The sequence below is a fragment of the Hemicordylus capensis genome, chromosome 2 (genome assembly GCF_027244095.1).
Source record: "Hemicordylus capensis ecotype Gifberg chromosome 2, rHemCap1.1.pri, whole genome shotgun sequence".
Lineage (NCBI taxonomy): Eukaryota > Metazoa > Chordata > Lepidosauria > Squamata > Cordylidae > Hemicordylus > Hemicordylus capensis.
In genome coordinates, this window is record NC_069658.1 from 415,012,370 (window position 1) to 415,134,265 (window position 121,896).

At 43.0% G+C, this 121,896-nt stretch overlaps 2 protein-coding genes across 5 annotated transcripts; one reads left to right on the plus strand and one right to left on the minus strand.

Annotated features, from left to right (window-relative positions):
* Nucleotides 1-2,287: 2,287 nt before the first annotated feature.
* On the minus strand, nucleotides 2,288-113,944 carry SARNP (SAP domain containing ribonucleoprotein). Of its 2 annotated transcripts, none has more exons than XM_053295619.1 (11): nucleotides 113,772-113,944; nucleotides 102,930-103,029; nucleotides 90,633-90,679; nucleotides 86,797-86,864; nucleotides 81,486-81,537; nucleotides 77,477-77,550; nucleotides 75,976-76,004; nucleotides 74,842-74,867; nucleotides 70,535-70,603; nucleotides 28,989-29,078; nucleotides 2,288-2,548 (listed from the first exon to the last, which is right to left on the minus strand). In XM_053295619.1, exons 1-11 carry the CDS (start codon nucleotides 113,877-113,879, stop codon nucleotides 2,450-2,452), a joined length of 762 nt encoding a protein of 253 aa, XP_053151594.1. In that variant the 5' UTR covers nucleotides 113,880-113,944; the 3' UTR covers nucleotides 2,288-2,449. The 2 variants fall into 2 exon arrangements, with proteins under 2 accessions (XP_053151594.1, XP_053151595.1); XM_053295620.1 differs by lacking the exon at nucleotides 2,288-2,548 and adding an exon at nucleotides 24,441-27,014 and having other exon boundaries at nucleotides 113,772-113,938.
* Nucleotides 113,945-113,998: 54 nt separating this feature from the next.
* ORMDL2 (ORMDL sphingolipid biosynthesis regulator 2) lies at nucleotides 113,999-121,696 on the plus strand. 3 transcript variants are annotated; one of them, XM_053295621.1, is made up of 4 exons: nucleotides 113,999-114,171; nucleotides 118,637-118,811; nucleotides 119,176-119,327; nucleotides 121,082-121,696. In XM_053295621.1, the coding sequence occupies exons 2-4, from the start codon at nucleotides 118,638-118,640 to the stop codon at nucleotides 121,215-121,217; spliced, it is 462 nt and encodes a 153-aa protein (XP_053151596.1). In that variant the 5' UTR covers nucleotides 113,999-114,171; nucleotide 118,637; the 3' UTR covers nucleotides 121,218-121,696. The 3 variants fall into 3 exon arrangements, with proteins under 3 accessions (XP_053151596.1, XP_053151598.1, XP_053151597.1); XM_053295623.1 differs by lacking the exon at nucleotides 113,999-114,171 and adding an exon at nucleotides 114,187-114,376; XM_053295622.1 differs by lacking the exon at nucleotides 113,999-114,171 and adding an exon at nucleotides 114,188-114,369.
* The last annotated feature ends 200 nt before the right edge of the window (nucleotides 121,697-121,896 follow it).

Below are 121,896 nucleotides of genomic sequence, written 5' to 3' on the forward strand. Positions count from 1 at the left end.
TGTGCGCATACATCCTTCAACTGCATGCATACAACTTCAGTCAGGGTGTCAATCATGGTTTTTTGGTCTGATCTAACAAGGAAATGCTTACGTCCTTATGAGCCACTAACATATAAGGCCCCTCAGCAGTCCCCTAACCTGAACTTCCATAGAATTAGCTTTCTTTGTGCTTTTTTTTCTGCATTGTCTCCTTGTCATTTAATATTCATAAAAGTGCCTTAATATACACTAGATGCTGTAGAGGTTAGTAAGTCCCGCCTTCAGATTCAAAAGTCTTTTTTTTAAAAAGTGCCCAATGCTCCTTCCTTTCTATCCTGAATTGCCTTTCTGTTCTATTTGTGCTATTCTCTCAGTCTATTTCCTTTTTTCAGACGTAAAGCCTTTATTCAAGGTTTCCTATGTTCAAAGCAAATTCTCAATGCCAACTTCACCTGAGCACAGGTGTGCCTGGTATTTCAGTATCTGCAGTTTACTCTTCAGTAATTCCTTTGTTGTGTTAGTAGTTAAGATTCTACATTTTTCCTAAAGGTAAAGCCCTATTGGAATGCACTACTAGAGGTGAGCTGCATATGGAGAATGTGAAAATTCCACCGAAACTGACAAAAGGAGCAGGGCAGGGCGGGGGGAGCAAAAAGTGTCTGTGGAGAAGAGTTTCAAGGAAGAATGGCATGGAGGAAGAGAGGAAGAAAGACAAAGACTTCAGCGGGAACAGATGCAGAAAAACTGAAGTGGCATTAAGTACTTTCATGATTAGCCTTGCATGGAAGTTTACAACCCTGGGCATGGGCACTGACTGGCACACAGCAGCTTCAGAGCAACTGTGGAGAGGCTGATGGGAAAGTAGGATCTTCAAACCAGGCCAGTATTAATTAATCATTTTACTTCTTGTCTGGTCCCTTCTTTTTAAAGTGCATTGTGGGAATTTATCTAATCAGCTAATATTTGCTGTTAACATTAAAACATTCTACACTTCAAGGTTTGAAAAAACAAACAAACCATTCTGTGTTATCTGATAATAGCCATCTTCCCTGAACACAGATGAGCTATTTATCTTCTTTCCTTATGAGGCAGTTCTAGAGCATCTGGGGCTTTTTAGTTTGGAAAAGAGGTGACTATGGGAAGACATGATAGAAGTGTATAAAATTATGGCGTAGAGAGAGTGGACAGAGAAGATTTTTCTCCCTCTCTCACAACTCTGGAACCAGGGGTCATCCCAAGAAACTGAAGGCCAGGAAATTTAGGACTCACAAAAGGCGGCACTTTTTCACACAGCGCAAAATTAATCTATGAAATTCTCTGCCACGGGTTGTGTTGATGGCCACTAGCTTGGATGGTTTTAAAAGGGGCTTAGGCAATTTCAGTGGCTACTAGTCTGAGGGCTATAGGCCACTTCTAGCCTCAAAGGCAAGATACCTCTCAATAGCAATTGTAGGGGAGCAACAGCAGGAGAGAGGGCCTGCCTTCACCTCTTGCCTGTGAGCTTCTCAGAGGCATCTGGTTGGCCACTCTGTGAAACAGGATGCTTGACTGGATGGGCCTCGGGCCTCATCCAGCAAGGCTGTTCTTATCTGAATATTCTCTGAGTCTTCACAAGCAGAGTCAAACAGGATACTGAAGCCCAAAGCAGAGGCAGATCTTGAGCTGAATGAGTTACATACATGTGAGCGGATTCCAGGACCTGCTGAAGATAGGGTTCCATAAACCTCATTGTTGCTCCACTTTTCAGTTCATTTGTGTGGCTCCTTGGATACCTAGGTTTTCAGGCAGCTCATCAGAAATGGGTATGTCCCCCACTGAAGAATCTGAGCGAAAGCTACAAGCTTTATTTTATGCTTTGTCAGAAAAACAGAAACTCTGACAGGTCATCTGGAAGAAGCTGTCTTAGGAAAATACAAACATGAGAGAAACAGGAGGAAAAAGCAAGAACAATCCAAATCTTGACTACTGGCACTGATTTTTGTCACTATCACATTCAGGAAGTTGCAAAAGTAGTTCTTCATTAAAATACAGTAGCCTATGGAGAGCAGTCTGAATTATGCTTTGGTGCTGCAGTAACGATTTAAAGCAGGGCTTTGCAACTTTAGACATCAAACTATTGTTGGACTACAACTACCATCATCCCCAACCACAACGGCCAATAGCCAGGAATGATGGGACTTGTGGTCCAACAACCGCTGGAGGGTCAAAGTTGTGCAGTCCTGATTTAATGCAATTAGGAAGTAGGTTCTAAAAAGAAGAATAGGGAGGCAGATAAAGTCTTGAGAAAAAAGTTAATGGAGCAATGATATGATTTATTTTGTCTTTTTTATTTTAGTATTTTCTATCTCTTTGAATTTAAATAAGCACAAGGTGGCTTACATTAAACAAAACAATTATAAAAAATAAAACACAATCTCAAAACTACAAAAAGAACAAAGCAACATAAAAGTGACAGCAATACACAGTGAAACTACAGCAGATCTGCCTCCATCATGGGCTGAGTGACCTCCACCTGCTCCACTCCACTCCCATGTCCAGCGGTCCTCAGTCGGAGTTCCTCCCTTTTAAACTGTAAACGTGTTTTAACATATTATTGTGCTTTTACTGACTGTAAACAGTTTTCAGTGCTGTTGTGCAGACAAGGTATAGAAACAAAACCAGCAGTGGCATAAAACAAATCTGTCTCATTGACCTGATGAAAGGTAGGACACAATGATGCCACACTTGAGAAGCGCTATTCTGTGATTTAAAGAAAGAAGCAGTAGAGTTTGGGTGAAGTGAGAAGGAAAAGCTTTATACCCAAGTCCATAGTCATATCTGGGCAGAGTCCATGCACTGGCTCAAAGTAGTCTAGTGAGTCTGAACTGGATAAGAGCAGAACAATATCTGAAGCAAGAATATAAGGACTGGGGATGCTGACAACCCACTGATACATTTTACTCAGAATGCAAATCAGTTTGTCAAAAATATGAACAAGTGAACCATATTGAGAGAAGATGTGTGGCAAATTGAGTGGGGTTATTAAATGGTGTGACAGAGAGTGTATAAGTAGACACACAAATGTCTCAGAAATACAAACTTAGTGTGCACTGAAAGAAAATCCATACTTTGAAAAAAAAGGTACAAAAGGCACATTTTACCATGAAAGGTTACATTCCCAATAAGACTTCAAAAAGGAAACTGTAAAAGATAGGACAAGAAAATCCTAAATTGCTTTTCCAGTTCAAACAGCTTCAGAGAGAGACAATAACCTTTTGAAACAACAACTTAAAGATACTCAAAATCAACTGAATCATCCAGCTGACAGCTCAATTCACCCTGAAGAAGTCACAGCTCATGTGAGTGAACTCAAAAGAAAGTGACAGACTGTAGAAAAAATTAGATATTGTAACCATTAGGGTGCCACCTAATGGTGCAGCAGAGAAATGACTTGACTAGCAAGCCAGAGGTTGCAGGTCCAAATCCCTGCTGGTATGTTTCCCAGACTATGGGGAACACCTATATAGGGCAGCAGCGATATGTGAAGATGCTGAAAGTCATCTTCTCATACTGCACAGGAGATGGCAATGGCAAACCCCTCCTGTATTCTACCAAAGACAACCACAGGGCCCTGTGGTTGCCAGGAGTCAATACCAAATTGACGGCACACTTCACTTTTACCTTAACTCCTGCTAACTTGGTAAAGAGGCACCTTTCAATGTGGTGATTCTCTTTATTTAGCAGGGGGAGAGTAACCGACCCTATCCACCCCCAGCACAGAACTTCCAGTGACTGTTGCTGGTGTCTATCTTATGTTTCTTTTTAGATTGTGAGCCCTTTGGGGACAGGGAGCCATCTTATTTATTTATTATTTCTCTGTGTAAACTGCCCTGAGCCATTTTTGGAAGGGCGGTATAGAAATCAAATAAACAACAACAACTCAGAGGATACTGTTTAGGGAAAAGCCTTATAGATCAGTTGAAGTTGTTTGGTGAGACCTTTGCTCATTCAGAGCAAGTGTAGGAAGCAACTCATGCAAACAGACAGAGCTGCAGAAGGAGATGGCATCTCAGCAAGCTAAACTAAAGGAGGCACAAGAAATATACAGTCTGGTCTGTAACAAAGCTGCAGAAGCCAAAATTAAATCTGAAAAGAAAGAATGAAGCCAGAGTTCAGCAGCAAGAGAATGAAATCTCAAGGTTTGAAGATGCTATGCCTCTGCTAAAGTCTTGGTTACATGAAGAAAGGTATCTAGAAGTCTTTTGCCATAAAAAGACAGAAGAACTGCAACAGTCTATTCAGGACATCTTGAGTGAAAGAGAAGGGCTGGAGATGCTCCAGCATCACAAAGTCATTGTAAATGAAATCAAAAGCACAGAAAAGATGCTTTAGAAGAGATGGGTGGAACTCAAAAAGGAAGACTGTTCTTGATGAAGCTGAAAATAAATCTGAAAATACTTGAAGTAAACTAAGTATTTACAACAAAATACAACAGTGACAAGTCTCAGACTGAAGAAAGATGAGGAGTTAGTCACTGGCTGGTGTTTCAATTGACAGCCTAAGGAAAACAGTCACATAAAGAAGATGCTGAACATTTTAATGACATTTTTGTGGAACAATGGGCTGTAGCTGCAGAGTGGATACCACATTTAGAAAAACAAAAGTCACAAAAGGAACAAAGATAAAGTAACTGCACTTATACATTCAGAGAGATCAAGCTCTGGAGTGCCCTCTTCACAATTCAACAAGTCATAGGGACAGAGTAACCAGAATGGGCTATGGTAGGCTCGAAGGAATGCATGGGATATTTAAATCTGAATTGACGTTAATTATACCTATGTTACCAACTGTAGTGAATATATGTTATATTTGATTTCAGGTGGCTTAGTATCTTACAAATATGTGGGGGACATTTATCATTACTAAGCTGAGAAGTACAACACTCTACAGCAATTTATTTCTAAGCACGAGCTTCATACAAGGAACACGAAGATTCCATTGAACTGACAACAGTGGAGGGGGACGGAGGAGAGCCACAAGGCATAAGGACGTAGAGGACAAGAGAGAAAGAAGAGAAGATTTCAGCTACACAACTACAGAGGAATCAAGAATTCACAGTATTACCCAGTATGGAGGACTACAGATCACAGCCCTGGATATAGGCTCTGATAGGTACCAGTTGCAGGGGAGTAATGGCAGGAGAGAGGGCACGCCCTCAACTCCTGTCTATGGCTTCCAACGGCATCTGGTGGGCCATTGTGCGAAACAGGATGCTGGACTAGATGGGCCTTGGGCCTGATCCAGCAGGGCGGTTCTTATGTTCTTACTAGCTCCAGAGCAACTGAGAAGAGACTGACTGGAGAGAAAAACTGCCAATGGTTCATTATTTTATGCATTAACAGATTATTTTAGTTCCTGTCCTTTCATTAATAGGATATTGTGGGAACTATAATCTAATACATTAATGTTTATTGTAAATCAGAAATTTAAGAGACTGTCTTCTTTGCTATGAACCACAACGCCCATCATCTGGAGAGGTTTGTCTGCAGTTGCCACCAGCTTGTCTGGTGGCTACTTGGGGATGGGCCTTCTCCATTGCTGCCCCGAGGCTTTGGAATACACTTCCTGCTGAAATAAGAGCCTCCCCATCTCTTACAACTTTTAAAAGCGCAGTCAAGATGCATTTGTTCACCCAGGCTTTTAATTAGACACTGTTTTAATTGTGTTTTAATAGTTAACTTTTTAATTTTAGTTGTTGAAATGTTTTAATCTTTTGTTGGCTGTTTTTATGGTTTTGTAAATCGCCCAGAGAACTTGCATTCTGGGCAGTATAGAAATGTATTAAATAAATAAAAATAAATCAATTACTTAGTAAATAATATTTAACATACAGTCCAGGGCTTGAAAAATAAACCACTCAAGCTCTTTTGATAACAGCTGTTTCTCTAAGACTACTTACCTGAATATTATCTGGGCCTTTACAACATAATTTTGCCAGTTGCAATTTTTTAAAATAGGAAAGAGACTTTTCAAGGAGTGTTCTATGTGCAAATTGAGAATAGTTGTCTGAAAATCCATAGTCAGAAAACTTGATGGAAAAATGGCCACTACAGAATCAGTAGCAACGGCAGATGGCAAAAGCCCTTGTTCCCCCTTTGCCGATTGGTCAGGCAGTGGTGAGTGAGAAATCATGGCTGAAAGGGACCATGCACTTTTCAGGATTGATAAGCTCTGCCTGGCAATGAAAAGATGAAATAGGAGAGTGATGTAAAATATTGGGGGTGGGGAGAAGTCAGAAGGCATATCAGCTCTTCTTGACCAAAACAGTATTTTAGCATGTATTTTATCCATTCACGGAGATCACACCTGTGGGATCTACACCTCTTTGACCATGGAAGCAATCTGAGCTTCCAAATGCCTAGAAGTGACCCTACAGTTCAGCATCACCAACCAGAGAATCCCATTGCAAGTTGAGTCCAGCCAGACAAATGTGCATTCCTATTTATGATGCAAGAACCAATCTCCAGGGTGTTAATTAAGGTCCTTAGCACCATTATCTTCTTGCTCCATCCACTGAAATGAAATGGAGCATTGGTTCACTCACTGTGAAGGCGTCTTCTTGCTGCTGCATAGCCCCACCCAGTTCTTTTAGGCCAAGAGGTGAAGAGTACCTCGAAGATAAGCACTTATCAGTAAACAAAACAAGCGGAACCACAAACCGTGACAAAAAACAGAGTTAGGAACAATTGGCGGACAGTCTGAAAAAATAACTCCCAAAGGTGCCTTAGATAAAAGGAGGTGCAGGTGCTGAAGGGAGGGTCAAGACATCCTTGGATGCAGCAGCAAGAAGAAGCCTTCACGATGAGTGAACCAATGCTCCATTCTCTGCTGCTGCAATCCAAGGATGTCTCAGTGTGAAGACATACCACACCTCTCAGCCCAACTAGGGAGGGAGCACCCCCACTTACTCCGGAGAAAGCACCAGCTGGAGAACCCGCCTCCCGAAAACCACTTGGGCGGAGGTGAAGAAGTCTAATTCATATTGTCTGGTGAACATAGAAGGAGCCTTCCAGGTATTAGTATTATGATTATGATTATTATGATTATTATTAAAACATTCTTATACCGCCCAAAACGTACGTCTCTGAGCGGTTTACAACAGAATAAAAACAAAGTAAAACATTTGTTAAGACAAAAATGGGGACACACACACACACACACACATTACAACAATTTAAAAATTTTAAAATAATATTTTAAAACAGCATTAAAATCATTAAAACAACATTAATTAAAAGTGTTAATTTTTAACACAGGTAGTTGCTCTACAAATATCCCAGACAGGAGTGTTAGTAGAAAAAACAGCTGAGGTAGCTGTGGCCCTGGTAGAATGAGCAAAAACTTTAGTGGGAGTCCTAAGGTAATTGTAAACCGCCCAGAAACGCAAGTTTGGGGCGGTATAGAAATGTAAATGTAATAAATAAAATAAATAATAATAATAAAGGTACTGGGATTCATAAGCCAGGACTATGCAAGCACTTAACCACCGAGCTATGGTGGCAGGGGAAATGGCCTGACCCATTGTCCAAGTTAAAGAGGAAAGAGAACATGATTCCATGGTACAAATATGTTTTGTATGTTTTATGTACGTCTTTAGACATCTACGGACGGCCAACCTGCACCAGGCCTACCTACTCCGTTGGGTGTACCAGCTTTTGGCAAAGCAAGGGCAAAAGCACATCTTGTGACATGTGAAAAGGTGAGGCCACCTTTTCAAAGAAGAAGAACAAAGAAGCAAACAGTCAAGAAGAATAAATGGAAATAGGTGAGAGAGAAACAAGGAAGCAATCAGAGAAAAACTGAAAGAGAACTGCCTGGAGCCAAATGCAGGACTAAAAGTATAAAACTAAAACTATCTAAGAATATGTGTGTGTATAAAATATATATAAATAAAATTAGTGTGTGAGCGTGTGTGTGTGGTCAGCACCACCTCCCTCAGTTCCATAGCCAGTTGCAGCAAAGGGCCAAGATGGCAAATAAGAGAAAAGAACCTTGAAGCAGGAGGATTGTGTGACTGCACAGATGACCACTCAAAGAATATCACCTACAGGTAAGCAACTTGGTCTTCATGGCCTCTGTGCAGTCACACTTAGGGAAGAACCACAAAATACCTTACCTGGAAGGAGGATGCAGTATAATCAGTGGAATTAAGATAGTACCTCTATCAAAAGCTGTGTCAAAATGGGAACAGACATTGGGAGTGTGGTGCTGTGGACACCTGGGTACCTGCTTGACAGAGTTGCAGAATTGCACCCTGGTCAAAGGCTGCAGGTGCTGCCATACCCCTTATTGAGTGCATTCTAATGGTATCAGAGAGATGAGCCAACTGGTATGATGAGCCATACTAGTGCTCCCACAGGCAGATCCATAAGTATCCAAGTATTATTCTTATGCAGAGATTGGATCTCTTCTTCTGCAGCTTTTCTCCAATAGCAAGTTTGATCAGCTGGCATTTTATCAGTATCCTCCTATGTACTAAGCTTTTGACATTTTCTTCTCTAGTAATATATGAGAGTCTTTTTGCTGGAACACCTTTGTTGGTTCTAGTTGAGCACCATCTCTGACTGAACCTTAATGTTTTCATTTTGCTCTGGGGATGGGAAAGCTGGACTTTGAAGAAGGAAGACAGAAAAAGTATTGATGCTTTTGAACTTTGGTGTTGGAGAAGACTTTTGAGGATACCATGGCCAGCCAGGAAACTAACAAATGGATCATAGAACAAATCAATCCAGAATTTCCACTCGAAGCACAAATGATCAGGCTCAAACTATCATACTTTGGACACTTTATGCGAAGACCCAGCTCCCTTGAGAAGTCCATAATGCTAGGAAAAGTTGAAGGAAAGAGAAGAAAGGGATGACCAGCAGCAAGGTGGATGATTATGACAGCAATGAATGCACCGAGAGACCTTAAAGGTCAAGTTGAAGACAGATCATCTTGGAGAGAATCTATCTATGTGGTTGCTAAGAGTCAACACTGACTTGATGGCACTTAATCAATCAATCACCAACCAACCAACCAGTTTGTTGGCACAATAATTACATTAATGTCTTTCTCTGATTTTTCTTGTTCAGGCTCCTTTTGTATCTGAATGTCCAGTTTAATATCTGGTACTTCATCAGATTTTCTTTTTCATCAATATACATCATATTATGCATTTGTACAGTTTCTGTGGCAAGATCAAGTATTCTATACGCTTTACATCCTGGTGCATAGCCAACTAATATCTCTTCCTCACACCTGCAATTCAATTTTGTTCTTTTAGATTCTGGCACATAGGCATATGATTTTGAGCCAAAAAACTCTAATAGGCTCCAAATTAGGCTTTCCCACATGCCACAGTTTAAACGGCGTTGCCTTTATAACTTTAGTAGGCAATCTGTTTTGTAAGTAAGTAGCGGTTATAATTGCCTCTCCCTCAAAACTTACTGTGTAGTCCTGCATCCAGCAGCATGCATCTGACCATTTCGATTAAAGACTGATTCTTTTTCTGCAACTCTGTTTTGTTTTGGAGTGTAGGGCACTGTCATTTGATGCACAATGCCCCCCCCTTTTCAAATATTCAGTTATTTCCTGTATAGTCACCCCCATTGTCTAATCTCAAAATCTGAGGCTTCCTTCCAAACTTATTGCAAAGTCTTGCAACATACTCAAATTTTTCAAGTACTTGGTTCTTTTCACTATTTATTTATTTAGTACATTTATATACCGCCCCATACAAAAATTTTCCATGGTGGTTCACAATATAAAACCATTAAAACATTGACAGAATTAAAATAATTTAAAATACAATAAAAATTCTAACCAAACCTTTAAAACTATAAACTAGAAGCCTGACTAAACAGGTATGTTTATTATTTTATTTATTTAGTACTAATCAAATAAGTAAATGTATACCTTGAATAATCATCTATGGAAGTTAACAAATACTTGTTTCCCCCCACATAGGGCCACAAATATCACTGTGTATCAGCTCAAGAGGTTGATGTGTCTCTCTTTCTTTTTGTTGAGGAAAGGTGGATTTAGTTCCCTTTGCCCTTCCACAGCATGTACACTTGGACTCTACATTACAGTGACTTGTATTCAGGCCTCTGGCTAGATTTTCCTTCTCCAGTAGAAGCATTGCATTGGGATCTCTGTGTCATATTCTTCTGTGATATAAATTCAACATTTTTAAAATGTGAACATTGCCTTAAAATTTTGGCCTCTTCGCTTATACAATCCACTTCAAATAGGCCACTCTCTTGCAAAGTCCCTTTCATAAGTAGCTCACCTTTATCTGTGATAAAACATTGTTTTCCTTTGAATTTCACCTCATAACCTTTCTTTGTAACATACTTAACTGACATCAGACTGTGGGCACAAACAATGCATCCTCAACCACGAGTTTCACTGTTTCTCCTTTTTTCAGTTTGCAGAACCTCTGCCTTCAGCAAACATCTGCTTCCCATCCACTAGAAAAATGGGAACCTTTCAATTAGTAAATCTTCCTTTTTCTTTAATTAAATTGCTGGTTGTGCCTGAATCAATACAAATTCCAGGATTACATTTTTGTAGAAGTAGCTCTTAAATTCCTCGCTGTATTAGCAAAATGTTTTATGTTTGTCAGACTTATTCTCTCCTTGCTTGCAAGCATTTTTATTTGAATGCCTCGGTAACTCACTCCTCTTGAAATGTGGTTTCAGCTCCTTTTTGATTACAAATTCTTTGTTCTGAGGACACTGAGCCTTCACATGTCTTGGATTCCCACAGACAAAACACTCTGAGGTTGTTCTAATGAGCAGCCAAGCCTGTTCTCATGAGCAGCCAAGCCTTGGTTGTTCTCATGAGCAGCCGAGCAGCCAAGCCTTCGCTGCCCATGAGAACTTCCGGGATCCATGTGAATCCCAGCAGTGCTGCTGCACCAAACCGTGCACCGAAGCCCTTAACCTGGTTGCTGAGGTTGTGTGTCAGTAAAGGCTACTTGTTGCTTGTGCTGACACAGGGATGAGCACCTAGAGGAATCCCCCAGTGCACCATGCTTAGTGCACTGTGGGATACCTGGAGGCCAGGATAACAAGTCCTGGCCTCAGTGATCTGCTCTGAAGCACAGAGCACACTCCCACCAAGCACAGGATGCTCATCTGGGGGGAAGGTAAGTTTGCAAAGCCTTTCCCCTGCCTGCTTGGTAGGTCGTGTGAATGGCCCCTTTTTGTTCTTTTGATTAATTTTTAAAGCATTTTCTTCATGTGACTTTAGTTGCTGCCTTTGCCTCTGCGCAAATTAAAGTCTTCCAAGTGGTTTATTACAAACTCCAAACTCAAATAATCTTTGGTTTCCAATACTACTACCTTTGATCCTAGCCAAAAGGCCAAGAAGCTACTAATATATTTACAATAGGCTTAAAATGCTCAGGAAGACTGTTCAATAACAATCCAATATGAACTGTGTTAGGCAGAATTAGTCCCTGTGTTTGCAGCTGTCATGAAGTCTCCAACATCTCATTTACATGCTTAGACAGATCCTCTCCCTCCTTTAATTTCTTATTAATCATCTTTATAACTTGATGTACCTTGGAGACAGCTGACTGTCTTTCATACATCTTCTTTAAAGTCTCCCACATGTCCTTTGCATGTTGTTTGTTCTTAAATGTACCAATATAGAGTCACTCACCAATAAACAAATTATCCTGGCGGTTTTATCCTCTGCACTGTCCCAGGCTAGTCTTTCATCTCCTTCTCTGACAGGGCGCTCTGTGTGTAGGACCCTGCTGATGCCGTGGCTTTTTAGGAGCATCTTCATTTTGCAAGAGCACTGTTCAAAATCTGGATATTGTAACTTCTCAATCCTTTGTAACATTTGCCCTGTCTCCATCTTTGAGAAAACCTTGTTTTCTTAAACATGCTAATTAGTTTATTTACCACTCTCAGAACTCTGGGATCATAATCCTGTTGAGGTGTGTGCAGAAAAGCATTAAAGTCCTCGCACTGCAGAGTATGCTCTGGTGGTAAAGAAGTTTAGCCCGAGAGATTATCTGGAGACAGTAGGTTGAGTTCACAAAACAAATTAAAAATTATTAAGAAACTAAAAAATAACATACTGAAGAGAGGAGAAATGGTCTTGTGGTAGCAAGCATGACTTGTCCCCTTAGCTAAGCAGAGTCTGCCCTGGTTGCATATGAAAGGGAGACTAGAAGTGTGAGCACTGGAACATATTCCCCTTAGGGGATGGAGCTGCTCTGGAAAGAGCAGAAGGTTCCAAGTTCCCTCCCTGGCAGCATCTCCAAGATAGGGCTGAGAGAGATTCCTGCCTGCAACCTTGGAGAAGATGCTGCTGGTCTGTGTAGACAATACTGCACTAGATGGACCTATGGTCTGACTCAGTATATGGGAGCTTCCTATGTTCCTACTGAAAAAGAGCCATTGAACAACATACACAAAGAAGTATGTTGTTCAACAACTGAAAGCTCTAACTGACCAAGACAGACCTATACGCATCTCATCATGCCTCTAGTGGCCAGAAGAGGGTACTGTGGTGCTTTAGAATTCTTACTTCTAATACGAAGATGCTGAACCGAGGGCCCTGGCAGGTTCATATGGGCAAATGCAGCCCAACAGGTATCCTGGCCCCAAGTCATGTAGAGTTTTAAAGTCAAGACCAGCACCTTGAATTTAGCCCAGAAGTGGACCAGTAACCAGTGAAGCCGCTGCAGGATGGGTGTAGCACTCATGAAGTGACAACCACAAGCATCCTAGCAACAGCATCCTGGACCAGCTGAAGCAAATTGTGATCAGGTTATCATAGCTCCAAGGAGGTAAGGTGAATGTAATGGCGAGGAGTGGTTTGTGATAGAGTTTTGACAATTCCTGTAGCAACTATGAGAAGAGTGGGCAAATGCCTGTTTCTAATCAGGCTTGAGGAAACCTTTGGAGAGATCCCATTGACATGGTGATAGTGAGTGGTCTGTTGGAGGCAAATGGGGAGCAGGAGTGTCTTCTGTGATGGGCTTGGGCAGGGGATGGCAAATGGGAGTGAATGTACATAGCCCAAGATGGGGAGAGATAGTAGCATTCCAGATCAATATAACTAATGTTTGGAGTGTGGGATGGAGTGGCTGGTAAGTGTTGCAACGAGGAGGCCATGATGGCTGACATAAACACCAGAAGAGTCACAGGCACGACATGGGTCTTGAGAGGAATCTCAGAGGGCTAAGACTAGTTGAGAAAGGGCTTGCTGGGCTGAATCTGGAGGTTGAAGAACACTGACTATTTGGCTGTGCAGTCAGGGTGGTTCAGTGGGCACAAAGAGGGAAACATGGTAGGCAGCCCTCCACACTCAAAGGAATGTACTGAACATCAGCGAGGGTCCAGCAGAATTGGGCAACCTGCATGAGAGTTTTTGCTGAAGTTTCAAAAGTTTCAGCTCAGGTGAGGAAGCTGTGCTGACTGAAGTGGGTGGCTGAGATAGAAGCACAGAGGATGAGTGGTAGACGTCTGTTGATGCTATTCAGAAGAGAGCTTAGAAGAGGACAAAGCCTTTTTTTTTTTTGGACTTGGCTAGAGAAAGCACCCTTGGTTCTTTGCACTTTTTGCTGACTTGGCCAAGGCCACAGGAGCTAGTGGTGCTGAAGTAAAATGTAAATTTGAGGTCAGAACCACCGGAGTCAGAACCAATGCAGAGGTGAAAACTGGAAGCTCTGCTTCAGTAGAATCCCCCATTGTGGCTATGGAAGTATCTTTAGTTGGGCTTGAAGATACAAGGAGAACAATAGATGGGAGCAGTTTGGCATGTGCGTTTGGAGCTTGGGCCAAGGAATTGGGAGGCCTGAAGCACTTTCTGCCACAAAGTGGCATGAAATGGAGTGAAATGATTGCAACATGCCTGCTTAGTAAAATGCTTGCAGTGGACACAAAAGTCAACTTTTTGCCCTTCACCAAGATAGAAGATACAGCATTGATGATCATCTGTTGCTGGGAATCTACCCTGCAAGTCTTGCACTTTTAAAGGGAAGTCTGAAGTACCAAAAGCCCACAGCCACAGCTAGGAAAAACTGTGGTGGAAATGAGGATGCAAAGGAAATAAACAAAGTGAACTAGAAGAGAAAATATTGAGAGGAGAGGAACAAAACAACAAAGTGAAGAACAGAGGCCAAACTTACTTGGTTAGTAACCAAGGGATGTTCCTCACAATGCTACCACTGCAGCAGCTGAAGAACTGAGAGATGAGGTGCAGACTCTGCCTTCTTAGGCATGCACTCTTTCTCCATGAGATCTGTCTTAAAGTTCTTGAGGTATCAACTCTAGAAAGTTCTGAACAAAGCTCTGTGCAGGTATTTCCAATTAAATTCATCCACCTGAATTGCTTATAGGTGATCCAATGAACTGCAGCTAACTAAAATACATTTTTAACTGATGAAGTAGGATGGATGGAAAATGTTATGCTGCTACTTGCCTAGTCTGCCAATTGATTCTGCTAAATCACACTACCCTGTTACACTTATCAAATTGTACCAGCTTGCTTTTCAATGAACCAACATGCCTAGCAACAGATCTTAATATGCCTCAAGGCACAACAGCTACTTCACAGCCTTACAAGGCCATGCAGCAGATGGATTGCATGTGCCAAAACTGCTAACACTAGGACCACTGCTCTATGGTACAGGAAGTGTTCATCTTAACAAAGGTGCCTTCTTTCCAGTCATGCTTTTCATGTTGCAAAGTCTTCCTCGGGAAAGTGGGGGAAAGTAGGGAAGGCTGGTTTTCAAGATAGGGTTTACAGAACATACTGTGTTCCCCTCCCTGGAAGAAAAGTATGTAATGTGGGGATAAGCAAGACCATTCCAACTGAACAGTTTCTGCTTCGATTGCTTGTTTTGAAGGAAGAAGTCAAAAGTTTAATGAGCAATTGCTATTGTTCTGGTCACTTTTGTGTCACCTTCTGCCTGGCCACTGACTGACCTAATTTAGAGGCGGAGAATCCATGTATGCATATATGCAGACAGGGCTATAAATGCTTAGGAAAGACTGAACAAATTAGAACAGGGATAGAGATGGTTACTGTTGATGACCACCCACACATTAGGGCCAAATCTTGTGCCAGCGATTACATAATATAGGTCTTCTATCCTTCTGCTTTTGCTGCTGCCTAACAAGTCTGTCCCCATGCAAAACACGCACAGTAATTAAAGCGCTAAGAAAATATGACTGGCTCCCACCAATTTTGTTAGCAGGAGATAAAGTTGCTGGAAAGCATACACAGGGGAGGATCTCTCAAGTCACCTGCCTCCTCTTCCCTAGTATCTGTGAACAGAATCAATAGCTGCTTTCTCCAGCAGCAAGAAAGAAAATTTATAACAGGACTCAGCTGCAGCTTCCTCTCTGACCAGTTTGAGATTATTTTGTTCAAAAGCATTCAGGTAAAAGAGGCTTTTATCTTAATAAGTCCATCCTATGAGCCCAGAATATGGGAAACTCCTATTTTGGGCAGCAGAGATATAGGAAGGTGCTGAAAGGCATCATCTCAAACTGTGCGGGAGGAGGCAATGGTAAACCACTTCTACCAAGAAAATCACGTAGCTCTGTGGTTGCCAGGAGTCGCTACCGACTCAACGGCACAACCAATCAACCAATGAGATCCTTCATCAGTTCTGCAGACACAGCCTGGAACGATGGATCGAAGTTCTGGGAATCCAATCAGCTTTCCAAAAAGTATCCAGAGCTGACTGCCTCCTCCCACCACAGAAGGGGTCCTGCTAAGATTTTAGATCTTAAGGAGGAAGAATGTATTCTGCGTACCTTGTAATTACAAGCTCTTAGGATATGGGGTGGTTGTAATTATTGTCCGATGGCTTGGACAACTAGGTGTGAGACTTGGGCCTGAGTGCACAATGGGAGGAATTTTAGAGCTTCTGTTCATGGATTGTAACAAACCAGTTTCCTGTTTTAAGATGAAATTGGGAACTCTGGATGGAAGCTTTGCATTCCATTTACATGCAAAGGAAGGGGGGGCGGGATTTGTGAGCCTGAGGCTCATGCACATAACAACAGAACATGGTTTGTCATTCTGAATGGGCTATAGTATTCAAGCTTGTATAGAATGAGAAGGTATGGGTTTAATCCAAGTGTTTTTCCTGGCTGAGCTCCTTATTTGGCTTGAAAGCTTAAAGGTAAAGTGTGCTGTCAACTCAATTTCAATGCCTGGTGCCCACAGAGCCTTGTGGTTTTCTTTGGTAGACTACAGAAGGGGTTTACCATTGCCTCCTCCCATGCAGTATGAGACGATACCTTCCAGCATCTTTTTATATTGCAGCTGCCCAATATAGGTGTTTCCCATAGTCTGGGAAACATACCAGTGGGGATTTGAACCGGCAACCTTCTGCTTGTTAGTCAAGCATTTCCCCGCTGCGCCACTTAAGGTGGCTGCTTAGTAATGCTTTATTCACTGCAAGATTTGTATGCTACCTTTCTATTATAGACACCATTAAAGGTGGCTAACAACAAAACATAACAAAAGCATAGAACAGCATAGAAACACACATCATGTTATTAAATTGCAGATAACACAGTTCCGGCACAGAAACTAACACAAATTCCAGCAGCCTGTATACCAAAACAAACAACAAAGTAGAATGAATACCAAACAGAACAACAAAATTAATACAAAAAGCCTGGGTAAGGAGGAGGGACTTCCCCTAGTACTGACAATAAAATAAAGGTGCCAGGTGGCGCTCCCTGGGGGAAAGCATTCCAGAAATGGGATAAAAGCACAGGAAAGGCCTTCTCTGTGGTAACCATTTACCTAACCTCTGCTGAAAGCAGCAATCAGAGACAGGCAATTGTTATGTAATCTCAGTTGCTGAACAGGTTTATACAGGAGCAGGAAGTCCTTCAACTACCCTGGTCCCAGACTGTACAGGGCTTAAGAACATAAGAACAGCCCTGCTGGATCAGGCCCAAGGCCCATCTAGTCCAGCATCCTGTTTCGCAGTGGCCCACCAGATGCCGCTGGAAGCCTAAGGCAGGAGTTGAGGGAGTGCCCTCTCTCCTGCCATTACTCCCCCGCAACTGGTACTCAGAGGCACCCCGCCCCCGAGGCTGGAGGTGGCCCACAGCCCTCCGACTAGTAGCCATTGATAGACCTCTCCTCCATGAAGTCATCCAAACCCCTCTTAAAGCCATCCAGGTTGTCGGCTGTCACCACATCCTGTGGCAGAGAGTTCCACAAGTGGATCACGCGTTGTGTGAAAAAGTACTTCCGTTTGTTGGTCCTAGACCTCCTGGCAATCAATTTCATGGAATTCTGACTTTAGAAAGTCAGAACCAGCACTTTGAATTTAACCCAGATAGAAACCAAAAGCCAATGTAGATCTTTAACAATACATATAATGGGTTCATACCTAGTGCTGTATTCAAGGATATCTCCTTTGAAAGGATCCTACGCTACTATGAAGAGGCAGGTATGGGCTGTGTGTATTCGATATGTTTGGTGGTGCAGAATGTGGAACACTGCATGAAAACTGTCATTCTGAGGATCTTCGCTTTCATGTTTAAAAAAGGGGCAGGGGGAAGCAAATGCCCTGCAAACTCCTCCTCCCTTTTTAACTACAATGGTTGCAGAGAAAGATTTGTCAATGTGATAATATTGATAATGGCAAGAATTTAGTAAAATTGAAAATGGTAGAGAATGTGTGGTCCACAATTTGGAATTCAGTGGCAAAGAGTAAACACAATGATAGTTGCAGAGAGAATCTCTTCCCTGTCTTCTGGAAATAGCAGTGTAAGTATGGCTCTAACAGCAAGTGACCCTGAGAACTATATCCAGTGTGCTCTCAACAGCTCTTCCTCTCCCCACACTTGTGGAAAGGGCTGGATGTTAAGGACGTGCACAAATCGATTTTTTAAATTCAATTTGTGCCCCAAACAAATCACCCCTGATATGTTTTGTATCCAAATCTACCCTCTCAAAATCACCCCAGATTCCATTTGTACTTGCTTTAATTTGATTCGGACTACTGTGGACAATTTCACAAGGTCGTAGAGGCACCACATTTGGGTGGTGGGTAGGTTCCCATGGGTGTCACCTACCACCCAAATTTCAAGGCAGTGGGACACTTGGTTGATTTTTAATGAATTATTTTAGTTTTTACTGACTTTGAACATTTCCGCCATAGGAAACAATAGGGATTCGAAGTTGCCATATCCTAACCCTAAAGCGGATCCCCAGCTTTCAGAGCCAGCGTGGTGTAGTGGTTAGAGTGCTAGACTAGGACTGAGGAGACCCGAGTTCAAATCTCCATTCAGCCATGAAACTAGCTGGGTGACTCTGGGCCAGTCACTTCTCTCTCAGCTTAACCTACTTCACAGGGTTGTTGTGAAAAGAGAAACTTAAGTATGTAGTACATTGCTCTGGGCTCCTTGGAGGAAGAGCGGGATATAAATGTAATAATAATAATAATAATAATAATAATAATAATAATAATAATAAAAAAGCTAAGCTCTAGCCCTTGTAGAAGTGGAGTTATGGAGCAAAATGTGCAGTCATTATTTTTCAAGTGTTTGGATTCCTTGGTGTATAACTCTCCTTCAATGAATCCCTATGAATCATTACACACCTCATTTTTTCTATTCATTTTGACCATCTTTCCGACAGTGCCAACTGTCAACTGCCATGTGCCAACTACACCCCCACCTGTAAGGCAATGGGGTACTCATTTTAATTTTTAGGAATATTGAAATGTTTAGCTTCTTTGGTGTCTAATAACTTTTCCTCATAATGAATCCCTATGAGGATTCATTATACACCTTCATTTCTTCTGTTCATTTTGAATATCATTGGACAGCGTCAACTGTCAACTGCCATGTGTCAAACCCCACCCCCCCACAGGGGTACTCAGTTTATTTTTTAAGCATTTTTGAAGTGTTTAGATTCTTTGGTGTCTTCATTACACACCTTCATTTCTTCTGTTAATTTTGACCCCACTGCTTTAGAACATAAGAACAGCCCTGCTAGATCAGGCCCAAAGCCCATCTAGTCCAGCATCCTGTTTTGCACAGTGGCCCACCAGATGCCGCTGGAAGCCTACAGGCAGGAGTTGAGGGCATGCCTTCTGTCCTGCTGTTACTCCCCTGCAACTGGTACTCAAAGGCATCTTGAGGCTGGAGATGGCCTATAGCCCTCAGACTAGTAGCCCTTGATAGACCTTCCCTCCATGAAGTTATCCAAACCCCTCTTAAAGCCATCCAGGTTGTTGGCTGTCACCACATCTCGCGACAGAGAATTCCAAAAGCTGATTATGCATTGTATGAAAAAGTACTTCAGTTTGTTGATCCTAGATTTCCTGGCAATCAGTTTTATGGGATGACCACAGGTTCTAATGTTATGTGACAGGGAGAAGAATTTCTCTCTATCCACTTTCTCCACACCATGCATGATTTTATAGACCTCTATCATGTCTCCCCGCAGTCATCTTTTTTCTAAACTAAATAGCCCCAGGTGTTGTAGCCTTGCCTCATAAGAAAGGTGCTCTAGGCCCCTGATCATCTTGGTTGCCCTCTTCTACACCTTTCCCAGTTCTACAATGTCCTTCTTTAGATGTGGTGACAGGAATTGTACGCAGTATTCCAGATGTGGCCACACCATAATTTTGTATAAGGGCATTATAATATTAGCAATAGCAATAAATAGCAATAGCACTTACATTTATATACCGCTCTATAGCTGGAGCTCTCTAAGCGGTTTACAATGATTTTAGCATATTGCCCCCAACATTCTGGGTACTCATTTTACCGACCTCGGAAGGATGGAAGGCTGAGTCAACCTTGAGCCCCTGGTCAGCATCGAACTTGTAACCTTCTGGTTACAGGGCGGCAGTTTTACCACTGCGCCACTAGGGGCATTATAATATTAGCAGTTTTATTTTCAGTACCCTTCCTAATGATCCCTAGCATGGAATTTGCCTTTTTCACAGCTGCCACACATTTAGTCGACACTTTCAATGAGCGGTTCACCATGACTCCAAGTTCTCTATCGTGGTCAGATCCCATCAGCGTATATGTGATGTTGGGGTTTTTTGCCCCAATATGTATCACTTTACACTTGCCAACAATGAACCACATTTGCCATTTTGTCACCCACTCACCCAGTTTGGAGAGATCCTTTTGGAGCTCCTCACAATCTGTTCTGGATTTCACTACCCTCAATAGTTCGGTGTCATCTGCAAATCTGGCCACTTAGCTGCTTACCCCAACTTCTAGATCATTTATGAATAAATTAAAAAGCAACGGTCCCGGTACAGATCCACGGGGAACCTCACTTCTTACATTCCTCCATTCAGAAAACTCCATTTATACGTACTCTCTGTTTCCTGTCCTTCAACCAGTTACCAATCCACACATTAACTTGTTTCCTTATCCCATGACTGCTAAATTTTCTCAAGAGTCCTTGATGAGGAACTTTGTCAAAAGCTTTTTGGAAGTCCAGGTATATTCTGTCAAACGGATCACCTTGATCCACACACTTCTTGACACTCTCAAAGAAATCCAAAAGGTTGGTGAGGCAAGATTTACCTTTGTAGAAACCATGTTGGTTCTCCCACAGCAGGGCCTGTTTTTCTACTGTATGTGCTTTACAATTCTATCCTTGAGAATGCTTTCCATCATTTTTCCTGAATTCTATCCCTTTTCCAGTTCTACAATATCCTTCTTAAGATAGGGTGGCCAGAACTGTACTCAGTACTCCAAATGTGGCCGCACCATAGATGTGTATAAGGGCATTATAATATTTGCATTTTTATTTTCAATCCCATTCTTAATGATCCCTAGCAAAGAATTTGACTTTTTCACAGATGCCGTGCACTGAGGCAACACTTTCAATGAGCAGTCCACCACGACCTCAAGATCTCTCTTCTGGTCAGTCACTGACAGCTCTGACCCCATCAGTATATATGTGAAGTTGGGGTTGTTTGCCCCAATATGCATCATTTTACACTTGTTTACACTGAACCACATTTGCCATTTTGTTGCCCACTCCCCCAGTTTGGAGAGATCCTTTTGGAGCTCATCACAATCTGTTTTGGATTTTACTACCCTAAATAGTTTAGTGTCCACTGTTCCCTTTAAGGCATGCGCACGTGCGTATGCTCATAAGTTTTTCCGCTCAGTTAATTTTAGATCCCACTCAGGTTGAATCACGAAGGCCCCATTCTGAATGCACGTGGGCACATACTGCCTTGATACTGCCGCCCAGAACAAAACTCATTCCGTGCAGAGATGAAAATAATTAGAGGGACCACTGAAAACCTGGCCACTTCACTGCTTACACCAACTTCTAGATCATTTATGAACTAGTTAAAGAGCACTGGTCCCAGTACAGATCCCTGGGCAACCCCATTTCTTACTGCCCTCCACTGTGAAAATTATCCATTTATTCCTACCGTCTGTCTCCTGTCCTTCAACCAGTTACCAATCTGGCTGAAGGACAGGAATGGCTAAAAGGATGGCAAGGCTGAAAGGACTAGTGCTGGTGCCAAAATAAATCCCAGATGCCTTCAAATAACCAGACCCTTAAGCCTCTGCAACCATTCTAGCTCTTGCTCTCAGTAGAGAGGCAAAGAGGAAAGTGACTGACAGAGAAATTACAACTCAGAGGCGCAGGGAAACTGTTCATCTCTCAGCTTGCAAAGAACTGACCAATCTCCACTAACCCATCCCCTAGCAGAGGGAGAATAATCTGAGTTTCAAGAGGTCAGAGCTTCAGGTGAGAGGTCACTTGATTTGCCCGCCTCTAGAAATAAAATTTCACTGTGTCTCTATAAATATTTAAAAGAGCAGCGGGACTGGGGGCAGGGAGAACGCCACATTTCTCTTTATTAACTCCTCACTGGCACACACTTCCAGGCTCCCCCTTTCTCTTTGTTTTCTTATTTTCTTGAATTTAAAATGGGAGAGAGATTTTCAAACCCACCCACAGAGGGCTCGGGGGCAAGAGGCCACTGGGGAGAAGAGGACACTGCAATTGGGAAGAACATGTGTTTGTATTTCTTTGTGAAGGGATGCACGCATGCACACACAGGATCCCTTCTCCCCCCCTCCACCCTTCCTTTTCCCGCTTACATTGTGCAAGCCCTAACGCAAATTTCCATCTTCCCCCTCCCTGACCTATAGTCCTACTTGCGTTTAGAGCCCAAGCGTCTACTGTTGAAAAGTGACTTCATGCTGAATTTGGGTGCTACACGGCCTTCCCGAGCTCTCACGCTGTAAGGCTCGGCCATCCCTTTCTTTCGCTGGTTTTCCCACACTTTCCGACGCTCATTGTATGCCCGCTGCTTTTTCTATCTGCCTATTCAGCTCAAATTAGTCACGAGCGGCCCCCAGCTTAGAGAGGAAAAATAAATTAGGTAGTGTTTTAAACACAGTTTGATTAGAATGATTCTCTTCCCCTCCCTTTGCAGAAGAAGGGAGAACGAATACCATTTAAAAGATAGTGTCCTCTCTAATAAAATCCTTTCCCCATTGCAGGAGTGGGGCACAAGGCAGGGGGAATCCTATGGGGCTGTTATCCCTTGCAGTACAAATGCTGGATACGGAAGGTGCCCAGGTAAGGAAAGAGGCTGGGGAACAAGACTTATGTCTCTATCGATACCGCAACCAAAAAGAGAGCGTCGGAGAGAGGACCATCAGAGTATCTTTCTTTTAAGTACTGGAATGCAAATTACAGATTTACTTATCATATCAATAAGAATACAGGTGTCCAAATGAACCTTAAATCAATTGCTCACAAACACTAATGTGTCTATCAACACTTACCTTTTCATTCCAGAATAAGATATCTTGGGCAACTCTACTGTGCTTCTGTTCTGTTCAGACTTTATCCTTTATAGCACTCCTGACATTGACTCCTGTTTTCTCCATTAAAAAAACTAACCAGTGGATTAATGACTAACTATAATCATTTGCTTGGACATGATAGACAAAATGAAAGGAAGGGGGGAAAGGATACTCTTGCCCTTTTCCATATCTTGGAATAGAGAAGCCATAAAACTGCCTACTACTATTTCCAGAAACAGCAGCAGCTGCTGCCAAATTAACCAGCATTAGTTAAACCTAAACTAGAGTAATCAACAATGAATAAGTCCTATAGCTACAGTGGTAAACTATCCTTTAAAAGGGTGGTGGTTTGTAGTATAGCCTAGTACAATTACTAGAATTTGTTCTAGCAGGCTGCAGAATTCTACAATTCTATGTATGCACATGTCAAGTATCTGGGGCACTAGAGGAAAGTGGCTTTTAAATGTCTGACAATTTCTCCATCTATCCCAAACAGAGTACTTACTTGTCTAGTCCCTCCGTGCTGCATTTTGCAGCTATTCTAACTATGTCTGATAAAATACAAAGCAGAGACAAACAAAATTAAAAAGAACAAAAGTTCATGCTTTCTTTGTAGACCAAAGCAGTCTGAAGCAATACACCTCCAAATACAAAACAGCAAAATGGACACTACAATCAGGAAGTATGAGAAATTGGAGCCACTGCCTAGCACATAATTCTAGTATATAATCTGTGTGTGATCTTTACATAAATTATTGAGGGTGCATGCTCAAAATTCCTTAATGTGGATTACTTATCCCTTAACACATTTTAATTGTACTTTTGTATTCAACTATCAGAGTAATTAACAAGTAATAAGAGTGGATCCCACCCCCACGCCCCCTTCTTAAAGCATACTTATGTGAAGTGGAAATTCTGATGCACATTAGTGACTGAGTATAGAACCAGCAGGCAGTCAATTATTTGGAATGATCTGGAGGTTGGGGAAGGATGTGATTACTTATTCACTCTGGACCCAGTTTTGTATCTGCAAAGCCAAGTATATAGAGGAGGATATATGAGGATTAAAAGAAAAACCAGTAATCTATAAAGCACAGACAATATCAGATCCAATTACAACAATTAAATTTCATTCTATATAATTATCCAGCTTTATCTAAATTTCTCTTCAGGATCTGTAGAAACTGCCCTTTCATAATTATCCCTTTTCTGACTTACACACACTACTTCATCATTAGGAACATGGATACATATTTTAGAGAGAGTTGGCTGCCACAGCAGTGTTTTATGACTGTGTTACACAATTTTCAGAAGGACAGCATTGGTGCATTCCTTCTCTCTCATTCCCTGCCCCTTCGGTGCAAGCTGGATAAACAAAAACAACCAGAATATATGACAGAAGCAATATAATTAATGAAACTCGGTGAGGTATGTTAAAGTGAAACACTGTATTGGGATTTTCTTTAAGAGTCAAAACTCCTTATCAAGAACTACATAGATGTGACCATTATTTGTATTCTTAGCAACTCTAAACCTTCCATAATCATACACATTAGTAGATATGAACACCAAAAGCTATCTAGTTGTGCATTGGTGCATCAAAGAGGCAGATACGAGCAATGCCTTGAAGAAACAATTTTATTATGAAACCAAGAATGAAATGCAGTTCTGGTTTGAACATACACTACAAAGCATTTCAAGCAAATAACCATACTGCTGAAAGGTGATGAGTAGAAAACACATATTACAAAATTCAACATACAAAATAAAATTAGAATAAAAGTAGAATATGCATTTTGAGAAACTGGGTTGTTGACCAGATCACCAATCCCCCAGGACCTAAATACAGCATTAGAATATTGCTCAGAGATAGCACGAATAGTGTAGAATGTGAGCACACTGGAAGGATCAAGAAGAGTCAGTCAATGATTTTTCTAATATGTGTTTAATCTACACTGCACACAAAAGGGAGGGGCTGGGTGTGGGTAACAAGAAAAATAAACGTCCTACAACTTTCAAGAAAATGAAAGATGATAATTTCTTTTTTAAAAAAAAACCTCCTCCAAAAAACCCAAATGATTCAAAAGACAACTAATAACAGTTTAAAAGTCTATGACCAACAAGAAAGTATGCAGAAGAAATTTATTAGACAATAAGGTTGTTCACACGACTGTGGCAGTGGCAGGCTGCCACAGGCAGGACAGTGGCAGGACTGTGGCAGGCTGACACAGGCAGGACTGTGGCAGCGGCAGGCAGGACCTCCCTTCCACCCTTGAACCTCCCTTCCACCCAGACGATCTGCAGCCTCCTCTTCAGCGCACCGTTGAGGGCCCACACAGTCTGCTGGAGGCTGGGAAAACTAGCCCTGGCCTCCAAGGATCTCACCATGTACCGTGCAATGAGCGCAGTGCATTGGGGGAATCCACCATTAATTGGGCGCACTAGGCACCCAACTGTGTGTGTGCTCAGGCTGTGTGCAGCCTGAGCACACACACGACCCTGGTGCCAGGGTTAAGGGCGCACTCCCGGAGCTCCACACGAGCGGCCTAATCCAGGCTAGGTTGCCCTAGCCTGGGTTAGGCTGCTCATGAGAATAGCCTCAATGTCTTCCCTCTACAACAGATCAAACAGATCTGTATTATCAGCTAAAAGCTGCTTGATTTTTACAATGAAAAACTTTGAACAGCTTTAAATATAGATGACTGCAGTGAGATAGAAGGATACTTTTGTTGAGCTATCACTGTATTTCACAAGGAAGTATGACTAAGTTAACTGCAAGAAAATGAGATGCAACTAAATGATAGACATGATGTTCACTCCGATTCATTACCTTTTATACACTGCAACAACAGTGCAAATGGAAACATCAAGTCTCTCAAAAATGCTTTAAATTCATGAACATAAGAACAGTAGGCAATATCCAGACTAGTTAGTTATGACTAATCACCACTGAAATCAATGAGACAAGTTAGTCATGACTAATTTAACACCCATTAATTTCAATGGAACTTAGTTATAACTAACTTAGTCTGGATATTGCCCTGTATAACACTATTAGCTAGGGACTAAAAGCTGTGTAAAAGACAACTTTGAACATGAATTTTATATTACAACAGTTCCTTTAACAGCTATCATTTTTACAGTTTTATAATCCTATACTAAGCGAAAATGCTCCCAAAGAAGGAAACTGATGAGTTAAACTTAAGAAAACACATTCAAAGGCATGGTTCTAAAATTGCATTGCCAACAGAGCAAGAGGCTGAGAAGCGCAGTTGCTAAATACATGGATATTGAACTTCCTTCATCTTGGGATGCTCTAAACTTCAGTCAGTCACAGGCAGATGAAATTAATCCCATTGTGTAGTCCAAAGGCATCCTTTAAAATACATGTGAGCTGCAAAAGTTATACAAAGCATGGCTTATATTTTCAACTGAGGACTACATTTCACCCTTCCAGGCTAGGTGTATAGCACACCTAACATCTTCATAAGGTCTGATGTGAACGGACTTGTAGCAGAGCCCAAGGAGAGAAGTGCTTTGATGTTGAGTATAAAAATATTCTTAGTATCAGATTGTGGACAGTCTGCTGAAAGAGATGAACTTGAGGAGTTATTTTGTTAAAGAGTGAGAATAGAAGAAGGCAGCTGTTTCTTGGACATGGGCAATGTGAAAATTGAATTAATGACAATGAATGCCTAAGGAAAATGGCAGGGAAGGTTTAGACAGCTCTTGATTTACGTACTGCTGACCAACTTCAATCTGGAGCTCTGAGTGATGCAACAAAAATCTTCATATTCCTCCTACTTCCACACTTGGTTAATTTTTATTTTATTTTATGCAGCTGTTTCCACTCTGTAGAAGAAACGAACTAAGTTGGACATTTTGTACACTCTACTTTGCAATGGCATAAACTGGATACAAGTGGCTGATAGAATTTGCCAGAGAATTTAAGCTGTTACAAACACAAAAAGAATACTTTCATTCTATGCTCTGAAAATTTGTTTCCTAGTCCGAAGTAAGAAAAGCACAACTGAATAGCTAGTTTTAAAATGCAAAGCCAAGGAGGAGGAAAACTATTTTCCTTATTAGAGATGAAGAACAAGAATGGGTCAAAGATACACCTCAAACAGGTAAAACCTAAGAGGAGGACCATCAGACGAGGCCAAAACGTTCTGCTCTTTTTCTCTTCTTTGCCTGCAAATAGGAATTAAAAGGGAGGGGGGGAATCAAAATCAAAGGGAATGGCAAAAGCAAGCATGTGTTTTGGCACAAGTAAAAGTAAAAGTCAAGGAGTGTCACTGTGTTAGTTTAAGAAAGCATTTTTCATATCACATTTCACAAGGGGCACTGCAATTGCAACTGGGCCTCCAACCACAGTCAGAAATTAAGCTGTAAAAGCTTGAGATACAGTGGCCTGGTGGTTGCTTCATCTTGCTAGGTTGTACAAGAGAGTTATGCTTGGAACAATGACCACTTTAGAGGCCTGGAAAGCCTTGCAGGCAATGGGGAGGTGGGAAATGTAAAAGGCCAAAGGGTTAACACTCTTCTATTCATGGGGAAGGCGAGAGGGACACAGTCAAATGCATTAAATATACTCATGCGTCTCTGAGATATGCCTCTAAGTCAATACACCAGGGGCATATAAATCTTAATTTTTACCAGGATAAATAGCCTGGGGGGTAACTGAAGTCCTAATCAAGAATCTCTAGGGGAAAGGTGCCGTTCAGCATGCACAATGCTAGAAAAAGACCTTTTTGTTTCAGGCACAGTCTCTAAGTGACCTAACGGAAAAGCATGGAATCCCTCAGACCAGAGCCCAGCCACCCCCTTCACGCAAACCAAACAGGGGGATCATTCTACAGCTGCTGCTTCATTTTGTGGAGCAATTCTTGCACAGCATCTGGCAAAAACAAAGAGCACCAAACCATATCTGAACCCCATACAAGATGCCAAAGAAAATAAACTTCCTGAATATAAAATCCAGGATTCATCTGAGGAGGAGGTTTCAAAGATCCAAATATTGCCCCCCATCCACAGGCAAAATAAGCCCAGAGCAATAAGCCCCCTTGAGATGGAGACTATGGCTAAACACCAATCACGATAAGCATGCATAAGGATTTACACAAACAAAGAATTGCCATGCTAGAGTAGAAGGCTCTAACTAAAATTAGCTCATGACAAATAGTTCAGAAGGAGAAATCAATGACCAATAATAAGTCAGCAGATCCCTATCACAAGAAATGTACAAAATATGACATAAGAAAAGCAGTGCCAGTTACAAAAATTACACACACACAAACTCTTTAAAACATTAGGAAAATATTGAAAAAGGGGAGAATTTAAGCTCTGCCCTTTTGTGTCATTTTAAAAGGCATGTGCTGTTAAGTATCAAGAAGAAACTTGAAATGTAGTGCAAAGGTAAAGAGGAACTGGATGTTACAGACTTTATGGGGTCAAACTACAGCAGTTTATTAGATGCTTCAGCCTTGCTGATAATTTCAGTGGACAACTTTGTAGAAGCCTTGAAAGAAACAGACATTGATCCACTTACCCAGCGTGATATTCGCTGTTTGTTTCACTCACATACACACCTCACATTAAAAGCCGCCATGCAAACTCTTCAAGAGACAGAAAACCAGGTTTGGATCTGCTGACCCAGATTCAAATTCCAGCTCAGTTACGTAGCTAACTAGGTGGTCTTGGACCACCTTATCTTCACAGGTGTTATGAAGATAAAATGAGTACTATGAGCTTATGGCCTCGGCTCATGAGCATAAGAATGGAAAAATCTAACCTAATAAAAATTTAGATGTATCCTAAAATGTTGATCTTAAAAAGGATAGAAACACTGTAGTATTGAGTGCGCAACAATGATCTGGTATACTGACTTTAAGCAAGAAAAGAAATAATTTCTGAGGTAATCCATTGATGGGGATCTGAAGTACTAAATGGTTACCTAAGAAAGTTTAGTAGGACCTAGAAGGTGAGCAAGATCATGGGGGAGGGGGCGGGGCAGGGGGGCAAAGAAGAAGATAAAAGGGACACAGTGCCATCTTGTGGAGTGTTTGGCATTCTAAATAATTCATCACAGAAAGCATTCTCAACTGTTATCTGTGCCACTGTTATGAAAATAGAACATGCCCCTTTCTCTTTGCTTTGACATGTTACCTCTGTGTCCTCTGTGGTTCCTGTTCCAGCTGAGCTTGTTACAATACCAAACCTCTCCTTTCTTTTTTTGAGTTTCTCATCATCTTCAGTCTATACAAAGAGAAAGGAGAAGATATTTAGTTGACCCTGTAGGCCAAGAACATTATTTGAGCTGACAACAGATTGTTTTAACTTATTTGCTCCAAGTTTTGAAGTACCATTTGCTTGAAAATGTATTTTACAGTAGGACGCAGCTAGTTTTCAGAACCACCTGTTATGCTGTACAGAGAGTTGAAACCATTCTCTGGAAACCATCCTCACTACAATAATGGAAAGTATGATGCAAAGCAGACCAGGTTCTCTGCACAAACCAGAAGTCACTCTTTCAATTTCCTGCATTCAGATCTGCCCAAAGTTTGGTCTTCTGTAAGACATCCTCCACCCCCACCCCACCCCACCCCACCCCACCCCTCTCTCTCTCTCTCTCTCTCTCTCTCTCTCTCTCTCACACACACACACACACCCCAAATATTTTTTTAAGGCCACACTTAACTCCCATTGTTTTATTCACTTGGGTTTTCCTCCTTCCTTTCCACAACTGCTCCTCACCTCACTCCTACTGTTGTGGCGTTATCCAATTTGCCAACCTTAGCCATTAAAAACTGAGACTGACATCTAGAATAGCCTCAGAAAGTTCTTTCCACCTGGAAAAGCACACTGTGCAGCACTATGATGGCTGCATGTGTGTATTATCTCAGTTTGTCTTTCTAAGCCCTAAGAGGACCAGTGGTTCTTTAAAGTCAGAAGATAAAGGGAGAGAGGGAATTACAAAGTTTTATACTGTACTTCTATGCATCTCCAGAATTTTGTGCATACAAGCTCTTTTTGGCCCATTCAGGCTGATGGGCTGAATCTATTTAGCCATACAACAAGGTAGTTTTAGGATCTGTACAACATTAAGGTAGTACAAAATACAGTTTAAGGTTGCTCTTCTTATAGCAGCTATTTCTCCAGTGCTTATTTGCACAATTTACTATCATGGAGGCTGCTCCCGCCAACATATTTTAGGATATTTTAATAGCAGAAAAAAGTCTGATCAAGGGACCCTGACATAGGATGGATACCCAAACTTGAAGTATCGTTGTACCAAGAGCTGACAAACTTAAGTTCTCCATTGCAAAGAAGCAATAATAAAAAGTCTAGCTACAGGAAGTGCATCTTCATCACTGATTTATTCCTCCCCTTTCATAAAGCCGAGAATAACCTAAAAACAGTGGTATATATGCTGGTAGCCCCCAGACCCGACTACTGTAATACATTCTATGTAGGGCTGCCTTTATACATAATCCATAAACTTCAGTTGGTACAAAATGAGGCAGCCGGGTTGCTTTTGGGGGCAACTTGACCATTTTACTCCTATTTTTAAAAGCATTACACTGGCTGCCAAGAAGTTTCCGGGCAAAATATAAAATGCTGGTGATTACCTATAAAGCCCTAAATGGCTTGGGCTCAGGGTATTTAAGAGGGCACCTTCCACTTCAGGATCCCCACCATTTATCAAGATCTTCTGGAGAGGTCCATCTGTGGGTAGTGACTCAGGGCTGGGCCTTTTCCGTGGCCACCCGAAGACTCTGGAATGAACTCCTTGGTGTTGTAAGAGTTTCACCATCTCTAGCAGCCCTTAAAAGAGCTCTCAAGATACACTTGTTTAACCAGGTCTTTGATCAGCTGTAAGTAGGTTTTACTGTTGTTTTTTAAAAAATTTCAACTGGTTTTAATTGTTTTGTTTTAACCCGTGGTTTACAGTTTTATTTCTTCTGTAAACCACACGGAAACATTTGGTTTTGGAAGTATAGAAATGCAATAAACAAATATAAAAGATCATATTTTAAATTTAATCAATTTTCCATAATTCCAGTGGAAGCATTTTCATTACATTGGCCTGCACAGTGCTTAACATATCTTCATAAATTCTGTTTCAATTATTTTCCATCATGAGCAAACAAATAAATGTTGACTGATGCAGTGACTTCAGATCTGTTCTGTTGCTCTGGATTTCTCATAATCCAGAGGCTTGTTAACCTTTAACCATGCTGTTGGCCTTGGTCTACAGTAATAATCAAGGCCATCATTGCTCTTTAAAACCCTCCACCACATCCATTTGCCATGGGAGTTCCCTTAAGTTGTACTATTTTCAGCCCCAGAGATTGTCCTTGCTCTACTCCTCTAATTCTCCTTACCTGCTCATGCAATGCATTTACAATTTCCCTCTACCCTGATATATTTGATTAAACAGAAGAGCTGACCATGAAAGGCACTGAAGTAGTGACAGCCTTTCATAATCATCCTGTTGAGGACAAGCTAAAACCTTGAACTGTATTACTGGTCGCTATGAACTTCTAGTTGAATGCATACCTTCGCATGCCCATTAAGTGTTCTGATAAAATGTGGATCTGAATCTTGCCATCATTTAGGTCATATTAAATATTACTGAATGGGGAGAATGAACACAGGAGGACAACCATGACTATGCAAAGCCCGCTTTTCTCCACACTTCATCTTTACAAATAACTTCTAATTATTATTGTTTGGGTTTGATTAATTGAAATTAATCAGTCAAGCAGTGACAAACAACTCTGCCTTTTAAAACACATGCAAAACAAAATATCAATCAAATCACAAAGCAATCTCGATGACATCACTGGTGCAGCAGGCAACTTTTGTCACAGAAGTTGTGATCAACACCTCCGCAGCGAGCGGCAAGACTGTCTTCATTATGTCAATCCCTTACATAAATGACACCATAGCAACCAGGCTCAGCTTTATTAATTATGACATTTTCATCTGTTGTGGCAACAGGAATGATTGAAGTGCTTTAATTAAAAATGCAGTAGTTTCTCAGGGGATTCTGACAGCAGCAGCAGTAGTTATCGTAAGAGCCTGCAGATACTCTTTCTCTGCATTCATAACACTTTGTAATAGTTACTGCCTAGATGTCTGGATGGCCAATTATACCAGCAACTACAATGCCAGAAAGGGTGATGGAACAATGGATAACATTCTCAGGCTTAAGTTTGTGGGGTTCTCTGGATTCAACTTCAGCCTCATTATTTTGGGCAAGTCTTGGAACTTAAACTGCCAAGTACACTTATAAGCCCAGAGGACAGTCATAATGGACACCATCAACCCCAACCACTCCTAGGATAGGATGCAGAGAGAAGACCTGCATCCCAAACTCAAGTCTGCCTTACTGGATGCAAGGCTCTGGAAATTCTGGGTAGCTCAAGTCAGAGAGATGTGCAATGCTACTCTGGCACTGGGATTAAGTGCTCTTGTCAAGACAAGGGGTGTTGTTGACACCTTGATTGTAAGGAAAGTCTAACAAGAGCAGACTGAGCACGAGCTCCCTTTCTAGAACAGAGGGTGTGAATCCTCATGCTTAAAATGTACTATACGGCAAGAACCAGCAACATGTATGTTTACTTCTTATTGTTCAGTTACCACAGAAAGAAGAGAACATATTAAATATCATATGTTGAAGCAGTGTTTGTAGACATTGTACAAGGGCTGGAAAAAATTAAACAACATATGCGCAGCCATTCAATTGTTACAAATTGCACTCCTTGTCTGGCAGATTAATCTGCACGTGAAGCAACCTTCAAGTTTGCTGTGATTAATGTCAATGTGGACACAGCCTGCAAAATATATGGCTACACGTTTGAGTATTATACATTTTGGGGCTGCCAGATGGGGAAAAAAAAATCAGAGTCCATGTGGGAGGACAAAACATTTTTATCTTATCTAATTCGGTAAAAGTTTGAAAACATACTAGGGCACAGTTTTCTAATCTATTCAGTACCTTTCTATCTTCCAACCAACACAGGAATAACTGTGCAAGACAGCTAAAGTTCTCACTAAACACTGCAACATGTAATTTACACATATTCCAATACAGCTGGTTCAGTTAACAAGTAAAAACCACATTCTTTAAATTGTTGATGGTAAGCAAGTCAATATCTTTCTGACCTAAAGACAACTTGAGGAAAAAATTAGCTAAACAGCAACTTTAAATGGATGAACGGATGTCATGGGGCATGTAAGAGATTGCAGTGAGCTGAGGCTTTTATTTATTTTTTCAGTAACCCTCTATAATCACCCCACCCCCACTCTTTGCCTGAAGGGAAAGTGTGTAACAATCCCACTAAATCAACACTGTTCTAATGATCTCACTCACTTGACCCCCTAGCACACCAGTGTCAGATGCAAACACGCTTACAATAAACTTCACTCCATCTTTAGCTCCTCACTGACAGGTTTTGATTCATGGGGTGCTGAAACCCATCTGAGGAAAATTACCTCTATCAAAACACTGCTATCTCAGCATCTATCAAACTCTGCTAGAGCCCTGGGGCATACTTGAATATGCACATGGGCATTTGTGTATGTGAAGAGGGGGTGGGGGCTGACCTTTCCTGTGGAGCGACAGATAAATTTCTTGAAGCTTGTGATTTCCAGGTTTCCCTCTTTTACTGCTCATGCAATACATGAAGAAAAGCTTTAGAGGAGGGTCTCTATTGATAACATTTCCCATTTTAAAAGTTTTACTTTATTTTAAACAGGATTTTCAAGTCTGAAATCTGTTACAGAATCCGGTATCCAAAGAATCCAGGACTACTGCACATTTTCTTGACAGTCCAATTAATTTGTTTTAAAAGTACTTTTGTAATGTTTGAATGCTAACAAAAATGTTTTGCTGCAGGGTACAAAAATTGGGAATATCAGAATCAGAAAAGCATGTTAAATCAACGGCCAGCATCATTTACAGCAACTGAGATGGTGGTGGTAGTTATGGGCTTTCAGGGGCCAATGGTTTGCACCATTTGCACAAAATTTCCTAAGTTTTGTCCTACTCCCATCTCCTTACTGCTGCTACCTCCACACCTTCCCTTGTCTTATTCTCTGGTTCTTGACAAAAACTCCCAAAAATGTTCTACAAGATCTTGGAAACATCAGTATGCATAGTAAACATGTGTATGCAGATATACTTTCTCTGTATAATCTGATCACATAATTCACATCTTTGGGAAGCAATTTTATACTTTAAGATACATAGGAAGCAACTGAAATGTCCAATAAAAATATTTTATAGCCAAATATACTATACATGAAATTCTGAATATCCCATAAAAAAACTGTTAGAAGAAGCACTATCGTTCACCCTCCCCTTACGGTTGTATGTGTGTGGGAGAGAGAAGCTCTCATGCCCTTCACAGTGGGAGACAAAAGGTGGGACCAGGAGGACTCTTTGGTAGTACCAACGGGAAATTAGCTTAATGGATTAAGGAGGATTGCCTGGAGCGGAGGCACTGGTGGAAGAGGTGCAACATCCTATAATATGGTCAGTGACACGTGCATTTTTATGGTGGCCCTAGTCCTACCTGCAGGGCCATATCCAGAAGGTGGAGGAGATGCCTGCTTAACCCCTTGGCCATTGGACCTCCGGGTTCTATTCTGTCTCTCACGCTCTTCAACATGAAACCACTGGGAAAGGTCATCCACAGATATGGGCTATGGTGTTATCAGTATCCTGCCAACATCCAGCTCTACTATCATTTAAGTCAGCTGATATCAGAGAGGCAGTTGGTGTCCTCAACCAGTGACTGGAGATCATCCTGAGTTGGATGGGGGCAAACTGAGGGTTAATCCAAAAATATGAAGGTGCTCTGGGTCAGGAAAATGAGTAGTTCAAATAGTGAAATAAATCTGGTCTTTGATGGGGTCACACTCTGTCTGAAAGAGCAAGTTCATAGTTTGGAGCTTTTCATAGATCAATGCTATTCCTAGAGCACCAGGCGGTGTTGGTGTCCAAAAATGCCTTTTACCAGCTTTGGCTCGTATACCAGCTGTAGCCTTGGACACCAAGGCTACACCAAGGCTGAGGAAATTCAGTTGGACCTCAATTACCCATGCATGGGTTAAATAGACTACTGCAAATGTGCTCTGTGTGGAACTGCCTTTGAAGATGGTTCAGAAGCTTCAACTTGTTCAGAATGTTGCCATAAGGATCTCTGTGGGCACTAGTTGCTACACAAGCATAACAATTATCTAGCAGCAACTGGTGGCCAGTTTGCTTCTGGGCCAAATTCAAAGTGCTGGTTTTGACCTTCAAAGCTCTACATGGCCTGGGTCCAGAATACCTGTCACTGCATTTATCCATGAGATTTTGTCAGGGTCTACCAATCTTTATCACAGGTCCTGCTCTCAGCTCTACTTCTGACAGAGATTCAGTTCACATTCAGCAGCACCAGCAGCTGACAGCCAGGCAAGCAGTGCTGGCCCCCATTGTGGGGCCCACTGATGAACTCCATGCTACTGTCATAGGGGATGGTGCACAGTCATCAAAGAGGAGGAGAAGGAGGCCACTGCAATGCAGAACTTTCACCTCTATCTAGAGGAGCTGGCCGGAGATGAGAGGTGGCCATTGCGGATGAGTTTAGGCTACACACCTGTTGTCACACTTCATAGGACAGAGACTCTCATATATGTCGAAGCAAGTCAGGCCATGCGCACACACACAGAAAGTAGCCACCCCTGATTGTTGCCCTTGTGCAGACACACCTCACACCTCTGCATTTGCAAGCTGCCCCCTAGGGCACTGCCTGTGTAAAGTGCCCTCCCAGTCAGGGCCCCACATAGCCTACACTTGCACAAGTAGTGCTGCCCAAGTAGCACTTTGCTGTCCCTGCCTGGCAGTCCTTTCCTGATGGAATGCCACTTACACATGAACAAGGTGAGGGTGTGTTGAATAAGTCTCTGGGACCCGAAGGGAGATGGGCTGCACCTGCTGAGCTGCAGCTTGTTCTGTGTTTCCCTCCTCATGCATCTCTAATAAAGTGGTGCAGGCAGTGGGCCCACTAGAACTCTGCCACAACAGTGCAGCCATAGCTTCATGCTTGGCACTCAATTGGCCTATGTTCAGTCACATGCACCAATGGATGTATGTGCTATGCACTCCCTTCCTGCAGGTGGAGTGGAGTTGGCATAGCTGTCTGAGGGTGCTGGGAATGAGACGGTAGAAAGCAGAGAAAAGCCAGGAGAGCTGGCAAGTGATGAGAGATGAATGGAGGAAGAGATGAATGTGCAGGCGCGCGAAAGGCTTCCTAGAAGCCAGTTGCAGCCCAGCCGGCAAGGGGGAAGGGGACGGCAGGGAGTTCTCCTGCCGTCCTCTTAAATGGGGCTAGATTTGGAAACAAGGGGGCGGTGGGGGACCTCTGGGGAGCTTCAGGGGGCGGCCGCCAGCCGAGGGGGACTGAGCTTGAAGGGGGCGGCAGGGACTGGGAGCGATCCTGCCGCCCCGATTATGGCTAAGAGAAGCGGGAGCCCGCGCCGAGGGAGATTGAAGTGGGCGGCACCCTGCCGCCCGATTACTACAAGGAATACAGTACAGTACAGTGCCTTACTTTCATGGAAGGGGTGAGTAAAGCCCCCCCCCCTTTTCGCTCCGGAACGAATTAATCCGTTTCCAATGCATTCCTATGGGAAACCGCTTTTCGACTTACGAACTTTTCGACCTACGAGTATGCATTCGGAACGGATTAAGTTCGTAAGTCGAGGGACCACTGTACACATAGTATAAGGGCTGACTTGTACATTTGGTGTGACTTTCTTGAGCAAGCAGATCATGGTCCAGAAAACTAGTTCTTTCACCTTTAAGTCACCTAGGACAATAGGACTGGTTCGAGAGCTTGTCCTGAAGTGCCTGTATTTCAGTTTGCAGCATGGATTGAAGCTGACAAGGATAACAGCATCACTGATACTTTTTCATTTCCAGGTGAAGCATTATAATAAACTGGCTCCTTCAGTAAAGACAGAATCAGAAGAGATGTTAGTTGAACTATGGGAGTCATAATAGAATCTTTACTTCCTACCACTAGAGCTGGTTATGAAAGGGAATCCCACATCTTTAGATCCAGTGAGGGACTCAGCAACATTTGGCCTATTCCGGCAGAATGCAATTCCGCATGAGCCTCCAAATTTGAGGATAAGCAGTAAAGTCTCTCTCTGGGGTGCTGGCAGCTTATTTCATATACAGGCTTAGGGAGGGGAGATACTTTGAAAAAACCAGAAGGCTGAAAGGGTGAGTACAAGAATTTTAGGTTCTCAATCCCTCCAGACTTCATTGAAGTGATGCTCATGCTTTTTTCCTGACTATGTTCTTCCTTCTTTTGAGCAAATTCTTGGATGGTGACAGTCTTCCAATTTCCAGTCTTCAGAAAGTTTTCTGAACTTTCCTGGTTCAGAAAATTCTGGCAGAGCACCCAATGTTGTGACCATTACTTTCTTAGGAAACACAGTCATCATTAGGTTTTGGTCATCCAAGACAAAGTAGATGGGTCTTGGGCAATTAGTGATCATAATTGTGGTGGCTATACACATTGTATTCCCAGAGAAGATCTTATCAAATTAAGTGGAAATCAGAGCCATTGTTTAGGCATATGGATGTCTCCCAGTTGGCATATTTTGGTTCCTATTTAAATTTGTCATAGATCCGGCTATACTTCTGCCCAGCCTCAGATCAGCTTTGGATGGCATGCACACAACTTGTTAGGTGGAACAGTGTACCCAGAAGGTTGGTAGGCAGAAAATCATGGCATGCAGAATTTACATTTGGCCCTTAGTTCTGACAGAATAAATAAGGTAAGCCACAAGGTAAGAAATGGCAGACTGTGGATTTCTCTTGAGCTTGCCTTAGTCGAAGTGTTCTTTATGCTGGGTACAATTCTGTTAACTGGTAAGTTTATTCTTGAGATATGGTTATATCTTCTGCAGATGTGTGCTGCATTGAACTCCCAAGATGGTGCCTATATTTACCAAACATTGTCTTTTGGGTGTACAAGAGAGCCAGCAACTCAAGCATTGGATTGAAACAGTTCAGTTACCAGGACTGAAAGATCTGAAGTGTGTGGCATACTATGGAACAAACTTCTTGCCCTTTTCCATTAGCTAAAGACTCATCTACTGCCTGAATTTGTTAATTTGCCTTGGCAAGAACCAAAAAAGCTCTGAATGTTTAGGTTAAGGAAGACCCACAGCTAGTTTGAGCCAGAGTATCATTTGGATTAAAGTATTAGAGCAAATGGTGTACAAACAAGTCCCAAATCTAATACACACTGACAGGGTCAGGAGAAAGGTGTACACAGACTGGATATGGACTTTAATTTCAGCTGGTATATTCTATTTTATTTATTTAACACATATATATTCTGTCTTTCTCTCAAAAGGCTTCCAAGGCAGCTTATAAACACCTATCTACCCACACCCATCTATCCCAATACAAAAAAAGGCTGAATGAAAATCTTCCGAATTAACTAAAACTTAACAAAAACAGAAGCAGAAATAGCAGCAAGAATAAAATCAAGCACTGAAAGTACTCAGTGATGAGTTAGATAATACACAGAAAAATAGGTTGCTCACCTGCAACTTATGATCTGGTAGTGATCTGTTTCTAATGCATGTCGATTAGAAATGGGCTCTCCGCCTGCATGGAATCCCTCGGTATGGAGTACCACAGCTCCTCCTGGTGTTTCAGTTCAACCAAGAGAAGGGAGCAGTAGTTACTGTAGCACCTTTTTTAGTACACCTCTCCTAAAAATTGCTTCCGCTGCAGAGCTCAAATCAATGGCATAATGTTTCACAAAGGGCAACTCTTGTTGAATGTGCCCTTATTGATTTGAGTGGCTCTACTTTTTGATACTTGTAGGTTAGAAGAATCAGTTCCACCAGCCAGTGTGAAAGGCACTGCCTGGATATACAGTGGCATTTTGTCTTTCCCTTGTATGAGACAAAAAGTCTTTTCGTTTTGCGAAAGGACTTGGTTTGTGCTAAATAGAATTGCAAAGACTTTCTGACATCTAGGGAGTGAAGTGCCTTCTCCAGAGAGGTGGCAGGTTCTTTAAAGAAGTTTGGTAGTGCAATGTACTGGTTCAGGTGAAAATCTGATACCACCTTAGATAGGAAAGTATTGTCAGGTCTCATGAGAACTTTATCTGGGAAGAACCTCATGTATGGCTTGTACATACATAGTACCGTGAGCTTGATCACCCTCCAGGCCGTCATGATTGTTACCAGAAAAGCAGTCTTTAAAGGTGATTAATTTCAGGCTTGCCATGAATAAAGGCTCAAATGGCTTTTCAGTTAGTGCTGAGAGAACCAGAGAGATGCTCCACTGTTCTAATGGTTGTCTGACTGGTGGGTATGTTAGTGAGGCCTTTCAAGAAACTCTTGCTACTTGGATGTGCGAAAACTGACTTCCCATCCCAGCCTGGATGCATTGCTGAAAGCGCTGCTAGATGTACCTTGATCAAGACATTAGACAGGCCCTCTGATTTTAGTGATGTTAAGCATAGCAGTACCTGCTTGCCTGATGCTCTTAAAGAGCAGAAGCTGTGAGAGTATGAGTAGGATCTGAGTCTTTTCTACTTTCTTGCGTAGTTCTTTCGAGTGGATAGCTTTCTCTGGTTTAGTATGATGCGATCTAGAAGCCTATCCACCATGCTGTTAGTTTCAAGGGGGCTATGTTGAGATGTAGCACTTGCCCACCTTCTCGTAACAGAAGATCTGGCATCATGGAAATCACAATAGCATTGTGGAGTTATCAGAATGCATAAGCTAGAAGTCTCACTACCACCCTTCCTATGAGTGGGAGATGAGGGTACATGTATGAGAGTTCTTTGGTCCAATCCATTTGTAAGGCATCCCCCAGGGACAATGGAACGTGTCCCGCTCTAGAACAGAAGTTCTTGCACTTGGTATTGAGTGACATTGTGAATAGGTCTATCTGAGGCCAACCCCAGGCTCTGAATATTGGAGTCAAATGTCTCGAGTGCACTTCCCACTCATGTTGAACCCTGTGTAGTCTGCTTGCACATTGTCCATCCCTTTTATATGAATTGCATGAGGACGGATGTGATTGTGGCTGCACCAATGACAGAGTTGGATGTTTAAGGCACATAGAGACCTTGAGACTCTCCTTGCCTGTTCAGATATGAAACTGCAGTAGTATTGTCCAGTTGGTCTTGCACAGTTTGGCCCTTCAGCATAGGTAAAAATGCTTTTATTACTTGAAACACTGCCATAAGCTCCAAGAAGTTGATATGAAGTTCTCTTTGGCGATAGCTCCATTGGCTCTGCACCTTGTTGCCGTTGCAGTGATCTTCCCATCCAATCATGGAACCATCTGTCATCACCCATACTGTAGGCGTTTGCGTTTGGAATGGGACACCCTGCAGCAGGTTCTCTGGACATGTCCACCAGCGTAGTGAGTGGAGGACTTGAGAAGGGATAGCGGGTCTGCGCAGAGGGCTGAAAATGGAGAGGAACCATAGTTGTAACTTCCTCATTTTAAAGCAAGTATAATGGACTGTTGCCTTGCAGGAGGCCATTAGGCCCAGGAGATGCTGAAATTTCCAAGCACGTTGAGATGGCTGTGCAGTAAAATCCTGGATTAGTTCCTTGATAATTTGGAACCTTTCAAGCCCTTCATGACTGAATGTCTAGGATCGCTCCTATGTAGGCTATTGGTTACTGGTTCTAGGTAGGATTTTCTCCAGTTCACAACTCACATCTATGCCTAGTTCTTGGAGAAGTTGCAACAGATACAATATCTGAGAATGTAAGTCTCCTTTGTTCCTGGATGCCAGAAGCCAACTGTCCCGATACGGGAAGATTGCAATTCCTCTGATCCTCAGGTGTGCAACAACTGCTGCCATGCACTTGGTGAATGCACGAGGGGCAGTGCAGAGGCCAAAGGGCCTCTGTATTGATAGACTGAGTTACCTCCTGTGAATCTCAGGTATTTTCTGTGCGCTTCCTGAATTCCAATGTGAAAATAAGCATATTTTAGGTCTAGCATTGCAAGCCACCATTCCCGATGCAAGAGTGATTGAATGTCCTGCAACACCGTCATGCAAAACTTTTTCACATGGACAAATTAGTTTAGATGTCTCAGGTCCATTATTGGATGTATTTCCACCACCACCCCTTTTGGGGCTCTGGAAGTAGTAGGAGTAGAATCCCTTCTGCCTGTTCTCCCACCTCACTGGGACTATTCCTTTCACTAACAACTCCTTCACTTCCTCCAGCAGAGCTGGTGTAGCCCTTGTAAAGTGTACACCCTTGAACATTGGCATTGCTTTGAACTCTATGGCATAACCTGGAGATAATATCTTCAGGACCCATTGGTCCGATGTTATGTGGTGCCATGCAGATGCAAGGCTTGCCAGTTTGATGGTATTGGCAAATGTTGATGTTATTGGTGCTGCAAGGATGGAATCGGCAACTATCTGTGGTACCATAAGGTTGGTATTGGCATCTGCTTCGTTTTGACTGAGGTATGATGATGGTAGCTGGTACAGTGGGCTGGCCCAATCCACAAAGATGTTTGTTTCTGGGCCTCAGCCTGTTTATTATGTTGGCTCTGGTTTGTTCTTGGCCTGATAGGGTGCTTGTTATAAGGCTGATAGGACTTTCTGCAGTCCCTCCTGTCTTGCTGCTTGTAACCTGATCTTGGTCTGTTGTAAGACTTGTATTTAGCAGTGTAGGATGATGTATATGCCGAAGTAAAGGTTTTAGCAGTAAACTTTTACTTCTTTAATATTTCCATGGTGGAATCAGTTCCCCCTGAAAAGAAGCCTTTGCCGAAGGAAAGCTCCTCTATCTTATCCTTCATGTCTGTTTGAAGGGTGGCCAATCTAGGCCAGGCATGACGTCTCAAGGTGATTGCCGTAGTCATTGCCTTGGATTCTGACTCACCTAGATGCTTCACCATACTTAACTGCTGATGAGTAAGTGCTGTGGGTTTTGCTAAAGTTTGATTAATCCAAGTCTTAAACTCCTCTGGAGATTATCCAAATCCTGTTCTAGAGTGTCCCAAAGCGAATGGTTATATCTTGCCATGCAGGCAGAGTAGTTGGCAATTTTTATTGATAGGCAGGCTATAGAATTTCCTGCCCATTACATCTAACTTGCTGCCCTCTTTGTCTGCAGGAGTGGTGTGTATTCTTTTGAATTTCGATGTAGTGTGCAGTCTATAATGAGCGAATTAGGCACTGGATGTTTCTGCAGATAAGTGTTGTCACCTTCTTGGACCCTGTAAAGGCCCTCTAGTCTCGTTGATGTTGGGATTGAAGTGTGCACTACCTTCCAAGTACTTTGTGCAGCTCTAGAACTTATTGGAAGAATTGGGAGGGCTACTGGTTGTGCAGAAAGAGATTTGGCCAAAATGTTGTAGACCGGATCGTAAATTGTCACCATCTGTGTCTTGATATCTAAGCCCAAGGCTTCAGCCATCTCTTTGATTTGTAAGTGGTAAGCCTTCATCTCCTCCATTGGAGAAACATGGGAAGGGGTAGCCACATCTGGAGATGGATCCTGACCCCTACCATCTCATCACTCGATTCAAAATCTGAGGAGCCATGACTAAGCAGGGGAATAACCTGGCACTATGTCTTGTGGTGGTGGTGGTGACGACATTGGCGGTGGAGATTGGGTGCTGGTCTTTGAGTCTCAGTGGAAGCAGTTTGCCTGGATCCAGTCTGTGTTTGTGTGGTTTGTTTTGTTCTCGCCTGAAATTTGCATGGTGTTTGAGGTCATCACAGGATTGGCCACTTCTTGTGGTGCGCGCAGAAGAGTTTGCGTACCTACATCTGTAGTCATCACCTCCTCCCTTGGCAAGGAGGAAGAAGTGTCTCTTGCCGCCAACGTCCTAACTGGCACTCTTCGCACTAAGGCAGCCGTTAAGGGGTTTTGTCTATCAAAGTTGGAAGCTCTCCAAGATCTGTCTTCGTGACAGTCGTAAGCAAGACCTGGAGAAAACAAGCACAAGGCAGCATGCTTTTGAAAAGTAGAAGCCAGCCTGTGGAAGAAGGCTGGTGTGCCAAATAGTAGTAGTGGCTAAATGCGCAGCAGTAAGAGTGTAACAGATTGGTGGCTTGGTCTGAGCAGGTATCAACATAGTTGCAGACTCCTGAGATGAAGTCTAAAGTTGGTCTTCTGCCTGTGGCAAGAATCCTTTGAAAGTTGGTGTGGAAGGTGCACTAGTATTAGAGTCTAGTATAGAGAGTAGGATCTGTGCAGTTGTAGGATCAAGACCCGTATTGCCTTCCAAATCATCAGCATCAACTCCAATATCGAAATACTACAGGTTCCTGATGATGAGGAGTGACCTATTTAGATTCTGTCAATATCTGAGTGTTAAGAGTCGATCCCACATTCTAATACAGTGGGTGTTGACAGAGACTGAATCAGTGTTGTTGTTGGTAAAATAGAAGTTGTCATCAGTGCTGATGGGGGCCTCGGCTTCAGGGTCGATGGATAAGGCATCAGAGTTATATGACCCTGTGTCGATCTTGAAGGCTTCAATGAGAAGAAGTCCTGAGAATCAGTCGATGTCGAGGGCTGCCTCGGCGTTGATTGGCATTCTACGGTCATAAGAACAGCCCTGCTGGATCAGGCCCCAGGCCCATCTAGTCCAGCATCCTGTTTTCCACAGCAGCCCACCAGATGCCGCTGGAAGCCCACAGGCAGGAGTTGAGGGCATGCCCTCTCTCCTGCTGTTACTGCCCTGCAACTGGTACTCAGAGGTAGTGGTGTGCCCGAACCGGTCCGGCGGCCATTCCAAAGAATGGCCGAACTGCCGGACCGGTTCGGACTGGGCTGGTTCGGGTCCGGGTGGGGGGTATATCTTTAAGGGCGGGGAGGGCTTGCTTAGCCCTCCCGCCTCCTTGCCCCCGCCAGCGCCCGTATTTAACATTATAGGGGCGCTGGAAACCAGCCGCCCCCCCCCCGCCGCCGCCGCCGCGAAATCACTCTTAAAAACATCCAGCCCTCCCTCCCTCCCAGCTAGCTGCCCGCCCGCCCCCCCCACCCACCCAGTCGCTCACCCGGTCGGTAGATACTAAGTGAGAGGAGCTCCGGCACAGAGCTCCTCTCGCTAGGAAGGCCTCCGGGAGAATGGTGGCTTGCGCGCGCATGCGCGCGCCGCAAACCACGCCATTCTCCGGAGGCCCGGTCTACCCGCTAGCTGGTAGGGAGGGAGGGCTGGATGTTTTTAAGAGTGATTTCGCGGCGGCGGCGGCGGCGGCGGCGGCGGCGGCGGGGGGGGGGCGGCTGGTTTCCAGCGCCCCTATAATGTTAAATACGGGCGCTGGCGGGGGCAAGGAGGCGGGAGGGCTAAGCAAGCCCTCCCCGCCCTAAAAACAAGGCCCCCCTTCGGTGCCGGTCCGGACTTCTCCGGACCGTGCACATCCCTACTCAGAGGCATCCTGCCTTTGAGGCTGGAGGTGGCCTATAGCCCTCTAACTAGTAGCTGATGATAGACCTCTCCTCCATGAAGATATCCAAACCCCTCTTAAAGCCATCCAGGTTATTGGCTGTCACCACATCTTGTGGCAGATAATTCCACAAGCTGATTATGCATTGTGTGAAAAAGTACTTCCGTTTGTTGGTCCTAGATTTCCTGGCAATCAGTTTGCTAGTGTTATGTGACAGAGAAAAAAATTACTTTCTATCCACTTTCTCAACACAATGCATGATTTTATAGACCTCTATCATGTCTCTCTGCAGTCGTCTTTTTTCTAAACTAAATAGCCCAGGTGTTGTAGCCTTGCCTCATAAGAAAGGTGCTCTAGGCCCCTGATCATCTTGGTCGACCTCTTCTGCACCTTTTCTAGTTCTACAATGTCCTTCTTTAGATGTGGTGACAGGAATTGTACGCTGTACTCCAGGTGTGGCCGCTCCATAGTCTTGTATAAGGGCATTATAATATTAGCCGTTTTATTTTCAATCCCCTTCCTAATGATCTCTAGCATGGAATTGGCCTTTTTCACAGCTGCCACACATTGAGCAGACACTTTCAACGAGCTGTCCACCATGACCCCAACATCCCTCTTTTGGTTAGTTACCAACAACACAGATCCCATCAGCATATACCCGAAGCTGGGGTTTTTTGTCCCAATGTGCATTATCTTACACTTGCCACCACGGAAACTCATTTGCCACTTTGTTGCCCACTCCCCCAGTTTGGAGAGATCCTTTTGGAGCTCCTCACAATCCATTTTGGATTTTACTACCCGAAAGAATTTGGTATCATCTGCAAATCTGGCCACCTCACTGCTTACCCCTGCTTCTAGATCATTTATGAATAAATTAAAAAGCACTGGTACCAGTACAGATCTCTGGGGGACCCCACTTCTTACTTCCATCCATTGTGAAGACTCTCCATTTATACCTACCCTCTGTTTCCTGTCTTTCAAACAGTTAGCAATCCACACATGTATTTGTCCCCTTATCCAATAACTGCTAAATTTTCTCAAGAGTATTTAATGAGGAACTTTGTCGAAAGCTTTTTGGAAGTCCAGGTATACTATGTCAGTTGGGTCACCTTTATCCACACACTTGTTGACACTCTCAAAGAACTCCAAAAGGTTTGTGAGGCAAGATTTACCTTTGCGGAAGCCATGCTGGTTCACTCCCAGCAGGGCCTGTCCTTCTATGTGTTTTAAAATTTTATCCTTGAGGATGCTTCCCATCAATTTGCCTGGAACGGATGTTAAGCTAACTGGCCTGGATCTCTTTTTGAAAATCAGTGTTACATTTCCTACTTTCCAGTCCTCTGGTACAGAGTCCGATTGCAGGGAAAAGTTATATATTTTAGCAAGGAGGTTGGCGATTTCACATTTGAGTTCTTTGAGGACTCTTTGATTGATGCCATCCGGCCCTGGAGATTTGTTAGTTTTCAGTTTTTCCAGACAGAATTTTGTTGGCAATCTTGTTGTCAATCTCATTACGGATGTTATGATAACGTCCTGGAGCGTGAAGGCAAAAGCGTCTTCTCTGATGCAGAAAACTTTTGTTTTTTCTTTGAAGGCTCTGAAGCCTCGTCCTCTGCTATTCCCTCCTTTAATCTCTTCAGAGGCTTAGGTGATTTAAACGGATGCACCAAGGATTTAGACTGAACACATGCAGTTCTTGAGTCCAGAGACTTAGTCGATGAGCTCGCCCCATGCTTCAATGTTGATGGAGCTGGGGGACTTAAGGTGTTGTTATACAAGGCTGTTTGCAAGCAGAGCTCTCTATTACACCGAGACTGTTTCGAAAAAGACATACAGACTTTACATGTTGAGGTGTTGTGTGCTTCCCCAAGGCAGACCAGGCACAGATCATGGTTGTCTTGAGAAGACTCAGAAAAGAACACTCAGAACAGCATCTGAAGGTTTTCTTTTCCATCTTTCTGTCTGCTTTCCTTGGAGCGTCTATATTTGTTGTCATTGTCCGAAGTCGTTAGCCAGAAAAATCAGCCCCCATCCCCGCTTTTTTAGAACTCACACCTACAAGGGAACCAAAGCAAGGAGCCGAAGCAACCGAGTGATTGATCACTACGGCAGTCAAAAAGGAACTGAGGGAACGGTGTTTCTTCCCACCTTAAATAGCAGCCACGTGGTCACGTTGGTTGGGGCTGAAATGCCATGAGGAGCTGTAGTACTCCACACCGAGGGATTCCATGCAGGCACAGAACCCATTTCTAATGGAGCTCATGATCCAGATCAAGGAGTTAATCTGTTGCAAATCATTTAAGTTGCGGCCCTCTTTTATATTTCAGAAGATTTGTATCATACCTCCTCATTCCTAGGTCCTCTTGGAATTAGTAGGCAAAATTATGAATTTTGTTATAGAGACTGTTGGATCGTTCTGGATCTGGACTACAAATTCCTTGAGTTGGAGAACTCATCTTCTTTGGGTATACACATTAAAGAACTAAAATGTTGGTTACACTGGAGTTAACACTACTAGACAGACATGTAAAAGATGGGATGCCCAGCTGGACACAGTAAGACAGTTTGGAATGTAAACAATGTGATAGCTAGCAGCACTCTCATTATTGAGTTAGAGCAGTGACATGAAAGAATAATTTGGAGTCTTAACTACATATTTATTCCAAGTATCCCTAAAGGGATACATTCAGCTATGAATTTTAGAAATACTTATCAGAGTTTATGTATTCATTCATGAGGTATATCCACATTCACCTTGTTTCATGCAAGAATAATTTCCCCCAACTATTTGTTTTATTGCTGGGTTTGGCAAAAACTCTAATTTTAGTGCTGGAAGAGTTGGCACCAGAAATGGGAATTTGGAAGGTCATAACTTGTTTCCCTTTTTAAAGCAATTTACATGAGTTCCATGGAATGAAGGTAGTGTTGCTTCAGCTTCCCCAGCCTCATCCCGAGGTTGCTGTAAGCAAGAGTCCCTCTGTGGCCTACTAATGAAGAGACAGACTCCTACAGTGAGAAAGTCACAATGCAACTGCATGGTCATCTCCTTTAGGGATACTATGTAAGGGAGTAGAAGTTGATTCACATAGCTAGAATACAAAAAGAGTCAAGGAGACAATACACATTAAAAGGACAAGACTGTGAATAGATCATACTTGACCTCAGTCACTGGCTTGTGTGGTGACTAGAGGATGTTCCTTTGCCCCTCTGTGCCTCAGTTTTCCGCAGTGCAAGAGGAAGAAACCATATAGTTTGATGAATGAAATTTATCTGGAAGCTTCATAGTTAGAAATCTATTATGCCACATTCTAAAGAAGAGGCATGCTATAGCAAACATGAGCATATACTCTCAGCTCCATGTATCTGCCTCCCTCAAGGGACAGTCCAGTCTTGCAAGTCAGTCCACAAGTTACAAGCCTTTTTTTTTTTTTGCCAGCCTGCCGACACATACTGTTAATCATTTATGACATGTTGTGAGTCTAAAGAGATCAACCACCATCCTCTCTCAAATCTGCAAAATCTTCCCTTGATTGCCTGGAGGCTATTTTTATTTGCCACATGCAGATGGCTTTTTACAAGACAAGATCAGGCCTCAAAAGTAGTGTCTGAGCAACAGAATCTAAACACCACTAAAAAGAACCTAAAAGTTGCTGGCCTGTGCTGGACCAAAATGTCCCTGGAGGCCAATCTCTGACAGTTCTCAGTACTGTAAGATTCAAAGTTCAGGGTGAAGACAGACAGCAATTATGAAGTAATCAATCTCCGTCATTCCCTCCGTGACGCTTATCAAAATTCTGAGCATATGGATGCATCTTTCAATCTCCTTAGCTAATATCCACAGAGAAACCTATCTTCCATGTATTTTTGTGTAATCTTTTTCAAAACTACAGAGCTACATTTCTTGGCACTGAAGAATCAAAAGACAATGCATTTCACAAGTCAAGCATTAATAGTACAAAAAACACCTCCTTCTGCAGTTGGCTTTATCAGGTGCATCCTCCCTTCTAGTATGAGAGAGGTTTTTTATAATCGCAGATCAGGTACTTTAAGTATTGGTCTCTTTCCAAAATACAGAAAACAAACTCTATGTACTCTTTGAAGGAGCAAATGGATAAAAAACATTTGCTTCAAAGTTGTTGAAAGGAAAATCCTCTGAGATGGCTAGGATAACTGGATAGATATATTTATTATTTATTTATTTATTTATTCGATTTCTATACCGCCCTTCCAAAAATGGCTCAGGGTGGTTCACACAGAGAAATAACAAATAAATAAGATAAACAAAATGGATCCCTGTCCCCAAAGGGCTCACAATCTAAAAAGAAACGTAAGACAGACACCAGCAACAGTCACTGGAAGTACTGTGCTGGGGGTGGATAGGGCCAGTTACTCTCCCCCTGCTAAATAAAGAGAATCACCACATTAAAAGGTGCCTCTTTGCCAAGTTAGCAGGGGTCATATATGGGATGTCAAATCATAAAGCAAAGTGTAACTCAGGGGTCCTGCTGGCCTTATTCTTCTTCCTGAGTCTCAGAGACAATCTTTGAATATGGGAATATTGTACAACTTTTTTTTTTAACCCTGAGGAAGTTGTCTATTTTATTTGTGAATCACAAAGTTGTGAAAGCAAGCAACTCAAATAACTGGACTCAGACAGAAAACAATAAAGGATGCTCCAAAACAGTCTCAGTGAAGAAAGCAACACAGATGTTTCCAGATAAACCCACTTTGTACCAGGACCAATAATAATACAGCCTATAATACAGCCAAACTCTGCCTAGCTTGGTATCCCAACTTCAAAAGTGGGCAGTCATTAATTCAGATGCTACATACAACTCTCACGACACTCATCCCTCCAGTCTTCCAAAAGTCTGAGGTTTAAGAATACACTGAGAACTAGATACACATCTGTAGTATAAATGGATGTAGTGGGACAAATCATGTTCCAACCCGTTCCAAAACCAGCTGGTCATCAACTCAAACCACTATAACAAATCAATGGTATATTCCGCATGTGTGTGGTGGTGGTGGTGGGGAACTGAGAATAAAAACATTCCTTTTTTGTTTTAACCTGCGGCCTGATAATTCTTCAGGCCTCCCTTTTAAAAAATTACAAAATGACATTTACATGAATTGCATTTTACAAACCAATACAAGGGCATTTATATAAAACTGGACCCTTCTGGCCACCACTCCTATATCTCCACTGCAGCATGACGGATGGCAGGATGAAAAGCAGAGCCTCAGGCGATGGTAGATTAATGATGACATGGCCTTGACCTCCAAAAGGTAAAGGTTATGAAACACTCACGAGTAGCTGGCTTCCAATTTCATACCCAGAGGGTGAATGACAGCAACTGATAGTTTTGTTCTTCAAAACACTCTAATCCTAGGATGCACAGCTGTCACCCACCACCTTTTTGAAATTCATCCCAACATATTTATACCTCCTTGCACTTTTCCCTAGTGGACGCTTTCCTGTGTCTGTGTGCCTCAGCTACATGAGCAATATCCAGTAGCAAATATTTAGCAGGAGCCATGAGGTGACCAGAAATTGTACAGTTTTAGTATAAACATCCACTGCGAAGCAGATTACCTTCCCTTTTGTAGTCCTAGAAATAACTTGTGCAAAGCATTCAACATGTTTAGTTACACACTGCACATACGCTGAGATCAACAGGATAGGCACAAAATCAATGTTGGTTTTATGGACTCCAATACTGTCAACTTCCCACTTTGCTTCTCACAAAAGGCCCAAAGAATACATGATTGATCTCCCCCTTTCAGGACTAGTCAGTCAAATCAACACAGCCCTTTAATCTGAAAGCCCAGGAAAAGGTCCAACACTGTGCAGTTCTTCCCAACCCCCAATAAGACATGTTTCACCAAGAACTCGATGTAGTTGTACAAGGATGCGCTGACACTGAAACAAGCTCTTTTCACAGTCTCAGAAGTATTATTTGGAAGTAAAGCTATGGTTGGGAACTGCTGTTAAAGAAGGCCATGCTTCTGTTTCTATGCAGCAGACAACTGGCAGGGTTCACATCATGTTGATGCTTAAAAAAAAGAGCAAACTATTATAGTATTCATTTACCATACCTAGTCATTAGCAATTCATAGTGCAAGGTATCAAGGCAACACACAATCTCAATATTAAACCACATCTCCCTTGCAGGGATATAAACGCTATTTTGCTGATTACAAAAAGATGATATAAATAATTGCATATGCAGTACATAAGGGCAGCCCAGCAGCAAAAACTTAATAATTCACTAAAACAAGTTAGTTCATTTTCAATGCATCTTTGAACAGCTATATCATCTACTGGGCTTTTGTTAATGTATGTTTCCAAGTTCATTATTCACAGATTATCCATCATGTAAAATGGGAATCACTCTGGCACTGGTTTCCTTGTAAAGAAAAGATGGCAACGGAAACTTACCAGAGGATTTCTTCTTCTTCTAGACTTTCACTTCAAGCACTAATTAATAATAATTTAAATTAATAATAACTTGAAGCCAGGAAAAAGACAAAGTTTTAAAAGATCAATTGTTTGGGGTGCTGCATTTGTTAAAAGGGCAAAGTTCCAAGAGTTCTGAAAGCAATTCTGTGTCAAAATACCACGGCCTTCACAGATAAGTTTATGCTTGCTCCAAACGTGATCAGCAGGAGTGAGGCACACAAAAAAATCACAGCCATGTGCTAAGAGCACACCTGCAACTCCCAGAGTTTAATTCTGAAGTTGAAAAGCATTCTTTGACCTAGACGTCAGAGGATGAAACATACATATAAGGAATGCCACATGGTCAAGTGAAAGACACATCTCAGGTGCAGGGTGAGAGAAGAATTTCTGCTGCTTTTAAAAATGACCTAGTGTAGCTTTTTAAAAATTTCAAAATATTCCAGACAATAACTAGCAAGTTATTCTTAAAATGCTAGTTATTCATGCTAGTTATTCTTCTGAGAAGACATGTTATACCTATTCCCCTTCCAAGGAAAGTTCAGTTAATGGAATTCACAGCCATCCAAGGACATAGTTATTCACCACGCTATCCTGTTTACATCCACAAACACAAATCCATTAAGTGAGATCTTGTGCAGGAGCAGTCTGCACTGACCAGCACAGTTCTTCTGTATTCAGGCAGATGTACATTTCTTTACAATGCCTGCCCTAACAGCAAAAATGACAGTACACAGGATGGTGGCTGCTGCTGGGAGGTAGACTTAGGAACATCTGATCAAAGTTTCTTATTTCTTCAGAGGAAATAAATGTGGAAGTCTAACCCACAGTACATCAAGGATCATGTATATACTTTGATATTTATTTACTGAACACATTTATATACCACCCCATATAAACTCTCAGTGCGGTTTACAACAAACAGCAGCTAAAACCTAAAAGTCATATAAAACAGATTAAAATGACCATAAATAAAACTTTAAAACCCTAGAACATAATAAACTAAAAGCCTGATAAAACAGGTGTGTCTTCAAAAGTCATTTAAAAACAACCAGAGATGGGGAGAGTCTAACTTCATTTGGGAGTGTGTTCCAGATCATCAGGGCAACTCTAGAGAAGGCCCAGCTTTGGGTCACCACCAAGCAAGCCAGTGGCAACTACAACCAGACCTCCCCCCAATGATCTCAATAGGCAGCGGGGGTTCACAAAGAAGAAGGTGCTCTCCTAAATACCCTGGGCCAAAGCCGTTCAGAGCTTTATAGGTAAAAACTAGCACTTTGTATTTTGCCCAGAAACTAATTGAACAATAAAAAAATAATTGGCAGCCAGGGTAGTTCTTTTAAAATATATAGAGACTAACCTGGCTGCTGCATTCTACACCAATTGCAGTTTCCAAACTATGTACAAAGGCAGCCCGATATAGAGAGCATTGCAGTAGTCAAGCCTGGATACTAACTGCATATGCACCACTGTTTTAAGGTCATTTGTCTCAAGAAATGTACGTCGCTGGTGTATCAGCCGAAACCGATAAAAAGTACTCCTGGCTTTTTAGGAGTTTAGAAAATTTAATTCTTTAATTTTTTTATTTATCATGAAAGTACAGAAATTGGATCAATCAAATGGCTATATCTACAACTATGGAATATAGGTGACAGACATACAAGGTATTACATGTATGATTAATATAATTAAAAACCTAAAATCCAAATGCCTTCTAACATGAGTTACTAATGCTGACTGTATTAAACTGAGAAGGAGCTAAGAAAGAAAGATATCCTTAAAAGTAAAGGTATTCGTTGTATTTCAGGATAACAATGTGATTCTGGAGACTGCTGAATTTACAGGTTCTGGATCGTACCCTTATTGAGTGCAATTATGAAGTGCATTGTTACATAACCCCACTTATTTAGTGATCTCATTAACACAGTTAGCAATATACTATTTTAGATTTTCTAAGCAGTTCTGCTGTCAAAAGCTTGGATTCTGCTGCATGAGTTGAAAGTACTTTCACAGGCAGAGAGGGGGGATGGCCTTCTTTCTTCAGCCCTCTGCACTCTCCACAAACCTAGGCTAGTAATCTATCTTGGAATTCCAATCAAATGTCCATCAGTGCACACTGGGACATCAAGGCCTGAAGGTCCAGGTCCACACAAGTGCTCTCCTTCCTCATCAGTATTAGACAATTATTTAATCAAACTAAAATGGTATTGCTATTAAAGGGCTAATGTAAAACTATGGACAATGGCACAAATTCAAGAGCTGCTGGCAGTTTTATTGAGCAAATGCATTATCTAAAATGTGTGAAAAAGTTGTGGTATTGCATTCTTTAAAATAGCTTCATTATTCGTGCCAAAGAAAAGCACTGCAGTAGGCTTCAGTGCCACCCTCATATATGCATACCCCACTCTCCTTCTCACTTTAGATTACGTTCGGTTTTCATGGTGAACAGGGTGAAAGAGAAATGTGACTTTGTTTCTCTGGTTAAAATCAGAATAGATCCTTGAAGACTAGGAGTGAGAGCACAGTTTTCCATTCTTTCCCTAGTTGCTCCTCCAAATTCCTGCAGCCAAGTGGTTCAACAGTTCCTGAATGGCACACATAATGACATCATTGATTGAACTATAATAGAAGGGGAAGGGGGGCTGGGGGAAAGATGTATTTGTGTTACAGACAAAAGATAAGTTCTGTTTCACAGCAGGGATAAATGAAGAACCAGATGACTGGACAGAGTGAGGTCGCAGAGTACCCCTTGCCATTGTTTTCGCTTTAAGCAACCCTTCCACTACTCCCTAAAGGTTTGTTAGGGACTCAAAATCCTTTTCAAATGGCACCGTGAAGAAAGGAAAGATCAGGAGCCCTGCTGACCCCTCACAACTCTCTCATCATTTATTTTTAAAATATCATGTATTGTAAATGCGGGGAATGATATAAACATTAATAATGGTATAACCCTAAACAATGAATTATGAAAACATCTGCACCATTAAAAAAAAACACACAAGAAAGCAGGAATGACCATTAAATTGACTTTTAATTCAGTAGGGTCCACCTTATATTTCTGCATTCTGGTCTTCTCATCAAAGTATTCCTTTTTCCTAGATAACAGGTTTCATGAGGGCATGACTCTAGTATGCATTAGAAACCACTCACAAATATTTGAACCACACACTTGAGGACACCACTAATAAAAAGTAAAAGAAGCCACAACTCTAGAATATGCCAGCAGCAATAGGACATCCTCTGGAGACCAGGGTGTTGACAGGATCATCTACACGAAGCAAGAAAATCCTCCAGAGCCAACAGAAATCCATTAGGTCCTAAAAGTCTTCAGGGAGCAGTCCATCCTAACTGGTCCCACACCCTTGCAGAGGTGTGCTGGGTCCACCTTAATCCAATCTTCACCACACAGTGATTCATCCATGACAAGATATTAAAGCCTCTTGGACAATCCACGGAGCACCACTGCCACTGTTGACCCAAAGATCAAATCGAAAATATGACCTGCTACATGTATGGGACCAGATGTCTATTGAGGCAAACCCACAGTCATCATGGAGGACATGAGGTTCCGAGCTGAACCAGACAAGTTGGCCTCGGCATAGATGTTAAAGTCCCCCAAGACTAACAGCTTCAAGGGCCTCACCACCACATCCTAGACCACCCAAAGCCACTTTAACAGAGAGACTATTAGGCAGTGGGATATGAGGTAAACTAACAGATTCCCAACACCACATGCATACGCTCAAAATTTCCCAAATGGTGAACAGTGCATCTGATGGGGTGGGTAGTCTTCTGATGGACCAGGGCAACCCCACCTCCCCTTCCTTGGCTGATGTTGCACCTGGAAACCTGGTGGACATAAATGGGAGAAATTTACATTGCTTCCCTCATCCAATTAGGCTTCCGTAATGCACACCAGGTCAGCATGCTCATCCAGGATAACCTCCGGGATAGCTATAGTTTTAGCACCTACAGACCTGGTATTCAATAGCACAAGTTTCAGGCAAGGTGGGCTGCTGAGATTGCCACTGGGGTCTCTTTGGATGGGAGGACTGGAAGGTGTGATGGCTTTGACAATGCCAGTCCTCCTTTCCCAACACATCCTTTGCCATGGATAACCTTGATTGGAAGGGACCAGCTTCAAAATAGCAGGCCCTCCTAGACATCTTGTAAGAAAGCTCTTCAACAGTCTATCTTTTTTGAAATTCAGAGCTTTAAAAAGGCATTAGCCAGATTATATGGATTTATCAATTAAGTCAATGGTTGAAGGCAGTTAAAAAATGGAACCCTGAAAGCTTCAATTTTAAAAAGGAAGAGGGAACTGACTTGCTTGCATCCCTAACAATTTATAGGGAGGTAATTAGAGTTTTGGGAAAATGTGTGCTGAGAATTCTCCTCCCACAAGGCTGTTCCAGGCTGGCTGGAGCCCTGAACAGTTACATTCCCATTTTGGGGTTAGGATACATTGCCTTACAGCACCAACAGGTTCTCTCTAATACCAAATTTGGGTGGCCAAGTATCTATCAAGTAACTGGAAGTGAAAGTGGGTCATTCAAAACTACAGAAGTGATTTTTAAGTAAATGGGGGCCTCCCTAAATTTGCATAAGCAAGCTGTAAGTCTTGGTACCTTTCAAGTACCAAAATCTACAGCATGTTGATCTTGAAATATTAATAGATTTTTTCCCCCAGGTGGTGGTGGGGTGGCAGCGTGGAAATCAAAGAGGGGGGAACTGGGCTACTCAGGTCCTTTATAGTAAGTGGTCTTGGAGATTGGGATTAGGATTTTTTGCACATATGCACAAAAAAGGTAGAACACAAACATTTACAAATACTGCTGTAACTAGGAAGACAACTATGAAAATACTATCCAAGTAGTTGGACAACTATTGAGTAAAGTAATTGAGCCATAAGTGGAAACACCACAAAATGTATTAAATTTGGCAAAAACGGTTTTTCATTATTAGTACTGCGCTGCTGGCACCACCGCTCCTTCCTTCCCTCCCTCTCTCACACACACACCCATCCCTCTCCAGGCCACATAGGATCAGATCACAGAAAATCTCTTTCCACATGGTGGTGACTGTATCTGAATGGCAGCTGCATGATGATATAAAGGAGGACAACAGGAGATGGTTGATTAAGGGTTATATTTTCCTAAGCTTTATTAAACAAACTGCTTCATTTTCCATAAAGAACATGTATTACTATATCCATATGTTCCAGTAGAAATACACACCTAGAGGGAAAAAGCAAGTTCTTTGACATCTGAAGCTGTAGCATTATTGCTTTTCTGCAGATCTATGAATTTTGAGTGTTCACACAAAACAGAAATCAAGTCTGTCAGAACTTAGTAAATACCTCAGAATGGGAGGAAAAAGAGTAATGTGGGCCATGAGGTTAAAAATCTCCTCTCCCTGCAACGTATAGCAAAGCATCAGGAGGGAGGATAAGAAAGAGGGACATCTTTCCGCCTTCCCAGATGTTGTCCGCTTCCCCATATACAGCAAACCTGAAGAGGCAAGTGAGCTCCACTGAGTTAGAAAGCTCTGCTTCTCATGCTATTTGGGGAAGCTTCAGGAGGCAGTCAGTCCCAGACCCGAACACTTCAGTGCCATACAGCACAGTAAAAGAAGATTTTGGGAGGGCAGAAAAGTAAAAAGGGGCTCTCTTCCCCCCTGCCCTAGGTCCAAGCTGCTGCAGTCCAGCAGAGCTCATGATAGTTCAGTCCAGAAGCACACGTGATAGGGGCTGTGGGTACAAATGAAACGTTTTGCTACAGGTCCCCACTTGGGTGGTCCTGTGCCTATTAGTCTGGAAGCAAACAAGGTTCCACAAAAATAAGGTGGTAGATTCTGTTTGCAAATTAAAAGAGGCAGTGGCCAGGAGCACTTTTTATTAGCCTGGGCAGTGGGGGTTCCATATGCAAATAGGGAGGAGGAGCCTGTGATGGTTAAGGTCAGTTAGAATGCAACTGTTACTGGTCAGAAGATGTTCTTGATTGTAGAGGAGAGGAATACACACACACACACACACACACACACACACACACACACACACACACACAGCAGGCAGGGGTCTGCAAAGAGAGGGGTTGTGAGGGAGGAAAGAGCCCCTTCAGGAGAAGGAGGCTGCCATTGTGTGAATTAGATGAGGAAACAAGATGAACAAAATCTGTTAACTCAGGAAGGGATGGAGGAAGGGGGAGAAAAAGGGGGAAAGAAAAGGGAAGGGAAGAAAGACAGAGGGGAAGAGCGAGTGGAGGTAAGAGAGGAAAAAAGAAGGAACGGGAAGAGAGAAAGAATGAAGGGCGAAGGATGGGCCTGGCCTGTCAAGTGGCCTGAGGGGATCGAGTGGCCATGGCGGCAGTAAGAAAGGAACCGGTAAACTGCTGCTGCTGCTCTTGTGGGGACAAGCAGGGCTTGGGTGAGGAGGTCTCTGGGGATAGGGGGCTGCAGCTTGGATGATAGGCACCAGCAATGCTGCAGCCATGACCAAGAGAGGTGAGGGGGATGGAGTAATGGGATGGAAGAGTGACCAAGTGGGGTGAGGGGGATGGAAGCAACCGGATTGAAGAGAAGCAGGAGTGTGGCTCAGGTGAGGGTGGAGAGATCTTTGTGAGGGGGACTGTGGTAGGGGGTGAAGGGAGAATTAAAGAAAGAACATAAGAACAATGTGCATCACCTTACACTTGCTAACATTGAACTGCATTTGCCACTTTGTCGCCCACTCCCTCAGTCTGGAGAGATTCTTTTGGAGCTCCTCATAATCCATTTTGGATTTTATTGCCCGGAAGAGTTTGGTATCATCCGCAAATCTGGCCACCTCGCTGCTTACCCCTGCTTCTAGATCATTTATGAATAAATTAAAAAGCACTAATCCCAGTACAGATCCCTGGGGGACCTCACTTACTAGCTCACCCCACTGACTACCCCGGGGACCCAAAGTACTAGCACGCAGATGCTCTGCCCAGGTTAAGCTAGTAACAATGATTTTAAAATAGCACTGCTACAATTTCCAAGTGAAATACAAAGTGCTGGTTATTACCTATAAAGCCCTCAACAACTTGGGTCCAGGGTACTTAAGACAGCAGTCTCTGTCATGAACCCTGTCGCCTATTGAGATCATCTGGAGAGGTCTGGTTATGGTTGCCACTGGCTCGTTTGGTGGTGACTTGCGACTGGGCCTTCTATGTGGCTGCCCCAAGGTTTTGGAATATGCTCCCTGACAAAATCTCCAACTCTGCTTTTAGGAAGACTCTCAAGACACACCTGTTCTCTCAGGCTTTTAACTTATCTCATGAAACTGTTTAAACTTTTTTATTCTGTGAAATTGTTTTTATTCTATTTTATATGTGTTGTTTTAAATGGTGTACATCACCTAGAGATACACATACTAGGCAGTATATAAATGTGATTCAGCTTAGGCCCAGGGTATTTAAGAGAACATCTTCATATGAGCCCCATCGGCCACTGAGATCATCTGGAGAGGCTCATCTGCAGTTGCCACCAGCTCGTCTGATGGTTACACAGGGATGGGCCTTCTCAGTTGCCATCTCAAGACTCTGGATTGCACTCCCTGCTGAAATAAGAGCCTCCCCATCTCTGACAACTTTTAAAAAGTCGCTAAAGACACATTTATTCACCCAAGCTTTTTCACTAGACTTGGGGGTTTTAAGACGGGTGAATAAATTTCTGTTTTAAAAAGTAAATCCCCCCTCCCCTACATGCAGTTCAATGAGGATCTATGCACAGTGTCTTCCAGAACTTTGGAATGTCAAGAGTGTCCATGGGAGTGGGGTCAGAAAGAATTGGCCTGCTTGAGTTCCTTATAGTGTCTAGAGAAGGGGGAATGAAGAATGAGAAGAAGCATATCATATCATTACAAATTTCCCACTCCTCACAATGTGTGACAGATTCAGAAAGGAGGAAAGGAAAGAGATTTTTTTCCTTTTCCATTCTCTAGAAGACTTCCTCCTCCCCTGCCATATAGTAATAAAGGTTTTATTACTCAGGTTTGAGTTGACAGCTAGCCTTGAACCAGTCCTTTAGTTCTATACAGCACAGCAGTGGAAGACTTCAGGAGGGCTGGAAATGAAAAAGAAGGGTTCTCCCACTCCCCACACAAAAAATCTCTCCCTGCTCCACAAGACCTGAAATTACAAGTGCCTATTCCAAGCTGGATGGAGCAATGAACAGGAGCACTCCTGCTGTTAGAGGCTAGGAAACAACTGTAACATTTTGCAGGCTCTCACTTGCATCTAACCTGTTGCCAAAGCGGGGGGTGGGTGGGACCTCAAAACAAATCTGAAAACTAGGCATGGTGATAAATTTCCCAAAAGTGAGCAAGAAAGAGATGCTCAATATTCTGTCATATATTCAACAGAACCTGTGAATATGCGTTATTTCCATTTGTTCCTTCCTCAATACTACCCAAGATATTGCTTTTCCAAAATGAAGATTATACCTATTTGACTTTTAGCACACGTAGAAAGCTATTTTTACTTCTAAAAATATTTGAGACATGACACGCTGCTGAGCTCGAAAGAACCATGTCACTTTGTAGGCACATGATGCTTTTATTTGGAGGGATGAAGCCCAGCAATGAAGCCCACTCTTTGCATGCAGAAAGTCCCAGGTTTAATTACTGGCACAGCCAGTTTAGAAGGATTTCAGGTAGCAGGGCTGGGAAAGACTCCAGCCTGTGATCTTGGAAAGTCAATGTAAGTTGGAACAGTGGGTTAGATTTAAATTTGAAAAGGTAAGTTTGCAACATATACACATTTATTGCAAGTAAAAGGCCTAGATCAAAGGCTTGGACACATTTTTAAGGCAAAAACCCTAGTAGTCCAGTTGGCTGTCTGTTTAAAATGCACTACTGTGATATGAGCTAGAATATATACAATGAAATGTTACCCATCTCATTTTATTTCCCCCCACCTTACCAAAAAAGAAAAAGAAAGAAAGATACCATTATTTGTATGTTCTATAGTACTGGTTACATTTGGATTCTTAAAAAATTGCACTTTGCTTTATTCAACAAAGAGTTATAAAGAAAAATTCTGCCCAAACATGTCCAAGTTCAGAACTGAATAGATGTATTGTTGACAGTTTCTATATAATAGAACTGTGAGGGCCAGTTTGGAGCCACTCCAGTTATGTCATTGCCAATCTTGAAGTAGAGGGACGATGACATGAAAGCTGAAGTGCCTTCGACTCCCTTCCAACTAGATTCAGTAAAGAAGGAAGTGTCCCCTTTGTTGTTCTCGTTATTATTTATATTTTTATACCGTCTTTTGTCCTAAGACCCCCAGGGCAGTGAACAAGTTAAAAACACACAAAGAAACAAATAAAAACATCCTCAATAAACACAGCTACAATCTAAAGAGAGAGCTGGGGGCAACTCATTGGCCAAAAGCCTGGATAAAAAGGAGAATCTCCTACAAAAGATTGGGAGAGAGGAAGCCATGCAGATCTCAAACAAAAGTGAGTTCCATAGCCTGGAGGCAGTCACCAAGATGGCCCTGTTCCATGTGCTTGACAAATGAGCTGCAGTCTGGCACACAGAGAAAAGCCCTCCCAGCTGACCTACTCAGGTGGGTGGATGCAGCTGAGAGCAGGCGGTCCTTAAGGTACCTTCTGTTTGGATCCTTCTAGTTCCTTCTGCTTAGAGTATTGCAACTACTATGCAGTTGGAGAACATGGTGAAGAGACAAACAGTTGCACTTTCATACATACTTTGGATTTTGGAAGAGAAATCCAAAGTATTTCCATCCTCACACTGTACATTTAATGTGAGAACAAGATTCAGGAACATGATATTGTACATTTAATGTGAGAACAAGATTCAGGAACATGATAAGATCAGCTTGCAAGCCTCATGTACTGACTGTCAGTCATACATATGATAGCAGAAAAGGTGCTTTTCTATTCTAAAATCATGTTAACCAACAGGTTTAGTGCATATAGCCATTTCTTATAAAATTATACATCTAATCTCTGAACTAACTATAAAAGAACTCATCAGAAAATTCATTCTCCATTGTCCCTTTGGGAAGCTTAATTCTGTGGAGTTGCACCTTTTCATTCGTGTCTTCTAAGCAGCTTGGAGATTTGTCTTTAAAGTCAACTGGAATTCAAAAATGTCTTGTTTGTCTTCTTGAAAAGAAACCTGAGAAACGCTTATGGCTGTGAGATTCAGGCCTGAAGACAGGTATGAAAGCCATGTTGGAGTGTTTAAATCTTCTCGAATCATTACACCTTTATTACTTCCACCCCCACAGGGACAGAAGCAATACATCATTGGGAATGTACAGGGGGTTATCAGAGGATGGTTGAAGCTACTCCTGGGATAGATGGTGAACATGCGTAAAAATGACTGGGTTACAGAGACAGCTTCAGCATCTCATGGGGGAAAATCTAGAATTTGAACTAGATAAATGAAAAAGTTTAACAGGAAAATAGGAACAAGGGAGTAGGAATAAGACATGAAGGGTTAGCATATGACAGAGTGCAAAACTCTTACTGGACATTGATATATTTAGTCTAGATATAATTGGTTTAACATACCCTGAGCCCAATCTCAGGCCTATAAATACTAATTTTAATTAGTACTCTTTTAATCATATAATTAGTATAATTTTTATCAAAACCATAGGCCTGAAATTAGCATAATCTACATTTGGGAAACTATCACTCTAGTTAACATCTGTCAAGGAAATCTAATGGCTGTAGACAAAGGCTGCAATTATGAAAGAATATACTGAGAGCAAGGATCTGCTTGTTTTTTTCAATCACCCCATTAAAAAAACCCGAACAAGCAAAATGGCTGGACTATACTAGAGCTAGAACATACCCATGTTATAGCTAGACCTGAAAGCCATGAAGTCTATGCCTTCAGTGTAGCTCTGCACAAACCACTGGACTTTTTCTAAACAACCCAGAGTGTGGGGGAAGCAGCGGCCTTGCTTTCAGCATCCCTGTGTTGAAATGTCCATGACTGCCAGCACTATTCTTCACCTTGTCACTTCCCATTATTCTAAAATCAACAGGCCTACATTCATGGCTGCTCAAGTTGGAGCATGGTGACATCATTTAAGCGTGGGGGAAGGCAGACAAGAAAAAAAGAGAAGCAAGGGCAACCCCACACACAGGATGCATATACACACATTGCTTTACATTAGGATAGATTTCAAACTTCACATTTTGAAGTCAGATACAAAGTTCAAAATATACATGCAGACAAACTAAAAATACCAGAATATGCTGAGACCAAGAAACAATTCTGAACACAACATTTCGTTCTAAGCCAGTCTGCTTCCACATTCGTGTCTCTTCCTAGTATGTCTCCAAACTCACACACAAAATGCAAAGTCCAATTCTATCTATCTATATATTTAATTCTCTAAGGCATACCCATGGCTAATCCCACGTGTGGCAGCTCTCGCGAGAGTTTGCAGAGCTGCCGGATAGCCACGGGTACGGGCGGGAGGGAAGAAAATGGTGGTAGCAGCCAGCCAGTGAAGAAAACAGCAGTCGGCCAGCCAGAAAGTGGGGGTGGGAGAAGAAGTGGCCGGGGAGAGAAGAGGCCGGTTGGCCAGAAAGACGCGGGGGCGGGGGAGAAAGGGGGCGCGGGGCGGGGGGCACCGGCCAGAGGCGCAGATGCTCTGTGCCCGGCCCAGCTATATAATATATTTCATAAAGCAAGTGAACATACTTACCAATAGGCTTTTAATATAAAATCTGTCTAATGAAGTAGGCTCTCTCTCTCGAATTTATACACATTAGTCAGCTGAATGGACCATCCAGCCCAGTCCTGTGTAACTAACAAATGATAGCCCCAAGGAACAGCACATCAGAAAGGTTCTAGATCAGTAACCTTCAGCCTCTTTAGACCAGGGACCTATCTAGTCTTACCTTTTTCTCCTGCCTCTATTTCCTTCCCTTCTTTTTCCTACTGTCTATCTCTGTTATTTTCCCCTCTCCACCCCCCGCCCCCCAAAAACTCCACAACACCATAGGGATGTGCACGGTCCGGAGAAGTCCGGACCGGCACCGAAGGGGGGCCTTGTTTTTAGGGCGGGGAGGGCTTGCTTAGCCCTCCCGCCTCCTTGCCCCCGCCAGCGCCCGTATTGAACAGTATAGGGGCGCTGGAAACCAGCCGCCCCCCCCCCCCGCCGCCGCGGCGAAATAACCCCTAAAACCAGCCAGCCCTCCCTCCCTCCCAGCTAGCTGCCCGCCCGCCCACCCACCCACTCACCCAGTCGCTCACCCGGTCGCTGGATTAAAAAGCGAGAGGAGCTCCGGCACAGAGCTCCTCTCACTTGGAAGGCCTCCAGCAGAATGGTGGCTTGCGCGCGCGCGCGCGCATGCGCGCGCCGCAAACCAAGCCGTTCTCCGGAGGCCCGGTCTACCCGCCGGGAAAGGGCCGGGTAGACCGGGCCTCCGATCACTGGGTAGACCGGGCCTCCGGTGATCGGAGGCCCGGTCTACCCGCCGGGAAAGGGCCGGGTAGACCGGGCCTCCGATCGCTGGGTAGACCGGGCCTCCGATCGCCGGAGGCCCGGTCTACCCAGCGATCGGAGGCCCGGTCTACCCGGCCCTTTCCCGGCCGGTAGACCGGGCCTCCGGAGAACGGTGTGGTTTGCGGCGCGCGCGCGCAAGCCACCATTCTGCTGGAGGCCTTCCAAGCGAGAGGAGCTCTGTGCCGGAGCTCCTCTCGCTTTTTAATCCAGCGACCGGGTGAGCGACTGGGTGAGTGGGTGGGCGGGCGGGTGGGCAGCTAGCTGGGAGGGAGGGAGGGCTGGCTGGTTTTAGGGGTTATTTCGCCGCGGCGGCGGCGGGGGGGGGGCGGCTGGTTTCCAGCGCCCCTATACTGTTCAATACGGGCGCTGGCGGGGGCAAGGAGGTGGGAGGGCTAAGCAAGCCCTCCCCGCCCTTAAAGACATACCCCCCACCCGGACCCGAACCAGGCAGGGCCGGACCGGTCCGGCAGTTCGGCCATTCTTTGGAATGGCTGCCAGACCGGTTCGGGCACACCATTACAACACCACAAGGGTGGTGGTGCCACTTGGCTTCGTGCACCATGTCTCAGCATCAGGAGCATGCACTTGCCATCACTTACTCACACACGAGTCAGAAGAATTCTACTTTTGGTTATGGTTAGAAACAAGCCATGATTGATAGCACTGAACTAATCAATTGTGGCTTATTCTAACCAAAGTGCATGAAACAACCACAATCTGAACCTAAGGGTTGACATCTGATTCAGATCAGTTGGTTCAGACATCACAACCAAACCTGGCTTGTTCCTAATTACAATCATAAGTAGAATTCTTCCAACTTATATGTGGGCTGTGGAGCAGGGAGGCGCATCCAAGACAGAGAAGCAGCATGTGTTGCCAATCCTGGCTTTGTGTAATGTCTGAAACAGCCCATTTTAATAAATTTGTCCTGGATGCTCTAGAGACCACCTGCTAAGAGGGTACACAATTGTGTTTGAAACTGTATTGTGGACTGCAAGAAATTTGTCTTAAGTTTTTATTATATCATTTCATCACAATTTAAAACTGCTAGGCAGTTTTAAAAGTCAGTATTTTTAAAGATTCAATTTTATTAGTTCATTTGTGGCTTTGCTATATAAAAATACAAAGCCATGTAAAATGCAAGTTAATGAGTAATAATGTTTCAAAAGCTGTCAGGAACTTTTTCTTTAAAAACCCTTCTTTAGCTGTAGCCGAAGTGTGCCAAATTACCATATAAACACACAAAATCATCTAAAATAAAACAACTAACAAATTGTTCTGGTAAGAACTAATTTGTTTAGTTTCTGTTCAATATCCCTACAACCAGACTAAATTTGGTCCAAATGGGTTAGGTGGTTCACAAGTGGGCCAACCTGTGCCTCAAACATTCACATGTCCACCATCTTGAATTGGGGTGGATGTCATCATCACAAACTATGCCTTCGAACTGTACCTTTGTGTCCCTAAAGCTGTACCAAATTTGGTCTAAATCGGTTCCCACTTGTACCTCAAACATTCATGTGTCTGCCATCTTGAACCGGGATGGCTATCACAAATTACGCCACTGAAGTGTCCCTATGTGTCCCTGCAGTTGTAGCAAATTTGGTTTAAACTAGCTGACCCCACACAGAGCATCTGTGCGGTAGTGTACCCAACCTTTGGTCTCCACACCGGAGACTTTGCTGACCTGGTGCAGAGCATCAGCCCCAGGTTGCTCAGCCCTCCCCACGGCCCAGAGCATCAGCCCCAGGTTGCTCTGCCCTCCCCAAGCCAGGCTGGTTGCTGGGTCTCGAAGCCCTCGGCAGCTTTCCTCCCCACCCCCCACCCCCGCCTGTCTTCACCACAGCTTTCCCCCAGCCACCCTGTCTCTTCCCTCCCGCCCGACCTCTTCACTATTAGCTTCCCCCCACCACCTGTCTGCTGCCACAGTTTCCTTCCCGGCCAGCCCGTTTCCCTCCTCCCGTCTCCGCCAGCAGCCTCCAAGCATCCCCTGGCGTTGTGACGGGTCCTGGTCCGCTCTCGGCAGCGCAGCTCTGCAACCCGCCGCCATTTTCTTTCCCTCTTTTCCTCTGCAGCAGCTTCACCCCTGCTTTCTCATTGGTCGTAGCTGCAGTGGGGGCAGGGCTTGCCAAACAGACTCATCCCCATCCAGACACAGTTCCCTACGCAGTCAGCCATAAGAGAATTAAATACATAGATAGGTTAGGCAGTTCACAAGTAAGCCCTCTTGTGCCTCAAATGTTCACGTGTCTGCCATCTTGAACTGGTGTGGATGACATCATCATAAACTACACCGTTGAGGTTTCCCTTTGTGTCACTCACTACTACTGCACCCAGTTTGGTTCATATTGGTCCAGGCATTATGAAGTTGATGGGGGCGAGGCCGGAAGCGGAAGACACAGACACAGAGAATGACGGATGATCTCACAAGTTTACTTTCTTTAAGTAAAGTAGGCTACAACGAACCACCATCCAGCACATACATCCCCAACAAAATGGGGTGGTGGGGGGGATACCTGTGCACAACTGGAAAGCTAGACCGCCTTCCTTTTTCAAAGAATCCCATTCCAGTTTGTATTCTGCTTTCCTGACATACCATAAAAATCATTAAGAGCAGCAGTGCTGGATTTCTTGTACATAATCCTCATGGATACAGAAGACTATCAATGCTAGGCAGTTTTAAAAGTCAACAAGCTTGAAAGATGTAATTGGTAAGTGTATAAAGATGTCTTTTATGTTGATTTAAGGAGCAGAGATGGAGAGAAGAATCTTTTGGCAGCAGTTTGATTTGAACATCAATCATGATTTCATATAAACTGCATCATGGTACATACAAAAAGCATGAAAAGGACAGCAAAGTGTTTCATATGAAATCTATAAAAGTGCATATAGATTATTCCGCAGGATGCAGGAGAACAGGGATGATAGCTCTATGTGTGGAGCCCATAAGCATAAGGGGAGTTGGAAGAGTTGCAGAGAAAATACATTTACAATGTAGATGAAGTAGTACCCTGGAGGCCAGCTGACCTTCCAAGCCTGTCCTAACCATGTGGGTACCTTGGACAGGGCCTGGTTTGCTCCCTGCCTGGACCGGTGGTTCCTCTGCCCAGGTGAATGATATCCAGACTGTTCTAGATGGGTATTGTACGTGGGGCCCTACCAGACAAGGTGAGGCGGGTGGCTACTAGGAGGAGGGCCTTTTTGGTGGTTGCACCCTGTTTATGGAATAGCCTCCACAAAGAGGTTCACCTGGCTTCATCACTTGGTTCTTTTAGACAGTAGGTAAAGACCTTTTTGTTCATTCAGGCCTTTTAAATTCTGATTTTTAAATTTGATTTTTAAAACTGATGTTGTGTGTCTTTTCTTTTTGGCGTGTTGTGATTTCATGTTATGTGTTTTTACTTGATGTTTCAATGCTGTGTTGTGAGCTGCCCAGATAATTATCATCACCCCCCTACCCTCAAATCTGCACCATGGACAACTCCAGAACAATTAGCACAAATGGAAAATTTAGACACTGCTTGCACTTCAGATGCAAAAATTATGCTCTATCCTCCGCATATAAGCCAAGTGTGCATTCCAGTTCACATCTGCAACATGCCTGTACACATGGTACTCCACATAATGGTGTACCTCAGAAATTAGGAATTGTGTCTTCTGCCCAATGTAAAAGATATTTGTTAAACATAATGAAGCTAATGCAGTATTAAGAACTTTCACCAAAATTCACTTTTTAGCTTTTTCCATTCAAGATCTTAATAATGTTCTGAACTACAACTCATTGGTAGACAAACAAGAGCTTTTATCACTCTTACAAAAATAAAAATAGAAGTGTGTGTGTGGGGGATTATCTCAAAAGGCTTTGCCTCCCCGTTCCAACCGCCATCTGAACCAGAAAAAAAAGCAAAGCAATCCATACGAGGTTTGAATTGCGATTTATTCGCAACATAGAATGGAACCTCATATTTCTGAGTCTTAGTTCTTCCACCCTGAAAAGGTGCAAGTGACCTTTGTAGTTGATCTCTTTCTGCATATTCAATGGAGTATTAGTGTAACACCATGGGGTCACTTTTGACAAATGTGGGTATTCCCGCATTTGCAAATATATTCCTGCTTAATCTCCCAGCACTAAGGCTTCAGTTCAAACAGGAAACTGTGTTTCCCTATGGAAACTTTTAGGTTTTTCAAACCTAAAGCCACATTTGGTAATTGAGAGAAACTAGTGCTCAGGAATCAATGATTCTGAAATTGTAATTCTAGCTCTATTTGTAACATTATTCTGGAATGCTGATATTTCACCTGCTCAGTTCCAACTTTTGACAGGCTGAAGGTTAATTAGCTACTTGTAAAACAGTTTAAGACCCTCATGTTAGCTGATGAGAAGCACACATTATTTTATTCTGACTGGGAATAGCACCAGATAATGCAATGCAGAACAGAGAAAGGAGCATTTATGCCAACCCAAGGGCTCTATCTGAAGAGCCCCAAGCTTCAATTTTGTGGCAATACTTTCTCAGCTGGATATCTATGAGGGGTTTTTTTAGGCATAAAAAGAAAACGCAAACCCTCAGAGAATGTGCTTTTGCGTGAGGATGCCGGAAGCCCCCTCTGCCACACCAAAGCCTGAAGCTACCAGCTCCCCCACTGGGAAACCAGGGGTTCAGAGTGGTAGAGGGAGCAGCTGCTACAGAGGGAAAATTTACAAGGGAAGGGAGCAGTTTAAGTGTAACTCGCAGAAATCAAGGGACAGCAGCCTCGGGTCAGAGGGTACATTTTAAAAGGAGGCCTCCCAGGAGAACACAGGGGAGGGTGTGTGTGATTAGTTCTGGAGGGAAAAATGCCTTCTTGATTTATTTTAAAAATTAATTTGATGGCTCTGTGCTGACAAAAACACACACCAAGTGAGCACCTGCCACTTCTATTCTACTTGATAGGGACAGTCACAACCTCTATTCCACTCTACTACTGGAATCTTCGTTCTCTTTTAGGTAGATGATTTTTAACTTAATAGATTCTACACTGGCAGCGGGTTCAAAGCTACAGATTAGCTGGAGAGCCACTTGCTCAGATCTAGGTTTGCTCCCCTGATCCCAGGAGGCTTGAAATTGCCCTTAGCTATATTCCTCTTCCCCCACCTCTCCTTCAAAATCAATTTGAATAGGAAATGAAATGTGGCTCCACAGAGACAATGGTTTATTGTCAGTTTTTGCTGCAATGCGTGGTGTTAGAAACCTGCAAAGACACATGTAACCAGGCTATTCTGTAATGAAAAGCTATAAAGAACACCCAGGTGGGCAACACAATGCTAGAGACTAATTGAAGAAACCAATAATATTCCTCAGTAGCATTCAAGAGTGTGCTCTTCACAGGGAGAAAAGCCATTTCTAAGCCTCTGAACTCTACTTTCTAGGAGGAGGAGAACAACAAACAACCCTCAAAACAAATAACTATAATCTATTGCTGGACATCTTTGCTGGTATATACAAGCAAAAAACGAGGGAGTGGGGTGGGGGGAAGAAAGGCGTATATTAAGAATTCAGATACGTCTAGAAATCTGTATTCCTGCCTCACATTGCAATTGATTTCTGACCTTGGGCAAGTCATTCCCTTATTGGTATTTTTGCCATGTGTACAATAGGGATCAATTCATTAATGAAACTAGCTTCACATGCAGTCTTTAAGAGCATTAGAGTTTAGGAGATGTGTGAAGCATTAACGCTTACATTTTTGTGAAGCAGCGGGCAGGGGATAGCTGTGGAAATCCCTTTAAGGGTTCTTACATTTCATATTAAGCCTCATCTATACAATTCTACTCAAAGAAACCTTGGCCATAAACGCTGACAAAGCATATATTCTTCCTGAAAAATGTGCACTCCTAATGACAAGGTTAATGATGTTTGAGCAGCCTCTCACCCTGACCTGCCCCTCCACATATTCCAGCTTTAATGCACTTGCATGATTTCATCCTCCCCCCAGAGCAGAGGGTGGGGAGGAAAGTGGCTTCTACCTCCAGTTATTTTCTACATGGCTGAATTCCCTGGTGCCAGGTTCAGTGCCTTACTGCAGAACGGAATGCATTAAGTGTCCAATGCGCAAATCTCATGAGGGATGGAATAGTTTATTTGCCAGGGGTTAAGGCAAGATGACAGCCTTCCTCCTCCTCTGTAGGCTTTTTCCAAGAACATTTCAAAATCTGAAACAATGAATAGATGATGTTTCTCTTTTCCCACCCCCAGTCCTTAACTTATTTCATGGTACTGAACTGCAGAACTGCCAAGAGCTTTCAGGCCATGGAGAAAAATAACCAAGCCTTGTACTATTTTTAAAAACTAGATGCATCATTCCTCCTCTTCCCTCACACTGTTACCATTCTTAATGACATCCCCATAGGAGATTAGAGCAATGTCACCTACTCTTAACAAGCTGAGCTGGAAAGTCCGTTCTCACTGCCTTCTCCCCAACTAGCACTATAACAATGCTTATTCCTTTCAGATATGATTGTGTTCAGCTCTGCTACTGAATGTATAACAAACTCAATCCCTTTATTTGGCTTTGAGAACACAAGGTCTTCAATTTGATAGCTGAGCGAACCCCAAAAGGCCTACCTCTCACTGAGGTGGTAAATCACTGTTTGGTTGTGCCACTTCCACGGCTGGAGAAGGCTCACATGACTGAATGTGTCTCCATAATTTTTTGTTTAGATCCTTCCTCACAGAAAACTAGATGTCGGGAGAAGAGTTCTATCCAGACATGTTATTTTTCTATGACGGGATTTTTATTTTTTTTGTATGGAGGAGTATTTAGCCATGTGAGCTCTTTTCTGCAGTCTTACATGGTACAGTCCAAACACTGGTCAACCATCTCAGTGAGCATTAATATTAGGATTGTGGGTACTCAGAAAAATCAAGGTGCAAACAAACAGATTCAGTTACTCTATTCTGAATGGATCTTTCCCAAGGAACATTACCCAAAGTATAGACAGCTGATGAATTATAGATAAATTAAAACATACATAAACATAGATAAATAAAAGCCAGAAACTCTACGCTCCAAATACAGTAGTAAACATTGACCTCTTAACACAAACCCTTGAAACAGTGCAAACAGAGTGATGAGGCTGGAGAGTAATCCAACCAGGAGATTTCATCAAAACAAGAGAAAACCAGTAGAATTCTAGAATTGCTATATTAGCTTTAGTTTTCCAATGAAAAGTTACAAACTCATTACCTACAAGTAATGTTTGCTCTGGAACCTTACCTTTTTGGAGACTGTGGCAACATTCAAGCCAAATCTCTGAGCTCTTTCTTTTAGTTTGTCCATATTTACCTGCAAAGGTCACAGGAAACAGTTGAATATAATTTCCTTTTGTACTCTTAGATTAAGAAAACCTAAAAAGAGTCTGTGCATAGGCCAATGAAAATTAAGGGACCTGAAATTTGATAAAGATGATTATGCTATACCTTTTGACAGCTCGGTACAGAGACAATGAGCCGATCCACACAATCTCTGTCTGGTAGGGGGCGGGAAGAAGGCAGGAAGTGCTCCACCTACCTTCCCCTCAAATGATCCTAAATGTCCTCATTGGCGTACCGTGGCATGACCACACAATCCATGCTGCTCCATGAAGTGCAGATCCCTGGAGGCCAGGACTTGCCCCAGCCTCCAGGAATCCCACAATGTCCATGTTGCATTGGGGGCTTTCTCTGGGAGTTTGGGAATCTTCGCGCCCAACTGTGTGTGTGTGTGTATATATAAAAATTAATTTTTACATTTTATATCTCGCTCTTCCTCCAAGAAGCCCAGAGCGGTATACTACATACTTAAGTTTCTCCTCACAACCCTGTGAAGTAGGTTAGGCTGAGAGAGAGGTGACTGGCCCAGAGTCACCCAGCTAGTATCATGGCTGAATAGGGATTTGAACTCGGGTCTCCCCGGTCCTAGTCCAGCACTCTAACCACTACATCACGCTGCTTTGTCGCATAAAATATTTGCCAAATAAAATAATTGTACGATATAATATTGTATCAATTTGCATTAGTGGGAAGCTTACCTGAATCAGAGCAATAATACCAAATATATAACTGAATATCCGTTGCCTTCTAGGCAGTGCTGGTTTAAAAACCACTGCCTTTTATCCCAACAATTGCCCCACAATGCACGGGGGAAGGAACCAACAACATGATTCCACAGTCAAGTCCTATAATTACGGTGCAGAGCAATTTTTCTCTCCAGTATAAAAAATGGCCACGCTCTATAGTTACAGGCCATAACAATTTGTTTTTCAACATCAGTGATGCCCCAGTGAAAGGACGCCAAGTTGTGACATTGCTTCCTCCCCCAGTGCATTGTGGGGTAATTACCAGGGGGGAAATGCAGTGTTTTTTTAGTGTCACTGTTTCAGCTGTCTGGAAGGCAGCAGATTTTCACAGAGAGAACAGAAAGGGAACCAACTGCTTCAATTTAGGAAGCCCCCCACCAATGCGTAAAACATCTCATGGTTCGATTCAATATATCACATTCCCTATGCATCATCAACACAATGCAGATAATTGATAACGGGTCACAACCAATACAGATGCCAATTCTTTCCTCAGTGCACAGCACTACCATGAGCACTGGAATCTCTGGTACTGATAAAGTACTTCCCAAATTTACAGAATGACAGAATGCTCAATATGTTGCTTTTCTTCATACCAAATCCTAGAGAAACATGACTCTACAGGCAGGGCAACTAGCTGTATATTCTAATTGTTATGAACAGCACTAGTGCATGTGGTACTAACAACACTATTAAAAAATCCTTCCCTTGATCCCTCCAACCTAACAATTACAGACCCGTTTCTAACCTCCCTTTTGGATAAAGTGATGTGTGGTGGCATCTTAGCTGCAGAGGGTCTTGGATGATATGGATTATCTAGATCCCTTTCAATCAGGCTTCTGTCATGGATTTGGGAATGAAACTGCCTTGGTCGCCCTAGTAGATGGCGTAAGCCTGGCCCGCCAAGCTTGACAGGGGGAATGCATCCCTGCTAGACCTCTCAGCATCGTTCGATACCATCAACTATGGTATCCTGCTGGACCACCTCTTGAGCGTGGGGACTGGAGGCACTGCTTTTTGGTGGGGGACGGTCCAGAAGGTGGTGCTGGGGAACTACTGCTCCACTCCTTGCCCATTGGCTTGTAGGGTCCTGCAGGGTTCAGTCTTGTCCCTGATGCTGTTCAACATCTACATGAAACCGCCTGGGAGTTGTCAGCTGGGGACTTGGACTGCATTGTCAGCAATATGCAGATGACTCTCAGCTCTCTCTCTCCTTATCACCTGATCCTAAGGAGGCAGCGGATTACCTGAATCGGAGGCTGTGATGGACTGGATGTGGGCTAATAAACGGAGATTGAATCCAGACAAGACAGAGGTGCTGTTGGTCAATAGGAGAGTCAATCAGGATGAAAGGATCTGATTAGTTCTGGATGGGGTTGCACTCCCCTTGAAAAAGCAAGCGTGCAGTTTGGGAGTACTGCTGGACCTGGATCTGCTTTTGGAAGCACGGGTGGAGGGAGTGGCCAGAGGTGCTTTTGCACAGCTTCGGCTAGTGCATCAGTTGCGTCCGTTTCTCAAGAAGGCAGATCTGGCCACAGTCACCCATGCCCTAGTCACGTTGTGGCTGGATTACTGTAACACACTCCACGTGTGGGGCTGCCCTTGAAGAATATTCAGAAACTGCAGCTAGTGCAAAATGTGGCAGCTAGGATTGTATCTGGAGCTGCCCCTTGGGATCATATTACACCCATTCTGAAAGAGCTGCACTGGCTACCAATTTGTTTCCAGGCCCAATTCAAGGTACTGATTTTGACCTTTAAAGACCTTAATGGTTTGGGCCCCTGGATAGATGAAGGACTGCCTGCTCCCAAGGGTGTCTGTCTGCTTGACAAGATCATTGGGAGGGGGCTCTGCTCCATGTGCCAATGGTGAGAGAGACTTGGTTGTCAAGCATGCGGGACAGGGCCTTCTCAGTCATTGCCCCCAGGCTTTGGAATGCTCTCCCAGCTGGCATCTGCTCCTCGGTCTCCTTGACAGTTTTTAGAAAAAACATAAAGATGTGGCTCTTTACTCAGGCTTTTAAATCAAAGTATTGTTTTTACTACTGCTGCTTTGTGTTTTATGTATTATTGTTTTTAATGGTTTATTAAATTTTTAAATAGAGATTTTTAAATTTATATTATCTGCACTTTTGTGTTTTAATTATACTGTAAACAGCTTTGTGATTCTTAATGAAAGGCAAATAGAATAATAAATAAACATAAGCAAAAGAACTGTAGAAGAAAATCCACATTAGTTTGCTGCAGATTATGAAGTAAAATGAGTCAGGTTCCTATCTCAAAGAGCTTACAACCTAAAATTTGACTATCAGGGAGGGAAAGAAAGGGGGAGGTAAGATTAATAGGAGATGAATATGGAAGTGCAAGTTACACACTTAAGGCTTGATTTAGGTTGGAGGTATAAACTTAGACGTTAAGTCAAAGGCTGCACAGTAGCAGTGGGCTTTGATAAGGTATCTGAAAGAGACCCATGGCATCATATAGGAGGGAATTCCAAGAACAGAGGCAAGGGAGAACGGATGAAGCTGTTTAAGGGAACAGGAGAGCTTGCGGCAGTTGAGAGCTGGAGGAGTAAAGATCAAAGGCAAAGACATGTCTGAAGATAAAGACAGAAAGACAGGGTGGGACATGGCGAGTGTGATGGCAAGAAGCTTGGACGGAAAAAGAATCTGAACACAGGCCACTGAAAGGTTTTGATGAGGGAATTTACAAAGTCTTAAGGGTGAGAGAAGGGAATGAATGAATTATTTTGGCAGCAGCTTTCTGAACAGAGTTGACAGGTTAAGGAAAGGCCAGAGACAAGAAGGTAGCAGTAAACCAGAGCACATACCAATATTTTAGCTGAGGGGAGTCACAGAGAAATTGATGGATTTATGTAATATTGTACAGGGAGAACCAACATGACTTCATGATAAACTGAATGTGGAGAGCAAAAGGGAAGGAGAAATCAAGATAAAGCAAGGGTCTCTTGCCTGGTTTAGTGTCTTAGCACTAGAATTATAAAATTTGTAGCTGTGACATGTCACTTCTAGGAAAACTGACAACTATAAATGATTTCCTAAGGCAATAAAAGTGTCACTTGAGAAATTCACTAAAGAGCACAATAGACATGAAATATGGTTCTTGTATTTTATACCATTAAGCATTCAAGGGATTACACTAAGAGAAGAAAGGAAGCAAAATATTGTGAAGATGTACACAAATATACAAAGCTGCCTTTGTATGGCTCTCCAGGGTTTCCAAGTGCTATCTAGAGATGCAAGGAATTGACCTTCTGAATGCAAACCTGTACTCTTCCACTGTGCTGCAGCCCTGACTAAGGGACCCATTCATTAAAGAGCTAGCTTGCAGATGAAGTTTTGGTCTATCAATTTCTTTCTGGACAGAAACTGATCAGAACGTCTTAATGAATAAATTATTATTTAAAAGCCAAATCAGTTATAACTGTAAAGAGAGCAGCTACTTACTGTAGTCTTACTTTCTGCAGCCAGACCTGAAATAGGAAAAGTTACATTTTCATTATACAGTATCTGAAACAAAACCAAGTGTTCTTCAGATCGCTTATGTACTAGATTTAAAAAATGAACAGAAATGGCAGGCTATGTCTCACAACACACAAAGATAAGAACTAGGAAGATGAATCTATTCTCAAGTTTGGTTTCAACACTGATTAGCTGCATGATCTAGGATCAAATCCCTTCAGATTCAGTTTTCCAAGACATAAAATGAAAGTGAGAGAATCCATAAAACATTAACATATCTTACTGTCACAAAGGCTCATTAAGTTAATCCAATTTTCTTAACACCACGGGTCACTGATTTTTTAAAAGTTATTGCTACACCAAGCCCATGTAACCAATTCTTAATTAGAGCATTGCTGATAGTGCACTCTGACAGTTACTGAATCATGGACCAACCAAATTCTATGGCCTACAGCGTTATTCTAGCGATCACCAGGAAGTCCATGTACAAACCACATATGATGCAACCCTAATTCTAGTATGATTTCTCTTCAGATAGGAATATTAAAAGGTTACATCAGTAGTTCAATCCAAACTAGCGGATTTATCACTACTCTTTGGACAGTTTATCCCAATGGCTAATTTGGCACTCTTTAATTTTAAGCTATTGGCTCTCACTCTAGTAATATTTAAGATTTTTAAAGTCTACCACTATTACTTCATAATTATGCCAACTTGGATTTCAAGTGGTTCCATGAATGCACCACCAGATTTACATGTCCAAATCTTGGGTTTGCTATGACATAATATGCACTCTCAACTTTATGTTGGGGTTTAGTACATTAATTTATGTGTACTAAAAGGATGTCACAAAGAGATTAAAAATGTACAAGGGTAAGGTGCTGTAGAAAATGCAGTTTTTGAAAGACTGTTGCTTCCAGTTCCTATTAATAGTTACAGTTTAAGAAAACTGTAAATAGCCTTGGTTTGAATGCAGACATTACAAAAAGTTACAAAGACAACGCAACTTCATTTTTTATCCCATTTTTAACAAGATGCCTGTGAGGAAAAGGGTAAATGCATCCAAACGAATGGGAAGATTCCAGATTCTGGGATGAACTTTTCTTTGTACTTGCATACCTTTAGTTGCAGCTGTAAGCATACCAAACCTGCAAAAAACAGAGAAGCCTTAGAAACTCTGAAGTTCAGAATCTAAGCAATGACTCAGAGAGCTGGTTCAAATGTTATGCAGAGCTATGATTTAAATCTTGGCTTTGTGCAATGTTCTTGAGCATTGGGAGCACATGGTCTCCCTTTCCCGGTCTGAGAGCCAGCGTGGTGTAGTGGTTAGAGTGCTGGACTAGGACTGGGGAGACCCCAGTTCAAATCCCCATTCAGCCATGAAACTAGCTGGGTGACTCTGGGCCAGTCACTTCTCTCTCAGCCTAACTCACTTCACTGGATTGTTGTGATGAGAAACTCAAGTATGTAGTACATGGCTCTGGGCTCCTTGGAGGAAGAGCGGGATATAAATGTAATAATGATAATAATAATAATAATGCTCAAGCCTTGGAAGGATTCTATTTCTAATTGGGGTTAGAAAGAAGCCAGGATCATTCATAAGGTCTGAACTGACCAATCCAAATTTATTCTACCCAAAGTTGCAAATTAAACAATTGCTCACATACTAACATTATGTGCACAAGGGGTGGGATGGATTTTCACCAATCCTCCCCTGTCTTCTGCTGCCCTTGATACTCCCTGAAGGTCTCCCCATATTAGGGATGGGGAGGGGCATGGAGGGTAGAAGAGAGAATGACAGCATTTGCCCCTCCCCACTTGCATGCAAAAAATATTCAGTCAGTATATATGATCAGAGCCTGACTTCAAACCTTGAGTTCAGACTGTGGTTTATTTTGCAACAATGGAAAGCATAAACCAGAACCATTCCGCTTCAGTAAAATGACTGACATTGGCTTCTTTCTAAACACAATCGGAAGCAGATTTCTTCTGAGCCTGAGTGGGCGCGTGGGAGAAATAGAAAACTATTTGAACACAAGTTTTAAAAGGTATGAATTATGTTTGTAAATATGTAAGGACACACATAGAGTACTAGATAGGTATATATCTTAGTTTTTGAAAGGAACTGAACACTCAGTTTCAATATATAATATGTTGTGCATGCATTGTGTATTTTTTGGCATCTTCTGTCAAAGGATGAACCCTTACATAGAACAGGACATCAATAGAAGAGCCTGCTTTGTCCTATTATTGTATTTCCAAAATTTTATTCAAGTCATTTTTTTCTTTTCCCTTTATCTTTCATTGTTACCGAACCTGTGAAGTAATTTATCTTAGGAGAAAGGATGTGAATTAATTATTGGATGGTATACTGAGATATGAGGACAATGGTTACCAAAATGCTATTTAAGGTATGAAAATTCTGCAATGTTCACACCTGCAAAGCAAATGTGTTGTTACCCACAACCCCAGGTCTGAAGACCCTGCATCAAAGCTGCTCCAGCTCTCTAGTACAGAATTTTGAAAGACACCCACACAGTAACTTTCTACCTATACAGCTTACAAGTGTGAAGAAGCAACCAGGAACAGCAAAGAATGACGATATCACAAATATACTTACCGAGCTGCTCGTGCAGCCTTCTTACTTTCCAAACTCACAGGAACATTGAATCTCTCTGCCCTTTTTTGCATTCTCTAAGGTGGAAGATAAAGTAGTAGACAAATATAAATATGATGTAGGTAATATAAACATTTTATACATTGTAATTCCCAATTCACCAGGCATCATTAGAACTGCCTGCCTCCATCCATTAAAGGGACTAACTTTTCATAGATTTAGAAGGCTAAGTGCCACAAAGGGAGAGGGTGAGATGCACTATTTACTTACACACTAGGTTCTTAAGGGAAGAGACACTCTGTGGGGAAATATCACAAGGAACACTCAAACAGCAGGCTTAGATGCTATGCTTACTATGGAGGTGAGGAATAATTGCAACAACCAACCCATTATCTCAGAGGAGCACTGTAGACTTGGCCAAACTCATCTGGGATGCTTCCTGCACACTCAGACTAATGGGGATAGAGCCAACCCAGGAAGTCTGGCAAGTATGGAGCAGCAGGGCCTAGAAAGAGGGAAAGTGGTGCTTCCATCCTCAAATGCTTCCCCAGTATAATCCCCCTTCTTGTTGGCCACGGGTCTAAGGACAATAAAAGAGCCATCAAAGTGAAAAACACATCTAGATTGTCAATGCCTGAATTGGTGACAACTGGGAATCTTATGTAAGCCACCTTGAATTTCATTATGGAAGAAAAGTGGGATATAAATATAAGAAATAAAATAATAAATAGCTAGCAAATGCTGTGAGGGAGAACCTGAAGCTCAACCCTCTCTGGGAAGCTACAATCCAAGGAAGAAAGGAATGTCAATGCAAGGTAGCTCTAGTCCATCCTATAGGAAGAGATATGGGGACAGAACTGTGTGTCTGAACACGCTGGGAAACCCTGTATCTTGTTCCCAACAATTGTGATTATGTTCAAAAGTTGGCTTCCTCATCAGTCAAAGTAATGAATTAGATCCAATCTCATGCTTCACTGCTATGGTCAATTGTCACCTTTTACCTTTTATCAGACCCTCACAGAAGTAACATTCTGTTATTGTATGAAGGGAGGTTTGTACCTCCTTCAAACGCACATAAGACACAGGCAGTGTAACTAGATGGACCAGAAAGTTAACCCGGGTTGGTAATTACTAATCTTCAAGCCCTTAAAAGCAATTGGACAGCATTTGCTCCCTTCTCTTCACTATAGCTTACACCAGCCTGACATGCCGAAGACCGAATTGTCCGTTATTAAGAATAAGAATTTGCCAGCAATTACAAATTATCAGTGATACAGAGAGAAGGGGGATAATTTCTTTTTATAAATTAGTATTAAAAAAACAACTGACTGTTGAGCCAAAGAATTTCATGTCAAGTACATTAGCACCATGGATGTTAACTAGAAAGCACTGGAGCACCACCAGCCTTGGCATTTCAAGGTGAGCAACCTTCTTCTCCTTCTAGCTTCAGAAAGAAAGAGCCAACTCAAACAACTCTCAATTGATGTGGAAACCAGGACTTTTAACACATTAAGAAAAACTGTTTTTAAAATGAAAAGTGAAATTGTTCCATACAGAACTTGTTACAAGGCCAAGAACATGTGGTTGCACAAAAGTCTCATGAAAATGGCTGCATTTCAGCAACTCTGCTTGCAATATTTGATCCAAGTTAAATTTGCTGGTGGCACAAAAAGACAGAAAAGAACTTTGTTCTGGCAAAAAGATAAAGAGCTGGAACACACAGAAAGCACAAATGTAAAATATTTGAGCACAGAAAGAAGAAAGGTAGCTATAAATGGCTAATCCTTTGCTTGCAACATCTTGTGAGGATTAAGTATTTGCAACACCTTATGAGAGCAATATTTGCATAACTAACAAATGAAAATATTGTGTTACACTATTAACCTGTGGAATTTGCAGACATGTTCACTGAACCTGGAGTACTGTGTACAACTCTGGTCACCACATCTAAAAAAGGACATTGTAGAACTGGAAAAGGTGCAGAAGAGGTCAACCAAGATTATCAGGGGCCTAGAGCACCTTTCTTATGAGGCAAGGCTACAACACCTGGGGCTATTTAGTTTAGAAAAAAGACGACTGCAGGGAGACATGAGAGAAGTCTATAAAATCATACATGGTGTGGAGAAAGTGGAGAGAGAGAAATTCTTCCCCCTCTCACATAACACTAGAACCAGGGGTCATCCCATGAAACTGATTGCCAGGAAATCTAGGACCAACAAACAGAAGTATTTTTTTTCACAACGCATAATCAACTTGTAGAATTCTCTGCCATGAGATGTTGTGACAGCCAACAACCTGGATGGCTTTAAGAGGGGTTTGGATAACTTCATGGAGGAGAGGTCTATCAACGGCTACTAGTCAGAGGGCTATAGGCCACCTCCAGCCTTAAAGTCAGGATGCCTCTGAGTACCAGTTGCAGGGGAGTAACAGCAGGAGAGAGGGCATGCCCTCAACTCCTGCCTATGGCTTCTAGTGGCATCTGGTGGGTCACTGTGCGAAACAGGATGCTGGACTAGATGGGCCTTGGGCCTGATCCAGCAGGGCTGTTCTTATGTAACACAGCCCACTCCTAATTATTGAGAGCAGTAAAGGTAAAGTGTGCCGTCGAGTTGGTGTCGACTCCTGGCGACCACAGAGCCCTTTGGTAGAATACAGGAGGGGTTTACCATTGCTATTTCCTGCGCAGTGTGAGATGATGCCTTTCAGCATCTTCCTGTATCGCTGCTGCCCGATATAGGTGTTTCCCATAGTCTGGGAAACATATCAGCAGGGATTCCAACTGGCAACCTCTGCCTTGCTAGTCAAGTCATTTCCCCACTGTGCCATTAACTGGCTTTTGAGAGCAGTAGACTTGTAGAGGTGTTAATTCTATGTAATTTATTTTTATTGTAAGAGCCAGGTTTTCTGCCTGTAGAGAGGAATCTCAATGCCGGCTGATAGGTTTGACCACTAGTGGCAGCCTAATTGCAACTCATGTGACCCTTGGCAGTTCAAGGGTAGCACCTTCAGTGATGGAGTTGGAAATAAAACCATGGAGAATATTATCACATTTTAGGTGCCTTCATACGTCAATTGAATCCAGAAGGTATTTACATTCTGTGGTTAAAGAGGTTCATAAAAGATCTCAAGGGTTTTTAGTGAGAATGGAGCTTGGCAGAGTTGCGAAGTGAAAGTGAGAGAGGACGTAAGTAAAAGAATTTAATGATCTGTTGATGAAGGCTTCCCACAAAGTTTAGAAGACGTCACTCTTTCAGCACCAGCTCCATTTCAGATACGTTTCTATTCACTGTTCCTAGTTACTTGCCTACTGAAGTAATAATCGGCAATTTGTGACATCAGCCCTCACTACCTGTGGTCAGCTCACTAAGCGATTATATCCTGATGGTGGCAGCTGAACAGCAGGGAGACAGAATGTGTTTTCATATCAGCTTCCCCAGTTACAGAGGAGTATAGTGGAAAGTGATAGAAATAAAGGATTACAGGCAGCCAGGCATGCCAAATTTTTCCTCTAGCACAGTTTCCTTTATCTCCCCTTGCAGGATAAAACAAACATTGTGCAAAAGACAGAATCTCGGGCATAATGATTTCTCCTTTAATATTCCAAGCATTTCCTTGGACGAGCGTGGAGACGGTATGAAAGAACTGGCATAGGGGACAATCCAAAGAGCAGGAAAGGAGGTAGAGCTTCTACATAGCCTAGTGACCTCTCCTGCCAGTTTCACAGGGCACATTCATCTACTGACAACAACAGAGCTACAAATATTATTCTCATACTGCATTCAGGCAGGTAGTAATGCTGATTGTGGCCACAGCACATATATATATACAAAAGAAGAAGAACATGAAAAAATTTACAACCATATAGCATCAACCTAGTAACATAAGACCAGCCAGCAAGCTAGGGACTGGAAAACTGAGCCTGGCCAAGTCTCAGTTACGTGAACTAAAATTAATGTGGCGACACAACATTTTCAGATGTGGAAACCTTCTGGTTTAGCAGAGAGGGGCTTACCTCCATCTGTGGAATTTCTGAAGTAATTTTCACCACTTTCTTTTCTGCACCCCTAAAGACAGACAAAACAGTTGGTCAGAGAAAATTAGTTCTTAGCTTGCCATTCCTAACTAAGATAGTACTTGTTCTGAACAGTTTGATGGGCATTTTAACAAAATGTACAGACCTGAGCAACACAAACATAAAGGTTAGATCAATATTGCAAGACACACACCTGACAGAGCCTCTCCGTTCAACAGGCAAGTGCTTTCGTCTGCTGAAGGGAGGCAAAACTAATGTTCAACGTGTAGCCAAGCCATGAATCATTTCCTGACTACAGTTCTTGAAGGATACATTTGACTAAAGTATTGGTTTGAGATCTGGGAGTCTGTTCTGGCTTTCCCACAGATTTTGCCATTATATACCATTACTATCCTATAAGAAACAATTTAGAAGAAAACTTGTATAAGATTCTATTTAAATGGTATAGTACTTCTGTACAAATCAAAAAGATACCTGAAATTTTTTTTAGGGAAATGTTGGAGATGCAGAATAAAATCATATATTTATATAGCAACTGTATTAATTGCCATAATTACAGTAGCAAAAAACAGGAAAGTAATATCAAAAGAGGATTGGAAACTCTAATTAATGTGCATTTATTAGATATATATGGAAAGGTAAAGTACATGCAATAGAAATTTTTCTGAAGTAGAAACACTTTATTGCATTCTGTAAAACTAAAGGATGATAAAAAGTACTTTTGGAATTTGTAAAATATATATATGAATATATATTGAGGAAAACATGCAAAGTAATCACTGCCCAAAGCCTTTGGATAGGGTAGTATAGGAATATGTAATAAATAAATAAGTACTAAGAAAAATGTTACAAAATAAAACATTTAAATTTGAAGATGTACATGGGATTCTGTCTAATGACATGGTGGTTTGCACCGTGGTCAGCCAGTTCATTGCCTTTAATTCCAACATGTCCAGAAACCAGCAAGCAACAACATGATTGTCTACAGCACAAAGAGTTTCCAACTGGGAAAAGAGAAAGTAATAGTCCATGCTGAACCTGAACAAGTCTAAGGTTAGCAATGAACTCCGGGAGTCAATATATGCATGCATGGGACTCTGGGACAAAAAGAACCTAGAGTACAAAAGAAAAGACCAATAAATAGGTTTAAAGAAAGGTGTACTTCCTTTACAAAGACAAATTCAAACCAACTTATGGATTCCAGCTCAGCCCTAGCAGGGTTCAAGACCAAAGGATCAAATGCTGAAGCTTGGTAGTTACCCATTCAGTCCTTACTATGGTGATAACTCTTGTATTTTAGCCTCTGTATGATCCCCAATTATATATACAACCTCGAGAGGAATGAAATTATCTTCAACTCTGAGTAAAACAGATGTCATTCAACTTGAAAGTATGGGAAGAAAACAGGGTATTGGCAAAGCATGAAGATTACTGATAAAGAGACATTAGAGAACTCAAACTGCCTGAACCACCACTGCCCAAATTCACTCACTCTCTCACAAGTCAAAATAAACTAGACTCTTTATCTGAACTTCTGATTATTGGAATATGGATGCCTTCTACCCCACTGAGAGAGAGAGGCCACAGTCCACATGCAATCACTCACACAGTATAACTAGAAAAAATTGCAATCACTTACACTGAATAGTCAGCCCTAACCAGAAACCCCATGCCTGTGTTGTGTGCCCTAAGGATCTTTATTCCTTTATGGCCATAAATTCACAAAAGGGGATGCTCTGCTGTAGTTCATGGGACAGCAATGGTTGACTTTTGGCCAGGTCAGCTCTAGCGCCATTTCAAACACACACTTCTTTAACAATGTGCAGTGGGAGCCAGTAAACAGCCTGAACAAAAATATAATGGAGTGGGCGTGCTTGGAAGTTTATGCTCTGAAAACAGGGTTGAGGTTTGCAAGGAAAAACAAAGGAGGAAGATACAAAGTTCGGAAGTTCCCAGGCTAAATGAAACAGCATCCTCCTCCTCCAAACAGCTCCCATAAAACAGTGGGTCATAGCCTGACTCATTAAGGTCCCCCATTTAGAGAAATGGACAGCTTTTGTTCAAGATTCCTGGACAGTTTTCGTATTTTATGCCCTGAAAGGTAGTAATGGTTTAATGACTTTTTCACAGGAAGCAATTCAGAACAGGAACCAAGGAGTCAGGGACTTGTTACCCTTGCAGTACTGTTTGCAGTTTTCTATTTGTGATGCAGAGAAAGGGCATCCCCTGCTGCCGAGGAATAAGCACTGCACTAAAATCCACATCATCTTGGACTCCAACTCAATAACTTGTTATATTGAATGGAACTTGATCCAATTTAGTAGGTAAGAAGTTGTACAAACCCACTGTGCAACTACTGGCATTCAGGTCAAAGAACCCAATCAATCTTGGGCAAACAGTAGCATCTGCCTTATTTTTGAGGAACTGAAGAGGAGGAATTAAAGGCTGTCACTTTTATTCAGCAAGAGCTTTCACCTATACTGCACAGAAAACATGAGGGCAATGATTCACAAAGTATAGTTTCATCCTCATTGTACCATGAATGCAGCCATAACTGAAAGCTAGTACTGATCTCCCTAGAGCCATACTCATCCTTTCACAGCACATGATCTCTGCAAGAGTCACTAACATAAAAACCTAAGTTATTCTATTCCTGTTTGCACAAAGACAAGACCCATGCACAAGTATATGAATTATAAAATAATGCATAGAACTTGTTCAAGGCTTCAGGCACTTACCAATGTCCATCAAGCAAAAAGATCTTGGGCTTTGTCCATTCAGCTAGAGCACACTGGAATCTTAAACTATATACTACAATGGATAAAAGTGAGAAGAGGTATCTGCACTTTGCTACTGAGAAATATATGTCCCTTCTAGAGGTGTGCATGAAACAGATTTTGCATTTTGTTTCAAGCACGAAACGGGGTGCTAGCTTGAAATGTTTCAAGCTCGCAACGCAAAATGCTTGAAAGGTTTTGTCGAAGCGGCAGCCAAGCCAGCTGTTTTGACAAAACAAACTCAAAACGTTTTGAGTATTTCAAGCGCTGTTTTGGAGGGCTGTTTTTCCAGGAAGAGTGGTCTACCGATTGGGGTTGGCGGGTAGACCAGGCCTCCATTCCAGACTTAGCATGCTGGCCCACCTTGGAGGACTGGTCTACTCACATGATGTAGGTAGACCAGTCCTCCAAGGTGGGCTGATGTGCTAAGTGCGGGGCGGAGGTCTGGTCTACCCGCCCCATGTGGCGGGTAGATCAGCCCTCCGAAGCTGGCCAACATGCTAATTCCGTGGCAGAAACCTGGCCTACCTGCCTCATGCAGATGGTAGACCAACCCCCTGAGATGGGCTGACATGCTAAGTCCAGGGCGGAGACCTGGTCTACCCACCGATCCCAAATTGGTAGACCAGCTCTCCTCAGAAAAACAACCCTCCAAAATAGCACTAGAAACACTTGAATCCAGGCAGGGTTGTTTTGATTCAAGTTTGAAACAGGCCCTTTATTTGAAGCATGTTTTGTTTTGAGCTGGAAACACTCAAAACGGCCCATTTCGAGCTTGAAATGTTTTGCACATCCCTAGTCTTTTCCTGTCAGGAAAGGATATTCCAGAATGCAACACACTGTATTCCTCAAAACAAATCTTTTGGCTTCTCTGCACTGTGTTTTGCCATCTGATAAAGGGGATTTTAAAAATGTACCTAACTTCTACAGAAGGGGCAGCATGAGCCAGAAAAGGATTTGAAGGTAATTGGATTTATAGGAGTCCCCCCCCCTTACATTCTACTGAGTACAAAACACCAAAAGCTCTACTAGTGCTGGAATTCTAATGTCTTGGATTAAAGGGAAAATATGATATACCCAAATGCTAAACTGTAAAGGTCTGCAAACAAAAAAGCTCATGTACTGTATGCAAAAGAGTACACTGGTAATATTGGGAAATCCCTACCCTAGATAACCCAGGCCATCATGTCAATTCCTTTATCAACTAATCCCTGTGCATCTTTCCCAGGTTTCACATATAGCCAAGGCCTGCTATACTTTGCTTATTTTAAAACCATGGATCTCAAAATGTTACACGATTCATTAGGAGATTCAGGGTAATTACTAGGGGAGGTGCTAGCTCACCCTTCTTGACCTCTTCTTCTAGCACAGCTTGTATGCAGGTCTGGTTGATTAGGTCGGGAGTAAGCTCAAATGGTCCGTTGACTAATGGTATTGGGGACAAATGGACAATTTGCTTCTTTCTCTTAGCCTTTAAAGCATGCCGTTGACACAGGTGGCCCTATTCTTTTTTACAACTTGCCTGTTCCTTGATGTGGAATGAGAATGGGCATTGCAAGTTAAGCTGTGTATCTTTGCTTTGTCTTTGTTAACACTGGGACGGCTCTAACAGTTTTTCTTACACCTAGGAAGGATCACTAAACTAAATTTGAGATTTCCTGCTTAAAGCATGTTGAGAGGGAATGGTCATTTACTGGCGGGAGAGAAGGAGGACAGAATGACATTCTTGTCAAAAGAAAGAGGATGGTAAAGTTAACTTGTTAGAAGAGGAGAGATTCATATAACACCTTTGAGACAGATCTCAAGGACTGTGCACCTTATACAACCATATCACACACAAGTGAACAAACTGGGATTAGTCATAGAAATCATTGTTTTTAATTAAATTTCTAATACTATTGGTAGCAAAGGTACACTTGGAAGTTGCAGGCAATGCCCACTGAATTTCAGAAAGATTTTTGGTGGTAAATGAATACACTTTCCACATCCTGCACCCTCCCTAGTAGGAGCAGAATAAAATATTCAAAATAGAAAATATATGTGGAATTTGCCTATATAGCAAAATTAATATAGGATACAATAATGTAACTTTTCCTGGTACAGAAAGTTGGTCACTTTGATGCAGAATTTCGATGTTTTAAAATGAGATGTTCAAGCTAGACTATCAAAAATGATAGATACGTTTGGTCAAAGTATGGTAGAGTATGTTCCTGAAAAATATATAGAAGTTTGGTGATAAAGAAGAACAAGTGACTTTGCCTATTCCAAAATGTAACTCATTTTCCAGGTTTACCACATATACACTTTTAGCATTACAACTCGTAATTTCCAAAAAGTAAAAATATAACCCCTGTGCTATCACCCTTCTCTATCTATTCCACAAAAGATTTGATTTGTATTCTTCAACATAGATAGCAAAAGACATATTCAGAGATGAAATGTGTTGCAAAGGAAAATGGCACACAAATGTTAAAACAATATCATGCTTTGGTATACAAAGAACAGATAATTACTCTTCAGTAGATTTCTCAATAGGTACTTCCTCTTTGATAGGAGTGTCTACTGGTTTCTGTTCTTCTTCCTGCAATGCAAACAATCAAAAGAGAGAGGTAAACCTAAAGGACAAAACAAATATAAGCCTCTTAAAAGATGTTGATAAGGACTAACAGCTCAATCCTATGCACACTTAGTCTTATTCATGTTATGTTCAATGCACATACAAACTATGTATAGTGTATGCACATCATTATTTGCACATTTTGTTCAATGCACATATAGTAATACACTTCCTAACTGCATTTGAGGGGTTCACTTTTTAAAGGAACACATTCACACACAAAACAGGGATATGTGTATGCATGTACGACATCTGGATAGAGCTCTAGTTAGAAGCAAATCATACTGACTGAGTGGCATTTACTAAATTTGCATAGAATATAGTCTTAATTTTAGAAGTCCAGCTCCATAATTATAGCTCTGGATACAGATGAACTTGCATATTTACAATAAGAAAAACTAGTCCAACGAATGCACTAGATATCCTTTTATTTTTGAACCTATCAGCCAAAGCTGATGCTATGTTTCCTTTAACTCTTTTACAAGTGAACAATAAGGATACTGGCAGATCAAAAGGGAAAGTTAATCTTAAAATTAAAGGCTCATTTCCATTTCTATCAAAATTATAGAGCAGATAACCCCAGAACAGGTTATAATGTACTGTAACTAGACCAACATCTTTTAGCAGTAAATGTGTGAACAAATTACACACATGTTATTTATTTAACTTCTATACCACCCAAACCTTCGTCTCTAACATTCAATTGTATTTTCATTTTGTTGACATTAACATATCAAGAATTCTAAAAACTGTATAGCATTTGGTGTTGCAGTAGTTAGCATGTTGCTGAATGGAGATTTGAACCTAGGGAAGACCTGGGTTCAAATATCCACTCAGCCATGAAACTCACTGGATGAGCTTGGGCCAGGATCATTACTGGTCAGCCTAAACAATCTCACAGAGTTGTTTCAATAAGAAAATAGGGTGAGAAAGAACCATTTATGTCACCTTGAGCTCCTTGGAGGAAGGTGAGGATATAAATGTATCTGAGGACAGATTCAGCTTGCAATTTGTTGTCTCCAACTTTATTGGTTAGGATTTCATCTTGTAATCAACCTTGACATAAAAATTCCAACAGCCTGTTTGTTAGCTGGACTGTGACCCCCAAACATGCGTTCAACAGTCACAAATTGGCCTTGCTCTAAGTAAATGTTGCAGCCAGATCGCCCTCACATCCCTAAGTAAATGATGTAAATGCTGTTTCCAAGAACCCCAGAGAATCATACCAGTTGGAGCTCAGCTGGGTAGGTTTGTCCTCCTTGAGGGAAGAGCTATAATTACATTCTGCTAGCATTAAAGATAAGAGAAGCATGCTACACCCAGGACTGGGGCATTTCTGGCTAGGAATGAAATCTGTCCAAAGCTACTGGTCAAATCTTTTCACCTCCTCATTTCAACGTCTTCATCCATGAAGAGGTGATAAAGGTATGAACTATTACTATACAGCACAAATTTTACTTGTTGTGCACCACCCAGAGCCTTTGGATAGGGTAGTACAGAAGCGTAATAGATAGATAGATATGAATAAATAAATACAGTATTGACTACTGTGCCAGTATACTTAAAGATGAGCTGTTAAAACTGCATGTTCTTCAGAACTCTGCAACCTAAGATGGACACAATATACAATTCTGGGAAAGTTCAACTTTTAGTAGCCACATTTGGAAAATTATACGATATGACAGCTATCTATATACAAAACTGGCTTCAATAACACCCACATCATACTCCACAAATGCAGGAACATAGTTGGCATAGAATATTAATATTCCAAGGAATACACTTTCATTTTAAATAAAACATGCATGAAAGTATGTGGGAAATCTCAAAAGTGGAGGATGGGACACACAACTGAGCAGAATTCAGTGCCCTGTAGTGACTCAGTAAAAGTAGAAAATATTATGCAGATACAGCTAATGAGACAATACTAAATGTACATATGTCAGAGAAGTCAACTCCTTTGAATACAAAACTTGCAATACTTTGGTACAGAATTAGTATACACAACTTTGTTTCTAAGGAAACAAAGAATTAATGGCCATTTGGCTGACAGTTAATCCTGATCTCTTGCTATTACTCCTAAAAGCGCTATTTAGCAGTTCTGTAGACATTAAAGTTTATATATGCAACTAAACTTATTTGTGTGATTAGTCTGAGAATCATAGATCTTTTTAACAGCTGTATCCATAGCAGGGTGTGTAAATCTTTGGTTACAGTCCAAACTATGTCACTACAGTGTGTGAAAAGGTCACATATCAGTCCAGTAAGGTCTGATATAAGGTCTGAGCACAAATGGGTGCCAAATTCACAAGAATGAAAAATGTTCAGTTATTCAGATGCATTGTGTTTTAGGACAATGTGAACAGATGTTTATGCAAACATCTGAATAATTTGAATTTTTGTGAAGCAACTGGGATATGGCAAGTTTATACTGTAAATTATACTTTTCAAATGATTAACTAAATATAACTCTCCAATCAGCTTACAATTTAAAAACAAAAAATACACCATTTTAGAGCAAGATTTGCAAATATGATTACCATAGTTGTATTCCATTCTCCTCCGATGAATTTCTATTACTAAGAATATTTATATACCCCTTTTCAACACAAGTTCTCAAAGTGGTTTACACAGACAAGTAAAAATAAATAAAATGGCTTCCTTTTGTACTTCCGCATATCTGTTCTCTTTCCAATTATATGCAAGCCCAATTGAATTTTTGCAAGGTTAATACACAGAACACTAAATCTAGGTTTAACAAGAAAAAAAATCAGATTCATTTCAGCATACATTCCCCCAATAACACGGGGATACAATGAGTAGCATCCACAGTGGTGCTGATGCAAGTACACTAACACAAGCCATTTTCTCCGCCATAGACTCCTAGACTTCTTGCAGGTCAAAAAACTCCTGGTGATCCTATAGGATGCAGCAAGAGAAAACTCCAGAAACCAGGCAAAGGCATCTTTCACAAGTGGAGTTCCACAGGTGGAAGGCATTTCTACCTGGTTTGCAAACTCCGTGTCACATGCAAACCCCATGCAAACTCCAATGTCACATCCCATCCCATTGTAAAGGGTCCCTCAACCCTCAAAAACAGGATCAGTTTTTAGGGGCCTCGGGAGGCTGCATCAAGAGGAAGGGATGCCAAAAATGGCTTCTAGAACTGCTGGATGTGAAAGAACTTTCCAGAACTGCTACGGATGGTACCCGGTGAGAACCAATGAGACAATCAGTTTCTTTGCTATTTTGTGATCACTTCAAGCTCAAGCACTGGTTACACATAATTAGAAAAGCTGTAAAAATACTGCTGAATTTATAAGTGACCAAACATACATGATTCACTGGGCTAGTTAGGAGATGCTGAACCATGGATCTCCAATAAAATAGGTTAACACATATCATGTGAGTGATGTGTGATTTCTTAAACATAATTATTTAACAGTGTTAAAAATCATCCCTAGCCATATGCAGTTGACAAGAATTGGCATGGTAGAGGCAGTACTAGGAACTTTTGCTGGTAAATCATGTCCCTGTACCAAGGAGCTGAAACACAGTGCTGACTACAACATGATCTGTGACTCCAAACATAATACAACTTATCTCGATGCACTGCGTCACCAAAAGAAGCTTGCAGGAAAGAGGGAAAAACCAACTAAGATCAGGATGGGGCACAAACACATGACACAAACTATAGGATTAATAGTTATTTTGAGCAGAAGTAGGATTTACCTCTGTTTCTTCTCCCAAGACATCTTCTTCATTTGCTTCCTCCTCCGCTAGAAGAAATCAGGGTAGAAAGAGTTATTAAAGTATATTTTACATGCTGGATATAGTAAGAGCCTATATCCTGGCTGCTAGTATGTTTCCAGGCAAGGTACAAAGTGCTGGTAATTTTAGTTTTAAAGCCCTGAATGGCTTAGGTCCGGTTTATCTGAGAGAGCGCCTTTCTCTACAAGATCCCTACAGCTCATTAAGATCATCAGGAGGGGTCCGTCTTCGGGTGCCACCAGTTCATCTGGTGGTGACCTGGAATCAAGCCTTCTCAGTTGTCACCTCTAGGTTGTGGAACGCGCTCCCTGTGGATATTAGAGGATTATCTTCCTTGGAGGCCTTAAAACCCCATCTTTTTAGCCTGGCTTTTAATGATATTTAATTTTAGTTTTAATCTGCTTTTTAATTTTTTTAAAATTTTAATTGATTTATCATGTGTTTTTTATTTTAATGTAAACCTCCCTGAGCCACTTTAGGAAGGGCGGTATATAAACTGAATAAATAAATAAAATAATCCCTAGAATACTTGTGTTCTGTATTCAGACAGAATCTTCTGTTTTTGTTTTATGTTGTTGTTGTTGTTGTTGTTGTTATTATTTACATTTATATCCCACTCTTCCTCCAAGGAGCAGTGTACTACATACTTAAGTTTCTCCTCACAACAACCTTGTGAAGTAGGTTAGGCTGAGAGAGGAGTGACTGGCCCAGAGTCAGAATAGCACAAACAACATATAACTGAGAGTACCACTGCCAATTCTTTTATAGTACTTATGTACACATTATTCAACAACTAAAAAAGTGCAACATAAATTGTATCTTATTAGTCAAAACACATACAAGTTTGAATATACATGAGTGAGCCCCCTTCCACTCTGAATCTCACTCTATTATTATTATTTACGTTTTATATCCCGCTCTTCCTCCAAGGAGCCGAGAGCTGTGTACTACATACTTAAGTTTCTCCTCACAACAACCTTGTGAAGTAGGTTAGGCTGAGAGAGAAGTGACTGGCCCAGAGTCACCCAGCTAGTTTCATGGCTGAATGGGGATTTGAACTCGGGTCTCCCCAGTCTTAGTCCAGCACTAACCCCTACACCACCCCGGCTCTTTGTGGTTTCAGTTATTCATGGCAGGCCCAGAGTCACCCAGCAAGTATCATGGCTGAATGGGGATTTGAACTCGGTTCTCCCCAGTCTTAGTCCAGCACTCTAACCACTACACCACGCTGGCTCTCAACTTCCTCTCTCTCTAACTTCCTGTTTAACTCAAATCATAGACAGTCATTGTGTGTGAATCAACAGACTATGGCTTGAGCTTTTTTCCCAAACCAGAATTGGAAGCCATGATTAACCATAGCTTGAAGGGCAAGCACAAACTACAGTTTTGTCAGTTTGGATGTAATGGTAAACTATAATTTGTCAAAGTGTGCTAAAGAGAAAGTCAGGAAAGAAATTCAACCATGTAAGCCCAAACTCCACCAAGCATGGTGAGGTGTTTTGTTTGAACTGGTCCATGGTTTTAAGAACTTCTGTTTGGCAGCATCATCCATTTATAGAATCAGACCACAATAGCACAAAAACATTTGCTGTGTTGCAAAATTTAAATGCTTTAAAATGTGTGCAAACAAATGAATAGCTTGTTAGGATAAACACAGTAAGTTACACTAACCTTAAAGCAATGTTTGGGCTATAGAGTTGAGTAAGCATTTCTTTTGCTTTTCTTATACTCTATCAGAATACCAAGAGTGTCAAGAGAAAGACAAGCATTGTTTTCTCTTTAAGGGCTCAATCCCATCTTCTCCAAGTTGTAAGAAGAGGGACAGGACCATGCCTAAGTCCTGCACACTGGTACAGAAGGCCTGGAAGTAGTGCTATCCCAATCTAGGCAGAACTGGAGTGCAATACACTGTGTTGGGCACAACCAGAAGGAAAAAGTTACATTGGTAGTACTTACTGTGAAGGTTCTTTCGCCCCAGTATACAGAGGATATCCCTTGACATGGGCTGTCTGCCCACTTGCTCCCAGAAGGCAGACCAATTATGCAAATTTTGAGCAGTCCCATGGTGCCCTTAGGCAAGATCCACCCAGTTCCAGGACTGTTTGGTGAAAGATGCAAGGAAGGAAGGCTCCAGAAGCAGAAAAAACAAGGAGCCGTGGGGGGGGGGGGAGATTCCAGCAGCATAGGCAGCAGAGCTGATAAAGAGGCATTTCCCTGTGGAGGAACTGCCCTGTTGTGCTACCCCAGGTGATGGATCCCTCCACTGCCACCATGTTTGGAGGAACAGCTCTCTATTCCTCCTAACCTTTTTACCTCTGCCACCAAGTAGCCTTTTTTGTATGGCTGAGTCCATTGCAACAGCCATTCAAAAGTTGCCCAAACCCAAAACTCTAATAGTGTGGAAAGGCTTTATAGGCATGGGGTGGACACACCAACAAGCCTCTAATTTTTATATAACAAGAAAGTTCACTTCTAGAAAAACTGGTTCAATTAAAACATTACTTTTGCAGCGAAAAATACAAACCGAAAACAGTTACTTAAAGACCAGGAAAACAACAAGCTGGAAAAAACACAATCATTACCAGGCTCTATACTGGTCCCTACTCAGAGCACTTTGCACTTTCTTCTTCTTCTCAGCTTCTCGCTTGCTGGACAGTATCTTGTTCTGGTTACAGCACAGGTCTGGGGCTCAATCCAGCCTGGCTTTTCTTTTTCTTCTAGTGATTTCAGCTATTTTCCTCCCACAACCTCTCCTGCAGATAGACCAACTCCATCGCAAACAGATTCTCTTTCAGGCTTCTTCTAGCTGCTCTCCAGCAGACTCTCTCTGCTCTCCAAAACTCTCTCAATATATGTACATTTTTGCCCCAACAGTTTCTCAGCCCAGCCAATCACAACAAACAAAAATTCCCTCCCTTTAAAAAAATCTCTTTCCCAAAAATAACATCAACTGTCCAACAGCTAAACCAAATATGAAACTACAGAAAAGCAAGAAAAAACTTTTGATCCTGCACCTTCTCCATGCATAGGCATTTGCAAGCACAGAAATCCTATTTACAATAATGCAGAGCTTTTAGAAATATTAATGCAATATATAATTCATTCATAATACAAGGGCTATTTACAAAAAGAAGAGGTTTGGGAATATTAATACACTTTACAATACAAGGGCTTATTTACTGAAATGCAAGGGGTCTAGGCCTCATTCCTCCACATCCTCCAAAAGAGGTAAGAGCCACTATGAACCAAATTTCAGTGTAATGCACTGCAACCATAAACCTAGGGCAGGTCAGATACCCTCCATTCATGGGGAGAAAGAACTTTCACGGTAAGTACTACCAATGTTACTTTCTCCTCCAGTGTAGGAGGCTATCCATTGACATGGGACATACCAAAGCAGTAGTCACTGGGCTGGAAAAGGTTTATGCAGAGAAAGGAGAACCCTACATTGAGACTACTTGCTGTAGCACTGTATGGCTGAAAACTGCTTGTGTTGTATTGACTGGTGTACATTCAGCTTATAGTGCCTGACAAATGGAGAGAGAGAAGACCAAGTAGCTCTACATATTTCTGCAATAGGGGTATTAGCTGAAAAGGCTGCAGAAGCGGCTGCACTTCTGGCAGAGTATGCCATGATTTTGGTTGGTGGACATAATGCCAAGGACTCATAAGCTATAGCTATACAAGTTTTTATCCAAATGTGTGAAGGTAGCTTTTGATGATTTGGAGCCCAGGGTGGCAGGGTGAAAAGAGATAAAGCATCAGCCTGATGAAGGTCCCTAGTGTGTTTGATATAAATTTTGAGGGCTCTCTTGAAGTCGAGAGTATGCCATTTTTCTTTCGAATGTTTAGGCAATGGGAAGAATGGTAGAAAACTAATGTCCTGATTCCTGTGAAAAGATGTATTAACTTTCAGGTAGAAAGTGGGCTGGAGCAGGCAGAGATGTTTGCATATGGAGAGGGCTCCTAATTCAGAGACCCTGTGGGCAGATGTCTTACAAAGTGATATTCCTGGTGGCTATTACAATAGTTTAAGCAGAGTCGTATTAAGTGGCTCAAAAGCAGCCCTGGTGAGTGTGTTGAGCACCTTATTTCATGATGGAAATCTGTGGAATGGGGGAGGTGCAATACTGGTTGCTCCTTTAAGGAATCATCTGATGTCAGGGTGAGAAGCTAAAGAGAACTTGGAGGAAGGACAAAAAACTGAGGACAAAGCAGAGGTCTCTCTTTGAAGAGCATTGGGTCTCAATCCTTTGTCCAGTCTGGATTGAAGGAATGATAAAACTTGGGAGACAGAGGCTTTCAGTGGTTGCATCTGCTGGTGCTTGGACCACTTGAGGAATGCTGTCCAGGTAGTCTGGTAAATTCACACTGCGGATTGGCGTTGTGAAGCTAGTATGGTATCCTGAATGCTTTTGGAATAGCTCTTGGAAGCCAACAGTGTTTGCTAAGTTTCCAGGTGTGAAGATGCAGCCAAGACGGCTCTAGATAATGAAGAGACCCTTGCTTGAGAAGATCTAGGCGGTAAGGGGGAGGCCAAGGCGATTCGATTGACAGGTCCATGAGGTCCAAGAACCATGGCCTCCTGGGCCAGAAGCAGGCTACAAGGATCAGATTGTTTTCCTCTTCCCTGAATTTCTGGAGGATTCACAATATTTGGGCAAATAGTGTGAAGGCATACATCAGCCACCAAAGCCAGGGAGATATCAGTGCATCTGTCCCTTCTGCCTGTGGACAGTGGTTCCTGGAATTCTGGTTGCTGAGTAGGGACATACAGAGGTTGAGGAATAGATGTCTTAAGCGGCAAGCTATCATAGTGAAGACTGCTGAGTGTAGCATCCACTCTGCCTGGTTTACGTTGTGTCTGCTCAACCAGTCCATTTATATGTTCTGTACTCTGCTGAGGTGCTCCACCATGATGGATGCAAGATGTTTCTCCACCCAGAGGAATAGTTTGTTTGAATCCTCCATCAGCAATGTGAATGTGTCCCCCTTGGCGAGTGATATGGGCCTTGGTGGCCACATTGTCAATCCTGATCAATATATGTTGGCCCCTTACCACGTCTATGAACTGACTCAGTGCCAGGCAGAGAGCCCTGAGTTCCAATTTATGCTGTGTTGTGCCTCCGAGTTGAACCAAGTGCCCTGTGCGATCAAGATGTTGCAGTGGGCTCCCCAGCCTGAGTTGCTGGCATCCGTCATGACCTGGATTTGAAGTGGTTCTTTGAGGTGTACCCCCACCCCTGGTCGATAGCTGGTGATGTCCAACACTGGAGCGACTGGAGAATTCTGTGGTATTTTGAGATGGACACGTGGTCCCTGGCCATGATCTGATCTTGATGAGAAGGAGGAGCTGGAGTGCCACCTGGACCATGAAACAATTTCTAGACATGAAATCATGCCCCCCCCCCCAATAGTCGAGCCAATGTCATGAGGTCTACCCTTGCTACTACTATAGTGCTATACTGCACTAGGATCTGGTGAGTTTGAGAACGTTGTTTGGCTTTGCACTCCTGGGAAAGAGTTGTTTTCCTCTGTCCTGTGTCTATTGTTACCCCTAGATGAGTAATCTGTTGAGAAGAGAAAAGCAAGTTCTTTGAAGGGTTCACCAGGAAGCCGTGTTCAGATAGAAACCCCGATAGTGTGCTTATGTCTGACTCTGCCTTCTGATATGAAGCTGACCTGACCAAGAGATCGTCTAGCTATAGGGATACATGTAGCCCTGTATTCTCATGTGCACTACAAGAGAAACCATTACCATGATAAACACCCTGGGGGCTGATGAAAGGCTGGGCTCCATATTGGAAATCAAATCAAATCTTTATTGTTATGGTCATTCGACCAGAAAAACACAAAGTACAAAAGCTTTACATAAAAGCAAGCTTTACATAAAAGCGAACTTGGTCAAAAAAAATAATAAACTGTTGAAACATAAAACAGAACTATAACACCCGAGTTCATCAATTACATAAAACAGAGGGCTCCATGCATTAAAATAATCTAAAATTTAATTCAATCCAACCCCATATCTCGCTTCTCAACATTTCTTATCCTAGTCTTATTAGCCAGAAAACAGTACTTCGCCACGTTATAAGATACTACATCCCAACAGTCTGTCAAAAGTAATTCCAGATAGAACTGCTCAAAACAACTGGGGTATGCTGTTAAAAAAAGGACTTATACAGTGGGTATTGGAAAGAATCACCCCCTTTGATAGACCTTAAATTCTGGTTCCCTTACATCCTGAAATGAAAACACAAAGAAAATTCCCTTCACCAGCTGTACTTATCCAATGCAACCTATAACATCCAACTGAAAAACATCACAATTACAGTCCAGAAAAAGTGTCAGAAACAAAAAACAAGAATTACTGAGATTGAAAAAGGATCACCCCCCCAATGTCAATATTTTGTTGAACCACCTTTTGCTTTAATAACAGCCTTGAGTCTGTTGGGACACTTCTCTATCAACCTTGCACATCTAGACGGAGCAATATTTGCCCACTCCTCCATACAGAACTGTTCAAGTTCGGTCACATTGGATGGTAGGTGTTGGTGGACTGCTATCTTCAAATCTCTCCACAGATTTTCAATGGGATTTAGGTCTGGGCTCTGACTGGGCCACATGAGGACGTTCACTTTTTTCTCCTTCAGCCACTTTGTGGTCAATTTTGCTGTGTGCTTCGGATCGTTGTCATGTTGAAAGGTGAATCTTCTGCCCATCCTCAACTGTCTGGCAGAGGGTAGCAGGTTTTCTTCCAGAATCTGACAGTATTTTGCCCCATCCATTTTTCCTTCTACCCTAATGAGAGCCCCAGTCCCTGAGGCAGAGAAACACCCCCACAACAGGATGCTGCCACCTCCATGCTTCACTGTAGGTATGGTGGATGATGAGCTGCGTTGGATTTATGCCAGGTGTACTGTTTGGTGTTGAGGCCAAATAGTTCAATCTTGGTCTCATCTGACCATAAGACCTTTTTCCATTTGGCAGCAGAATCTTCAAGGTGCCTTCTGGCAAAGCTCAATGTGGCCTTTCTTGAGAAGTGGCTTTCTCCTTGCGACCCTCCCGAACAAGCCACATCTGTGGAGCGCTCATGAAATTGTTGTCACATGCATAGAACCACCACTCTTTGCCATGAAGTCCTTTAACTCCTTCAGAGTGGCCATTGGCCTCTTGGTAACCTCTCTTACCAGTTTCCTCCTTGCTCTTCCATCCAGTTTGGAGGGCCGACCGGATCCAGGGAGGATAGCAGTCCACCAACACCTACCATCCAATGTGACCGAACTTGAACAGTTCTGTATGGAGGAGTGGGCAAATATTGCTCCGTCTAGATGTGCAAGGTTGATAGAGAAGTGTCCCAACAGACTCAAGGCTGTTATTAAAGCAAAAGGTGGTTCAACAAAATATTGACATTGGGGGGGTGATCCTTTTTCAATCTCAGTAATTCTTGTTTTTTATTTCTAACACTTTTTCTGGACTGTAATTGTGATGTTTTTCAGTTGGATGTTATAGGTTGCATTGGATAAGTACAGCTGGTGAAGGGAATTTTCTTTGTGTTTTCATATCAAAATGAAAGGGAACCAGAATTTAAGGTCTATCAAAGGGGGTGATTCTTTCCAATACCCACTGTATATCTCTCCTGCAAAGTTCGATAAAACTGACAATTCAAGATAACATGGGCTGTTGACTCCACTTCCCCAGAACCACAAGTGCAGACACGCTCCTTATAGAGGATCTTACAGTATCTCCCCTCTTGGACAGCTGTTTCTAAGGCATTACACCAGGCCAGCATCAGAGCCCTCTGGAAACTAGGTACTAATATTTTATTAAGGAATCTTGCTGGACCAGACAGTGATGTTTAATTACCTAAATAGGTGTCAACCCCTATCTAGCTTCTGTCCATCTGTTTCTCCATATTCATAATGCGTTGGCACAGACATGATCTCGCTCTCCCACAGCCCAAGACAACCAAAGCATCGCTAGAGAAGCCATAGTAATTCATCCCCTTCTCCACATAATATTTACACCTAGACCTATATGTATCATTCAACTCTAAGGGTGCTAGGCCGGGCTCCATATTGGAAATGGTTTTGTGCATACGAGAAGTGGAGAAACTGACAGTGTGTTGGTAGGATCGGTATGTAGAGATAAGCCTCCGTCAGATTGATGGATGTGAGGACGTCGTCATCTGGATGGCCTGCACAATGGTATGTAGAGTTTCCATCCTGAATTTGTTCAAGTGCTTCAGGTCAAGCACCACCCTTGAATAAAAATAGAATAAACTATTTTTCATCTCTTTGGAGCACCAAGAGTAAAATAAACACCTCAACATCTGTCAGTTGATGGTACTTATTCAATTGCCCTGGTCTGGAGCAGATGTCGAATAGCCTGTGTCATGAGGTGATGTTTCTTGGGATTCCTGGAGAAGGGTGTTGTCCTGAAGTGTTCTGGTGATATTGTTGAATATCACCTCTGAAGCTACTGGCTCAGTGATAGCAGTGGTTACAGAGTCTGGATTGGTTTGAAGAATTTTACAAGACAGAAGAATTTCAAAATCCTCCTGCTTGAATAATTTGGGGAAAGGTTTGCAGAAGCAGCTTCTTTATCGGTAGATCATTCTCCTTCTTCTTTGTTAGACTGGACCTCCTAAGATTTATTTATTTATTTTACATTTTATATCCCACTCCTCTTCCACGGGGCCCAGAGCGGTGTACTACATACTTAAGTTTATCTTCACAACAACCCTGTGACGTAGGTTAGGCTGAGAGAGAAGTGACTGGCCCAGAGTCACCCAGCTAGTTTCATGGCTGAATGGGGATATGAACTCGGGTCTCCCCGGTCCTAGTCCAGCACTCTAGCCACTACACCACGCTGGCTCACGATTCTCCTGACTCTGATTCAAAATCAGAGGGAACTGTATGAGGCCTGAGAGGATTACGGCATATATCAGAATCTGACTGGACTGACTGGTGTCTGGTCCCTATTGCTAACTGCCCTGGACAGCTGAAGATGTGTTTGGAGAGGGTGCAAGGCCTGTGGATGGGCCCGAACACACTTCCTGCAGCCGGCATGCTCCTCCGAGGGCAGTCTGCATGGTCTTTTTCTAGCCATTTGGTTGCAGTCCTGCTTTCTGGAGCATTCTCTGCCCCTTTTATTTATTGATTTATTCATTCATTCATTCGATTTCTATACTGCCCTTCCAAAAATGGCTTAGGGCGGTTTAAACAGAAAAATAATAAATAAGTAAGATGGCTCCCTGTCCCCAAAGGGCTCACATTCTAAAAAGAAACATGATATATACACCAGCAACAGTCACTGGAGGTACTGTGCTGGAGGTGGATATGGCCAGTTACTCTCCCCCTGCTAAATAAAGAGACCTTTTGGTGTTCACTCCCTGAGCCTGCTCTTGGTCCTCGGAGAGCAAGACTGTGAGCTCTGCACACTGCATGGTACAAAAGAGAAGAAAGAGGTAATGGGAAAAGGAGGGGAATTTTTTTTTTCTTTTTAGCAAACAAGGAGGAATTGCAGAGTGTGAGGAAAGGAGAGAATAAGGTCTATTAGGAACATAGAAAACTGCCATATACTGAGTCAGACCATTGGTCTATCTAGCTCAGTATTGTCTTCACAGACTGGCAGCGGCTACTCCAAGGTTGCAGGCAGGAATCTCTCTCAGCCCTATCTTGGAGAAGCCAGGGAGGGAACTTGAAACCTTCTGCTCTTCCCAGAGCGGCTTCATCCCCTGAGGGGAATATCTTGCAGTGCTCACACATCAAGTCTCCCATTCATATGCAACCAGGGCAGACCCTGCTTAGCTATGGGGACAAGTTATGCTTGTTACCACAAGACCAGCTCTCCTGGTCTTGTCAAGAAGATCAGGAAAAAAAACAAGAAAACAGAGGAAAAAATCCAAGGCAAAGACTACAGTTCTTCCCAGCCCTATGCACAGGAGCAAGACAGGACTGAAACTGGGTGGATGTTGCCTAAGGGCACCATAGGACTGCTCATAGTTTGCATAATTGGTCCTACCTGCTGGGAGCACGTGGGTGTGACCACCCATACCAATGGATACCCTCCTACATTGGGGGAGAATGGGTCAGGAATGGCCTGAGAATGGGGAAAGTGGCACAGCAATAAATTAAGATGAATCCTATAGCATGTTAGTCCTAATGTCAGAGCAGATGCATTATTGCTCCAGAAAATCATGATTGTGATTGCACAAAACCAATCAATTGACCCAATAAAGTCCCTTTCCTCCTACCAACAGGCAGGCTGAATGTCATCCTAGAGTCATGCCCAACCAGCCACCAGCTCAGCCCGTAGGGTTGGGGAGGTCATAAGTTGCAGAAGAGGAAACAACTCATTTCCAAACATGCATGGCAAGACACCCCAACACTCACTGTCAAATGTACACAAAAAGGAAGGGGAAATGGAAAAAGCAAGGGTGAAATATGGTGGATATTTACTTAGCACTAAGGGGATCATTGCCACAAACACCACACACTGCAGAGGCAAAAGATCAGAAGTCCACAAGTTAGCACCTGTCTCAAGTGTCTTTCCCACAATTACCTGCCCATTGCCTGGGATGGAAAGGCTGGTGGTTCCTATTCAAGTGTCTCTCACTGACAAAAGTATGAAGTAGTAGTAGTGATGGAAGGAGCCAAGTGTTTCTAGCAACACAATTTAAACATTGCTGCCTATGGACTGTGCTCTCTCAGGGAGAATGCTAGGCCTATGTTGTTGCGATTTAGCACCCTAATTGGTGGTACTACTGCTGGGATGAGGAGTTGTGGTGCTGTTATAACAACTATCATACATATGCCAGAAGTGTTCTCTAGGGACTAAGCCAGAGCAGCAACAACTGTGAGCATCATTACCATGCACGTTCTTTGGACTGGCACTTTGGTATCTGGAGGAATGCCTACTTCCATATCAGCCTGCCTGCACACTATGTTCATCTGCCGATGTTCTCCTTTGGGTGCCCTTGCCTCTGAAACTGAGGCAGGTGGATATTAGGGAAAGAGCTTTTTCGGCTGTGGCATCCTGCTTGTGAAACTCCCTCCTTAGGGAAACTCACCTGGCACTTTTGCTGCATTTTTAAAGTGGCAGGCCAGGACTGTCCTGTTATCCCAGTCCTTTTAACACTTTTATCTTCAGAATTGGTTTTAGCACTTTTAAATGCTGCTGCTTTTCTTGATGTTTTAACCGCAATTGTTTTGTTTTATTATGCCTAGGGAATATATCACTCTCTGGCTTGGTAGTAGTAGATGTTTAGAGGATTGCAGTAGATCATAAGCTGAATATGAGCTTGTAGCATGATGCATCTGCAAAAGAGGCTAATGTGATTTTAGGTTGAATAACCAGCCCAAAATAACTATTGTTTCTAAGTCATGAGAAATGATAGTTCCACTTTACTCCACACTAGTCAGACATCATCTAGAGAGTACTGTGTTCAGTTCCAGGTGTCATCGTTTAAATGATGCAGTCAAATTGGAATGAGTTCAGAGAATGGAAAACAAGCCTTATGAGGAAAGGTTGAAAGAACTGGATAGGTTTTGCCTAGAGAAGAGGAGACTGAGGGGGAACATGATAAGTACTCTTCAAATACCAGAAGGGCTGTCATCAGGGCAGACTAGCTCTAGTTCTACCCTCAAGAGCAGCAGAGATCTAATGAGCTTACGTTACAGAAGAGTAGCTTTTAGTTGAAAATTAGGAGCCATTTCTTAAGAGTAGTTCAATAATGAAACCAACTGCAAGGAGGGAGATGCCTCTTACTGAAGGTTTTCTAGCAGAGGCTCAACAGCCACATTTCGGGAATGCCCTAACTCTGGATTTCCTGCATCAAGCAGAGTGCTAGCCACCTACAACCTATGAAACTTACTTCCTTGCAAGTATGCTTAGGATCACAATCTTAATATTTAGCTACATGCCGTCTGTAAGCAGAACAATTCCTGTTTTAAAGATGGAAAACCGGAAGCAGGGGGAGGGAGAAAAGAAAATATCTGTTCCAACAAGAAGTATCTTGAGCAAGAGCTGAATTGTTTTCTTTTCACAGTCAAATCTCTTACTTGACAGAATTTCTATTTACTCATATTGGAAATGTATATTAATGAACTAAGACCAATCAGCCAAATCCTTATTACAGCTTCTGAACAGAAAGACAAAAGCAATTATTCAGAAGGTAGACTCAGCTGAACTTCCACTGAATCTTGTTAGAAGGCTCTTGACAGAATATTGTGAAAACCTAGTGTTGGAACCTACCATGTTGCTCAAGATAGGTCCGGAGTCTGTTGATGAGATCCTGTTTGTTTCCTTTTGCTTCCAGTCCTCGGGCTAAACATTCTTGCTTCAGCTCAGGAAGCTGTAAAGTAGAATGTGTCTTATTGCATATTACATTAGATTTTGTTAAGACATACACATGCAAATTCTCACAGATCTGGAAAGGGAAGTTAGAATACAAAATAAAAACAAAAGGGGGGGGGAGATGTAATTAAGAGATACAGTAAATAGATAAACACAAACCAAAAATCTTAAACAAAGATTGTGTGGTCTACTTATGAAAATTTAGAGAATAGAGGCTCTCTATTCCATTAGAATCTTTCCTGGTTTTTTACACTGTTCAGTTGGAGACCTTAGAGAAACAGCCTCTAGGAGACCAGGATGAATATTAAAAATCCAGTTCAAATCCACTTGATTGGCACAGGAAGTCAAGCGTTTACTGACTGGGACATATTACTATGGCTCTCTTCTACAACTGGAATAAAGAGATTTGTACTTTTTGAATACAGCGATTTCATTTTCAATTTCCCCCACAACCCATCTGCATGTAATATTTGTTTATTACCACTGAGATCAATCCCGTAGGGATATGGACACTGAACTGACTGGTGCAATCAGAGAAGAAGAAAAGTCTACACCACCTTTCTTATAATACATCCAGCTAGCCTACATTTACCTGCAGTTTACCAAATAGAATCTGATAATTACACAATCATAAGATATTTTTAAAAACCATCCTAAGTCTCCAAATACATGCATTAAAAGTAACATTGGTAGTACTTACCATTAAAGTTCTTTCTACCCAGTGTATGAGGGTTTACAGTGGGTTGTCACGCCCACTTGCTCCCTAGAGGCAGGACTTCTCTAAAAACAAAACTAGCCCCGTGCTGCCTCTGTAGGATCCACCCAGTTCCCGGACCGTCTAGTGAAGTTAACAGGTTTGTAGCTTACATCCCTGTAGCATGACCTACTAGACACAAGCAAAGAACTGAGAAATACAAGTAACAGGATCCAGAAGAAAGGGATACACTGACAGAAAAAACACCTGCAGAGGCATAAGAAAAGAGAGGTACAAAAAAACCCTGTGTTTCTCAGCAAAGCATGTAAGTGCCAATAGTATTAGGCCAAATTAGAAATAATAATACCATGCCCATAAATAAAGGGTAGGGTTGGATACCCTTGTATAATTGGGGAACCTTCATGTTAAGTACTACCAATGTTACTTTCTCTCCCAGTGTAGGAATGTATCCATTGCTTTGGGACGTACCAAAGCAGTAGTCACTGGGCAGACAGTTTACGGTGAAGATAGGGGAAAATCTAGGTAGAGACTACTTGTTGTAGCATTGTGCTCAAATGCCCCCAAGGCCAACTGGTAGGCTTGGAGTTTGTAGTGTCTAACCAATGGAGAGACAGTAGTCCATGTAGCCTTTGTGCATATCTCAGATATGGGGGTGTTTGCAAAGAATGCTGCTGAGGTAGCCATGCTACGTGTTGAATGAGCCGAGATCTTGAGTGGTGGGGAAAGACCCAGGGATCCGTAGGCTCTCTCTCTCGATATATATATTTATATAATACACACCCTAATCCGGCGGGCCAGTATGGCCTTAGATGGCTTGGATCCCAACGTAGCTGGCTGAAAGAAAACGAACATAGAGTATGTAGTGAAGAAAAGCTGTGTGTTTGAGATATATTTTGATCACTTGTTCGACATCCAAAGTGTACCAAAGATTTTCCTTGGGGTGCTGAGGCCTGGGACAGAAGGATGGAAAAATAACATCCTGGTTCCTGTGGAACACAGAGTTGATTTGGGGGCAAAATGTGGAGTCTGTTTTGAGTACCACAGAATCTGGTTGGAAAATGCAAAGGTGTTTATGTACTGAGAGTGCTCCCAGCTCTGACACCCTGTGTGCAGATAGAATAGTGACCAGGAAGAGCACTTTGTATGTGAGCAGCTTGGTAGATGTACTGAGGGGCTCAAAAGGAGCCTTAGTGAGAGAGTTAAGCACTTTAATAAGGTTCCATGAAGGAAAGTGATGCATTGTTGGAGGAGCAATGTTGGATGCACCTTTCAAGAACCATTTAACCTCCGGGTGTGAGGCCAAAGAGGACTTGGAAGAAAACCTTATGATCAATGACAAGGCAGACGCTTGCCTTCAGAGTGTTAGGGCTCAGAGCCTTGTCCAGGCCAGCCTGAAGAAAACCTAGGACCTCTGGTATTTTGGCCAGTAGCAGATGGCTCCATTCCCATTTGGCTCATTTGAGGAATGCTGCCCAAGACGTTTGATATATTCAGTTAGCAGATGGTCTGTGTGAGGCCATGATGGTGTCTAAGATCCTGGAAGAGTAACCCTTGGAGGCTAGGAGTTTGCGCTCAGTAGCCATGCGTGAAGATGCAGCCATGCCTGCTTGGGATGGTTGAGAGGGCCCTGGCTGAGTAGGTCTGGCCACTCTGGTAGATGCCAAGGAGGTTCCGTGGCCATTCCCATTAGATCCGAGAACCATGACCTCCTAACCCAATATGGTGCCACCAGGATCAGAGAGGCGCCCTGCTCCTTGAATCTCTACAATATCCTGGGATCATGGCAAATAGAGGGAATGCACAAAGGAGCCACTTTTGGAGCCATCAGCATGTCTACTGCTTCTGCCTGAGGACAGCTGTAACTTGTGAAGAACCGTGGAGTCTAGGCGTTCTGTGGAGAGGACACAGATCTAGGACTGATTGACCAAAATGTAGTGATATCACTTTGAAGACCCTGGGATGTAACTTCCATTCCAACTGGTCCAGGTTGTGTGTGGTTAACCAGTCTGCCTCTACAGTCCGTTTCCCATTGAGCTGTTTTGCTTTGATGTACGCCAAGTGTTATTCCGCCCATTTGAACAGGCTGTTGGGACTCCTCCATTAGAGAACAAGACCATGTGCCCCCCGCCCCGGTGGCTGATGTGGGCTTTGGTGGCTACATTGTCAGTTCGAATGAGAACATGCCTGATGAATTTGGCAAAGTGTAGAAAGGCCAGGCAAACCGCCCTGAGCTCTAGCCAATTAATACTGTGCTGAGACTCCAATGTGGACCACACGCCCTGCACTAGGGTATTGAGACAGTATGCCTCCCCCCACCCCCCCAATAGGCTGGCATCTGTAGTCAACTGGTCTTGGTGAGACAGTAGGATCTATTGGAGAAGCCGGGAATACCACCGAGCCCACAGTAAGACGTTGATGCAGGAGATCATGCCTCCCAGGCCAGAGGAATTAGTGTTGATGATGGGAGGGGTTCTGAGGTGTTGGGCCTGAGAGTGAAGTTTGGACTGGCGGTTGCTGGATAGATAGACTGCTCCTTGTGCTTAATGCTCCCAAGTGCTCTATCTGCTGACCTGGGGTCAGAGAGCTCTTAGTGAAGTTGATTAGGAAACAGTGTCTGGAGAGGATTGTGATGGTTCTGGTGATGTCCGATTCCACTTTCTGGCATGATCTCTATCTAATTACCAGATTGTCCAGAAATGAATAGAACAGCCCTCCGGTCCTCATGTGCACAACAAGGAAGACCAGCACTTTTGTGAGACTCGAGGTGGTGAGGCTAGTCTGAAGGGAAGGGTGAGGTATTGGAAGTGTTGGTTCGTGTAACTGAATCTTAAGAAGCGTCTGTGGGCTGGCAGGATGGAGATGTGGAGGTATGCTTCCGGCAAGTCTATGGATATGAGGTAGTCACCCTCCTGTATGGCTTGTAGGATTGTGTGCAAAGTTTCCATCCAGAGCTTGCTTTTTTTTTTTTTTTTTTTGCAATTTGTTAAGTGACTTCTAATAACACTCTCCAGGAACTGTCTTTCTTGGGCACAAGAAATAAAATTGAATAGATGTCATGACATCTGTCTGTTGACAGAACTGATTCGATTGCCCATATCTGTAGAAGGTGTTGAACCACTATGGTCATGTAGTGATTTCTCCAGGTTCTTAGATAGCGGTGTCAACTAGAAGTGTTCTAGCAGTGTTACTTGGAGGTATGGAGAATAGCCGGTAGAGAGGACCCAGCAGTCCAGAATGGAACATTGCCAAGCTTGCAGGAGTTCTGCAAGGCAACCTCTAACCAGAGGGGAGGGACAGTCCTTGAGACTGCTCTCTGATGGTGTTCCTGTTGAAGGTAGAGTTGCCGAAAGAATGCTTAGCTGGAGGCTGTCTGGCAGGTTGTCTAGTTCTGGGGTTCCAGGAGGGTCTTCATGATGGCTAGGAAGAGCGGTTGTCTCAGGCTCTGTGTTGAGTCAAAAATTGAACTGGTTAGGATGAAAGGAGTGACTGTTATCTAGGGATGTGCACGGTCCGGAGCAGTCTGGACCGGCACTGAAAGGGGGCCTTCCTTTTAGGGCGGGGAAGGCTTGCTTACCCCTCCCGCCTCTTTGCCCCCGCCAGAGGCCGTATTTCACAGAGTAACGGGGCGCTGGAAACCAGCCGCCCCCCCCCCCGCCGCGAGCAGATTAAGCCAAAAACTACCGCTACCACTGCCGCCGCCCGCCAGCCCTCCCTCCCTCCCAGCCGCCCGCCCGCCCGAGTCCTCACCCGATGCTGTTGTAAACAAAGAGAGGAGCTACCGAACAGAGCTCCTCTCGCTTTGAAGTCCTGCAGGCTACTGAGGCTTTGCGCACGCGCATGCGCGCACCACAAAGGACGCCGATCGCCGGAGGCCCGGTCTTCAAAGCGAGAGGAGCTCTGTTCGGTAGCTCCTCTCTTTGTTTACAAGAGCATCGGGTGAGGACTCGGGCGGGCGGGCGGGCGGCTGGGAGGGAGGGAGGGCTGGCGGGCGGCGGCAGTGGTAGCGGTAGTTTTTGGCTTAATCTGCTCGCGGCAGGGGGGGGGCGGCGAGGGCGGCTGGTTTCCAGCGCCCCGTTACTCTGTGAAATACGGCCTCTGGCGGGGGCAAAGAGGCGGGAGGGGTAAGCAAGCCCTCCCACCCTTAAAGAAATACCCCCCACCCGGACCCGAACCAGCCAGGTCCAAACCGGTCCGGCAGTTCAGCCATTCTTTAGAATGGCCTCCGGACCGGTTCGGACACACTACTGTTATCCCTGCTGGTGGAGGGCATTGCTTTCTCTTTGTCTCTAGTTTCAATTAGTACAGGGTCCAGAGACTCTCCAAGCAGCTTTGTGCCTCTAAAAGCAGAAGAGGTCAGATTAACTTTGGACTTAAGAGTCCACATTCCATGCTTTAAGCCACAGGCTGCGCCTGACAATGATATCTGAAGCCATCACCCTCACAGAGAATTGAAGTGAGTCTAAGCTGACATCTGCCATGAAGGCAGTCGCCTTGGCTATCTTATTTAGTCCCTGTTTGATCCTGGTGTTTCCCTGGTGTTCCTGGTCTTGTAGCAGTTCCTTTGTCCTGAGAATAGATGCCCTAGCAAATACTGAAGTGGCTGCTGCTGACTTAATTCTGAGTGTCTCCTCCCACTCCTTTGCTAGCATGGATCCCGAGACCAGGGATAGTGTGGGGGGCATCAACCAGTGGGACTGCCAGTGATGCTGCTACTTCAGAAGGTAAGTTATAGAATTGCCTTGGTAAGGACCCCATGCCCCTGGATGAAGCTAGGGTGTCCCGTTCCTCCTTTAGTACCTCTTTAAAGAGCGATGGGGGAAAACCAACAGGATTGGATCTAGTGGAGGAAGGAAAGACCTCTGAGGCCACCACCTCTGTATTAGTGGAAGTAACAGATTCAGGATTAGTACATAAAGTCTTACAAGCCTTTGATAAGAGTACTTCAAAATCATTGTGTTTAAGTAACTTGGTGGGAGGGCTCTTAATAAGAACAGCCCTGCTGGATCAGGCCCAAGGCCCATCTAGTCCAGCATCCTGTTTCACACAGTGGCCCACCAGATGCCACTGGAAGCCTACAGGAAGGAGTTGAGGGCATGCCCTCCCTCCTGCTGTAACTCCCCTGCAACTGGTACTCGGAGGCATCCTGCCTCTGAGGCTGGAAGTGGCCTATAGCCCTCCGACTAGTAGCCGTTGATAGACCTCTCCTCCATGAAGTTATCCAAACCGCTCTTAATCATAAGAACAGCCCTGCTTTGATAGTCGTTGGCTTTCCTCAGTGGACCATTCACCTTCCTCCTTATTAAATTGGCTTCCCTGAGATCTGTAGCCAGACTGGGATAGATTGTAAAATGAGTGATATGAATCTTCAATTGGCTGTACTCTAATAGGCCGAGAGGAGGGCGGTGAGATTTGAACCCTGGCAGAAGTTCAGGCCACTGTGATAGGGTAATGAGTCTCCTCATTTACAACAGAGAAGTCCAGATTCCCGTCTGCTATGGGAGGAGTAGTCGGAAAGTGAATGAACAGAAATAGGCCTAGCTGGAAAAAGAGAGCCCTCCAACTCCCTCTCCACATTAAGCTGAGTGGGTGGAAGGACAGTGGGTTCCGTCCTGTGACCTATGAGAGTGCGTTGGTTCAATTAGAACAGGAGACCTACTCCTATGTTGATTTCTTGTTCCCCTGGAGTAGTCCTTAGGGTCAGCAGGAGCGCTGGCAATCAGTATCTGAGGAATGAGTCCTGCATCGCCTTCTTGTAGGCAGTCTGGGCCTAAATCTCCCTGGTTCCCATTCTGGTATGGCCTGCCTGGATAAAACAGATGACTGGGGGCTTTTTCTCTGCAGTCCTGTTTGAGTCCTGGGCTGCTGAGGCATGGTAGGGTCTGGTAACAGAGGCACAACAGGCCCTGATAGAACCAGTGCAGCATTATCAGGCAGCACGACTGGAGGCAGATGACTAGGATTGGGAGCACCAGCAGTTTCCCTATGGTGCAGTTCTCTTGCGACGATTTCCCTGATCCATTGGGAGATGTCAGGAGGAAGGTGCTTGCCGTGCGAGGGAGGAGCGGGTGCTGCCAAGGTGGTACAGGGTTAGCAGGTTCAACCAGCAGCTCGTCAGGAGGCGCGATGGGAAGTGGAGTACTCACTGTTACCAGTGTAGCTGGTGGGGTGGACTACTGCATGGACTACGATAGGTTGAGGTGGTCCCTGGTCCTCAGTGGAAGGGGACTCCGTGTTTCAAATTGGAGGTACACCCGCCCCAATGGAGATGGGATGCATGGTAAAGGCCAGATCAGTGGGCTCCACAGGCTGTTCAGTGAGGGGTGTACCGGGTGTGGCAGAATCTCCTTGAACCGGCAACATTGCTGTGGCCTCAGAGTGGGGAAGCGGGACCTCCACATCTGCATTGTTAGCCAAGGCCGCTGGTGTTTGCTCCTCAGTGTGGCACAGGGCCACCAGTGTTTGCTCCTCAGGGTGGTGCGGGGTGCCCTCTTCCCGTGCTGTGGAGGACGGGGAGGAATGGAGGGCTGCCTGAAGTCTGGTTCTCTTCCACCACCGGTGTGCCCTGCAGTCCTCCAACGGCGGGGCCTGTGGCCTGTTTTTGGGCCGCTTGTTTGCAGTCGCACTTTCTGTTCTTCAACCTGTCCCAGCATCCTTGCTCCATGTCTTCGGGGACTGAGTGGGAAATACTTCACTGCATAGCAAAGTAGGAAAGACAGAAAGCTAAAGAGGGTTTGAGGGTTGTTGGGTTTGTTTGTTTTTCTTTTTTGGTTTTCCAGGGAAAAACCCTGAAGAAGGGAGGTCAGAGGCGAAAAAAGTAAGGAGCAGTAACAAACAAAGGCAGGAAAGGATGGGAAAAAAACCTGATGAGATAGATGAAAATGCAGAGCTAAGCAAGAGTCCAGTTGTAGAGAGCAAGGCAGAATTGGAACTAGGTGGATCCTACAGAGGCAGCACAGGGCTAGTTTTGTTTTTAGAGAATTCCTGCCTCCAGGGAGCAAGTGAGCATGACAACCCATTGCAAAAGATACCCCCCTACACTGGGGGAGAATGGGAATTTATTATAAATTATTTGTGGGGAGAGGCTGTGCATGGTCTTTCAGTTTATAGTGTCTTTTACTTACGAGTCTGGTGTGTAATCAAGCTGCAGTGCTTGCATTCATATAAACATATAAATAAAAATCAAAAATAATCCTAAATGGACTGGGGATGCCTTTAGAGGATTTAGATTATATATCATCTTGCCTGCTAAGATTTTCTGCAAAGCTCTACTCACAGAGCTTTTGTAGCCTCACAATATCAAATCTTTCTAAGTCACTAAATACTCATGTCAATGAAATGTTTTCATCCTACTTACAAAAAACTCAAAAGAGTGTAAGATTCTCAAGACCCCACTACTGTGCTCTCATTTATATGATACAATACTATGAGAGAACTAGCTCTGATGCCTAATTTCCATTTCTCATATACTGTACTTCAGCTAACAGACATTTCAAACTCAGCAAAAGAACTGAAAATATAAAGTACTTGAATGTAAGACTGTAATCTCACCCTTTTACTGCTAGCTTTAACTGTGGCTAAAGCTTATGTCAGCACCAGCTTTATATCACGGTAAATGCTAGTCAGGGTTCCTTTTTAACCAGGATTATTACTGGTTACTATGTATCATAATTAGGGAGGATGGAGCAGGATATTTGTTCTGGAGAGGGAGGGAACACGTGATACAATGGTCCACTACTGATTTCTTAGCCTTAGTTAAGTGATTGCCAGTTTTATCTTTGCACCAACCCTGCAAATCAAATCAGCTGAAAACAATTTGTAGCAAGGAGCCTTCCAGAGTACCAATTTAAAGCAAAATAAAAATGCTAATGATGATTTGTTTTACTGGATTAGATGTCTAGACGTGTTGAACTACTACTCATGGAAGTCCTTCCCATAGAAAACATACTGCACTTTTGCTTGGAAAATATACCCCCCTCACACACACACTGCCATTGGAAAAGATACCTCCACACACACTCCCATTGCCTTTGCAACCACTATGTTCAATCTGCTTGTGCAAGTGTCAGTTATTAGCTAGCACTTCATCACCGTTGGCAATCACCTCATTATTATTATTATTACATTTATATCCCACTCTTCCTCCAAGGAGCCCAGAGCGGTGTACTACATACTTAAGTTTCTCCTCACAACAACCCTGTGAAGTAGGTTAGGCTGAGAGAGAAGTGACTGGCCCAGAGTCACCCAGCTAGTTTCATAGCTGAATGGGGATTTGAACTCGGGTCTCCCTGGTCCTAGTCCAGCACTCTAACCACTACACCACGCTGGCTCTATGCCACTTCACACACCCTCACATCTTGTGAGGTTTAATTTTATCAAACCCTTTGTGGCCATATGCTTCCTTCAGCTGCACATGCTACGACAACATCAGAGGACCCAGCCAGTATTAGGACAGTCAGGTTCCTCCTACACCACCACTATGGCTATATTTTTTGTACTGAGGTAGTGGTAAGGAACATATAGCTGCTACACCTCCTATCCTTCCTCTCTACACCTCTTACCCTTCTCCTCCACTTCAACCATCTCCTGCTGTGGCCGTGCTCCGTAATGCCCAGAGAGTGAGCTGGTTCAGATGATACTTTTCTGGGCAATGTGATTAAAAAGAGGACACACCAAGAGTGCACATGCCCCCAAAAGTCCTCCCAGTGCATTTCTCTATTGTGTGTGTGTTGGGGGGGGGGGGCTGTTCTCTACATGTGACCCAAATGTTAGTGTGAACCAGGACAGCATCACGGCATCTACAAAAGAAGCCATGATGGGCATGTTCTCAAGATGTCCCTGTTTGAATTTGGGCTGGTTCAAATCATTGCTTACCTGGGAAGCAATGCATGTTCTTCCAGTGAAGAACATGCAGGTACAACTTTTTAAAGGACATTTTCCCTTAAAAAGATAATCACACCTCTGTATAGCATAAAGGGCACCAACTATTACATAGACAGAAGTTCTTAGTTTTTCTTTGTTAATATTTTAATTTTGGAACTTCTTTTAAGGATGTAGGGGCAAAAATATTCAGTCTAGAAGGCAGGAGGAAAGCAGGCCACCCAAATCCAGTTGTAATTGATAGTGATGAGAGAAAGCTCAGATGCAAACTAAGACGAGCGGGGGAGGGAGATAGACTCAGCTGTGCAGCCCAATCCTAAGCACTTCTACTTGGAAGGAAGTCCCACCATGTCATGATCAACTTGATCAATAAAGTTTATTCCCAGGTAAGTGTGCATAGGGCTCCAGTCTTAGCGACGTGGTTTACAGTGGGGGGAGATGGGGAGAAGAGTCTCTTCTAAGGTTTCCTTAGAACCTAAATGACTTAGTAAACGATCCTTCCCGAGACAAATTATCACATGAGGAGAAAACTAAGTCTAAAGTCCACTACTTATGGTGCAAGATATTATACAAACACTTTTAAAGTTGAGTTCCACCATGGGAAGAAGGATCGAGAAAAAGACAAGGCACAAGGGTAAATAAATAATGAACATAACGACGCTCTTTCATAAGGATGAGCATTTCCATTCAGGGACCACCAGCACGAGGACTGCTTCCTGTGCACTTTTGGGAACAAGCCCCAGTGAACTCGGTAAGTCGAGGGGTTTTTTTTTTTTTTGGAGGAAGCCGGCCCGGGCTGCGCTCCATCAGTCCGAACACACGTGGTGGGCAAGGAGAGAGGCCCGCCTCTCGAGACCCGGTCGGGTGGGGAGGAAGCTCAACCCGGAGGACAGACCGGCGTGGGAACCCATTTCCCGCCTCCCCTCCAGACTGAGAGACGACGGAGGGATCAGGGGAGGGTCCAGGGGGCGCAAGCCCAGCCACGGAGCGAGGGGAAGGCGGCAGCTCGCTCGCTCACTCGCTCAGAGCGGAACGATGCGCCCTGCCGCCAGGGGGAATGAGAGTGCGGGCGAACGTGTCGAGGCCCTCCGGCGACAACACGAACGTGCTAGGCCCTCAGGCCAGCCTCGATCGCCTCCAGTCAGTACCTTCAACTTGTGCAGCTCTATGGCTTCCGCGGCCATCTTATCTTCGCCCCTCTCAACAACTCCCTCCCGTTCCGGCCGGCGACGAACTGCACCTGCCCTAGCCCACATTCTACCCAATCAGGTCCGCGCTCTGTTGAACCTCACACTGCCCAACATCCCTACACCTCATTGGCTCCTTTTGCCGAAAAACCGGATAGAATCCAAGAGTGGCAAAAGGGAGAGGCCAATGGAGAGGGAGGGTGGAGATTGAGCTGCTCTCTCATTGGCTGCATAGGGAGGAGGCGGAGGAGAAGGAAACGCGGGTTCGCTTCCTGGTTAATTCCTGTGTGGGTGTTGCGCGCGGAAGAGGCGCTTTCCCACCTTGGATTTCTGGAAGGGACGCCGTTGCAGAAGCCGCCAGGTATGGATGAATGAGGAAGCTGCGAGGAGTGCTATGAGTGTGGCCGAGCTTGCTAGCTGCCCGTGCCAGGCCTCTGGGGGTTCACCTTCTGAATGAGAGATCTGGTGAATTGAATGGGAAGCTGGGTGGCTAGGAAACCACAACGTCTGAATTGAATCCCCATATCAGAATTGGATGCGGATCGGAGACCGTCAGATGGTAAAATGTGAATCTCCGTAATATTGCACATTGTTGGGTAACAATTGATAGTTAAAATGAAGAGGACAAACAGTGTTCTACCCTGACCGTTCTATGGGTCGTAAAATCCAAACCATTTCATCAGTCCACCTGATGTTTGGTGCGGAGTAGCTAGGTGGCAAGCGCCACCACTTCGCCAGATTTGGTACAGACCCATTAAGAAATAATCGAGATACAGTAGTTTGAAAGCGACTCCCCACAAAGAAGTTGATTTTCTAAGTGGACGGTTGTAAAAATTACTGTTTTCCTACTGGTAGAGTGTTCTTATCTCCCACCTCCCCTCCCAGAGTCCTGTGTCATTTTTTGCTGTTAACTTTGTCTGAGTACTCACTTGCAAAATTGTGAGAATGAAGTGAAGTTCATTTCAGGATTATTATAATGCCCTCCCCATTGTCTGTGCTCAGAATTAGGTACTGAAAGGCAAATATGGCAATGGAACATGGAAGTTCTGTTTAGACTATCTTTGTTAGTAGTTGTTGGTGTTCCATGAATTTCTCTAAATGATTAGTCTCCGTTTTCTAATAGATGAGTAAAATTGGCCCACTTCCCTTGTTGTTTAGTTCTGACAAGCAATTTCCTGCTAAACTTGTGTTAAGCCATAGAAAATAATCCTGCACTGGTTTAGTGAGATAATATAGATAAGTGGCTGAAGTATACTAAAATGCTGTATAATAATAATAATAATTTATTACATATATAAACCGCCCCATCCAGAGGCTTTGGGCGGTGTACAACAACTTTTAAAAAGACATAAAAGCACACAATTCAAAACGCAGTGCTAAAAACAATATAAAAACAATAGAAGCATACATGCTTCTGAGCACACATTCAAAAAGTGCTCATTATTTAGTGCTTTTAAAAAAATCAAAATTGGGGAAAAAATTCAGTTTAAGATGAGAATTAAGGAACTTACAAATTATACTTGTGCTCTAAAAAGCATAGGAATTAAAACTTAAGATAGCCACCTTAATCTTTGCACTATGTAAAGAGTAAAAACTCTGTGTGATCTTGTATATTATGCTGACTTTAACCATTAGTTTCCATACACAGACACGATCTGCCTTAGTCTTTCAACTCAACCTTGGGATGGAGAAAGATGCAGCCAGGGAGAAATGCAACAGGTGCAGCTGATGAATTTTCCCCTGGGGCATCTGTGGAAGGCTTCCCCAAAGTGCCACCTCCTAGTCATTGTTCAGGCAGAATACTACTACAGCATCCCCAATCCCTTCTCCAGTAAATCCTTTTCAGTCATTCAGACTGATGGCAATCCAAGAGTTTTCTTGTGTCTCAGTTTGAATGGAGGAGGGAGAAAGGATCATTAGGTTGCAACACTTTCTGGCTTCATTGCATTTCCTTGGATTTAGGGGCAAAAGCCAAGGTAGTGCAAGAAGATGAGGTACATTGCCTGGTTGTCTCAACACATGCTGACACACATCCTTCTCCCCAAATTTCTCCGCCAAAATTCAGTACACTTTGGGGAAGGAATTGATAATGCTTATGAACTGTGCTTCCCCTGCCCTTTGGCTTAGATTTCATCTGATTAGAGCACCTTCCTTTTGAGGCAGGGCTACAATACCTGGAGCTATTTAGTTTACAAAAAAGACGGCTACATGGAGACATCATAGAGGTCTGTAAAATCATGCATGGGGTGGAGAAAGTGGGTAGAGAGATTCTTCTCCCTCTCACATAACACTAGAACCAGGGGTCATCCCATGAAATTGATTGCCAGGAAATCTAGGACCAGCAAATGGAGGTACTTTTTCACACAACACATAATTAAATTGTGGAGTTCTCTGCCATGAGATGTGACAGCCAACAACCTGGATTGCCGACCTCCTTGCTAAAATATATAACTTATTCCTGCAATCAGACTCTGTACTGGAGGACTGGAAAGTAGCCAATGTAACCCCGTTTTTTCAAAAAGAGATCCGGGGTGATCTGGGAAATTACAGGCCGGTTAGCTTAACGTCCATTCCAGGCAAATTGATGGAAAACACCCTCAAGGATAAAATTGTAAAGCACATAGAACAACAGGCCCTGCTGGGAGAGAACCAGCATGGCTTTTGCAGAGGTAAATCTTGCCTCACAAACCTTTTGTCAACAAGTGTGTGGATAAAGGTGACCAAATTGACATAGTATACCTGGACTTCCAAAAAGCTTTTGACAAAGTTCCTCATCAAAGACACCTGAGGAAACTTAGCAATCATGGGATAAGGGGATAAGTACATTTGTGGATTGCTAACTGGTTGAAATATAGGAAACAGAGGGTAGGTGTAAATGGAGAGTTTTCACAATGGAGGGAAGTAAGAAGTGGGGTCCCTCAGGGATCTGTACTGGGACCAGTGTTTTTTAATTTATTCATCAATGATCTAGAAGTAGGGGTAAGCAGCGAGGTGGCCAGATTTGCAGATGATGCCAAACTCTTCTGGGTAGTGAAATCCAAAACGGATTGTGAGGAGCTCCAAAAGGATCTCTCCAAACTGGGGGAGTGGGCAACAAAGTGGCAAATGCGCTTCAATGTTGGCAAGCGTAAAGTGATGCACATTGGGACAAAAAATCCCAACTTCAAGTATATGCTGATGGGATCTGAGCTGTCAGTGACTGACGAGGAGAGGGATCTTGGGGTCATAGTGGACAGCTCATTGAAAGTGTCGACTCAATGTGCGGCAGCTGTGAAAAGGGCCAATTCCATGCTAGGGATCATTAGGAAGGGGACTGAAAATAAAACTGCTAAATTTATAATACCCTTATACAAAACTATGGTGTGGCCACACCTGGAGTACGGCGTACAATTCTGGTCATCACATCTAAAAAGGACATTGTATAACTGGAAAAGGTGCAGAAGAGGGAACCAAGATTATCAGGGGCCTAGAGCACCTTCCTTATGAGGCAAGGCTATAACACCTGGGGCTATTTAGTTTTTTAAAAGACAACCGCGGTAAGACATGATAGAGGTCTATAAAATCATGCAAGATGTGGAGAAAGTGGATAAGGAGAAATTCTTCTCCCTCTCTCATAACAGTAGAACTAGGGGTCATCCCATGAAATTGATTGCCAGGAAATCTAGGACCAACAAACGGAAATATTTTTTCACACAACGCATGATCAACTTATAGAATTCTCTGCCACAAGATGTGGTGACAGCCAACAACCTGGATGGCTTTAAGAGGGGTTTGGATAACTTCATGGAGGGGAGATCTATCAACGGCTACTAGTCGGGGGGCTATAGGCCACATCCAGCCTCAAAGGCAGGATGCCTCTGAGTACCAGGGGAGTAAGAGCAGGAGAAAGGGCATGCCCTCAACCCCTGCCTGTGGTCTTCCAGTGGCATCTGGTGGGCCACTGTGTGAAACAGGATGCTGGCCTTGATGGGTCTTGGGCCTGATCCAGCAGGGCTGTTCTTATGTTCTTAATAACTATGTGCTGCTCTCCCTCTGCTTTTACTCAGAGATATCGCTTCATTTTGCCACATCTTAATGAAGCTTGATTGGTGCATATATCTGCACCATAAGAACAACCCTGTTGGGTCAGGCCCAAGGCCTATCAAGTCTAGCATCCTGTTTCCCACAATGGCCCACCAGATGCCGCTGGAAGACCACAGGCAGGGGTTGAGGGCATGCCCTCTCTCCTGCTCTTACTCCCCTGCAACTGGTATTTTGAGGCACCTTGCCTCTGAGGCTGGAGGTGGCCTATAGCCCTCACACTAATAGCCATTGTTAGACTTGTCCTCCATGAATATAAGAACATCACCCATCATCTTTTTGGGCAAGAGTGCTAGATACTTGTCATGACTGAGAAGAGAGTGGAATGTAAAAGGTAGGAGACAATTGATGCCAGCCAGTATTCCTTTGTTTCAACAACTCCGATCCACTAGCTCTGGCAAGGAAATTAAACTGGGTTTTATAAGTAGATGAGGACAAGAAGCTATAATTCCTATATGTTACTTTCCAGTTCTGGCATTTTGTGGCCTCTTGCTTTGGCTTTATTTTCTAGGACCAAAGTTCAGGAGGTTGTAAGGATGGTTTCGGTTCTGAGTTGAGGCCTGTGTCCCAACTTTGGAAGAATTCAAGGGCTGTTCCAGGTCAGGTCTGAAAAAGCAATTCTGACTGGCCAAATAAAAGGTCTTAAGGCTGCAGAGGGGGTTGAATCCCTTGGATTCTGTCAGTGTGTCTAGTCTTCTGACTGTGTGTCACTGGATCTGTGAACACAACCTGTCTCTTCTCTTTAGCATGAATGTTGGCGTGGCTCACAGTGAAGTAAATCCCAACACACGAGTGATGAACAGCCGAGGCATCTGGCTGGCCTACAGCATCTCTGTGGCTGTCCTGCACATCATCCTTCTCAGCATCCCCTTTTTTAGTGTCCCTGTGGTCTGGACCCTGACCAATGTCATTCATAATCTGGTAGGTCAAAGATCTGTTACTGACTGATCAGGCCCCCAACTCCAGTTCCTTACCCCCAGTTCTTGGCCTTTGGGGTTTTAATGGCATTCCCTGAGTGTTGCTGATCCTGAGGCTCTCTCCCCATCATCCTCAAATCATTTGCTGTTACAATTTGTTATCGTGGATCCTGGAGCATGATATGTGTTCAAGGATTTCCATCTAATAGCCCTGGTTGCCATTTGGTGTTGAACCCTCAAATAATACATGTGTCTTGTAATTTGAACATCTCAAGGAGACCTCAGTGCCCTCTTTCTTACTGTAATCTTAGCCAACAGGCCCAAACTTTGTTTCACTACTACTTCTTCTCTCCCCCCCCCCACCTCAGGCAATGTACTGGCTCCTGCACACAGTGAAAGGGACTCCTTTTGAAACGCCAGACCAGGGCAAGGATCGACTCCTCACGCACTGGGAGCAAATAGACTACGGTACACAATGGACGTCTTCTCGCAAGTTCCTCAGCATCTCACCGATAGTCCTGTGAGTGCAAGGAATTACTAATCTGCACTGTTTTCATTTAAGCTTACCGGAGGCTAATTTGCCAGTTGTTGATAGGCTAGTTCCCAGCTTGTGTTTGTTCCTTGGCTGTATCTCATTGCACCCTCGTATCTCTGGGCCTGTTCTGCACCTTGTCAAGCCTCTGTTGCCTTAGTACAGGGGTGGGCAAACTTGGCCCTCCAGCTGTTGCTGAACTACAACTCCCATCACCTCCAGCTACAGGTTGTCTGGGGATGATAGGAGTTGTAGTTCAGCAACAGCTGGACGGCCAAGTTTGCCCACCTCTGCCTTAGCCACTGATCCAGTGGCATCCAAGTGCATCCTGTTGAGCTTCTGACAATGAATATAAAGAGCTAATGATTTTGGCAGTGAGGTTGTGCCTTAGGCCAGAATAGAATTTTTAAAATGCAGTATATAAGACAGCATATATTTCATTCATTTCACTGGGCAAGAGGTAAGTCAACTGATTCGTGTTCATCACCAGGAGACTTTATTAGAGACAGTATGGGATTTTGATAGTGTGGAAGTATAAAACTGCTGATTTGGTTAACGCCTTTTGACGTCTTAAGTAGTTTGTCTATTAAGTGATTACTATTAAGTAATGAAAAAATCTTCTGAACATCTGACCTTTTTTTTTTTTTGCCCAACAGGAAATACCTTATCTGATAGGTATAAAACAATGTCCTCTCACATTTGTAGGGATCCTAGAAATCATCCTATTACCCCAACTGGATGAGGTTGCATGATTGAAATAGATTGAAATCTTATTGTTCTTTTTAAAGAAAAAAAAATTAACATTCTAGCTCTTTGTAGCTTTTACAGCCTACATTGTACAAAGAGGTTGATTGGACTGGTGGTATGATGTGTGCCTCATTTCTTTGTTAAATCCCAAGTTAGTTGTTGTTCAGTTGCACAAAGATTATATATTTGCAAGGTGTTGCTGACCATGCAGATGATGCCCACACATGCGCAGATGCCATGTGTGTGCTGGCACCATGTGGGGGGTACTTGGGCTGAGCATCAACCCATCAGGAAGCTGGGATAAGGACTTACTCACTCTCAAAGCTACTGCTCCCCTCCCTGTGGTGCCAAACCAGTGCTCAAACTGTGGTTCATGCACACCCCTACAGCATTCTCAAAACGGGAAGTAAGTTTCCCTAGAACTGTATAAGCTTCTTTCTGACCCTTGTGAGCTTTGTTTATACATACTTATTACTATAAGCGTAGTAATGCATGCCTTCCACTCTATATGCACAGTGATTATAGAGCAGAAGGCTATGTTCCCCTCTCCTAGAGTTGATTCCTTGTGCCAGGAATCATTGAGCACTTATAAGAAGCTGTTTGTTTCTTCTGAATCTCTAAAACCTACTGAATATCTGTTTGTTCAGTATTTCTCCTAAATGTCCTTTGCTGAAAAATAAGACCAAACGTAACTGCATAGGAAAAGCCCTGCTGGATCAGGCCAGTGGCCCATCTGGTCTAGCATCCTGCTTCACACGGTGGCCAACCAAGTAGTATCCGGCAAGCCCGCCAGTGAGGAAGAGAGGCAACTTCCCTCTCCCATTGATATTCCTGAGCATGTGGTGTTCAAGGGCATGCCACTTCTGATCAATTATGCTGTGCTTTAGTTATATTTGGAGACATCTTCTTGACTCAAGGTGGTTTGCTATGGCAAAAGTTGATTGCCCCTCTCTATAGCTGCATGTAGTTAACGTTGTATATTTCTTTCCCATTAGCTATATCCTGACCAGCTTTTATACCAAATATGATCCTGTGCACTTCATAATCAACACCGTCTCCCTGCTGAGTGTCCTCCTGCCCAAGCTCCCCCAGTTCCATGGCGTCCGCATCTTTGGTATCAACAAATACTAAAGCAACCAGGATTTGGGGACTGCTAAGATTTAGCTCTTCCAAGAATAAATAGCTCCGGAGCCCAGTGGCCACACCATCCCATGCTGTGGGCAGCCAATGTGTGACTGAGTGGGGCAGGGAAAATTCTTGCTGCCCACAGAACTGAAAAGTATTGGACTTTTTTCTTTCTTTTGTGCAAGGAGATGGAAGCCATTCTCCCTGTGGCTAGTTTGAAATGGGTTCCTTTTCTGTTGGGATGAAAAAATAGTTGAGCCTTCAGAAGGGTCTGAAATGTCCTGATCTTCTCTGCAACACTTCTGCTTGAGCTATTTGTAATGGGTAACTGGGATTAGTTTCTGGAGGCAACTATTCTGGGTAAATCTTTCCCTTTGTTTTGATATTTGCAGTTTGAACAAGCTTATGCTGCTATGTCCCCCCCCCCCACTTCAGCAAGACAGCCTGTGAAAGAGTTCTTATAAATGTTAACTGGATGACCTTAACTCACTATTCTGTTTGTTCCTAAGCTACACAACCGCCCCCCCACCACAAAAAACAAAATCCACCATGCTTAACACATCCTCATTTGATAAGAATATACTGATTTTGAATATGACTTCATTTATACAGGTGAAACTCGGAAAATTAGAATATTGTGCAAAAGTCCATTAATTTCAGTAATGCAAATTAAAAGGTGAAACTG

What these genes read in the sequence shown, in the direction of transcription:
- ORMDL2 (XM_053295621.1), top strand. Translation starts at nt 118,638, where the DNA reads ATGAATGTTGGCGTGGCTCACAGTGAAGTAAATCCCAACACACGAGTG. An exon ending in CCAATGTCATTCATAATCTG is followed by an intron (nt 118,812 to 119,175) that starts GTAGGTCAAAGA and finishes CCCCCACCTCAG; the next exon opens with GCAATGTACTGGCTCCTGCA. An exon ending in AGCATCTCACCGATAGTCCT is followed by an intron (nt 119,328 to 121,081) that starts GTGAGTGCAAGG and finishes CTTTCCCATTAG; the next exon opens with CTATATCCTGACCAGCTTTT.
- SARNP (XM_053295619.1), bottom strand. Translation starts at nt 113,879, where the DNA reads ATGTGGGCTAGGGCAGGTGCAGTTCGTCGCCGGCCGGAACGGGAGGGA. An exon ending in TAGAGCTGCACAAGTTGAAG is followed by an intron (nt 103,030 to 113,771) that starts GTACTGACTGGA and finishes TCTACTTTACAG; the next exon opens with CTTCCTGAGCTGAAGCAAGA. An exon ending in TCTTGGGAGAAGAAACAGAG is followed by an intron (nt 86,865 to 90,632) that starts GTAAATCCTACT and finishes TTTGCATTGCAG; the next exon opens with GAAGAAGAACAGAAACCAGT.